Here is a 129,928-nt window from a genome sequence, read left to right as displayed (position 1 = left end):
CTTTATGTTAAATCCACTCCTTGAACTTTTCATCATCTTGGATACTTTCATGAAAACTGACATTTGGGAATATCAAGAGACATGCAATAAAAGTTTCACTTTTTACCTTGGCATTGAAAAGACTTAACCATGGCAAACAGTTTTATAAAGTGTGTGATGTCCATCAACTTGGTCACATCAGCTTGGTCGACCTTCTTTATATTGCATGTCTCCCTATTCCCATTTTGCAATTCCTCCATCTACCTGAAAAAAAGAGAGAAACACTTCTAAAACCTCTCGAATTTCTTTTTGTTCCACCTTCACAAACACAAAGAGCAATATTTTAAATCTCACATCCAAGAAAGATAAACCATCAAAGATGGGGTCAGATTCATCGGTTAATAATGGTTACATCATCGACATTGACTCTGATTTCGACGATTATTCAGACGCCAATAACTACTTCAAAAATCTCAACCTACAATATTTTGCTGCCAAACCACGGGAAATACTACTCGAGTACACTAAGTTGAAGGAAAAGTGTTTGGAGATGACAACCCGGTCGTCCACTATATCGAGGGGATACTTAAGTACTTCATCACGGAGGACCATCGTGAAGGCCTATATCATTTACGACAAGCTTCCACTGGGATAAATGATGACGGTACGTTTTTTTACGGTTTGTTAATGATGGTTCGTGGTCACTATTGGAAGGGGCGAAAGTATATGGATAAACTTCGATGGCTGGAAAAACCATCGAGGTCCAATCAAAGCTGGGAGAGAATCAAGAACTCCCTAAGTTCAATTCCGTGTAATTACAATCAGGATGACTATACGGAGATGGTTAACATTCAGCCACGGAGAATGTGCCATCCCGAGGATGACATAACTTTAGTTTACGATCAGTGTTACTACTACAAAAGGGCTTATCAATGGTTTTCCTTTGCTACCCGTGAAGAATAAGAAATGGATGGGTTGTTGTGTGTAAGTTTATCCATGCAATATGTTTAAATTTGTTTTTTCAGTTCATGCACTATGTAATCCTCTATGCTACTCTGTTGTTGTACGGTTGGTTTGATGTCTGAGTGTTTATGTTGTTGTGTTTGTTTATCTATGCTATTGTTCTAATTTTGTATTTTCAGTTAATGTAAGATATGTATTCTAAGTTGCTGTTTTGTTCATTGAAAATGAGTACTAATTTAAGGGTCGTAGAAGGTAAGTTATTTGTGGGTTTCATGACAAAAAAAAAATCTAAATTTGTAATATTTAGCAACTATTTTATAATCATTATGCAAAATAGTCAGTTATTAAAAATCGGACCGAAAATAATATACCTTATCAAAATTATAATAAAATTTACGTTTATTAAAATTTACACGGTCAATGCAATTGTTAAGAATATTTCACCAATTAAATACTATATAATATTTTAGATGTTATATTAATCAAGTGAATTAATATTGACAAATCTGTTAGTAAAGAGTAATATTCTTAATTTACAGAGTGTTTATATTATATCTTAACAATATTTATGTGATCTAAACAAGGAAATAAACAAAATCTAAGATCATATCTAAATATCTCTACAAGAAAAACAAGAATATGTTGTTCGAACTTATTTCAGATTCATCATGGCAATCATCTCAGTTTTGAATGAACCATCTAAAAGAAAATGAAGAATCCTAAGAAAGACGACTCTCAGCCAAGGAAACAGAAACAAATTATCGATGAGAATAATGCTTCTACTTACAGCGGTGAAAAAACCAAAAGCAAAGTATCCGTTGTACTGCAGGATGTCACGAACATACCTCACAAAAACGGTGCTGTTTCCTCTTTATACCTTTATCTATTTAACTCAAAGTTCAAGTATATTTTTGTTTGTGCAGCATAAAATAGTTTATATATTCCTGTGATTCTAGACTATGCTTTTTTATTCACGGAATTATATCTGAGAACAGAGCCATAATGTATAAGAAGTAACTATAAATAACTTTTTCTTGGATAATGTTGTAGACAATGAGACTGGAGAACAAGTTAATCCTACCAAGAAAAACAGAACAGAATTGAATGTTGTTTTGGAGCTACCAATCAGACGTTGGTTTTATATACTATTATCGTACTTTAACTGTTTTATATTACATACTACATTTTATATGATTTGTTATTGTTGCTTTACAGCTATGGGCCTCAGGTCACTTAAGAATACAATACGGCAAAGAGCGATGAACTCTACAAGCAGCAATGCTCTAAGCGGTACACAATTCAGACTATCCTCTCAGAATAACACAGGAACATTTGGTTCTATTATTACTGACAATTTGGAAGCATCTCAAGGTTAATCTTAAACCCATATAGACTGTTGTTTGTCATCACCCGCGACCTATTTTTATCAATTAAACTTGGATGCAGCTCATATTTAATTACCGAGAGTTGGAATTTCAGTAAACGAGTCTCAAGATATGCATTCTACTCCTAACTCAATGATTCGAACACCCCCGAGCAATCAGTCTATACCTCTGAAATCTATTTTTGGCAGGGTCTTTAAGGATGTAACCAACGTACCTCATGGTAGTTTGAAAAACTCGCAGTCGCCATCGCCATGTATATCTCCTCCGAGAGTTGACTCAGGAACGCAATCTCCATTTGTGCCTTCTAGCAGTAGATCAATCTGTAAAAGTAAGAGTAGACATTATTACTTATTTTATATTATATTTACTGTTTATTTATTCGAAGTTGTAATTGACACATCTAAATAATTTTTACAGATAAGCATACAAAGGAGAATCAGCATACAACACCCAGAATAAATAAATTTGGTGGTCGTAAGTGTTGTTAATAAATATCATGTTACCGTTGTTACAGTAATAACATTCTGAAGATGCTTAATGTAATCTTCTTTTATTTTTTGGCGGCAGTTTTGGTAAAGAGACTTTACATTCTAATGAGCTGAATATTGCTGACATTTTAAACTCAGGTAAACCATTTTAAATTATGATGCAAAACGAATATGATGTTATATATTAAATTTATTGGGATTTAACAACCAAGAAATGTTACAGACGTAGGTCAATATGCTCAGACATATGATTTGAGCAGTGAAGAAAGCGATACTTATTCTTCTCTTTCATCTCATTCACCGTATATATTTAAAGATGTGGATTTACCCAAATTTGATTTTCAAAGAGTGATTAACAAGATTAAAGCGCGGGAACTATTTTCTGCCGAAAGCAAAAAGAAAAAACAATCAAAGACATCTCTGAAAAAAATTGGTAATTATTGATTTACCAGTTATGTAAGTGTATTTTTTTATAAATATAAATTTTTAACTTAACCAACCAAACTCTATGTGTTTTACAGCCTATGTTGACGAGGGTAATCCTACATTCCAATGCAAGTTCTGTAAGGCCAAACTGTGGTATGGTGAACGTTTAGACATAAATACTAATTCAAAGAAGGATCCAATTTTTTCGATCTGTTGTGGACAAGGACAAGTCACACTACCTATGTTAAGAGAGAACCCATTGGTCATAAAAAAACTGCTTTATGGAAAAGATGCGAAACGTCGGTACTACCAGAACAACTTGAGATCATTGAACATGCTGTTTTCTTTCACTTCTCTTGGTGGTAAAGTTGATCGCTCTATTCCTAATGGTGTTGGTCCGAAAACTTTTACACTGCAAGGGGAAAACTACCATTTAATGGGCAGTATGAAACCAGATTCCGGGGACTCCGCAAAGTTTTCTTAGCTTTATATTGTGGACATTGAATCCGAAGTTGATGATATAGACGCTGTTCTGAGGATCATTATTGGTTTCATTTTCTTTCAGAAAATACAAGACAGAGGCAGATAAAGCTAAGAAGCTTGAGTTGAGAAAGCAGATTATTGAGGATATAATAAAAGTGCTTGACGATGTTAATCTGTATGTTAAGCAGTTTTGGCAGGCACGGGAAAGATTGAGCATGGAGGTTAACGAGAAGTTCCATATGAGGATTGTGAGTACTCGCGAGAAATATGGAAGGACTTATGATACTCCAACTGCGTCTGAGGTGGCAGCATTAATTCCTGGAGACTTTAATTTGGAGATGGACAGGCGTGGCATTGTTTTACAGGAAAAACAAACCGGCAGTTTAAAAAGAATTAGTGAGATACATCATTCTTATCTTGCACTTCAATATCCCCTTATTTTCTCATATGGTGAAGATGGATTCAGACTCGGTATTAAAAAAGGGATTCTCCTGCTGCTGACAAATTGAAGAGAAAAGATATAAGTATGAGGCAATGGTTTGCTTTCCGTCTTTTTGAAAGAGATGGCGAGTGCTCAAGAAGATTATTCCAGCAGTTTCTGGTTGATGCATTCACAACTATCGAAACTAATTGTATCTGTTTTTTGAAGCAGAATCAGAAAAGTTTGAGGTCAGACAGTTACGACTCGTTCAAACAGTCTGAGAACGATGGGAAAATTGATATGAATGATCAGGGTTCCAGATTTATTTTGCCAGCATCTTTCACCGGTTCACTGAGATACATGAAGAATAACTATCTAGACACAATGGCTATTTGTAAACACTATGGTTTCCCTTCGTTGTTTATCACGTTTACATGCAATCCAAAATGGACGGAGATTACAAGATATCTATCCCAGCGGAATTTGAATGCAGAGGATAGGCCTGAAATCGTCTCAAGAGTTTTCAAGATGAAGTTGGAATCACTTATGACAGTTTTAACAGATGGCGAGCTCTTAGGCAAAACTCTGGCATGTAAGTATTGCTATTACTGTCAATTGATCTATTCACATAAGTGTATTTTCGACTGTCATTATTATAATTACCTAATTTTAAAATTTTGTGCAGCGATGTATAAAGTTGAGTTTCAGAAACGTGGGTTGCCGCACGCTCACATATTGTTATTCATGCATCCAAGTTCTAAGATTCTCACAACCGACCACATTGACCAGATCATTTCAGCTGAGATTCCAGATAAAGATGAAGACCCTGAACTCTATGAAGTGGTTAAAGACATGATGGGTTAAAGACATGATGATTCATGGTCCTTGTGGTGTTTTCAACTCTAAATCACCGTGTATGGAGAACGGAAGATGTTCCAAAAAATTTCCGAAGGCTTTTTCGTCCAACACTACTGTTAATAAAGAGGACTTTCCAATCTACCGGAGACGTGATGATGGTCATTTTGTTGAGAAAAATGTTTCAAGTGCGACAATAGATATGTTATACTATATAACAGAACTATTTCGCTTATGTTCAGAGCTCATATTAATGTTGAGTGGTGCAATCAGTCGGGATCTATCAAATACTTATTCAAGTATATCAACAAGGGACAAGATCGGATTACTGTTACTGTTGCACCGCCGAAAGAAGTAGGATCATCTGATCACAGTGGGTTGAACCAAAATGGAGATCAAGAACAAAAAAATGAAAGTAAAGTTTTTTTCGATGGCATGTAGATATTTAAAGTTTCATTTGCTTTTAATATTAACGTTTTGACACTTACACGTATTTTATTTTTCAGATATGTATCTGCCTGTGAATCTGCATGGAGAACTCTAAAGTTTCCTATTCACTACAGATCAGTGCATGTTGAGAAAATACAGTTTCATTTGCCAGGAAAGCAGAATATAGTGTTTAAGGACGACGACACATTTGAGGAAGTAACAAGTTGGGTGCTTATTCAGAATACCTATATCATGGCATGGTTTGAGTTGAACAAGGTTAGTGAGGTTGCTAGAAAGCTGACTCTAGTTGAAATTCCTACAAGGTTTATTTGGAACAAAAAGGAAAGAAAATTACAAGAAAGAAAAAGGGGTTTTGATATACCTTGAAATTCACATGTTTTTGGCCATGGTATATGAGAGTTTTCAATCATATTTACTACATTTTCAAAGTATTTTAGAGTATTTTCAGGCACAGGTACTTAATTGAAGAAATCAATACTTTTAAGGCATTTTAGGAGTATTCTCACGAATGAATAATTGACCGATAGGAATCATGCGAGATCGGACGATTAGAGTCAATTACAATCGATCGACAAATATGGAAGAGTGTCGATCGACATTTAGCCATTCGATGGATTACAATTTAGAAGATTTTTAAGTATCACAAAGTGTGCTATTTACACAATTAGTCCCTGACCGCCTGTTAGGCTTTATATACTAGGGTTTTGTATCATTTTAGAGGCAGCCTTGCCTAGAGACCTATTGGAGAAGAGAAGCAATTTGGCTACCATAGGAGAAGAGTTAGAGTTGGAGAGATAGATCTGAGACTGCAAAACAGAGAAGATCTTGAACTCCCTTTTTATCTTACTCATTACTCTTTATGTTCCTTATTTCATCTTAAGTTTTATTCAAACATTCATGACTTTGTCTCTCATGAATATGTCTGAGTAAACCTAATTGTTAGATTTAGGTTTCTCATAAAGGTGGATCATGTGATGAGATTGTGACAATTGTTAGGGTGATTAAATTAGTTCTTTCACTTTAGTTATTCTTTATACTAGATTTAGGATTGATCACCCTTAAATCTAGATCCTAGGATTGAAGAGATAACCAACTGTATACTCTCAATACCCTGAAACAAACTAAAGTGATCTAACTGACTAGACACATGCGAAAGGTGGTCTAGATCATTAGAGAACGTGCTCAACCAAATCGATAATGCTTGCTAGAATTACCATCGATCGATACAACCATCGTTGTAGCGATCGATTGTTTGAAAGGTGTATCGATCGATTAGACGAAAGTCGTATCGATCGACTCTTTTCCGAGATCAACAACCGACAGTTGAGATCCGGGATCTAGTCAAAAGAGACCCTACTGGTCGTACCAATTGATTGAGTTCAAAGGACTAAAGCCCTAATGTCACTTTCAAACTGCATAAGTTCATACCTGAGAAATACCCGAATCTAGCTATTTTCCTCATTTAGAAACAACCCTCATTTCAGTTACTCAACAACTTACTTGTTCACTTTAATATTTACTGCTTTAAAACACATAAAACCTTAAGTCTATCTTTATTTCTAATTAATTGAACCTTCAAGTAATCATAGAGTCCTTGTGGATTCGATCCCTAAGTACTACATCTGAACCTCTTATTTGAGAGAGTAATTCACTTTTAGGGCAATTTGAGTGATATGAAATTTGGCGCCGTTGCCGGGAACCCTTTCTTATTACTTTTAGATTTAATTTAGGATTTAGCATAGACTTTGTTACTTTTGCTAATTTTTCTATTCTTTTGTTTTTCAACATCCGGAATCTTATCGATCGATACCACCCAGCCGGAAGCAGGTAAGTACCCTCTTACCGATGCTGATAATGAGAAAGTAGTCCAAACTGAACTAATAGGTCAATCAAGCAACACTTCTAGGCAAACTAATGAAAAACAGGGGACTGAAATCCCTGTTAAGTCAAACTCTACCTTAAACATAGGTAAAGAAATTAAATTGCCCTTGCAAGACTACTTAAACCCCGATAGGACCTATTCCAATAGGTCCACTATCAGAATACCTGACGACGTCACCTCGAAAACTAAGTTTAATGTTGATTATTATAATATGGTGCGTCGAAACCCTTTTAAAGGATCTTCTTTAGAACATCCACAAGACCACATCGAAGGTCTAGAGGAATTAATTCCAGACAAGTACATTCGTTGCAGACTTTTTCCATTTTCACTAGAAGGGGGAGCCTTAAGATGGCTAAACTGTCTACCAAAAGGATCCCTGACTAGCTGGAAAGAGATTAGAAATGTCTTCCTTAAGCAATTCTTCGACGATACTCGTTACTGGGAAGTGAGGAGGCGAATCTCTACCTTCCGTCAAAATCCTCAGGAATCATTCAAAAACGCATGGGGAAGATTCAAGAGTTACGAACTCGAATGCCCCCACCATGGTTATCCAGAGCCACAATTTCTTAAGATCTTTTACAAAGGTGTTATTCTGAGCTATAAGACAACGCTTGATACATCAAGCGAAGGGAATTTCGTTACTAGAAATCCTATGGAAGCAAGACGCCTAATCGAAAACATGGCAACAGGAAGATCCCATGAAGAGATGAATGAAGAAAAAGAAAAAGCTATAATCTCAATAGAAAATACTGAGTTAGCTGAGATAAAAAAATTCTATAAATTCGCTTCACTCCCTTCTGACAGATCGAAACCCACCTAACCTGTGCCAGTACTACAATAAAACTCCTCCTATATCAGATGATGAGCTCGACTTTATAGAAGAATTATATACTACTGATCCTCATTCTGTGTTTAACGTCGATAGCTTTACACGAGACTATGAAATCTGTATGCAGTCTCGTACTGGGAGAGAAAAGTACAATCTCAAACAAGCTCTTACAGGAAACCGTAAAATGAAGTCTGAATTCAACGGGAAAATAAACAGCGTTTACGGTAAACTAAATCAGGAGATGGATTCATTAATTGAACACTTACGGGGAATGGAAGACCAAATTGCTAACCTTGCAACTACTCTAAAAAGAGAGACATGCCGTCTTCCTGGAAGGACCGATGCTAACCCTGGGAAAAACGCCAGGCATATGCCGTGATGTTACGAAGCGGAAAACGCCTTGAAACGAATGCCGGAGAAGATGCCAACAATAAAAAATTCATCGATAACGCAGGAAAGAGCAATTCCAACCCCATGGAGCTTCTTGACAATGACTCGACTCAGGAACATCAGAACAAAGGAAAAACTCTTCAAATAAAAAGAATCAGGGAAAAACTATAGACTTAGAAAAAGAGAAGATGCCGAAATCGAAGTCGATCATCTGGACGAACCAAATGTCGATCGATCCTCTAGGGAGGAAAACGATCGACTGTCTGGCGGCACCAACGATTGCAATACACAATCTACCGGAACTGAAAGAGTCTATAGAACTCCTCCCCCATTTCCTCCAAACAAACCGCAAACTAAGAAGGCATTGGAACATGCAATCTGCAAAAAGGCCTTCGACAAAATCACTCTCGAGATGTCTCTCAGTGACGCCCTTAAGATAGCCCCCTCTGTGAAAAAATACGTAAAAGATATGATATCCTCGAGTGGAGAACAAAGCGTTATGATGGTGTCCGAGGAAGTAAGTGCGATGATACAAGGAGAAACTTCAATCAAAAGGACTGACCCTGGTAGTTTTGTCCTAGATTGCAAGATACAAAACGCACGTTTTCCTCGATCTCTTTGTGATCTTGGCTCTAGTGTAAACCTCATGCCATACTCTGTGGCAGTTTCACTAGGTTATAATGTATTCGTTCCAACGCCTATCACGTTAGTTCTAGCTGATCGTTCTATTAGGGTACCTGAAGGAATCCTCGTAGATGTACCAGTCAAAATTGATGATTGCTTCATACCAACAGATTTCGTTGTACTAAAATATAAACAAGTGCTGAAAGACCCCCTTATTTTGGGTCGACCCTTTTTGGCCACAGCAGGAGCAATCATAGATGTTAAAGGAGGAAAGATTAATTTAAATGTCGGAGATATATCAATGAACTTTGACATGGAAAAGCTAGTCAAACGTCCTCTGATTGACGATCACGCCTTTTACACAGAAGAAGTTTCTGAACCAGAAAAAGAATACCTTATGGATATATGTGCTGATAGTTCATCAGAAGACACATTCACTCCTGATGAACAAGGAATTCTGAACATAGATAGCAGAACAAAAGATTATGCGAATCTTATGGACGCAAGCATCGGAATTGCAAATGAAGAAAATGATGATTCTAAAATCATTACGGATCAATACCTTAGGGAAACTATTGATCGATCATCTTCTTCATCGACCAACTAGACTAAAGAAAAAGCACCCAAGGTTGAACTGAAACCACTTCCAACTGGCCTGAAATATGCATTCCTTTGCGATAAATCATATCCCGTCATTGTTAACGCTAATCTCACGAATGGAGAGCTTGCACTTCTTTTAAACAAACTGCGTAAGTATCGGAGAGCGATCGGGTATTCTCTCGATGATATTCCCGGGATAGCTCCTGACCTTTGCATGCACCGCATCCACCTTGAAGAAGATGCAAAAACATCTATAGAGCAGCAATAGAGACTAAATCCAAACCTAAAAGAGTTAGTGAAAAATGAAATAATTAAACTTTTGGATGCTGGAGTTATATATCCTATTTCAGACAGTAAATGGGTAAGCCCTGTGCATGTTGTACCAAAGAAAGGTGGGATCACAGTGGTTAAAAATGATAAAGATGAACTTATCCCTACACGCACTGTCACTGGACATCGAATATGTATTGATTACAGGAAACTGAATGCTGCTACTAGAAAAGACCATTTTCACTTACCTTTCATCGATCAAATGCTCGAAAGACTGGCCAACGATAAATATTATTGTTTTCTTGACGAATATTCGGGATTTTTCCAGATACCGATACATCCTGAAGATCAAGAAAAGACAACGTTTACTTGTCCTTACGGAACATTTGCATATCACAGAATGCCATTTGGACTATGTAACGCACCAGCCACTTTCCAACGTTGCATGATGTCAATATTCACAGATATGATCGAAGATTTCATGGAAGTCTTTATGGACGATTTTTCGGTTTACGGATCAAGTTTTAAGGATTGCCTAGACAACTTGTGCAAGGTATTGGAAAGATGCGAAGAAAATAATCTTGTCCTAAACTGGGGAAAATGTCATTTCATGGTAAACGATGGTATAGTCCTTGGACATAAAGTTTCCGCAGCTGGAATAGAAGTAGACAAAGCTAAAATTGAAGTAATGACTGGTCTACCGGCTCCCACAAACGTTAGAGACATAAGAAGTTTCCTTGGACATGCCGGATTTTACAGACGATTCATACAAGATTTCAGTAAAATTGCTAGACCTCTGAATAATCTTTTGTGCAAAGAAGTTAAATTCGATTTTACACCAGAATGCAATGAAGGTTTCGAAGCACTCAAGAAGTCTCTTATAACTGCCCCAGTCGTACAACCCCCGGATTGGAATCTCCCTTTCGAGATTATGTGCGATGCGAGTGATTTCGCAGTTGGAGCAGTTCCAGGACAACGAAAAGATAAGAAGCTGCACGCTATCTACTATGCGAGTCGCACACTCGACGAAGCGCAACGGAATTACTCTACCACAGAAAAAGAGTTACTAGCAGTGGTTTATGCTTTCGAAAAATTCCGCCAATACTTAGTTGGAGCACATGTTATAGTCCACACTGATCATGCTGCCATCAAATATTCAATGCAGAAGAAAGATGCTAAACCAAGACTCATAAGATGGATCTTACTACTCCAAGAATTCGATATCGAGATCAAAGATAAAAGAGGAGTAGACAACGGTGTCGCTGATCATCTTTCCAGGATTCGAATTGAGGATAAAGTTCATATACACGATTTCTTTCCTACAGAGAATATCGCTCTTTTGGACACGTCATTCATAGGTCACATATCGCTCATATCTGACGGATTACTGGATGAATCAAATGACAAATTGACAACCGACACTACTGATGCAAGATCAATCCTATCCATCAGCGACGGAACATCAACAGAAGTTATTGACATACCAGTTAAGGTTGCTTGTAATGCTTTGAATCATAATATATCTGATGTCTCTCTACAAGAAGCAAATGCGATTGGACGGAACATCAAAGATCGACCCTGGTATGCCGATATAGTCAACTATTTAGCCGCTGATTTTGAACCAGAAAATTTAAAAGGTTATGAAAGAAAAAAATTCTTTCTTGAAGTTCAGAGATACCATTGGGATGAGCCCTATCTCTACAAGCACTGTTCTGACGGCATATATAGAAGATGCGTCTCTGAAGTTGAAATTCCGAACATTATTTACCAATGTCATAGCTCTGATTACGCAGGACATTTCGCCACTTTTAGAACAGTTTCCAAAATTCTCCAAGCAGGATTTTGGTGGCTAACAACATTTCGCGATGTTCATGCTCATATAGCACAATGCGACAGATGTCAGAGGAGAGGAAAAATAAGCAAGAGACATGAGATGGAACAAAACTTTATCTTGGAAGTAGAAGTGTTCGACTGTTGGGAAATAGATTTTATGGGTCCTTTCCCATCTTCTTATGGCAACAAATATATCCTGGTCGCTGTAGACTACGTTTCAAAATGGGTTGAGGCAGTTGCTTCTCCAACAAATGATGCATCTGTAGTTATCAAAATTTTCAAGAGCATTATCTTCCCAAGATTTGGAGTTCCCAGAATAGTCATTAGTGACGGTGGATCACACTTCATCAACAAAGTTTTCGACCGACTACTTGAGAAGAATGGTGTCCACCATCGAGTGGCTACACCTTATCACCCACAAACCAGTGGACAAGTGGAAGTTGCAAACCGACAAATCAAGGAAATCTTGGAGAAGACTGTCCGAATAGACAGGAAAGATTGGTCTCGCAAACTAGACAATGCCTTATGGGCATATCGGACCGCTTACAAAACACCACTGGGAACGACACCCTTTCACTTACTTTATGGAAAATCATGCCATTTACCAGTTGAATTGGAGCACAAGGCAGCCTGGGCAACCAAATTACTAAATTTTGAAATTAAGCCAGCTGCCCAGAGACGTCTAATTCAGCTCAACGAGCTCGATGAAATACGACACTTGGCATATGAAAATTCGAAGTTATACAAGGAACGAACAAAAGCTTATCACGATAAGAAGATCATATCTAGACACTTTGAATCGAATGATTAAGTTCTCCTATATAACTCCAGATTAAACCTTTTCCCTGGAAAACTAAGATCTCGTTGGTCAGGACCTTTTACCATCAAGGAAGTAAAACCTTTCGGAGCACTAACGATCATTAGTGAAGAAGGCGACGAGTTCACAGTAAACGGGCAGCGAGTAAAACATTATTGGGCCAAACCACCAGATATAAAGCCCCTTCCGCTGCTACCGCCCGGTGATAACTAAATACAGTTATCCTAAGTCGAGCTAAAGACTTTAAACTAAGCGCTGAATGGGAGGCAACCCATTTTTCTTTTTATTTTTAATTCATTTTTCATTTAATATTTTCATCCTTATTTTAACTTTTATTTTCAATTTTATTTTCATTTTTATTTATATTTATTTTTACTTAATTCATTTAGTTAGAAATTTTAATCATTAGTTAGTGACATTTACATTATTTTCAAAGCATTCACTTTCGCATATGCATAAAAATCGATCGATATCAACCAAGTTGTATCGATCGACACGGGGATGTCGAGGCAACTTCTCATTTAACTCGACATCCGCCTCTTCTTCCCTTATTTCGCAAACCCTAGTCGAATCTTAAAACTCCTTTTTCTCTCTCGTTTCTTGACGATTTCCATTGATTCTTTGCCCAAAACCACTTAACTTCAAGTCCTCCATCTGTTTCCATTAGAATTTCTCTCATTCTCCAAGGTATTGGTCCAAAAATCTCTTTGGATTGAAACCCTAGGGTTTGGGTTTTGAATTGGGTGAAATCGGGTTGATTTGGTGCAATTCTAGGTTGTTTTAGATGTTTTAACTGTTTATCTAAGTGCTAGGATAGTTTGTTTTGCTCAAATCCTCTCTTTCGATTCGTTTTTCGTGTGAACTGTTGATTTGCAGGTTTCGCGAGTCGCTATCGATCGACACAGACTTTGTCCTGTCGATCGATTTTCGATTTTCTGATGAACACTGATTTGATCTATCGATCGACACACACGATTGTGCATCGGTCGATATGACTCTTTTTTCGCGAACCAACACTAACTTACTCGTTCTACTTTTCTTTTCAGATGAGCACAGATTCGGACACTGAGAGAGAGAGGAGGACGAAGAGGAGGAGCGATCCCGCTGGCCCTTCAAACCGCCGGCAACCACGAGTCCCGCGGGACGACGAGAGGCCTCCATGGCCACGTGATGATAAGACTCCCATCCCGTACACAGAGGGTCAAAACTTCGCGGACCCAAGGGCGGTCATCTCCAGCAACGAGTGTCTCGAGAGAGAGCTCACCGAGCAGTGGGATGACTACGACAGCTTGCACTACAACACATGGCTCGACGTCGACATCAAGCCTACACGCTTCATTGACCCGGAGGTCACACACAAGATTCGGATCCAGGATGATCTGTACGCGATGATTGCTCAGCTCGGCTTGGGCACCATAGCCATGCACGCCTACGACCTCCACGTCCCGTTAGTGCGCCAATTCATGGCCTCTGTCCGTCTCACTTACCGCCACGACGGTCCTAAGATAGCGGGCGACGACGTTCTCTCTTTCTTTGCTAGAGGGAAGAGATACTCTATCACCATCCCCCAGCTCTGCGGCATTTTCGGTTTTGAGGAGGATGCTACATCTTGCAGATTCTCGCCTCTCCCAGGTGCGAGTGACTTCTGGAAGATCATAGGCACGGGCAGCTGGAGCGGCTCAGCGACTCAGTCCGACGTTCGTCACCCGACGCTCCGCTACTTCCTACGGGCTATTGCCAACACTCTGTTGTGCAAGATGGAGCCCAACAAGGTGCGCCTACATGATCTCTCACTTCTCTTCCCAGCGGTGAACGGACTGGTCGATCTCTCTCACCTCGATACTGCGGGACTGGTAGTCCCCAACCTTGGAGCTCTCTTCGCCGAGCATCTGATCTCACTGAAGAAGAAACCCTTCTCGGGTTCGGGTAGGAAGAAGGAGAGTGTGGGTAGTCTTCTAACACCGATCTTTGAGTTATGTGGTGTCCGTCGGGACAGGAGTACCGCAGACCGCCGCCATCTCTTCATGGACGAGCAGCACCTGATGAACTGCGTCTGGCTCAAGGAGAGCCTTCTCTGGTTTTTGAGGATTGACCACCGCTACCGTATGCTTCAGCTCCCGCACGCATCACTCACTGACTTCGACCAGCAGGTCGAGAGGATCCGGTTCAGGCCCGACGACGAGTTCCTACTGGATCTCACCACCGAGTCTCGCCAGGTACCGATGGAGCGTGGTGTTGGAGGATCGCAGGCAAGACCCGCAGTTCCCCTTCTTGACTTCCCGGACATACCTGACGTCCCGATGCCTGAGGCAGACTTTCAGAGGACGGTCGTGAGTGTTCTTCGAGCCATCTGGGCTAGAGTCACGCGACCACCATGTGCGAGCAGGAGGAGTGTCAGAGCAGCAGACCCAAGACCATCTCACCAGTACCAGCAGGAGGAGGACGAGGAGGCCACCGACTAGCCTTCTTATCTCTTCTCTTTATCTTTCAGACTTTTTTATTTTTATGTTTATGTTTCGGATTTGCAGGATTTATGTTTTAAACTTATCTATGCTTTATGCTTTTGCACTATTTCGTATGTTTAATTTTCTTTGTGTTTGGACTGACAACAGAGCTAACTTGAGAGACAAGCTAGACGAGTGAGTGAGTTCTGTGCTAACACATAATCACACATTCTGTCTTCACCTGTCGATCGATACCATCTCCGGTAAATCGATCGACGGGAAAGACAGAAAGGTACGACACTTTGCTTCATTATCTACACTTCTAACTTTTTCTATTTATATCTCTCCTACTTATTATTACAACGAGACGGTGTAATTTAAGTCTGGGGGAGAATGTTACTAACATTTATCTTATCATCTATTTTTCAAAAATAAAATTGTTTTTCGAGTCAGAAAGGAAATATAAATTTTTATTAATGATTTTCTAAACCACTCTTTGGCACTACTCTAGACCTATTAACCACAGATTGCACTAGAGATACCAAAGTGGATCAACCTGTCAGTTAGCCACACTTGCCCAGATTGTTTAAAGGAACCGAAGCTAACCTCCAACCTAATACTGACTAGCTTAGCTTGTCTTGGGGCTTGGTATACATCGGATCGGAATCCTCCTACAAGACTGAAAAGGTACAAGTCTGTGCAATTCTGGTTTCCTTCCTTCTCTCTTCGGCATCTCAAGATCTAAGTTTATAAAGAAAAGATTGATATGATTTCTTGAGAGGCAGAGGGGTAGGAGTGTCTCCTGCGACCCCAGTTTTCTAAATCTCAAGAATGATCACACATTGTGGAAACGAGGGATAGGTTGAGTACCGAACTCCATTATTCGCTACACTTTGCCAAAAATGTATGAGCTACAATGCAAATGTCAATGAGATGGACTAGATGACCTATGTGGCATCGAAACCTGTTGAAATTGAAACTAATAAGAGATTCAGAGAAGAGAGATGAGAGGAGAAAAGTATCAGAAAAGACTACCTGCTCAGGAAACTTGTTTGAGTTGAATCCATGTGTCTTTTGATCGATACTCCCAAGGTAAAGCACACACTTTTATTTTATGTTAAGAAATGAGGTTAGTAAAGGAGAATTTTAGACAAGATCTGCTAAGTTGTTGGATAGATGAATTTGGTTGCTAGACTAGGATAAGGTATAATCGTGCATTTGTGGTTGAGACCGTTTAGATTCTTATGACAAGGAAGTGAGGATTTTTAAGTTTTCAAAAATAAGATTCATGTTGTTTTCAAACCTCCTTCGGAGAGACTACCGATTGTTTTGCTTGAGGACAAGCAAAAGAGTAAGTCTGGGGGAGTTAATATACTATGAAATTCACCTGTTTTTAGCCATGGTATATGAGAGTTTTCAATCATATTTACTACGTTTTCAAAGTATTTTAGAGTATTTTCAGGCACAGGTACTTAATTGAAGAAAGCAATACTTTTAAGGCATTTTTGGAGTATTCTCACGAATGAAGAATCGACCGATAGGAATAATGCGAGATCGAACGATTAGAGTCAATTACAATCGATCGACATATATGGAAGAGTGTCGATCGACATTTCGCCATTCAATGGATTACGATTTAGAATATTTTCAAGTATCACAAAGTGTGCTATTTACACAATTAGTCCATGGCCGCCTGTTAAGCTTTATATACTAGGGTTTTGTATCATTTTAGAGGCAGACTTGCCTAGAGACCTATTGGAGAAGAGAAGCAATTTGGCTACCTTAGGAGAAGAGTTAGAGTTGGAGAGATAGATCTGAGACTGCAAAACAGAGAAGATCTTGAACTCCCTATTTATCTTACTCATTACTCTTTGTGTTCCTTATTTCATATTAAGTTTTATTCAAACCATCATGACTTTGTCACTCATGAATATGTCTGAGTAAACCTAATTGTTAGATTTAGGTTTCTCATAAGGGTGGATCATGTGATGAGATTTTGACAATTGTTAGGGTGATTAAATTAGTTCTTTCACTTTAGTTATTCTTTATACTAGATTTAGGATTGATCACCCTTAAATCTAGATCCTAGGATTGAAGAGATAACCAACTGTATACTCTCAATACCCTGAAACAAACTAAAGTGATCTAACTGACTAGACACATGCGAAAGGTGGTCTAGATCATTAGAGAACGTGTTCAACCAAATCGATAATGCTTGCTAGAATTACCATCGATCGATACAACCATCGTTGTAGCGATCGATTGTTTGAAAGGTGTATCGATCGATTAGACAAAAGTCGTATCGATCGACTCTTTTCCGAGATCAACAAATGACAGTTGAGATCCGGGATCTAGTCAAAAGAGACCCTACTGGTCGTACCAATTGATTGAGTTCAAAGGACTAAAGCCCTAATGTCACTTTCAAACTGCATAAGTTCATACCTGAGAAATACCTGAATCTAGCTATTTTCCTCATTTAGAAACAACCCTCATTTCAGTTACTGAACAACTTCCTTGTTCACATTAATATTTACTGCTTTAAAACATATAAAACCTTAAGTCTATCTTTATTTCTAATTAATTGAACCTTCAAGTAATCCTAGAGTCCTTGTGGATTCGATCCCTAAGTACTACATCTGAACCTCTTATTTGAGAGAGTAATTCACTTTTAGGGCAATTTGAGTGATATCAGGTTTCTGCCTTGGGAGGATTAACTATGCACCCAAGAAGTTTGAGGAAGCATATTATCTGCGTGTATTGCTGAATATTGTCCGTGGACCAACCAGTTTTGAAGATATAAGGACTTTCAATAATGTGCTATATCCTTTTGAATGCTGTTTTGCTCGGGGTTTATTAGAAGATGACCAATAATACATTGATGATATAGTCAGGTCAAGCTTCACGAGTTCTGCAGCCTGTCAGCGATATTTATTTGCTGTTATGCTCATGTCGATGACCTTATCAATGCCAGAAAAAGTTTGGGAAAATACATGGGAGTTTCTTTCAGAAGACATTGAGTATAGGCTGAGAAAACGGTTGAACAGATAAGGTTATTTATCTTATCTTTTGCTTTATTTATCAATCGAGATTACGCTTTGATTATTTACATATGCTTCCTTTTTAACATGTAATTTTTCTATAGAACTATGTTTAAGTGATGCTGACAAAAAAAAGGAGCCCTATTGGAGATTGAAATTTTTTTGAAGATTAATGGAACTTCTCTATCAAATTGGGATAAGATGCCAAAGCCCTTCTGCGATGCTCCTGATTTACAAAACGTTTTGATCACGGATGAGCTGAGTTACAACCGTGATAAGTTAAGAGAAGAGCATCATAGGGACGTTTTGAAAATGACTGATGAGCAAAAGAAGATCTACAAGGAGATTATTGATGCTGTTACAGAAAAAAGGCGGACTTTTCTTTGTTTATGGATTTGGTGGTACTGGGAAGACGTTTTTGTGAAGATTATTATCTGCTGCTATTAGATCCAGAGGTGAGATTGCGTTGAATGTTGCATCAAGTGGTATTGCTTCCCTTCTGTTACAAGGAGGAAGGACTGCACATTCTAGATTCGGTATACCAATCAATCCAGATGAGTACTCTTTTTGTAATTTGCCACCAGGGACAGATGCTGCTAATTTGGTTAAAGAAGCCTCTATGATTATTTTGGATGAAGCACCGATGATGAGCAAGCACTGTTTTGAGTCACTCGATAGGAGCTTAGCCGACATTATGAGGATTAAAGAAAAGAAGCCATTTGCTGGGAAAGTTGTTGTATTATGTGGAGATTTTAGGCAAGTTCTGGCTGTTATAAATGGTGGCTCGAGGCCTGAGATTGTGTTGAATTCGCTAAATTACTCTTACTTGTGGAAACATTGCAAAGTGCTCAGATTAACAAAGAACATGAGGTTGCTGTCGACTAATATGACCCCGGAAGAGTTGAAGGAACTTGAATCATTTTTGAAGTGGATATTGGATGTTGGAGATAGAGTTGCTGGTGAGTCAAATGAAGGTGATGCACTAATCACTATCCCGGATGAATTTCTTATAATGGATGCCAACGATCCCGTAGAATCAATCAGCCATGAAATATATGGAGATACAACAGCTCTACAGCAGCAGAAGGATCCTATTTTTTTTCAAGAGAGAGCTATTCTTTGCCCGACAAATGAGGATGTGAACAATATAAACCAGCATATGTTGGATAAGCTCGAGGGTTAGTAAGAATTTATAGCATTTCTTATTATTCATATTTATAAACTATTAATAGATTACATTTTTTAAAATACGCAGGTGAAGAGAGAACATATTTGAGCTCTGACAGCATCGACCCATCTGATACACGTTCCGTTAATGATCTGACTCTCACACCAGATTTTTTAAACAGTATCAAGGTATCAGGCTTACCAAATCATCATCTTAGGTTGAAAATTGGATGCCCTGTCATGTTGCTGAGGAACATTGATAATGTTGGAGGTCTGATGAATGGAACTAGATTGCAGATTATAGATATGTGTGAATTCTGTGTGAAAGCAAGAATTATTACAGGAAAGAGAGTTTGGAAAGTTGTTATAGTTCCTAGACTGTCTATTACTCCATCAGACAATAAGTTACCATTCAAGATGAGGAGAAGGCAGCTTCCTATTTCTGTGGCCTTTGCTATCACGATTAATAAAAGTCAGGGACAGTCTCTGTCACATGTTGGTATTTATTTACCACGCCCTGTGTTCTCTCACGGACAGCTCTATGTTGCTATCTCTAGGGTCACATCCAAAAAAGGTTTGAAGATTTTGATTCTAGACGATAATGGTAAGCCTCAGAAACAGACAAGAAATGTGGTATTCAAAGAGATTTTTCAAAATCTCTGATTCCGTTATAAGTCCATTACTATGCTTTGTTTATTTTCAGACCTTTTATTTTAATTCACACCATAAGCGCGTGTGATTACGCTCAAGCAATAAGAACTTTAGGAAAAGTTCATTTTGAATAAACCAAAACAGAATCATTTACATTCATAACGCAGGACTAACACTTTCCATTCAGATGATTTCTTACTGTCTAACAATGTGTCTAGGATAATCAATTATATCTATCATGTATCAGTATTAGAGTATTGTTTGTTAGTTCACTCATCTATATGCTATTCTTTACACACTTCAGATGTTTGAGCTCTTTTTAACCTTTTTAGTTCAGTATAATCGTCATGTTATATTTCAATTTGATGGAATGTTTTTATTATTTTGTTAATGACCCTAAAAATTATTGCATACAACAACCATTTTCACACTTCCAAACAATCTATTAACCAATCACAACCAATTATGAAATTTAAACTTCTTAGAAAAAAATCTATTAAACAAAAACAATCAATTTGTTCGGGTACTAAACTATCAATTCATAAAATAATTATATTCTTGTACTATTTCTTTAAGTTCGAGTAGCTAACCTTGGTATTCTTTATTTCAATGTAGTGGCCAAGGTATGATTATTTTCCGAGTTAACATGCATTCTGAGTTTCTGGTCAATGAACTCAAGTACCTGAAACAATTTTTATGTATAAATCATATTAAAAACAACCATTAATAATAACAGAAGCTATAATTCCTATTTTTCCATATCCAAATAAATATTATTTATACGGATTGACTATCAAGCTAAAAAAGAGTATATTTTTTCTAAACTTAATCCATTAATATATAAGAGAATCGAAACTATATTGTGATATAATATTCTAATTGTTGCAACTTAACAGATCTCAAATCTTCAAAATATATTATTCCTAGAATATTCCTAATACTAAAGTATTTTTATATTTTTGAAATAATAATAATTTGGCTTTGACCATAACTATATAAATATCAGATCAAACACACTCTTTTTCTGCCAAACGAAATCTCAATATATCTACCGTGATAAACACTCATGGGTTCCATAATCAATATCAGAAATGTGAGTGATATTAAGCCTTACAAACCTGAATGGAGGGTCGAGGTCAAAGTTCTTCATAAGTGGGTTTTTTTCAGTCTCTAGTATGGTGCTTCTTTTGAGATGGTTTTATCTGACAAAAATGTAACCTTTCTGTTAAACTTAGGGCTTGATTGGTAGAGCATTAGCATTAGCATTATGCTCCTTATTATCCAATCAACATTGATAACAAAAGCATTTAGAAAAGCATTTACATGATGCTAATGCTCTCCAAATGCTCTTTGCCCAATGCTCTCATACGAAGCTTTTGGAAGAGCATTTGCATTTAGAATATATATAAATTCAAAAAATAATTTTATATAATTAATTTATATATGTTTAATAATATAAAAGTTATGTTTATAATAAAAAATTATATTTTCAAAAAAACTAAAAGTTGTGATTAATTATTATTATTTTTTAAATAACAACATTTCACATTTAAAATATAATAAAATTTATATAATTAATACATATCATTCATTATTTTTAATAACATAACATAATATATATTTATATATTATAAAATAAAAACATTTATATAATTTTTAAATAAATAAATTATATGTCATAGATTATTTTTATGATAATATTATATATGGATCATTTATTTCTCAACCAATAAATAAATAATGATGATTTTATATAAATTATTTTTAATTTATTTATTTTATTTTATTATATCAAATTATTTTTATATCCAAAAATAAATTTTATTTTTAAATAATTTTTTTAATAATATTATTTCACATTTAAAATTAATTTAATTTATAAATTAAATAAGATTCATTATTTTTAATAACAAATATATTATTAATATATATTAGTTTCAAATAAATATATTATATAATAATTTTTATGATAATTTTAAAATTGTATAATGCTACTGCTCTACCAATCATTTTATTAAAAAATTTAATGAGAGCATACAGCTTCTGCAGCATACTGCTTCTACAGCATTCTGCTACTTCTTCTTCATCTGCTGTACCAATCAAGGCCTTATACGTTTATTTTTGATAATACATCTATTAACTTCAACTTTGGAAATGTTTCAGGGTGTCAAAATCCATGCCAGCTGCAGACAATCTCTGATGCCAAAACTTGAGACTCTATTCCGTGTTGGTGAATGGATAGTTGTTACTAACTTTGCATTAGTTATAGCTTTTGGTTTATACAGGACGACCAGCCACGTCTACAAGATGGTTTTCAGAAATGAAACTACAATAACTGATTCAAGTCTACACTGTGACAACATGTTCCTAGATCTCTATGATTTTGAGAACATGTTAAACGGTTCCCATGACACAAGATTTCTTATTGGTAACTTATTACTTTTTCTCATCGTGTTAGTTTATTATTATATATGCTTCAGTTTTTTTTTTAATAATTACATTTGTTTTTGCATATCAGATGTTATGGGTGAAGTCTTAGATCTTGGTGTGCTTAAAAATGTTCAAAATGCAAGAAACGAAGTAAACAAAGTGGAGTTTACTCTTAGAGATATCAAGTAATTTTTGTTGTCAAGAAGATTTATAACGAAGTAAATATGTTTTTATTTATTTCAATAGTTAATCTGTTTTATTTTCTGATATTATTACAGGGATAATCGTATCCATTGTTGCATTATGGGAAGATCAGCTCATATTTTGGCCGATGATGCCCATAAACTAAACAATGGAGATATCTGTTTAATCAGATTTGCTAAACTTCAAAACCTATATGGTATTTTCTTGACATTTGTTGTATTTAAATTTTTATCTTATTTTGTATTTAAACATATTTTTTATTTGTTTTACAGGAAAAATTCAAGTATCAAATGCTTTTGATTGCTCATTGGTTTTGCTAAACCCATCTATAGAGGAAGCACGAGCACTGAATAGAAGGTACTTATATGTAAATTATACAATAGCTATGTTTTTACATAGATTTTAATATCATTCTACTAATACAAATCTATAAGGTTTAATGGTGATGAAAGCTCTAGTGTTAACAAAATTATTCACCAAGCTGCAAGTGACAAGATTCAAATACAGAATAAGCGCCACAAATGATCTCAATCTCCATTCAATACCATTCATGAGATGATAAGAACAGCTAAGGTTTATTTTTAGTTATTATAACAACGTTGTTACTTTATTGGATCATTCTCATAATATGTTTTACATTTTCAGGGTGAACACTGCAGTCATTTGTACTATTTATGCTATTGATACAATGAGTGGATGGTACTATTTTGATTGTGTGGTGTGCAACAATAAGGTTTCCAAATCGTAAATTGCATTTGATGAACTAGATGTGCAAAAATGGTGGTGTGAATTTTGCGAGTGTAGTGTTCTGAAGGTTTCATCAAGGTTATATTTTTTCCCATATATTTATTAACATATCTATAATTATAATTTTTGATGAAACAAATAATTTATTGCGTCTTTATATTTTCAGATTCAAGTTGAATTTGCTTGTGCAAGATCTCACTGGTGAATCGAAATTCAGTCTGTTAGATTCTGAAGCTACTTACATTGTAAAATCTTCTGCAGCTAAAGTCCTAAATGGTTGTTTGGATGAGGTTAGATATACTTTATTAATATCATAACAATATTATATTTTGTTGATTATATGCTTTCTCATTATTCTAATGACTTAAACAGAATGAAATGAAAGATATCTTGCCATCTGCAATCGTGGACATTGTTGGCAAAACTTATGGTTTTGGGATTTCGGTTGATGATAATAACGGTTCTCTTGGAACTCAGTTCAATACCATAAAAGTTTGGAATCTTAATGATATAATGTGGAAGAGAATCAAGTCACTTCATCAGATGTCGACCAGTTCAAGGAAGAAGTGATGCATAATTTTAAATGAGGTTGAAAACAAAGATTTTCAGGGAGATGAGGACCATAAAAGTGGCTGATGTTAAGATTATATTCTCTGGTGCTTTTAGTTCGGTGTTTTTTATTTCGGTGTTTTTTATATTAGTTTTGTCTTCTCTTTTGGCTTTTATTGTTTGAATTCAGGTTTTGCGCCCTTTGTTTTAATCAGCCTTTTTTAAAATATAATAAATTATCGTTTTTTATATGATTGAGTTTGTTTCAGATAATAAATTATTAATTCCAAACTTTTTAATATTAGATTATAAAGAAAAATAAATACGATTATTGGAAAACGATCAGCATCCATACTCCATTTTTCCTAACTATCCAGTATCAATTCCATTCCTATTTACTTAGTAATATTCTACATGGAATATAAAAATCATATCTTATTTTGGCGACTTTGAATTCTCATTTTCAGTCTGTACTTTCTTTTCCATGCACGATTGTTCAAATAAAGGCTATGATTATCTGTTGGACAACAGAAACATATAAAGAAAAAAAAATATTTATAACATCAATATTTTATTAAAATTATGCTTAAATAATATTTGGGGTCATAAAAGTATAATTTTAACATAATGATATCTTTTAAAATAGATATAATAAATAAGACAAACATATTGAGTAAAATCACTTATCTTTTCTCAGTTTATATGTAGAACAAAGCTTGGATCTTATTCCGTTATTAGTTCCTGTATAGTACAATATAAAAAGCAAGTTAAATATTTGATTTTGATATAAGAGGTTTGTAACTAACTGACACAACAATATGATACATATCTATACGATGAAGTTGATATAAACACTTATCTGTAAGTCGGTGTGGATGTATTTCCTTCCGTTTATCACAAAACTTGACAATCTGGATGCAAGCTTACAATATAAATATTTAGTGGCATGAGTAAGTAAATTAAATTGAACTTTTGTTTACATATGATAAAAAGTAACAGAGCAAATTTTATTTGATGAACATAATATTTGAAAGTAATATTATAAACATGTAAACACTTATCTGTAACTCAGTGTGGATGTATTTCCTTCCGTAGATCACAAAACTTGACAATCTGGATACAAGTAGAGATATAAATATTTAATGGCAGGAGTAAGTAGATTAAATAGAAAAATTGTTTATTTATGATACAAAGTAACCAATCAAATTTTATGTAATGAACATATTATTTGAAATTAATATTATAAACATAAAAAATCCTTTTATTTGGTAAAAAATAAAATTAATAAAACACTTATCTTCGGTCAGTGTGGATGTATTTCCTTTGTTTGATGACAAAGCTTAACAACCTGGATAAAAAATTTCAAAATAAAATAATTAATGGCAGAAGTATATAAAATAATAATATTGATTTACATTGTATAGATTTTGTTTGACGAAACCTATAATTCGGAAGTAACCTTATATACATATAAAATCCTTTTAATTGTAAAAATCTAAATTTATAAAAATAAATTAAATAATTGAGACACAGAATTTAGTTTCGTATATCCTAAGAAGGTTAAATAAACGGTAATGAAACGTTTTATTAGAATAAAAGACAAACATTTCGAGTTTTGATATGTTTTAAACCAATAGAGAACGATTTATGAAGTATCATATCGGCTTCGATTTCATCGGATCTATGAAGTTCAATCCTTTGAAGATGACATGCGAAAGAAATAGAAACCAAAAAAGAGAGGAGAACATACCTTCAGACGAATCGTGGAGACCGATTGGAACAAATCTGAAAACCCTAATTTCTTTCTTCAGTCGCCGTCGGAGATTGAAATTTTTTTAGAAATCGTGTCGAATGAAAAAAAAATTATATGTCGTTATTGTCTAATAAAATGAATCAGATACGGGCTTGGGCCTAATTATTTTCGGGCTTTATTAACATATTATAAAAAAAAATTAATACAGCCCATATTTAAATCTATAGTATTCGAAATTATTGACAATTTTTACTCTGGCCCATTATTAACTTCATTCAATAGTTTTTTTTAATATTATTACACATTTTATATAACTGAATATAATATACATATTTTAAATAAACCCATCAGGCCACTATTTATTTATTTTAAAATACTAACTTATCATAAATAACCAAAGAGAATAAGTTTTTTGAAATTCAAATATAAGACTTTAAAATAATTTATTCTCTAATCAAATTATTTTTTTTTCAACCATTCACAATACTAACATTTTGTATATATGAAAACGAACATTAACATAAAAACAACTTCTAACAAAAATGATTAAGACACTTGATATACATTTTATGTTGAAACACATAATATATACAAACATAAATTTGCCAAAGAAACATATCCGCCATTGTCACTTTCTCAAAACATAAATTAAAATCTCGAATATTTAACTCGGTATATTATCAAAACATGAGTTACAATCTAAAACGGGTAACTCGAATTAGTAAACGGACCAAACCAAATTTATTAACGACAATCGATCTCAACCCAGATACTCATGCCTAAACACACTTATGAAAAATCGAACAAGAACATAAATTTAAAACAAAACCACTGTCCCGCCCTCTAAAGGGCGGGTCAAAATCTAGTATTACTTAAGATTTGCTATGGTTAGAGATTAAATATTGAGTCTAAATAAATTCTAGTGAATATGTCAAACAACTTTTTATAAGTTGATTTTTTCATAATGTTTCTCTTTTAATAGTATAGATGTCCACCAAATATGAGCAACTTTAGAGTCCAAAACGTTCAACACCTAATTGATCCCTATAAATCCATCCTAGTCCGCTAAAAAAACCATGATTGACTTAAGAAACATCCATTTAATAGATCAGGGTTTGTTATTCTCTATGTTACATGGAAACGGAAGCGGATACGCGGAAGCGGAATCGTATGGAAGCGTAGAAACGAGATTTTAAAAAAAATTAGGAAGCGGAAACATGTTGGAAGCGTATATTTATATACTAGATGGCCGGCCCGCACCCTGTGCGGGCATTGTACATATTCAAATTATGGATTAAATAGTACAAAGTTTTAGAAGTAATGGATTTTATATCATAAGACAACCGTTTTGGGATAAAGCATGAGGCACAGGAAAAATAATAGATAACAATTAAGTATCATGCCTACGGAGTATTCTGAAAAACTTGTTTGTAGACAACATTCAATGTTTTGTCTCCAGCTTTCTTTCTTTACCAGTTATTACGACTTTTAATCCAGATCTCGACTTAACTCTTGAAAGTGCAACGTAAAGCTGACCATGAGAGAACACTGGTCTAGGCAGAAACATTATTAATATCTAATCAAATGTTTTATGTATTATTAAAACTAAATTTGTTCTTCATATGTTTTATGTATTATTCATATAAATATGTATTATTCAAATATATTCATATGTTTAATGTATTATTAAAACTAAATTTTTTTCTTCATTCAGTCTTTGTGGTTCAAAACTATAAGCCTTTTAGACATTACTTAATTCAATCTACTTTGATGTTTAAATTATTATCATATACTTTGAAATATGAAATAAATAAATCACGCATGTGCGGGCATCGATATGATTTATATAATGCATGTATAGCTATTATTATTAGTGCATAAGTGGATCGTAATTATATTTCACTCTCGTTGTATCTTTGTATCTTACTCATTTAGGTTTCTCCACATATAAGTCTCTCTCCCTCTCTCTCATCATAAACCTTTTAATTTTTTGAAAAAGATAAAAAAAGTAATTACGATCATATCGTGCGTGCGGGCATTCATATGATTCATATATTACCCGTCTAACTATTAGTATAAATATATAAGTAGATTATAATTCTTTCTCAATCTCTATGTATCATTATGTCTAATTCATATACTACATGTTACGTTATTATTATAAGTGCATAGGTGGATCGTAGTTATCTTTCTCTCTCTCTCTCTCTCTCTCTCTCTCTCTCTCTCTCTCTCTCTCTCTCTCTCTCTCTCTCTCTCTCTCTCTCTCTCTCTCTCTCTCTCTCTCTCTCTCTCTCTCTCTCCTCTCTCTCCTCTCTCTCTCTCTCTCTCTCTCTCTCTCTCTCTCTCTCTCTCTCTCTCTCTCTCTCTCTCTCTCCTCTCTCTCTCCCCCTCATCGTAAACCTTTTTTTTTTGAAAAATATAAAAATGCAAACATTTTTTTAATTCACCATTATCTTTTAACTACCACAATTTTGATTTATATGGGAATGTTTCCTAGTTTAATATTTTATCATGAATTTTTCTTGGGTGAATTACCAACTAATCATAGTTTGCCAATTAATGTACAGCTTTTTTTAACGATAATAAATAAAATAACAATAATTTGTGTTAAGTTTTAAAAATAAATGAAAAATATTAGTACCTGCCAAAAGATGAATTTTTTTAACAATTCTAAAACCGTCACAAAAGAGTAAATCATAAACACTAAACACTATACTCTAAACCCTTGGACAAAGCTTAAACCGTTGGCTAAAAATCCAAACACTAAACTCTAAATTCTTGGATATACCCTAAACCCTTGGATAAATCCAAAACACTAAACTGTAAACCCTTGGTTATACCCAAAACACTAATCTCTCTCTCTCTCTCTCTCTCTCTCTCTCTCTCTCTCTCTCTCTCTCTCTCTCTCTCTCTCTCTCTCTCTTTTTGAAAAATATAAAAATTTAATTCTTTTAATTCATCGATTATCTTTTAAGTACAACAATTTTTGATTTATATGGGAATGTTTCCTAGTTTATAATATTTTATCATGATTTTTTCTTGAGTGAATTACCAACTAATCATAATTTGCCAATTAATATACAACTTTTTTTAAAGATAATAGATAAAATAATAATAATTTGTGTTAAGTTTTTAAAATAAATGAAAAATATTAGTAGCTGCCAAAAGATAAATTCTTTTTAACAATTTTAAAACCGTCACAAAAGAGTAAATGTATAAACACTAAACACTATACCCTAAACCCTTGGACAAAGCTTAAACCCTTGGGTAAAAATCCAAACACTAAACCCTAAATTCTTGGATATACCCTAAACCCTTGGATAAATAATAAACACTAAACTGTAAATCATTGGGTATACCAAAAACACTAAATCTCTCTCTCTCTCTCTCTCTCTCTTCTCTCTCTCTCTCTCTCTCTCTCTCTCTCTCTCTCTCTCTCTCTCTCTCTCTCTCTTCCCCTCATCGTAAACCTTTTTTTTTTGAAAAAAATAAAAATGTAAACATTCTTTTAATTCACCGATTATCTTTTAACTACCACAATTTGGATTTATATGAGAATGTTTCCTAGTTTAATATTTTATCATGAATTTTCTTGGGTGAATTACCAACTAATCATAGTTTGCCAATTAATGTACAGCTTTTTTAAAGATAATAAATAAATAATAATAATTTGTGTTAAGTTTTTAAAATAAATGAAAAATATTAGTAGCTGCTAAAAGATGAATTTTTTTAATAATTTTAAAACCGTCACAAAAGAGTAAATCATAAACATTAAACACCATACCCTAAACCCGGACAAAGCTTAAACCCTTGGGTAAAAATCCAAACACTAAACTCTAAATCCTTGGGTATACCCAAAACACTAAATCTCTCTCTCTCTCTTTCTCTCTCTCTCCCCCTCATCGTAAACCTTTTTTTTAAAGATAAACATTCTTTTAATTCACCGATTATCTTTTAACTACCACAATTTTGATTTATATAGGAATGTTTCCTAGTTTTATATTTTATCATGAATTTTTCTTGGGTGAGTTACCAACTAATCATAGTTTGCCAAATAATGTACAAATTTTTTAAAGATAATAAATAAAATAATAATAATTTGTGTTAAGTTTTTAAATAAATGAAAAAATATTAGTAGCTGCAAAAAGATGAATTTTTTTAACAATTTTAAAACCTTCACAAAAGAGTAAATCATAAACACTAAACACTATACCCTAAACCCTTGGACAAGCTTAAACCCTTGGGTAAAAATCCAAACACTAAACTCTAAATTCTTGGATATACACTAAATCCCTCTCTCTGTCTCTCTCTCTCTCTCTCTCTCTCTCTCTCTCTCTCTCTCTCTCTCTCTCTCTCTCTCTCTCTCTCTCTCTCTCTCTCTCTCTCAATTAGTGTTACTTTCCTATTTGTAATTTGATAATTTTTTTTATTAATAACTTACCTTTTTTCATTGTGTATTACTTACGCAACTTGGTATCCTATTTATTGCTTTGTTTAAATAATTTACTTTTAGTTAATTTGGTTTTAATAACTTACCTTATATTAAATATGGATTACTTTGGGAAGTTGATAGCATATTTACTGCAGACCAATTTATGATAATATAATAGGTATCTTAATGTTTTAAGATCACATTTCCTAGAAAACAAACAGATGAATGTTTTAACATACATTGAATTCACTGTTTGAATTTCGCATCAGAGACTCAAGTCACTCAACGCGAGTATACTATTGATAACACGTTTCAAAACTTAAACAACGTCAATGAACTTCCGTTCAAATGCATGATTGTTTCAATCTCCTCCAAAGATAAACTCTCAATTTGATCTTCTGATAAACTCAAGTCTGAAAGAACATGTAAAAATTTATATTTACCCAATCACAATTTCTAATGAGGTTTTTTGTTGATAAAAACATGAGCTAACTTGGTTTATCCGTACTTTTTCTTTGGTTGCATATATATCTTGTGATAGTTTTTCCCAAGTAGCATTCCAAACGTTTTCTGGATTTGTGATACTATGTGTTAGCAATAGGACACAAAACAACTTGCGTAGATCCTTTGCTGATGCCCAATAACATGCTTCTTTAATAGTTTCAATATTTTCTTCATCATCGTCCTTCCGGATAACAGAAGAAGTTATCTTTTTCTAAAAAACGTCATTAGATTAAGCTTTGATGAATAAGCAACCTAAAATGTAGACCATAAGAAAATGTAAGATATATATATATATATATCTATATATATATATATATATATATATATATATATAACAGTGTTGATATGATTGCACGACATTCTCCCTTGGGTAGTCTGGTCGATTTGGCTATCACGAAACGCCCTAATCTTCGAAGCTCTAACCTCTTCCCCTGAAGAGATTGCGACAAGAGCAATCAGAATTAGGTCGAGAGTGGAATTATGCACAAGGGATCAAACAACACCTAGGAACCAGTACAAAGGGGGACGAGCATCAAATCTTACCCGATGGAGACAGATGGAGAAACTCTCTGTCAATCGGATTGCAGCGTGGAACAAACAAACGAATCAAGCGGGATTTGGATGGATCTTCACAGGACACGGCTTCACAACGGCAGTAGAAGGATCGAGCTCGCAGGATTATGTGGATTCACCTCTGGTAGCGGAAGCGATGGCGATGCGACTCGCCCTCATCAAGGCAGCGACCCTAGAGATCAAAACTCTTTGGATGTCCTCCGACAATAGAACGCTCATTCGAGCAATCAACGGAGACATGCAGGCTAAGGAAATTAGAGGAATCGTTCACGACATCCTTGATATCTCCTCTGTTTTCGTCTCAATTTCTTTTTCTTTTGTTTCTCGCGATTTCAACAAAGAAGCCGACGCTTCAGCTAAACTCTCTCTACGTCGTCGTTCTGTATTAAACCCCTAGTGGGCAAACTTGGGCCTGAGGCCTTTCCACTTGATTAATATGATCAGTTGTGCACACAAAAAAAATATGATTGCACGACAAGTTAGTATCAAAAAATATATATTCATACAATTTATTACATTCTTTTTATTGCTATATAGATGTTCTGAATTTAATGCGTTAACATAAATCATTCTTACTTATTACCAATCAATCTTGTGAATTAAAATATGACGAATATATGTTACGTGATGTTGTAATCATCATTAATTGGTAATCATTAATGTGATAAATATGGACATATTTTTCATTCAAGAAAAATTGTGACAACTAAATAATAAACAAGTAATAATATAATTGTTAAATGATGATAATAATAATTATAAAATGACCTTATTATATTGAGATCTGAAAACAAAAAATAATCTAATAAAAAAATATAACTAAAAAAACAATAAATAATACATTGACTAAATAATAACATGTCATTAGAACGAAAATTAGATATTTTCATCTCTCCCAACAGATTATTACTAAAACATGGGAGTTATTACAATGCAATTGTTTTAAAAATTGTCATGAACACAAGAAAAGAAAAGACTAAATGTGTTTTTCTTTAAAATAAACAATAATGAATAACGCGGATAGCGACAAAAACCATTGCAACATAAGTAAGTTTTCAATAATCAAAAAATCCCAAGCTAGATATGATAAGACAAATCCCTTTTATCATAGTAAGAATGCGGAAGTAAGACAAGCCATAACAATAGGAAATAAATCTTTTTAAAAATCTTCGAGATCACTCCCCCTTGATTTTCTTGTGAGAATGTCTCTTGTTGAGAGAGTGTTGATCCTCAAGGCTACTGTCATGATCTTCTTGGCTTTTTCTTTTAGACAAGAGAGTTCCTGAAAAATCCAGAACCAGAGAAAATATCACCTGAGGACTGTAACATCAAGACCTGCAAAAGAAAGAGTTCATCTCATTAATATGCTATTGTAACTATAAAATATAAGCAATTATAAAGTGTAATACATGTTTAAGAGGCAAAGCAGGAAATATTAATTTTCATAATAAACATTTAAATTGAATAAAGAAAGTAAATAAATCTACAATATCATAAGCTGATTTGAATTAAATATTAGTCTTCTTGCGCAAGTTAGATTTATTTAAAATAAGGCAACAAGATTAAAAACGACTTTGAAAATTTAGAAAGATTTAAAAGTCCAATTAATGTGATACCACATTGCGCAAAAATAAATAGAGTTATTAAATCTACAATATCATAAACTGATTTGAATTAAATATTAGTCTTTTTGCGCAAGTTAGATTTATTTAAAATAAGGCAACAAGATTAAAAACGACTTTGAAAATTTAGAAAGATTTAAAAGTCAAATTACTGTGATACCCCATTATTCAAAAATAACAGATTCTCAATAAATACAAATAAATGTGATTAAAACTTTCGCAAGAATTATTCAAATAAATAAGGTAACTTACATTTATAATAGATTCATAAGAGATCATATTAATTGCGCAAGAAAAAAATTAATAATCAATGCATGTTCTATCAAAAATGTGCAGATATGTGAATATATATGAATTTATAAGATATACATTTTTAATATGATAAATTGTATTTAATCATATTTGAGTACAAAGTTGATAATATGTATAAAAAGTTATACTAACTTTTATAATAAAATATCGATTAAAGATTTTGTTCTTTAATGTATAAGCAAATAATTATTAAAAAACATAGAGAAAGTAACAAAGCATGAAACTTACATTGTAGTTTACGTGTTTTGGATGATATGATCATTTAAGTACATATGGATCCTCATGAGGAAACGTCATAATCGTTGGTCTGCGCATATATAAACTAAAATTGTAAACTAAAAAACCAATAGAAAAATACATATGAAAGCATTTTTCTCCTTATAAGCTCTAACAAACAATTATTAAATAGAAAGACAATAACTATGAACATATTAAAAAGTAATAATTAAAATTCAAATAAATCTACGATTAATCAAATCATATAGAGAGATAAAAAAATTTACATGCATCGTGGTGAAATCGTTATAATAGGACATCTGCATATAAACCAAAAGAAAAGCCTGCTCTAATGAAATATGTATATATAAAAGCTTAATGATGTAAAATAACAAAAATAATATCAACATAAAAAGTTCAGAATAAAAAGTCAGTGGCTTCGTTTCTTCTACGTGAATATCTTATATATAGTAAATTAGTGACGTTTCTCAATGATTTAACTTGCATGATAAGCTAAAATATCATAATATTTTGATTCTGAATTTGTAAAAAGGAAACTTATTAATACACATATTTATTATAATTCTTGCGCAAGTTATGATTAATGAGAGCAATTAATGTAACTTTCAAATTAAGTATTTATATATCATTAAGAATATAAATTTCTAATATTCTTGCGCACGTTTTGATTTATGAGATTATGAATTAATGTAAATGGTCGACATTTATTAAAATTCTTGCGCAAGTTATGATTAATGAGATTAGCAATTAACGCAAAGAAAATTACTTGCACAAGTAATTGGTTAGACTAAGGTATGTAAATTAAATTACGTTTGATAAAAGGAAACATATTAAATTGGTAATGTTAAAAACGATTATGCATATAAAATATTATATGATGCGAGACTTGCGCAAGTAATTAATGTAAATAAGGTATGTTGATAATAATAAGTTTTCTAATTAGATATAAAACGTATTATGCCATTAAGACATTTAATGATTAGTCGACATTTATTAAAATTGTTCTGCAAGTTGTGATTAATGTTAGACATTTATAAAGATTCTAGCGCAAAAAATGATTAGTGCGATTAACAATTAAAGTGACTTTCCAATTAGAAGCTCGAGTAGAAAAATAAATCAAAAAGAAAAATACAAAAATTCGACCAATAGAATCGCTAGATTTTTCGTGAGAAGCTCTGTGTGAGCGCCACGTGTCCAATATACTTCTCTTTTAATATATAGGAGGATGTATATATATACACATATTAAAATATAAAAATTACAAATATGACTAGAGACTATTAGATTCAAATTAAAAATAAAACATTTATTCATTTATAATAATTTTAAATGATTTTATGTTAAAACCGTGAAAATATACATAAAGTAAGTTTATAAGATATTATTATAGTAATTACTTTTAATATTTCGTAAATAATTAACACAATCTATTTGAATATATACGATATATCTCTAATAAATCCTCAATGTATAAAGATAATTTATAATATTAAATTTAATATTTGTATATTTTTATTCTCTATTTCACTATTATATAAAAACAAAAATAATGTTTCTTATATTTTTATTTATTTATGATATTGTATCTTTTAAAACGAAAGCGTGATTCGAAAACGGAATTATAAGCTTCCAACGTGTTTTTGAAGAGGTTTTTTTGGAAGCGCATTGGAATCGTGATTCCGAGAGATTCCATAAGCTTCCGTTTCCGATTCCGATTTCGAAGCGAGAAGCGGATGTATGAAGAAGCTTCCATGCGAGCTAGATTCGGCATGTTCAAATGAGTTCTCTTAATCTTTTAAGTTCATTTGTTTTCCAGCATTCTGCTTCAACTAAGTGAAGGATATCAATTAGTGATATATTATTTCCATTTACCACCTTTTCATTCGTAACCTTCTAAATGTATCAACTGATTTAGAAGCTGTTAATAAATGGTTATACAAAAACCACGTCTTTTCTTTTTCAAAATAGAAAAATTATATTTTGGTAGATAGAAGAGGTCTATGGGAAGACATCCATATGAAACAAATATACCTCCTAAGTTTGTTAGGTGGATTGAAGCTTCTGTTTGTCCTCCTTCCTTCATGATTGGTTACAATGGAATGGTGCACAGATTTTTTAAAGAGAAAAGGGGTTTACGACAAGGGGATTCCCTTTCACCCTACCTTTTTGTGCTGGTCATGAACTGCCTTCTGCCCTTCTGAACAAAGCTGCAGAGTCTGGTCAATTCGGCTATCATCCTAAGTCTTCTAAAACATAGCTCACCCATTTGAGTTTTGGAGATGATTTGTTTGATCTTTAATGATGGTGAATTGTCCTCAGTTCAAGGAGTTCTAATGGTGTTGCATGATTTGAGATCCTGTCGGGACTCTCTATTAGCATTAAGCCATTAACAAGACTGCTATATTTTCTTCGGTCTCCAAACTCAAGAAAAATATACTATCTCTTCCTCTACTGGTCTGACGTTTGGCTCTCTCCCTATTAGGTATTTGGGTGTTCCACTTAGTACCAGAAGCTCTTCATATCCAACTGTGAACCTTTATTTCAACATGTGAAGAGTAATATATCAACTCTTCATATCCTCTCTTGCTTCCTTTTACCTAAAACAATATGCAGGAAGATAATTTCGATTCTGTCTGATTTATGGTTGAGAAATAAGAAGAAAAAGAAGGGCATTCATTGGAAAAGCTGGGATCAACTGGGCAAACCAAAGGCATGTTGAGGTCTGGGCTTCAGAGATTTAGAAGCTTTTATGTGCTGCTGGGAAAGCAACTATGGAGAATGCTAACAAAAAAGGAGTCGCTGTTAGCAAGAATTTATAAGAGCAGATACTTCGTCAACTCTGACCCTCTAAATGCTGACTTAGGCTCACGTCCCTCATATGTGTGGCGAAGCATTCACGAAGCACATGAACTAGTAAAAAAGGGAGGAAGAATGCTGATTGGTAATGGGCAGCACGTACTGGTATGGAAAGATCAATGGATTTCTCAGAAACCAGCTAGAAAAGCCCATGTATTGCGGAGAAGCTGTAGAGAAGCTCAAGTCGGGACCCATCTAAACATGAGAGTAAGCGAGATACTGATGAACCAAGGAGCGGAGTGGAATGTGACAGTGCTAGAACATCTATTTCCCTTTGTGGAGAGAAGTCTTATTGAGCAGGTCCGTACATGTGGCAGAGGAAGCAGAGATGTCTATGTGTGGGAGTACACAAAGACGGGTCACTTTACGGTGAAATCGGGATACTGGGTACAAGTAAATATCATCAACAAGCATAAAAGCAAGAAGGAAATGGATCACCTATTCTAACAAGCATGGAAAAAAGAAGCAAGCCCAAAAGTACACAACTTCATATGGAGATGTATCATTAATTCACTTCTAGTTGCTGAAAATATGAGAAAGAGACATATATCTAAACAAGCAGTTTTCTTAAGATGTGGCCAGGGTCCCGAGTCTGTGAACCATGTGATGTTTCAGTGCCCACTAGCAAGACTTGTGTGGGCATTGTCCACGATTCCTGCACCACCCGAAGGTATTATGACAAACTCTCTATACTCGAAAATGTTCCATGTCCTAAACTTGGAAAAGAAGTATCCTAAAGATGATATACAAGTAGGACTAGTTCCCTGGTTGTTGTGGAGAGTATGGGAAAACATGAATGAATTCATGTTCAAGGGAAAGGAGTATTAAGTAACAAGTATCATTATGAAAATCAAAGAGGATGCAGAAGAATGGAGAAGCAGACAACAAGATGAATTAAGTCTAACATGAATGTTACAACTCAATTTTAAAAATTGTCGAAAATTAAATAATTTTATAAATACCTTTTAAAATTTTGAATAATATATTATACATTCAAAGTTTTAAATTCTAAATTGTAAACTGTAAAATTTGATGTAATCTTTATGTTGTGAAACTAAAAATCAAATATTATAAATGTTAAATTTTTATTTGTGATACATTTGTTTGTTTCTTTTTTTTTTTGATTTTATAAGTATAGAAATTAACTATTCACAACATTTTGACAAAGACGGTTTTTAATATTTAATCTTTAAATTATAAATTCCGAACACAACATTCTAGATCTTGATTGTCATTGTCAATTTTGTAATAGTGCATCAACTGTAAATAATTATTTTTTTTCAGTCTAAAGTGTGCAATATTTGGAAAAATAGTTATTATTCCAGATAAACAAGATGGACAAGAATATCAGAAATGAAATCTTATCCCCACCAAACATCGATTTTCAACGAAGTGTAATACTGAAGAAAAAAAACAGCAAAAGATAGACTAGTTTTCTTCTAAAATTGTTGAGTAACAATGGTTACAAAGGGAAAAGAAAGAGAGTGTAAATAAACAAGATACTGAAACCTAAAAAGGCCCTATATACGTTATAAGCTCGGCCCGTTATAACTATCAACGCTGTCTCTCTCACTTGCGCCGTTTTCTTCTCGAGTCAATCCCATAGAAGCCCTAATTTCACTATCAACGTTCTCTCTCTCTCTCCTGCAAATCGAACCCGAGATGAGTGACTCAGACGAGGAGACGATGGCGACCGCCCACTTGCAATCTATACGCCAGCGGCGAAGGCCGCCTCATTCAAAGCGGAGGGCTTCCAGGGATTCAGCGGCGAAGGGTAAGACGAAATCGACTACTTGGGACGACGACCAGGAGATGATCACCGAGGACGCGGGTAGTGCGAACCCGGTTGAGCTAAAGGAAATGGAGGAGGTGATGATTTTGAAGCACGCAGCGGCGAAGATGGGGGTAAAGCAGATGTCATCGACGGCTTACTTGAGTGAGTCAGAAGAGGAGGCAATGATTATGTCCCAAGAGCAATCTATTCGTTTCCTGAAGGAAATCACAGACACCGACCTCGAGTAACTGACCCTAAATTCATTCGTCCATTTAATTTTTTTTGTTGTTGAGGCTATCAATATATATGTCTCTCAGGATTGAAGGCAGCCGGCGGCGAAAGCCTCCTCATCTGGTGCGGAGGGATTCCAGGGATTCAAGGGTGTTGCCAAAGATGATGTGGTACAAACCGCAGAATAGATTGTTTATGACCAAGGAGGAGGGTGAACGCGCCCAAGAGGAATTTTTACTCTTTGTCGATAGTCTTTTGAAGGCCAAGGAGGAGGCCATTGTTTTGGAGAAGCCATCACAGGGCCTCAAGTTACAAAACTAATTTCTACTCTTTCGTTTTTGGGTGCTGATGCTCCACTGACATATCATCGGAAACGTTTTTGGGGTTTGTGAAGGCCGCATTTCTTTCGTTGGTGTTGTTGTATGTGGCGAATTATTGGACATGTTGTTGTATCATGTATCTTGAAAATTTCAAAATGTTAGCGATCGATTCAGATTGAGTCAGTATGTCAAATGTTAGTAATTGATATGTGTCCATTGACTGATGCATGCCATATGAATATAATATTTAATCACATTTTTTCTTCTTTTAAAAGCACGCACTCAACCATGTAGAAGCAAATTTGATACAGGGGCTGGCTGGTTTTCCCGCTACCACCCGCAAATGCAGCTTTTGCGGTTCATAGCGGTTGTTGGCGTTTTGAAACAATCACAGAAAATGCTACAAATCGCTTTAAACCGCTTCGAACCTCTTAAAATCAAAAGCTGGTTCCAGTTTGCGGTTGCGGGCGGTTGCGGGAGGGTAAAATTTTTTTGTTTAAAAACAGAATAAATAAAAATAATACTAAAAATATCCAATAAAAATTTTCAATTGAAATAATAGAAATTGTAAAATGTATTCATATTATATTTTCAATTTATATTATAAAAATTCAAATCTAAAATATTTTCTATAAATTTTTAAGATTGAATAATATGATTTTATCAATATAAATTTTATATTTATCATATTATTAGGATTTTTAATATTTTTATAATTACATAAAATGTAAATATTGTTAAATTATTATTTAACAGATGTTGCGTTTGGTAGTTTACCAGTCATAAGAGTCCCGCAAACGCAACAATTTCTAACAGCTGTACCAGTCGTACAAATCTCTAGAAAACGCTTAAAACCGCAACCACCCGCACCTGCAAACTCCCGCAACCGCAACCACAACCGCTGCGGTTACACCAGTGAGGCCCATAGTCACGGTGGTTCAAACGTAACGGTTGTCGTTGTGGGTGTGGGATTCTGCGGTTGGGGAATTTGCAGTTTCAAGCATTATGTAGCGTTTTAATGTTTGGAAACTATTGTGTTTACGGGATATTCGTAACTGGTTGATTATGAGATATTGTAGTGGTTTAATAATAAATTACCAATATAAATATATATATTATAACATTATAGAAATAAAAAATATACTGTTGTGATAAAATATAATAATTATTAATATAATATGATTAATAATAATATTATGTTTAGTTAGATTTTTAAAGTTAGTTGAAAGTTATAATTTTAATAAAAAATTGAATATTTTGTTTTGTTTTATATATGTTAATATTTTTATATATGTATGTATATTACTTTTTAAAAAATTCTAATCAATAGCTAGTTTAAAGTTTTTATAAACAAATTATGATATTATTTGTGAATTTAAATTCATATATAAAATGTATATAAATATTTTATTTATAATATTTCTATTTTTAATTTTACATGATAAAGTATTTGGAAAAAATATTTTTTTATCCACCTGTAACCGTCCTCAACCGCAAACGCTTGAAACCAGCTTTTGATTTTAAGAGATTCTGAGCGGTTTGTAACGGTTTGTATGATTGTTTTAAAACGCTGTCAACCGCCACTAATCACAAAAATTGCAGTTGCGGGTGGTATCGGGGAAACCAGTCAAACCCATTTTTAAAAGTAAAGAAAAAACCAAAAACATGTATCAGAGAAGTTTCTGCAGTAAAGTTAAAAAAAACTGGTTTTAAACTTTGGAATATAGATGTCTTTTTTCAATTGAATAAATTTTTATACAAAAAAATAAATATAACTGAATAATTATTAAAATATTTATATTTTATTACTAGAAACTTACAGGGGATATCTCCATCTTTAGAGATGCTTAAAAAGAAATTGCATCGTATAACCAAACAAAAAACTAAATTAAATAGGTAACCAAAATCCTCTTCTCTCTATCTTTTTCTATAATTTTTTTTATTTCATAAATTCTCCTCTAATATAGATTTTTTCTTTTTCCTTTTCTTTTTAATTTACACTTGCAACTATTTTTCTTTTAAGATTTTTTTTTAAAAAGGGCCCAATACTATTTTCTGGTATCTTATTAAATGCAAGTCTCTCAAATGATCATCAAATATGTTTTAGTCAATAAAAAAGAAAATGACCAAATATGTTTCACTGATATAAAAAATCTTTATATCTTTACTTTGTGAATATTTAAATGAGAAATTCCTTATGAAAACATTTTTAATTTATTTTTACAAAAGAGTTCTCAAAAAAAAATGAGAAAAAGAGAAATTAGGTCTCACACCAAAGAATTTATGTCTTATTAGCTATATACCAAAATCTACTATTTTGACACAATTGGCTTTTTCTAGATATTGCCCCTATATAGACGTAAAGAACTCTGCGTTTTTTTTTTTTATCAACAAACTCTACAATTTCAATAGGTGATATCTTACAAAGATCTGATGAGATTTTATCCTCTGCATTTACATTTTCTTTTTGAAGAAATCTTTTGCAACCGGGGCTTCTAGCTCAGTTGGTAAAGGGTTCACAGCTGTGAGTTCCGCCACCTGGGTTCGAATCCCGGCCACTGGAGAATTAATATTTCGGCATCGCCAGGGACAGATGACCGACATGTGGCAACACATGACTAGTCTGGACCACTTCTGTGGGGCCAGGATACCTCTGTATAATTCAAAAAAAAAAAGAAGAAATCTTTTGCATTCATATTGTTTCTGTCACTCCAAATTTTCAAGTTTCAAAATCTTCTTTTCCTGTCTTCTCTCACCTGCTCAAACTTTGGTAAATAAGTCTTTTTTTTTGGAAATTTGTCGGACTAAAGCGACATGACGAGTTCTCAGAAAATTTGTCAAAAATAATTCTTGAATACTCATTGATGGATTATAAACCAAAACCTGACAGTCCCAATCCTGTTGTATAGGTATCGGAAAAATTTCCAAGAAATTTTAACTAATTCCAAAAGAAAATTGTTTGATTGCACAAATCTATGTATTTCATCAACTTCGAACTTGGAAAAAATTGCTAAAACTATTGTCCAACTAATATATATTGTAGCTGGTCTGACAAAATTGTTATCTGGCTACTACAATATTTACACATCCATATAAAATAGTTATCTTCTTGGCTTTGCTCTTAGCTGTCCCCCTCCCATAGTTTCCCCTTCAAGGTTTTGATTGATAGCTCTAACTCAGTGATTTGATATTTGTATGGTTTCAATTACTCAATTATGTTTGTTGGGACAAGATTATGATGGTGAAACATACAGTATAACCTCTATAAATTAATAATCTATAAATTAATATCTCTATAAATTAATATAATTTTATAGTCCCAAATTGAGTTTTTAGTTCAATTAGTATCTCGATAAATTAACAATCTCTATAAATTAATAAAAAAATATAATTTTGGTGTAGTCCTAACATTATTAATTTGTAAAGGTTTCACTGTATCTTCTTCGGTTTTTATATTCATTAGGAGGATGAAAAAAAATTTAACGATGAATACTGTGATAAAAAAAGACGATGATAAAGACAGGTCGGAGGAAGATACAGTATAACCTCTTTAAATTAATACTCGATAAATTTGTATACACTAAATTTTTTTATAAATTAATATAATTTTATTAAACCAAAAACTCAATTTGGGACTATAAAATTATATTAATTTATAGAGATTTTTAGTGTATATTAATTTATCGATAAATTAAGTTTTTGGTTTAATTAGTATATCGATAAATTAATAATCTCTAATAAATTAATTAAAAATTATAGTTTTGGTGTAGTTCCGACATTATTGATTTATAGAGGTTTCACTGTAACTATTTTTGAAAAAAAAATATTTTCTTTTGTTGTATGTTTAAAATATAAAAAATCTAGACGAAACTTTCACATTAGAAGTTAAAGTTGTTAATATCAATGGTACTTTTAATGAATTTGTATATATAATTAAAAACAAATTTATATTAATCAGATTAATTTTTAATAAAATAAGATAAAAAAATATAAAAAATCTAATAAAATGATATATTGTGTCAGATGTGTCAGCTATTGAAACTAGGGATAATTTGCTCAAAACCAATGAAATATGTTGAAATTAGTTCAATACCAAAAACTGCAAAACATCATGGCGCATGTAAAGTATTGCCTGAAAAAAATACGAAATTACCCTCTAAAATCCTCAAGTTTATTCTAGTATAGCGTTGTAGGTTCGTAGTTGACATAGAGTTTATTAAAAAGATTCTGTGGAGATTTGGTACTGACTTACATTAGATTTGTTCAGAACAATTCTATGTTATCTCTTTCATCCTATTTTCTGTTTTTTACATATTCCTAATGAATCTAAACAAAATCAAAGAAACCATGAATTCAAAACAATTGATGAGTTCATAAGTTTCTCTGATTCTTTCTTCACGACCCATGAGTTACAAACAACTAAATAAATCATGAAATTTTTCTGCTTTTTCTTTTCATTTTTTTCTCTACATGGTCACTTGAGCGCATCCAACCATCCATCACCACAGTTTCCAAAAAGCTTATGAATTTTCTCTACCAGAGTTCATCTTCTATCGTTCGAAGATTTCTCGGGTCACTATTTCAACGATCAATACGGTACAGTCTCAGAATTAGCTGGCTGTCTCATCGTGTATATGGTTGTTATTCATTTAGCCAGCTAATCAAAAATATGAATGTGGTCTACTTCACCAGCCTCCACATGATTCATTCTAAGTTCAAAGAGTTATGCTATGATAATATGATAATTAGACGGCTACAAGATAGCATGGATGTATATATTAATTCTTAACTTGTGTATAGGGGAATTTAGCCGGTTATAAGTGATTCAAATATATTATTCTTGAAAATGATGGTCATACATATTTAACTGAATGAAAAGTTTCAGCATATCATTTTTCTTAGTTGAAGCTGTAGACGGCTACAATATATCATGGACACATCTAAACCATAAATCTAAACCCTAACACACAAAATGCTAAACCATAAACCCAATAGGGACCCCGGAACCCAAAGGGTAAAGAATAAACAATAAAATCTTATAACTTTTACTCCCGTAAACATATTAATTGATAAAAATATAAATTATTATACCCTAAGCCATATACTCTTATTCAGAAATGTACCGAAAAAGATGAACGTCAGTGTAAACAAGTTATACATAAAATTTATTTATTAAACAATCATCTATTTTCATAACCGGCTAACCTCGCTTTTTCACTTAGCGGTAAAGTTATTACGTATACTTTAGCCGGACAATTTTCGCATTGACGGTCACCTGTAAATATTAACTGGACAATTTGTTTGACCCTATATTGTGTGTACGTCTAATGCTTCAACAATTTCAAGCAGAAAGAGTGGACACATCTAAACCCTAAACCTTAAGCCCTATGCTAAACCCTAAACCCAATATGGACTCGGGAACCCAAAGGTTAAAGAATAAACACTAAAATATTAACCAGTACCCCTGTAAACAAATTACTTGATTAAAAATATAAATTATTATATCCTAAACCATATACTATTGTTCACAACCGTACCTAACAGCTGAACGTCAGTGTAAACAAGTTATACATAAAATTTATTTATTAAACAGTCACATATTTTCATAACCGGCTAACCTCGTCTTTTCACTTATCGGTAAAGTTATTATGTATGCTTTAGCCGGATAGTTTTCGCCGGATAGTTTTCGCATTGGCTGTCACTGTAAATATTAATTGGGCAATTGGTTTGATCCTATATTGAGGGTATGTCTAATTCTTCAAAAATATTATTGTAGCGTTTAACATAATTTACATTATAATTTTGCCATTTATAATTCGTGTAAGTGAAAAAATATCATTATTTTTATTATCATCTGGGTTTCAGCTGGTAATCTGAGATCTGCTTATTTCCATAAAATTGAACATCATCTATCTTTACGACGAAACTTATGAAATAAAATTAAGAAGCATCATCATTGCTTTTAGCATGTTCTCTATTTTTTTTTCCAAACTAATTAACTTCTCTTTTTTTCAAGCACTTACAGCTCTGATGATACACTTACAAGAGATTTATATAAAAAGCTGCTCACTTCGTCATGGATCATTTGTCATCGTCATACTATATAAAAATAGCAAATTTGAGATATATGTCAAAGCGAGTAATAGACATAAGGATACACATACAACAGAAAATATGGTGCAAATACATGGTTGCGTAAATTGACCAGAAAATGTGATGCAGATACATGGTTGCGTAAATTAACCAGAAAATAAATAAAGTTGGTTAATTATGAAAATAAGAAAGAAGATAGAGAACCGATGGAAGATAGAGAAAGAAAGTTGAATAATTTAAATATTGAAATCAATCTGAGAGAGAGAGATTTCGAGCATATATGTCTTACACACCTATTAACGTATCTTTTGGTTAGCTTTTACTTACACCTTTGGATATGTTGCTGTAGGGGTATCAGTGTCCAACTTAATTGTTAACAGTGTCTATAAAATCACTCTTTGGCATTAGATTAAATACCACATAGATTGTTGGTAAGAGTCCTAATTTCCCTTGAAACTACCTCTTTATATCCGGAAGCTGCCAAACTTCAAAGTTATTTTCGTCTTTCTCAAATTGTTTATTGTGACACGTATGCATAACTTTTCCTACTTTGGTACATAGCTAATTTAATCATTTTCTATTGGTTTTTACTTGATTGGCTCTATAAAAAATTCAATGAAGAGTAAATACACTTCTATCCTTATGATTAACTAATCTGGACTTATGATTTATTGTTGTTCATATATTAGCTAATCGTATGTAATATTTCTCGGTTTATAATACCATAATTATCCTGCGTTAAAAAAAAATATATATATATATATATATATATATATATATATATAAACTTATGATTTAGAGTTAACGAATGTGATTAAAAATGTAGGATTAGAAATGTGAGATTATTTTTTTAAAAAATAAGTATTAAAAATAAAGATTTCTTTTGGAAGGGGAAGGAAAAGTGGTACTAAATTTTTTTAAAATAAAAGTTTAATATTATTTAAAAAAATATTAAAATTTTAAAATAAAATTGTTAAAAATAGTTTCGAAAATCACTCGAATTTCAAAAAGAAAATTTGAAAATTATAAAATACTTTAGAGTTAAATCATATAATTTAAAACTATTAAATATACGTTTTATTTATATTTCAATAGAGCAAGGGATAGAAAGATCTTTTACCTCTTAAATGAAATTTATTTTGGTCATTTTCTTCTTTTATTGTTTAAAAATTGTCCAATTAAATATACATAATTAATTAAATAAAATAATAAATAACTAAAAATAATTTAACGAGAGTTCAACGCTTACGTTTCTCTCTGGGAGAAACTTCAGTGGCGATCAGACTATTGGGGTTTTATTTTTCTGCTCTAATAATCAATCTCTGAAGCTATTCTTCTCTTCTCAACCGAACGAACTAAGATTAAGGCGAGAAGTGATATAGGTATGGCACCTCAAATATATAAATTCCAAGTGAACTTATAAGATCATTGTTTCAGAAGTAGTCATATACCAAGGAAGGTGAAGCCATTTACTAGCACGTAAAGTTATAAGACCATCTTTACTGATGAGAATTTTTGTAATAATAAACCCATTTCGTCCCTTTGAATCAAGAATCTGTCTTTTCTTCTACGACAACTTGCTTTAAGGTCTTCGGATGCGCTTCGTTTGTGACGGGCAAGTCCACCAGCGTTTGTGGAGGAGCAAAGTACATGTGAAGTGACATGATGCATATGATTATACCCAAGAAAAGCTGCATTATTTGATTCAAGTCAAAGAAAGACACAACCATTAGGCAAAACACATTATACGTGAAGGAAGATATGAGATATAAATCATATACAGACGAACCTGGACCGTTGGTTTGAAGCTGAAGAGGTATATGGATGCTACCATAGTAAGTAGCATGGCCATTGAAGTAGAATATACCTAGAAGAAGAAAATTTGGATGTTTGTTGTTTGTTTAAGAACTGGTTTCATTTATACTTTAACTCTTATGCTCGATACAAGTTTTGATATATTACCTTGACGATATTGTCTGCGTACTTCATTAACCAAGAGACGAGTAAGCCGGTGGAACCGAGATTCAGAACAACCAGCCAAGTGGTGATGCTATAGCCATCAAAGATACGTTGCCACCAAGGACCCTTTTCAAACCCGAGTCTGAAATCATCTGCTATAAGCCGAGCAACGTTGAAAAGTGAACCAAACCTGGTAACAAGTAGAGAAAACAAGAATGATATCTCCACCCCCCAATAAACAAGTGAAGCTGGGGCATGAGAAAGTGTTGGTGATGTGAAGAAGAAGAAGAAGAAAGAGATACCTACGTATACAACTGCAAGTTCTGCCAGTATAAGCTGTCATTGTTTCTCTTCATCAGAAACTCAGTGTAGATTCCGGCTAGTGCGGACAAAGCGGCTGAGAGAATACCCAACAAATAGCCTTGTATTGGTGCAGTGAATAGGGAATCACAGGAAGCTTCTCCACAACCCTTAATCTGAAACAAACAAGACAAAAATTGAATAGTCGAAATAGTTTCGAATAATTAATTACCAACAGTTAAGATGACTGAGAAGCATAAAAGCCTATAAAGATTACATTCAAATAATTGGAGGAGTATGCAGAGCATCATCACCTGGCTGGTAGTAGTTCCAACAGCTAAAAGACCAATAGCCATCCACTGAAGGTTTGACAATTTCCTCTTCAAAAATAACCTAAAATTACAAGTTTTCGTTGTTCCTAATTTCTTTTAGGGGAAAAAGGGAAAATAGATGAAGCGGGGAGAAACCTAAAGAGAATGGCAGTGGTGACGATCTTGAGATTACCCATGATCTGATAAGTAGATGTGTCCACATAGGTCAATGTAGCAAACTGGACATTGTTATGGATGAGATATATAATAGAAGGGATAACAAATAAGCGCACGCTCTTCCAATCCTTAGTAATCTTTGGAGAAGATGTCCTCGTCTCTCTCCAGAGAAACAAACCAGAAATGATCAGCTGCAGAACACAAGTTGCGCAAAAGAAAACTGAGAAGCTAAGTAGGCTGGAGCATAACGAGAAGAAGAAGAAAAAAGGGAACCTTGAAGACTTCGGCAAGAAAGGGAACAGTAGCGTAATCGTAGTTATAACCTCCTCCATCACTTTGAGAGAGACTTGTTAGAATTCCCTGAGGTATCAAATCACACAGTGAGATAGGGGAAAAAACAAATCAACTCTTTTTATCGGATCTCTCCAGCTTCGGATTCTATCTCCAACTTGTTGTTGTATACACTAATATAGCTTGAACTAACAATCAACCAATTACTTTTGAATTTCACATCTCACGATCCCATGATGACATTAAAGTGGAAATAGGCATATAAACAACTCTAAGGCCTCAAGTTATAGATGTGGCGACCAGCGATTAGATCCAATTATAAATCGGAAAAAAAAATGAGGGAAAGAGGAAACGAATACAAAGGCGGACGAGATTCAATCCTAATTAGGCGAGGATTTGAATTGGAACCTGAGAGCTGGTGAGAATAGTGAGAAGTAGTGCCACAAAGTACCAAGGACTACCCATTCCTCTCTCTCTCTCTCTCTCTCTTCTTCTTCACTTGTTCACGCTAGAGCTCTCTCGCTTTTGCAGCTCTTCATTCTCTTCGCATCGATCGCCTCCTTTTCCCGGTTAAGATTTCTTTCTCCCCCGTTAAAGTTAAGCTTATTTATTTGTACTTTTAGGCCCGACTCTTATCAAATGTTTGGGCCTTTTTAAAATCCAAAAAACGATATTTTAAAAATCTTTTATATCCAAACTTCCATAGTAAATTATAAAATAATGCATTGATTTAGTAAAAAATATATTAAAAACTCATATAATCTTCTATATAAACTCAAATATAGTTTTGTAATTTTATAAATTTATCTTAACTAAATATACAATTTTAAAAATAAATATTCCAAAACTCATAATGATAATATTCCAAATGTTACAAAAAAATAAAATAATAGGTTCCAGTTCCTAAAGTATAAATTTTTGAAGTGCAACACGAAAAAAACAAAACATTTTTTAAAAATTAAAATAGTATAATATTTTGATCTTAATTTAATAACAAAAATCAGAAAACTTAGTAGTATAACATAAAAAGCATCTTACATCGATAAAATTTACTAAAGTAATATTATAGATGCTACTAATTTGCTAGACTGCTATACATCAAAGTTACTAAAATATTAAGGCTGCACTATTTAAACAAAATAATATATTTACTTATAAAATCATGCAATATACTAAAATGATAGATGCTAAAAATATATTTTTAAAATACAATATGAAAACATAAATTATCATAAACAAATATCATTTCTATATCATAACTAAATAAAGTTTTGAAATTTATTGTGTGCAAACTGTCCAAATTAAAAAAAACATATTTTGTATGTGACTATTTGATTATTCCATATTATATATGAATTTATTATACCGAACTCAAAAATATACTAATATGTTGTAATAATTAATAACAAAGTTTAATGTATAAAAATCCCTTATATATTAATAAATATCGAATAACAAAACTAAAATAATAAGATTATAGAGTTATACAATATATAACATTCAAAAGTAAATCATATATTTAAAATATTTAACTATACATTTATAAAATAAAGTGTGGATCAAACTCTAGTTTAGTATATTAAAAGATGGTTACACAAAGCTATGAGTTATGAGTCTTATGACCATAGTCATACAATCTCAACAAGCAAAGCTATGATACAATCTCAAGAAGCGATTACAAAAGTGAAGGGAACATTAATGAACCAGAAACAATCAGATCATTCACTTTGAGTAGAGAAAATATATAGCACATCTATCCGTCTGCCGTTGGTTCCCACGTCCTCAGAATTCTATATACTCATCAAAAGGTTTGTGTAATGTGTAATGAAAACCAAATCGCTTTAGCCTAGTAATAAAAGAGCTCTAGGTAAAGCTTCCGTCTCTTGGGGCCTTCGTAAAATTAGACTTTGGACGTAGAAAATTTTACAGATGATAACTTTTCACTTACTACTTCTTCATATTCTTGTTCTTCCATAGACCAAGCTCCCTAAGTAAACCCCAACGACCTGTGTGTTTACTGCTTTCCAAATTCTCCTCAACTTGAGAGACCTCCACAGCTTCAGCCTTATCTGTTTGGTTAATAATGTCGCATACAACTTCAGGTTCACATTCTCCATCATTAACTTGGTCGTTTGTGTTGTCACCAGTTTCAAAGCAGGGCCGCTTACGTTTCTTGACTTCCACCTCCAAGATCCGTACACCACACTCGGTAATTATGTGGTTACCTGAGCAGGTGAATTCAAACATCATCTCGCTTGTATCCACATCTACTTCAAGGCAGCTTCTGTTCAGTAGCGGATGTAGGATTGAATTTAATTGGGGGCACAATAAATTTTTTCACTATGTTTTACTCTAGAATAAAGAACAGTTATATAGATCTTACACTACTCATCAAAGAAAAACAAAAAGTAGATGGGGGCACGTGACCCCGTCTCTTCCTATCTGCGTCCGCCACTGCTTCTGTTTCTTTGGTGTGACAAGTTATCGCCAATTATAAAGAGATGCGGTGTTCGAATTTGAGGAGACTGGCCTGGATTCAGTTCCGTCAGATAGTTGACTTGGTTAATGATGACCCCTTCTTTGCTTCTTATATAACAATCTACTAGATTTTGACCCGCGCTTCGAAAGCGCGGGTATTATTTTTCACTTTTATGAAATATATTATTTGTTTATAGTTATTGAATGTATTTAATTTTGTGAAATTTTCTTTATAATAAATTTGACACATAAGGTGTCTCTGGTAAACTATGTGCTTCTCTGGCTTTATTTTATTCCTCTCCAATCAACATATTTATTTGACTTGCTGTTAAAATAAATGATTTTAGAATGCAACTTTACAATATTTTTACATTAATATTTTGTTTAAACAATGTGACATATTTCAATATTAATTAAATATTTACATTTTTATTTAAACTAAATTTTGACCCGCACACTGGTGCGGGTGTATATTTCAAAAATATACTGCTATTTATTTTTCATGTCAATATCAAAGCTGAATAAAAAATTCAAATCTGAAGAACCGAACCGATCACGATCCGAAAGAGTAATACCAAACCCCAACCAAAATTGATTAAATATCCAAATTATTCAAGATTGTGATATTTAGACAACCGAAACCATAACCAATTCGAACCAAAGTATTTTGGATATCAAAATGTATCCGAAAAAGATTTATATACTTATATATATTAATTATTTTAGTTTTAATTTTTATAAAAAACACCTAGAATATATATGATACTTTTAGGTTGGTTTAAATATTTGAAAATATATAAAATAGTCAAATATAAATATCTAACATAGTGGAAGTACACTCAAAATACCAAAAATATTTAAAATAATTATTGATTTTTGATCCAAAATTTAAACCAAACCAATTTATATGTTAAGTTTAGGTATTTAGACATATGTTATTTAGATTTATATACAATATATTATTTTATTTATAGATTTTAAGAAATTCAAAATATATAATGAATTTAAAAAAATATAATTTAAATGGGTTATCCGACCCTGAAGTGAACCCGCAAAGATCCGAATATAATTCGAACTAAAATTTAGAAATATTTGAATCGGGCTAAAATCTTTGACCTCGGAAACCCAAGACCCAAGCAGATCTGAAACGAACCCGAATGGATACCTAAACGCCCAGCCCTAGTTATAACTGAAATGTAGAAATATATGAATGGGCTGAAATCTTTGCTACTGGAAACCCAAAACTCAAACAGATCTGAAACGAACCAGAATGGATACCTGAACGCCCAGCCCTAGTCACTATTATGTATCATATATATGTCATCATATAATTAATTGTATTGGGTCATTATATAAATAATAGAATAGCCTTTCGACAACAAAAACCATATAATTAATTATGGTTTTTATAGATATATAAAAACCATAATTTAAGTTAGTATATAAAATTAATCTTTTTGTATTTTTCTTATATATATTGAAAACATTTTTAATAATGGTTATTGGAAAATATTTTAGTAAAAATATTTTTTTAATATATGCATATTTTAAATCAATTTTTGATAAAATTTAAATTTTATTTTATGATTATTTTAGACAAAACAATGTTTTTAGGTAATTAGATTAGTCCATTTTGTATATTTTAAAACTGATATAATGGATTTCCAATTTTTATTAATAACATAAGCCATTATTTTCTTCTTCTTGACATACTTTTATCCATGTTTCAAATTTTTAATTTTTTTGCATTAGTTTTCTATGAATTATTATTAATTTTATGATTTTTGTTTTGAAAATTGAACTCTTGAAATTTTTATATTTGAATAAACTAAATAAGATAATAATACTGTTTTTAAATTTTTTTAAAATAATATACTATTTATATTTCAGTTTGTGTTTTCATTTTCACCATAAAGAATTGTAAATGAAAAGATGTGTAAATATAGTGATAGAATTGTAAATAAAAAGAAATATAGAAAGAAAGTTGTTTAATTTATTATAAAAACAATGGCTAAATGTTTAAATAAAAAGAAGTATTAAATTTGACATTCATGTTTCTAAGCAATTCTCATTTGTTATTAATTTATTGAAAATACAATGGCCAAATGTGTAAATAAAAGAAAGTACACATTTCTACTATCCATGTTGCCAAACATATCTCATTTATTCTAATATCCTTGTTTCCAAACATCTTCAATTTGTACTTCAACTTTAATAATATAGATATATAAAAACCATAATTTAAGTTAGTATATAAAATTAATCTTTTTGTATTTTTCTTATATATATTGAAAACATTTTTAATAATGGTTATTGGAAAATATTTTAGTAAAAATATTTTTTTTAATATATGCATATTTTAAATCAATTTTTGATATAAATCTACTAAATTATTATTTTGATTGAAATACGTATATAAGATTCAAATTTTATTTTATGATTATTTTAGACAAAACAATGTTTTTAGGTAATTAGATTAGTCCATTTTGTATATTTTAAAACTGATATAATGGATTTCCAATTTTTATTAATAACATAAGCCATTATTTTCTTCTTCTTGACATACTTTTATCCATGTTTCAAAGTTTTAATTTTTTTGCATTAGTTTTCTATGAATTATTATTAATTTTATGATTTTTTTTTTGAAAATTGAACTCTTGAAATTTTTGTATTTGAATAAACTAAATAAGATAATAATACTGTTTTTTTTAAAAAAATTAATATAATATACTATTTATATTTCAGTTTGTGTTTTCATTTTCACCATAAAGAATTGTAAATGAAAAGATGTGTAAATATAGTGATAGGATTGTAAATAAAAAGAAATATAGAAAAAGTTGTTTAATTTATTATAAAAACAATGGCTAAATGTTTAAATAAAAAGAAGTATTAAATTTGACATTCATGTTTCTAAGCAATTCTCATTTGTTATTAATTTATTGAAAATACAATGGTCAAATGTGTAAATAAAAGAAAGTACACATCTCTACTATTCATGTTGCCAAACATATCTCATTTATTCTAATATCCTTGTTTCCAAACATCTCCAATTTGTACTTCAACTTTAATAATATAGATACTAAAAAGAGTGTGATCTTTGATTGAATCATACCGGACGCAAGCCTTAAATCTTGAGGAAGCAGTGCAGAAATTCCCTTGAGAGATGGTTATGTAGGTTGATGTAGCTTTGTGAGTGAACTCCAGTGGGACTTGTTTACCGGGTAAGCATACATATTTTGCAAACCTATGATTTATGATTTCTCTTCTTGCTTCTTCATCAAGTCTCAAACAGTTACGGAAAAAGAGTTCTCTGACTGAATCTGAATCCTGTAAAAGCATTGAGAATTTCACTCTCTCAAGTGAAACACAACCGTTTGCATGCAAGTACTTGAGAGAACTGGGGAGGCCCTCCACTGATATTAGTTTTGTACAGTTTTCCAAGATTAGAGTTTCTAACCGATGGAGACCGCTGAGGTAATCTGGAATCCTCTCTATACCACTGCCGCTTAGGTCTAGCTTGCTTAAACGTTGTGGAACATGCGTTGTTAATCTCTGGAGTTCTCTGCTAACAACATTAGGCCTTTGTTTTGTACAGTTTTTGTTGATAAAAGTATGTGGCCTCACGTAAGCCGGTATCCTCTCCATATCACTTCTGCTTAGGTCTTCATAATTCCATACACTTTCTGGAACATGGGGTAGTCTCTTGAAGTCTCTGTTGCGGTTTCTACCAACAAATGGTGAACCCCTGATCCATAGATTATTGATGTTCCTAGTAATATCTGGAAAACTTCTCAATATTGTTGAGGTACATCTCCGGTTAATATTATGTTTTAAGTTGGTGTCGGTTGGAACAACCTGTAGATTGTTGCAACCCCACATCCTCACTATTGTTAGTTTGTATAGGTTCACAATAGAGGAAGGAAACTTCACCAGGTTCGTGCATTGGATAAATGTCAACGTCTCAAGATTAGTAGCTCTAGAAAGATTTGGGATCTCTTTCAACTTGAAACAGAAGTTCAAATTCACCTTCCTCAGATTTACAAGGGGCTGCAAGTCAAACACCACAACAAACGAGAAATCTCTATAATATTATAATATTATTTAAAAATCAAAATTTTACATGTTGTCTTCACCTTAATATGGTTAATTAATAATTTATGCCAATTTAAATTTTAATTGTAGTTTCAATTCTTATATTTTTCAGATAACATACATAATGAAAAGGAAATATTCGTATAATAAAAACAAAAAAATATATTTACAAAAACAGAAAGAAAAAATATTTTACGTATAGTATGATTTTATAAATTGGAAAGTTCACAAAGACACAGTTTTGATGTTAAAAATAATTATCACTTTAAAAATAATATCAAACAACATAATATATATTTTTAAAATAATAAAATATTTTATTTACAGCAGTCTATTTTATCAGATTATTTTTTGTCATCATTTTATCAGATTATTACAAAATTAATTTAAATAACATATACTAAAATATTATGGATGAACTAAAAATATTTTATAATTGTTACTATTGAGATTTTTATTCCTTTTTGCACATTTTCTTTTTGTTAAATATTACTTTTAATCAAGCTTCTAATCTATTTCAGCAAAAAAAGTTATTTAAGTTAAACTTGGTGAAGTAAATACAATTCGATATATCCATGTAATAACCAAATCAATTAGAGATTATATCTAAATTACATGTCTAACTAAAATAATATAATATTATTTAAAATAAACCATACATATAAATTATAAAATAATTAAAACTAAAATTATAATATTAAGAATTTTATAATATATTTTATGAGAATTTTCTTAGACAATTTTTTTAGTTTATTTTGACAAAATAGTATTTATAGAGAAAAATGGCAAAAAGAGTTTTTATTAAAAGTTAAGATATACATTTATATCTCTAAGGTTCAATAATATAGATTTAAGTTTAGAGTTAAGGTGTGAGTTTTAAAAATGAGATTTCAAATTTCAAAAAATTTAAAATTAAAAATCAAAAAATTAAAACTAAAATTTTCAAAACAAAAAAAGCTATTTTAGTAATTTTATTATTTAAAAGCAATTTTATGACAAAAACTTAAAAATGTTTAACTGGAAAAATTACCTTAATTATATTTATTTGTAAATACTAATATCTGTATATAAACACGGAAAATTCACTTAGTATCACATATTGAATAATGACAAATTTCATAAATATCACTTTTTATTTTTTTGTCAAAAATAATATTTACAAAGAAAATTTCTAAAATAGCATTACTAATTAAGAAAACACTAAATTACTCTATATCCTAAATCATAACTCTTATCTCATCTTCTAAATACTAAACACCAAATTTTAAACACTAAATCATAAACTCAAATAAATATTTTAACATCTTTCACCAAAAAAAACTCAAATATATATATATATATATATATATAGTGAAATATATTATAAAGTTTTTTTCTGTGTGCTAGTTATCAAACAAAAACTGGATGTGGTGCTATTTGAAGGTAAATTTCTATGAATAATCAGAAGCATACTTAAGTATATATCAAATACCAACCTGGATTCCTCCCCATAGCTTCTCGAATTTTCCGGATGGCATATTGAGCTTGATGAGAAATTCAGGACGAAGTGATTGAGGAAGACTTTTTCCTGGGTACGAATTCCAATCTAATAACCTTAGACGAGGCAGAAACTCCATGTCTTCTAGACGAGGTAGATAATCCATGCCCTCTATTGTGCACACGCTTAGATTTTCATTGGAATGACTCCTGTAAACTCTTAAAAATTGGAGATTATGCATTCTTTCAAAGGCTCTACGATGTATAAACAATTCACCGATCTTGGACGTATCAAAGGATATGCCGACAACAGATTCAGTACCCTGGCATATATCAAAAACAGACTAATTAATTTGTTATCAAAACAGGCAACATGTATCGAGTATTATGTATCTAAGAACTTACTGTTCCGTTTGACAGTACATTGAGAATATCTTGAGCTTCTACTAGAAAATGACGTTTCCCCGGCTCGTTAGAATGTTTTACAACTTCCTCTCTACCCATTTGTTGGAGTAGATAATGCATCACTATCTTCCCATCAGTTGATATATGCACCAGAGATTTATCGGCTAGGATCTTCAGCCCATTTGTGAAATCCAAGTTACCGTCAGCGAGCATGGCTGTCACATGATCAACATTCTCATTGTTGAAGAAGCATGCTATGTGGAGAAAGATAACTTGATGTTTCTTTGACAATTTGTCATATCCCACTCTTAGTACGTCCTCAATTTTCCTATCAAGACTATTTTCAATCCCAGATAACTGAAGCTCCCACTCGGATTTGGTCACACCACGCAAAGATGAACCCACAACACAAAGGCCTAACGGGAGATTACCGCAAATCTTTGCTGCTTTCTTTGCAAGCTTTTCAAAACCATCTTGTGGAGATTTTTGTTTGAAGGCAGACAGGCAGAAGATTTCAAGAGCTTCTTCTTCGTATGGAAAATCAACATTGTAGATAATATTAATACCATGTGCCGTCAAAATCTTTTTATCTTCTGTAGTGACAATGATCCGACTTCCCGAACCAAACCAGGAAGGCTCGTTAGCCAAAACCACTAATTGCTCTAGATCATCTACACCATCAAGAACTATAAGCACTTTTTTGTCTTGTAGCCATTCTTTTACTGCACCTAAATGTCGTATCTTCATATCTTTTTGGTTCAACATTTCGGACAGAAATTGGCTTTGTAAACACAACTTGGAAGCATAGTCATCAACACCCCTTATGCTTTTCATAAGACCTCCCTCGAGGTTACCCATAAAGCAACTAAGTCCGAAATTGTTAGAGAGTTTGTTGAATAAAGCTCTAGCAATGGTAGTCTTACCAATACCCGCAGGACCCCAAACTCCAATCATCTTCACTTCATCGCACTCGAGGCACAACAAAGAGTCTAATTTCCTCAAGTGTGCTTCCATTCCAACCATGCCCTCAAAATCTCTTGAGACTATTGTGAGATTCAGTTTCTTGGAAACATCTGAGGCAATCTTTTCCACCATCTTCCCTTCATCGTCCCTAACAAATCAAAGAAACAAAATTCGATTTCTCATATTTTCATGCCAATTTGATGAATCATTATGGCTCAGAAGGTCCCCTGCCATAGAAGCGGGCGATTCCAAAGAAAGATCAAAGCATATTATAATTCGTTGAACCAAAAGAAAAAGACAACAACAAACCAATTTAGATAGTGTTCTCCGGCTATGTCAGCCACATCAGTCAAAGCCTTTGTCCATCTCTGTTTCACTTTCTCTGCTTTTTTCTGACAAGTTGTTTCGAAAGCTCTTCCGAAATTGCCGCTCTGTTTCCGAACATCAGATGGGTTAACGTCATAAAAAACAGTCATCACAACCTGGCCTTGATCTTCTTTACACTTGAAGATTTCCACAAGCTCATCTAAGCACCAACCAGAAGAAGCATAATTCTTGGAGAGCACAACGATCGAGATCCTCGATTCTCTAATAGCTTGTATGAGATCATGTCCAATTGTATGACTTCTTTCGATCTCCTTATCTTTGAATACCACGATCCCTTTGCTGACAAATTCTCTGTGTAAATGACTGAGAAATGTTCGACGAACATCTTGGCCATGGAAGTTAGGGAAGACATGGTATCTCCTTGAGTAAGTCAGAGCAGAAGAAGCCATGAGTACCTGGTCCTTGCAAAGAATTTTGGAGAAGACTAAATGATTAGTAGACTTTTCTTGTATAATCGTGGACACGAAACTTCCTCATAGACGTTGAGAACCCATATATTAATTTTTTTAAAAATAATAGTAATCCAGTTAGGTCAATATTCACGTAACGTAAGAGAACCTCCGAGGAAGTGTTGGAACTATTTTTTGAACATTGTAAATAGTATATTCATATGTCAAAAATGAAATTTTATTTGAATGAGAAATGGAGATATTATGTGTGTGATTTTAGAAATACACACATTAGTTATTTGAATTTGGATTTTGGGTTTTGATTTGTTAGTTGGACTTCATGTTCATTAACTTAATCTTATAACCAAATATATATTGATCTTTTATATTGATAATATATATAAAAAATCTATTTTAATGTATATTATTTTGTTTGAATTGGTCAAACATAATAATTTTATTCTTTTTTTGGGTCAAAATATAGAATGAATTCACAAAATAATTGACAAGATTAAAGACTCAATTAATGCACCATAGAAGTTTCATATTATGTTGAAAATTAAAACTTGTACTTCTCATTATTTTCTATAAAAAGGGTTGTTAGCATTATAGAAAAAACACACATGCAAAAAACACAAAGTCACTTTCTCCCACTTGAATATACTCTTAGGTTTTTATTTTTTGAGTCTGAGAGTACATCACAAAAAAAAGTCGATAGATTCTATTTTTCGGTGATGGTAAACAAAAACAATGCCGCAGTTGTATCATGGGAATTTGAGCGCTATTAAACCGTCACACTACGGGGCGTTTAAAGATTTAAGAAAAAAAATTAACCATCTCGACTCTACAATTCTTCTTTATTTGGAAAATATTACATCCAAAGTCACATTTCAACTTTTTATTACATGCTAAGACACTTATTGCTACAAAGACACTTTTTTTTAAACCAAAGCTAACTCCTAACTAATATAGTTACATCATAAAAAAGGGTTTTCTAACTAAACTAAATAATTGGCGGGCTTTATTACCAGCCTTTGATTTTAGTTTCATTTCAACGGACAAGATTTGTTGGGATAGATCTGGACAAGACACATAACTATCTCAATTTACAACCTTTGGATCAACTGTTGACTCTTTAACATCTAAGACCCATATTTATTCTCCACTTTAAATTTCTCTTTCATTTTCTTTTGACATCTTTATGAAAAATTTACATTCAAGGTCATTTTTTGAGTTTATGTGACACTATAAGCCACTTTCAGCTCCTAGAGCACTTTTTTTTAACTTATCCCATTCAATTTTAACTAAACTATAATTAGATAATAATTTATAGGACCACCAACTTTTTGTCCCCTCTTTCATCCCTCGTCTTCTTCGATAATTAAAATCCCTCTCAAGATTTTATTCGTCTAACTTTTCGGTGATGAGTCTTTAGTTTGTGTCCAAAGCGGACCCACACAGAGGAAAAAAGAGGTCAACTGAAACGGCCAACCGAAAGAAAACAGCTCAGTTAGTAAAAACGTTCTGGTCGGTTGAACACCCCTGTACTCGAGAGTTAGACGTCCTTTCCTCAGTTTCCTGCTTTCGTATTTGTCCTTTTATTGTTTTTTTAACTCTTTCTTGTTTTGGCTGGGCTATAGAGGCAAAAAATTAAATTTAAGGAGATCGCTGTCAAACCAAAATTTTGATACAAATAAAAACAAAATTCTGTGAATTTGTATGTATTTCAGATAATTACTTTTTTTTCTCCCGCAATAGTGGTATTAACCTCTCTCTAGATTTTATCCAACCTCTCTCTAAGGTTTCCGTAATCAGAATTCTAGTTTCGGTGGCCGGTGGCCTTTGTCGCTGGTCACCTCTCTTTTTGTTGTAAACATCTTCCGATCGTTAAATCTACTGTTGTATTCCTCTAAGTCGGATCTTCCTTTCGTACGGCGATGTTTTTGTTTTGTTTGGCGATATACTATTTTGCTTTGTTTATGTTTCGGTTTTAAGCTTCTTCTCTCTGTTTTAATCCTAATTCCAATTGTTTCTTTGGAAGTTCTTTTTTTAGCTGGTTATCCTCGATCTCCATCTCTAAGGATACCAATCTTTGCTTAATAAATCTGGGCAAAGTTTTCTAAAGAAATGAAGAATTGAGTTTTGCATATCTGCTTTATGGTCTAGCGCAGTCTAAGAAGAGTCGGAGCTTGTTTTGAACAAGCGTTTTGACAATGATTGTGTCTGAACCAATTAAAGCTCCATGGTGATTCAAACATCTGGCGAAGAGAAGGAATGTTTAAAAGGAAATAATTGGTGATCTGAGAGATTGAAGCATACAAATGGAGCAAAGCCTTAGTTGCTCTGTAAAATTCAGTCTCCGGAAGTTCTCATCCGAGCGGCTCCGGCGAAGAAGCAACATCAACCCTCTGCACAACACGTGTCCCCTAAATCGACTCAACTACACGAGGCTTATAGCTGGCGTTTTCTGCTTCATCTTTATCTTTTAATGTTAGGTTTTAAAATGGGCTATAATAATGTAATGGGTTTGCTTGTTTCCATTTGTACCAAACTTGGGCCTATGAGCCTCTATAATATAAAGTTGACAAAAAAGATTATTTTTTTCTCCCAAACATTATTTTATTTTGTAATTATTTTTCTTAAGTGACTTATTTTTTATTTGTGTGATAGAAAAAGGGTTTTTTGTACATTTTCAACACTAGTTTTAATTATTTTAATCAAAAAATTATATAGCAACAACTAAGGTACTCTTATTATTATAATTAGATCGTTTCTCGCGCTACGCACGGATTATTACTCTATAAATCTTATAATTAAATATGTTGTATGAAAATCACAGACTGTACAATTGTTTTGAATTTATAAACTTATTTTGAATCATAATGGTAGTCTAAAGTAGTTGATTTGAAATTATTTTGTTTGTACACATGTTTGAATTAAAAAAAAACATTGTTATAACTAAAATGCATACAAATCTTCTTTTTTCCAGTAAAACGTTTATAAATATCATTCTAAGTTCAGGTCATCAATTTCTGAATTTTGATTTTTAAGACTGAAACCATTTTGAATATGTTTGGTAGTGCCGTACTGAATTTAGTAAAAAAAAAGCTTGGTCTAATTTAGTAGAATATGTATGTGTCTTTAATTTTGTTTTATATGTAAAACTAGGTGTTGTGCCCGCTCAAGCGGGCCTAATCATTTTACAATTACTAACTAAATATCATGATAAGTTATTGTTTATGATCTTTATGATTTTTTTTACAGAATATCAAATTATTTATATATGAAATTTATCCATCAAATATATATTCATTATTGCGTTAATTTTTTGAAAGCTTTCATATATATAGCAGAAATATTTTTAACTATATATTTTTGCAACTAATTTTATTTATGATTGAAAGATAATCTTTTTAGATGATAATATATATATAAATAATTGTTTAATCTTTATTAAAAATATTCTTAGATAATATTAAAATATGTATATGAATTATCTTTTATGTTTTATATTTTTAAAAGATTTTTATTATATCAGTTCTTATGAGTTATCTGATTTCATAAAGATTAAATTCATTTTTATGTTTGGGTTTTATTATATTAAATCATAATTACTAAATATTTTATAATTAGTCATTAATATATGTGTTACTAACTAAAACCCCATAATAATAAATTATTATTTTATTTCGTTTGAAATTTTTTACATATTATTCATATTTTTTTGAAAATTTCTTTGTACACATATTTATTATATAAAAATAAATCTTAAAAGTTACTTTATATTCTCTTTTCAATTATATAAAATTAAGAATCTTATTTGATTAATATTGAGTTATATACTTTATGTTTTCATCTTTAATTTTTTTTAAAAAATCAGATAACAACACAATATACATATATGAATTATATTTATATTTCAAAATATTTTTAGATTTTGGATAAATCTTACTATTATTAATTGGGTGAATTAGGGAATTAGGCAACTTTTAAGTTAGAATTAGAAAATTGGGCAAACCCAAGTTTTTATTAGGTTGTTGGGCAACCTAGTAGAAAGAGAATAAATTTATGACATTTTTAACCTTTTTGCCTATTAAATTTGGCAAGCTGGAAAAGTAATTTCGTGGGACCCAAAATCCACTTTGCCTATAAAAATAATTTTTTTTCCCACTAACCTTTAACAACTAACTTTTGTGGACCCCATAAACATTCTTTATTCATTAAAATTGTGGATCATATTTAATATTTAAAAATCATATATGAGCAACTACTTTTAAAATAATACATGTTTTTCATATATATAGTCAACATAAATCTATACGAATTAATATAAAATCGATGTAAACTCTAAAATTTATGAAAGTTACCCAATAAATTATACATTTGGACTCATAAAAGAAACTTTTATATTTATGAAATCTATCCAAATAAATGATAATTCATAAAATTATGTAAATTTGTGGATAATTATCATAAATCTGAGTAAATTTAATAAACTTGGAAACCTTCATAGATCCTTCATTTTTTTCCAAAATGGTAGGAAAACAAATTTGTCTACATTTAATTTTAATATATTTGGGTAAATTTAATAAATTTGAAAACCTACGTGAATCTTACATTTTTTTGGTCAAAATTGATCTCACACTTTTTGTTTTTGCCAAAAATAGAAACACTCACGAAATGCTACATTTTTCCCAAAAATAAAATGACAAATTGGGATCTGACAGCAAAGTGCATTCGTTATAATTTTTATGTTTATAAAATGACAAAAATTGTTAATGAAATGACAAATTTATTAATAAAATGACAAACCCTACACCTTTCACGATGAAGTGATCTAATAGCTATAATTTTCAATGATCATATCTACTTGCTAGAACCAATATAATCCCATATTGAGTACAACCTGCAGATTTCCAATCATCCCAAGTTCTTGATTAGTCATAGATAGAGCTGAGCTTATAGTCTATTGAAAAAGATATCCGCTATAGTACTATTTCATCCCAAAAAATATAGTTATCCTTAGGTTCACCCCTAGAGTGAACATTTAGGTTCACCCAACCAATAGGAATTAACTATTTCATAATTAATATTTTTTTAAAAAGAAAAGAAAATATTATCAAGTTATATTATGTTTTTAAAATAAATAAAATAAAAACAAATAAAATAAAAACAAATAAAAATAATAGCCGTTACAAAAAATGAATTTTTGAAAACAATTTTTAATATCGTCAAAAAACACTAAACCCTAAACCCTAAATCCTAAACCCTAAACCCTTGGGTATACCCTAAACCCTTGGATAATTTTAAACTCTAAACCCTAAACCCTAAATTCTAAACCCTAAACCCTAAATCCTAAACCCTAAACCCTTGGGTATACCCTAAACCCTTGGATAATTTTAAACTCTAAACCCTAAACCCTAAATTCTAAACCTTAAACCCTTGGATAAATCATAAACACTTGGATAATCCTAAATTCTAAATCAAAAACACTAAACACTAAAACATTAAATCTTAAAAATACTATTATGGTTTAATGTTTTTAATTTAGGGTTTAGTATTTATCCAAGGGTTTAGGATTTAGAGTTTAGGGTTTAGTGGTTTGTTGACGAAATTAAAATCTTTTTAAAAATCTTTTTTTGCATATATTATTATTTTTATTTTAAAAATGTAATATAACTCGACAATATTTTGTTTACTTTTTTAAAAGATATCAATTGTGAAATGAGTGATTTCTATTGGGTTGTGAACCTTAAGGTTCACTCTAGGGGTGAACCAAGAATAAGTCCAAAAAATATAGGATAATTTGGTGCCTCCATGTCAAGTATCTAGTGATTTTTATGTCTTAAGAAGTTAAGACTCAACCTGAGTTTGACCAAATTCTCTCGCATAAACTTCTTATCTTAAATATTTAAAATCATCAACAAAACACTAAACCTAAAATCCTAAACTCTAAACCATGAATCCTAAATCCGGAACCCTTGGGTAAATCCGGAACCCTTGGGTAAATCCGGAACCCTTGGATAAATCCGGAATCCGAATAAATTATACATTTTGACCCATAAAAGAAACTTTCATATTTATGAAATTTACCCGAATAAATGATAAATTATTTATAAAATTATATAAATTTATGTGTAATTTTCATAAATCTGGGTAAATTTAATAAACTTGGAAACCTACATGGATCTTTCATTTTTTGTCAAAATGGTAAGAAGAACAAATTTGTCTACATTTATCTTAATATTAAAAATCATCAACAAAATACTAAACCTAAAATCCTAAACTCTAAACCTTGAATCCTAAACCCGGAACCCTTGGGTAAATCCAGAACCATTGGGTAAATCCAGAATCCGAAACAATCTGGAACCCTTAGGTAAATCCGGAACCCTATGCCTAACGTTTAATACAATCTAATTCACTATAACTCAAGAAATAAGTATACGTATACATAAGATGTACGAATATCTAAGGTGTACGAATATATAAGGTGTACGTATATATAATTATACATAAGGTGTACGAATACCTTAGGTGTACAAATACCTAAGGTGTACGAATACCTAAGGTATACAGAAGATGTACGAATACATAAGATGTACGAATACATAAGGTGTACGAATATCAACATAACCCATCTAATACTTAAGATGTACAAATACATAAGGTGTACATATACATAAGTATACATAAGGTGTACAAATACATAAAATGTACGAATACCAACATAACCCATCGAATACTTAAGGTGTACGAATACATAAGTATACATATATTTAAAGTATACGAATACATCGGTGTACGAATACATAACATCTATGAATACCTTTTGTTTATATCCCTTATGGCATTGGAGAGTTTAAATACATATTAAGTATAAAATTTAAATACATCTACGAATACAACGAGAGAACAGTGCTCTCCAGAACAATTATACGTTAATTATTTAGAACTCACATTTTACTCTATATAAAATTTAAATATTTTGCTAATAACCTATTGGTATTATAATCTAAAATTTTGTCAATCTCATTATAAATGATCTAATTAACTAAAAGGTGGTAAAACAATCAAATAATTTATAACAACATTTCATTTGTGAAAGCTGATATACCAAAATATTTTCATTAAATTCAATAAAATAAATTAACATATTAGTTTGATTGTGTTTTCATATATGTGAGCACATTCATTTAGACAACATAATTTTTCATATAAAATTTAAGATTGTTTAGAAATGAAATGTTGAAATAAATAAGTGAAATACATCTTATAATAAAAAACTAAACAATTAAATATTTTTTATAATAAAAAGCTAAACAATTAAAAAAACTAAACAATTAAAGATTAAACAATAAATAATTGACATTAAAGACATCTAAAATGAAATATAATGAAAGATTTCTTTAAAAAAAATACATCATATTTTTATTATGAAATATATAATACAGTTACAAAAAAAAATCAATAAAATCGAAATAAAATCTAGATAATTTTTCAATAGAAAAAGACATTTTATATTAATTGTTTAGTTTTTTTTCAATAAAATCACAGCCATGAAAACTAGAATTTTAGATGGATATAAGATGTTTTAATAGAAAATAGACATTTTATATTATCTTGTATTATTCAAATATTTTTTAAAAACTAAATTATTAAAAGATAATGAAATGTAATTTAAACAATTAAAAGATAATGAAATATAATGAAAGATTTGTTTTTAAAACCAAACAATTAAGAGAATGTAATATGTAATACAGTTACAATAAATTTCAATAAGATCGAAATCTAACCTAGATAATTTTTCCCATTAGATTACTTTTAAGAAATCAATTTTTAAATTTTAATAAACATTTTTAGTATTTATACTTTTAGTAATTAATAAATGATATGTAGTATTTTTGTATGATATTAAGCATTCATTTTAATCATTTTTAGTGTATAAATATTGTATTTAGGTGTCATTAGGAATTGCATATGTATAAATTTCATAAACAGGGTCTTGGAGTGCACAGGGGTGTAATGATTTTTTATTCTTCAGTTAAAGAAAACACTTTCTTCTTTTTCAGTTAATTTAACTTTAAAGGTGGTGGTGTAGAAAAGAATGAGAGATAAAAAGAAGATGAAAGGAAAAGAAAGAGAGGGAGATGATTTCGTAGATGATGGTTAGTTGTGTGAAAAAGAAGGAGAGAGAAAAAGAATGAGAGAAGTGATGTGACAAATTTTATTTTAGATATATTTTAATTAAAATGGCAAAGATGTAATTAATGAATCTGACAAATGTCTCAAAGGATATTTAGACATAAGTTTACATGGGCAAATGCAAAGAGTTGTCCAATTGACTAATTTAAACTTGAGGTCGCCCAACTGTCAAATTACAAACTTGTGATTTGCCCATTTTGCCAATTTTTTCTTATTAATTTTAATCAATTATCTAATCAAATAAATTAATTTTCGTTTTTTATTTTTAGTTTAATTATCGATTTTATTCATTAAGAGTAATATCGATATTAATCACTCTAAATTTTAACGTGGTATCTCCGTTGCGAAAAATCACTTCGCAAATAATAGTATAGATAGATAGATCATTCTCTTTTATGTCTAATTTCTTGCTTTTCCAATTTTTGCATAATAATAAATTTATATGGCAAGAAATTTCATAGTTCAATTTCACCTCCGTGTCCTATATATTTTTGGCGCCTAAATTATAGTTCAATTTCACCTCCGTGTCTAGGCATGGGCATTCGGGGTCCCAATCGATTTAAAATCAATTTAAAAATAAGAAATGAATATCAATCATGATCATTCAAACGAAAGGGAAACATGTTTATCGATAAAAAAAACCAAATAAATGAAATCATAAAATGAAAACCACGACCTTATGAAATAAGAAACATTGTCTAATGAAAACAAAATCTAAATTTAAATATTTCAAAATTCAACAGCCACTTTTAACCATCAACCTTCGTGTAATAGAACCACCAACCTTTATGTAATAAATAAGTATTTTAGATGTCAATGTATCTTAATGTATTTTGAATACATGTTAGGAACTGAGATCATGTTTGGTATAAGATCTTTCAGAGGTTTTGAATGTTTCGGGTTCTATCGGATATCCATTTAGATTCGGGTACGGTTCGGATAATATCCATAACCCGAAATACCAAAAAACAAGATCTATTCGGTATTTATGTCGGGTTCGGATCTGTTCGGATTTATTTTTACCGGATCGGATTCGGTTCGGATTTCCGGATTCGGTTTATTTGCCTAGCTCTATCCGTGTCCTATTCTGACTTTACTGGCTTTAATTTCATAGTACAGATCAATAGAAAAGAATACACGTTAAGAGAGAAGCAACAAAACTAAATATATCAGGCAAGATTCAACATCGTATAATACCTTTGATATAAACCCTCATGCAAAACCATCAGTCTGAAATTCATCAGTCTTGGCAAAGATGACAACTTAACCAAGGAAAAAAAATAAAGGCCAGATTAAATCATTATCAGGAAAAAGTATAATCAAAATTGGGGAAAGATACAAACTGATATGACTTAAAACTTTATAATCTGAAACTGAAAATGACAAAACAAACCCATACAATAAGAATTAAAAAAAGTAAGGAACCTAATACAGAATCTTAAAAGTAACCAATAAAACTTCCCATTCTTCATGTTCCATTTAAGATCAAACTAATAACACACTACAAATTCTTTATGTTTCAAAAGAAACTTAAATCATATGTACCTCATGTTAGTTAGTATGGCAAGCTCCACTGGATAATGGAAGCCACATACATTGTTGATGTCTCCAAGACGTCCATGATTCCTACCGCCGCCGCAACCACCACCAAGTCAGCCATTATGCCACTTCTTGTTAGCCCCAGAGAATTTCATGTAGTTTTTTCCATTCACTAATGTTTTGCTCTCAAGTTAGTTGTAGCTTATGACATCTTTTAAACACAATCTAAGGAAGGGAAGCAGCATCTTGCCGAGACCAAGGTTCTTAAAATACCTGTATCAAATTGATGTTTTACAATGAGAAACCTCTCATCGGCCATAGACCCCCATTTTTTCTGCTCCACTTCAGTATGTTTCAAATTTGTTAGTGTGAAACACAATATTTGTACTATTGATCTGTACTATTGATCTGTAATTTTCGTTTCATTTACCCCACATACACTGGATGTCCAACATTCACAGTTTCACACACTCACATCACCTTATCTTTCCGAGTCAGGGCATCACTGATTGATAAACAATTAGAGATGAACTCGCCTATACCAAATTTTAGAAATATATTTAGTGATTACTCAGTTAGTAAGGATCTATTCATTACCTATTCCCCATTTAAGTTGCACAATCATTCAACAGTGGCATGAATATTTTAGCTTTGATATACTTGTCTCTACATTTCTGTACGTACTGCTAATGAATGTTAGGCACCTTTCTATTATGATAAGCTACTCTCAATAATATGTTTGGAACTTGTGATACATAAATTTGGGGATCCAAAAAAAAGAAGGTAAACAGAATCCAAACTGAAAAAAAAACAGAGAGATGGATTTTTTTGTACCTTATACAACGCATGACAATGCATCTAAAGTCTGTGTTCTTCTTGGTCAACAATCTCCAGCGTACACTTAAACAGATAAATCTCATTCAAAAGAGTCTTGGACATCACACAATTACGAAACCAATTTCCTAATATCACCCGGAACCGAACCGGAACCGAACCGAAATATCCAAACCGGAACCGAACCGAAAACCTTCAAATGCCCGAATAGTTCTTATATTTCTATATCCGAAATAACCGAACCGAACCAGAACCAAACCGAGAACCGAATAGGTACCTGAATATATAAAAATATTAATTATATATACATACAACATAAATAAATTTATATTTATAACTTAAAATTTTATTAAAAAATCTGAAAAATATTTGAAAATAGCTAAACTAGGGCTGGGCAAATAATCCGAACCCGAAAAACCGAACCGAATCCGATCCAAAAAAGTAGCACCGAACCCAAACCGAAATTGATTAAATATCCGAACGGATTCAAAATTTCGGTATTTAAAAAACCGAAACCGAACCCGATCCGAACCGAAGTATTTTGGGTACCCGAATGTATCAGAAATAAATTTATATACTTAAATATATACATTATTTTTAGGGCAAATCTCTAAAATAACACTTTTTAAGTTTTTATCACAAAAATAGCACTCAAAAAATAAAATGACCAAAATAGCACCTTTTTGTTTTGAAAATTTTCATTTTTATTTTTTGTTTTTAAATATTTGAATACATTCCTAAAACCCCACCCCTTAACTCTAAACCCTAAGTATTAGATTAATTAACCCAAATGTTATAAATGCATATTTACCCTTCAATAAAACTTATTTTGGTCATTTTCTTCCTTGTGATGCTATTTTTGTGACAAACACTTGGTTTTGTGCTATATTTGTCTTTTTCTCTTATTTTATATATAATGTATATTAAAATATTAAAAATATATAAGATACCTTTAAGTTTTCCAAAATACTCGAAAAATATATGCAAATAGTCAAAAATAAATGTTTAAAATAGCTAAAATATACTGAAAATACCAAAAATAGTTAAATATCTATTGATTATTTATCCAAATATTCAAAGAAAACCAATTTATATGTTAAATTAAGGTATTTTGACATATATGTTATGAAAATTTATATGTAATATATTATCTTTCTTATAGATTTTGAAAATTTAAAGTATATAATGAATTTTGAAAATTTAAAAACATTTTAAATGGGTTATCCGAACCCGAACCGAACCCGCAAAGATCCGAACCGAACCCAAACCAAAATTTAGAAATATCCGAATGGAGCTGAAATATTTGACCCCGAAAACCCGAAACCCGAATGGGTACCCGAACGTCCAGCCCTAAGCAGCTAAACTATTATAAAATATTCGAACTACCGAAAATATCTGAAATATCCGGATAATTTTATCTGAAATATCCAAAGTAATTCAATATAGCCAACTTCTTTTATCTAAATCATCCTTAATATTTGATATTTTATCTTAAATAACCGGTATTTTATCAGAACCATCTGAAATACTCGAACTATCCGAACCGGAACCGAAACCAGATGAGAACCGAATTTAATTCGGATATTTTTTGGTTCCTGATTATACTATCCGAATCGAACCAAACCCGAAACTATCCGAACTGAGGTCAAGTACTAAATGGATACTCTAACCCTCTATCCGAACTACCCGAAATCCGAACTACCCGAACCGAACCGAATCGATACCCGGAATGCCCAGGCCTAATCCTGGCAATATCTAGTTTAAGAACGATTATGAATCACGATGTTGACTTGGTATCGTAGCTGTAATATCTTTATAATTATATCTCTGGGCTCTCACTTTTACAACAGATGCATGGGGATGGAGGTTTGCTGCACATTGGGCATGATTGCTGCTTAAAAAATTCCGCCACACAAAGTACCAAGTGAATAAATGTCATCAGCTTTCTGAATCTCTTGCTAATATCTTTCTGCCAGATTCAAGAAGAGGCCATACAATTGATTCAAGATTTCATTATGCATGAACATGTTCTCCAGCTGAAAAAAAGAAGAAGAAAATGGTAACCTTAAAAAAAGTTGTCAAACAAGTGGTAAACACATATCAAAGCAAGAATCTTCAAACAGAAATCCCTTCCTCGAACTCGCTATCCAAAGATGTCCTACTTGTCTACGCTTCTTTTTCTTTTTGTTTAATGTTATTATACTTTTGTAAGTGGATTCTTAATAGTTACCATTCGTAGCGGCAAGACTATGATGTAAACTTGGTGTTTCTCTTGTTCTAACAATATGGCTTTGATTCTCTTCCACTTTCTGGCTATCCATATGTGTTTGATGCTAGATTTTAACCCGGTTCAGATACTTAGACTGAGTGTGGAGGCTCTTTTTTTCATATAACTGATGATTAAAACACACAAGATGGGCACACCTCTCTTTTTCTCATTACAAAGGGGGAAGCACCTCAATTCCAATAAATTATCTATATAAAAAAAATGAAGAAGTGGAGAACGTCACTTACAAACGAGGAAGACCAATTCTCATATGTAAAATAACCAGATATACACAAGAGCACAAGAAAAGGAGCTAACAAATTCTCTTATCGAGAAAATATAACAATACCATAACGAAACGAGAACCAGTCCAAGCAGACTACCTCCGGTTACTTTTGATAAGTCTACTTGTTTTTTTTCTATCCACCACTCGTGTGTGACGTGTGTCGTCGTCCTTAATTCCTCAAGAGTTAATGAGCTCATCAAACTGTAAACAACTAGAGCGAATAACACAAGGATCCCAAATTTGACCCTTCTCGGCGTCCAAACCAATCTGCATCTAAATGACCTGATTTTATGACCAGGATAATGTCCTGCTTGGGACCGGAGCGGAGCCAAATTCTCGAGGTAAGGAGATATAACACACATATCCAAGGAGAGAGCAAATCTCACCCGTCTCTGGATAATATTTGAACAAACTTCTCTTCTCATTGTTCGAAAAGACGAGATTCCCTTGCTTAGAAACCGAAACCGGCATGCAACACATTGTCTCCGGTAGAGTTATGGAATAAGTCTTGCTCCACACTTCTTCTTCTGCGTTCATGCTATATATCTCTAGTATCCCATCAGCCCGGGTGTTGGATATAGCTAGACGGTCCTCAAGGTTAACAATCAGAGTGTCTCGCTTGACCAACGTTTCAGGAACAGAGACCTTATGGAACTCTTCCTTGTGAAGATCCAAGGCTAGTAAACGGTAACGAGACCCGATGCCCGCAGCATCCGAAAAGAACCAGTAGATCGATCCATTCGCACACACGGACTGTCTTCCTAAATCGGTCACATAAGGAGGTCGCTTCAGTTTCCTCCATTCACCGCTTTCAACATCAAGAACGTAGCAATCCTCAAACATACGTTCAACCGACATCTTAGCTACTTTATACCTCCCAGTAACTTTGTCTCTACCGAATCCCATGACCCTATTTCCCAGAAAGTGGTTCGACCCTGTTCATTAAAGTTTCCATGTTTAATTTCTTTGACCCATAAAAACATGTACTATAGGAAAATAGAATTTTAAATAAAAATCTTACTAAATTGCGGAGACACTGGGTCTGGTCCGGAAGGAAATCTCAAGAGCTGTTGGGTGGATGGATTCATAAGGATGATACAATCTGGTTCAGGAAAGCAGACCAAACCGTTGTAAGCCAACGAGGGTCTTGTCGCATCGCAGTGAATGTAGACGATCTCTTCGTCCCCTTCGAACCGAGACTCAGGGAGGAGACCCGGGCGGTAGCGGCCGCAGTTGCAGTTGTAAGCAGCCAGGAGGATTTTCCGGCTCTTTTTTAATTTCATACGCCTTCCAGTGAACATCTCCGATTCCAGAGTTGATCTCCATCGTTTTGAGACGGTACTGAATTTGCGGATTGATTTCAACGGCAATCTAAGGAAGATCTCTTCCATAAGATCTGGAACTATGTAGATCGAGTTAGTTTTTTTTTTCTTCTTCTTCGGACATGTTTTTTTGTTTTTCTGTGTGGTTTCTTTTTCAAATATCTCAATTTATCAAGGAACTAGGCTCTAACTGGTTATTCATAAAAGGAATACTTGGAATAAATGGATAATTATATATGGAATGAAAAAAATGGAAAGATAAATAAAATGGAATATACACTGAAATCTATCTTATTAAAACAGAAACATTCTGTTGGACCTAACATTTATTTGTAAGTTTTTAAATTAAATACACTTTATATTTTATAGTTAAACCTACATTAAATCACTAATGTTTCTTTCTTTATACGACTATTCATGTTTCCAAACAATATACTTATACTATTATCAATGTTTTCAAACAATATATTTTTATACTACTATTAGTGTTTCCGAACAATACAATAATTAATCTTATTTATTTTATATCTATCATTTTCTCTTTAAAATTTTGTAGAAATGTCATAATTTTATAAATTGCAAAATAATGAACTTTAAAATTTGGATTATAAGATTACAAATTATGAAACTATTACAATTTAAATCCAATTAGATTACATATCGGTCATCCATCAGTTTAATCGGTTATTTTCGGGTTTTACTGATTTTTTTAATATGAATATTTTAAAAACCTAAATTGAATTGTCAGATCTCCGGATTAACCGATATAATCACAATCGGGTTGAATTTAAAAACACTGATTTAAATGCAAAAATATTTTAAATACACACTCTTTAAAAATTACCAAATATTTGTTAAGTTATTAGTGAAATTTTTCATCGTAAAATATTCCGCGCTTCCAAAGCGCGGATCAAAATCTATTTGTTATTAAAATTGAAATTCCAACCATTCTATACATTCACGAGCACTTTTAATATGGAACCAATGGAATATATTTTCCAAAGGTTTTGTTTTTGGCTGTAACTGGTGAATCAAAGAAGGAATAAATGGGATAGAGAGGAATGGAATAAGAGGAATGGAATGTAGTAGAAAAATGGAATGGAATGAAATGGTTTCCTTTGTATTTTGGCTGCAACTGGTTATTCTTAGATAGAATACATGGAATAAAATGAATAATCATATGTGGAATGAAAAAAAAATGGAATGGTAAATAAATTGGAATAGAAACTGAAAATTTTAGTGGAATTGAAATTCCAATCATTCCGCACATTCACGAGCCTTTTTAATATGGAACAAATGGAAAATATATTAGACCATCTCCAATGGAACACAAAAACTTACTCTATAATTCACTGTAAAATAGAGTAACTCTATTATAGAATTGGATTTGCTCCAATGGTTCACTCTATAATAGAGTTACTCTATAAATAGAGTGAATTATAGATTAATGTTGATTTTCACTCTATATTTAGAGTGGAAAGGTAACATTACTCTATAATTCACTCTATTTATAGAGTAGAGTGGAAAGGTAACATTACTCTATAATTCACTCTATTTATAGAGTAACTCTATTATAGAGTGAACCATTGGAGCAAATCCAACTCTATAATAGAGTTACTCTATTTTAGAGTGAATTATAGAGTAAGTTTTTGTGTTCTATTGGAGATGTCCTTACAAAAAATTGTTTTTAAGTTTTATTCCACTTTTGGAATACGTGGAATTGATTTGGAATGGTTTTTCAAGTAACTGGTAAATATTTTTTGGAATCCTGTGGAATGATGCATTCCAACTAATTCCATTCCATTATTTAGCATTCCAGTTGCAGCCTTTGTTTATTTTTTTTTTGAAATTGATGGAATGAGCATTCCATTCCATTCACGTTGGTTAATTTTTTTTATGGGATTAGTGAAATTGATCATTCCAAAGCATTCCATTCCAAAAATAGGCAATCTAGTTGCACTCTAAAGTTTTATTCTATTTTTGGAATATGTGGAATTGATTTCAAAATGTATTCGATGTAACTGGTAAATTGTTTTAGAACTCTATGGAATGATGCATTCGAGACAGTTTCATTCCATATTTTTTTTAACGCTGATTTAGTATGATATTACAATTATTAGGAACATTATATAGACGATTATTCCATTCCATAATTTAGCATTCCAGTTACAGCCCTAGTATATACCCCGTGCTATGCACGGATGAAGTTACTCTTCTAAAATACTTTGATTTTTTATAATAATTTTCAATTGAAATAAATTATTATTTTGATTCAATAACTTTATTCATTGATTTCGTACAAAATAACTAATATGTAATTTAACATAATGTAAATTCTGATGTAATGAATCTTATAAATTTACTGTTTATTTTACTTATAGTTTTAAATAACAATTTTTGTCATTTCATGTTTAATTACCTAAATTTTTATTTAAAAAACATACGAAAAAATAAACCTACATTACTTCTTTTGATATTTTGTTGAAATTTTAAGATTTAAATTTTGCAAATTTAGTTTTCTTTATTAAAAAAACGTTTTCTTGACTTATTTATGTAATGCTTCCAGACAATTTAAAGGTTTAAACTAAATATATTATTTTTATGTTTTAGATAACTGTTAAAACTATCCAATAAAAAAATGTCAGAATTGCAAAATTCATTTTAGAAAATTATTTTTAAAATACAAATTATTTTTGAGTAAACACATGATTTTGACTACATACACCGCTTAAATGGTCAAAATAATTTTCAGCATAAAAATCGAGGTCCTAATTTTTGGTGTAGATTTTAAATGGCTCTGTTATCAAAAACATGTTAAATGGACCTAATCTTTTAGGGACTATAAAATAAATAATTATTTCAGTTTTGCATCACCTTCATAATCCATCATCTTCAGCAGTCCTGGTCTTCAACCTTCTCCGAGTTTACCGTAGAGCAGATCCGTCCTTTCTGATCTCTCATATGTTCTTCTTGAATCAGCTCTTATTTCTTATACAAATCTGCAATAAGCAAAAATGATTCCGGAACTGAACAATACAAAAAAATTATGATGTATTGTTGCTCGGATTTTGCAGAAAAAAAAAAATTATGAATTATTACACACCACCATGAATACCTGCAAATCCTGAAGATTCTTTCTCAGAATCTCTCCACGTACCACGGTACCAGTATCAATCTGTTCCCGATGTAATTTAAACTTGACCGCCAATCCAACTGTTCGATCTAAGAGACTTTATTGATCATGAACTCTTAAGTAGTGATGAATAAGAAAAACTTTGAATAGTTGATTATTGATATAGTTTATGTATCATGAATATTATATCATACAAATTTAGTTTTATAGTTTTATATGTAATTCGATAGAACCAAAAATAAAATTAGAGTTGAAATTCATTTTGAAGAAAGATCGATACACAATACAATGTTCTGTATATGTTCATATAAATTTTATACATATGGTAATATTGATTTATTATTTTAATGGAACTAATTAAGAATTTTAAAAATGTTATTATCTTATTATTTTCTCAAATAATATCATATTTTACACCGGTCCAAATTAAAATAAAAAAATTTATTAATTTATAGTGTTTATTAATTTATTGAGTATTAATTCTATAGAGTTTCTACTATATATATCAAACTAGTGGTTGGCCCGCCCTACGGGCGGGTGAATTTATATTAAAACTATTTTATAAAATATTTGAAATTACTTTAAATTGAATATAACTAATATTTATTTTCTAATATCATTTATAAATTTATTAGTTTTTGAAAATATATTTATTTCGTTTAACATTATGATACTACATTATTTTATTTTCAGTATTCATTTCAGTTATATTTTTTCAATGGAAACTCATCCTCTTTTTTTGCTTTTGCATGAGATTATATGGGTAGTATTTTAATATATTTTCTTAATTGTGTGTTAGAAGTTTTATGATAATTGGGAGCTCAGAGTTTTTGGAGTTGCGTCATGTTTCGTTCAGATACCTTCCTCACATGTTAGCAAACAAATACAGTCACATGATCAACTTAAAGAGAGATAAACATGCTACTAAACTAACCATAGAGATATAAACTTTAAGGTAATTAAATCACCATGCTTTTATCAAAGCCAATAACAAACGACCCTTAATCTCTTGAAAGCTTCTGAACTTTCTCATTCTGTTAATGTGAGTTATTGTCTCTTCCAAGCTGATGTTCCTTTTCTAATTAACTTTGCGAGGTTATGATTGGTATGCTCTTTAATTTCTGACTAAACCATTTAAGTGCTTCTAAGCCTTCAACTGATTTTGCCTCTAGTGTAGCTTTAGGTGTGAGTAGTGACACCCAAGAAACTGATTATGAAGGAGACTCTTCCTCCTTGGCTATACTTTAGATGGTTCTTTCAGAGTCGTTTGTCCAAAATTTGACACGGTTTCCACTGTATAAACATGAGAACTGTGGTTTTCACCTGCTGTAATAGACACTCACAACTTCACTAAGAGGCACCATTTGAAAAGAAAAAAGAGGCACCATTTGGAAAAAGGCACCATTTGTTCAAACAGCATAATAACTGAGAATAATAAGCTTACAGAAGTACACTAAGACAACACTTCGAAGTTTATCCTGTGAAGAAAATTACTGGCTTATATTGAAAAATATGTACTCTACGCTTAGGTTTAAGTGTTTAGTTGATGACTCCTTGAAGCTACTTTTACATTTCCACTTCGTGTAACCACATGATCATGCATTGATAAGTTCTTTGAACTGATAGATGCTTGTGAAGAATTTTCCCCGCTTTACGGACCTGGTTACTTACTGCGATCTGTTTCTTAGGAAATAAAAGCTGAACCAATAAAACACTTCCCCAGTTTTGCATCTAGATTTAAGCCTAGACATAATGAGCAAGCCAACTCTTTTACTTGTCCTATTAGTTTTGTAAGCTACAAAAAATATAAAGAAGTTAAAAAAATTCATAACCTGGTCTGAAGACTTGAAGCATCTAATCGTGTTTCCACCAATAATGTGATTCCTTAATCACCAAACGGCTGCAAAATCACTGCCTATTAGAGAAAGAAAACTAATATATCTTGTCACAGAGTTCATAAAGTGGCATTAATTCTTCAACAAACCTGTGTATTTGAATGTAGAAATGGTAGCTCTGATCTCCCAGGGCAAAGAGAAAGACTTGCCAAGTAACTTCCTGACAAAACAACCGTTTTTGTTGCTCTTGTTAGGTAAGTGCATATTATAGCAGAAATTTAAAACTGAAATTGGTACTACGACTGATTTAGATTTCATTACGCCTTGGTAAACCGATCCTTTGATCATCTTATCAATTTTTACTACGACTGCTTTGATATCTTCTGGAGACCTAGCAACCATCCCACTTTGCATAAGACACATACCAAGCCCTGCGAACACATATTATATGTCAGATTCTGTGGCTACTCATCTTTTCCTAAGTACAATTCGGAGACTATTGATGCAGGAACATTGGGTTCTAAAACTTTGCAATCCACACTTTAACGTTGTACTGGTGATATGAACTTAGGTCCGATCGATGGCCAGACTAAACCGGTCAATAAATTGAATTTGGCCAAACAAAGCGCCAATAGATCTGCTGTAGACAGTGAGCTAGGAATCATAAAACCCACCAAAATTCTCAATAGCAAAACATGTTTGACTTACCTGCTAGATCAAACCTTCCATAATCCATGTTTCATCATTTGATCTGTCTTCGATTCGAGGACTCACCATAACAGAAAGATCAGAGCATGGCGAAGGGTTCTTGATCTTTGATTCAGTTCCAGAAACATATGAGTTCATGTTTGTTGCTGAGAATTGAGAAACGAAAGAGACCTCAAAAAACTGTTCATATCCCAAGGAGCAAAGAGAAAGAGGAAGACAAAATAAGTGTCGCAAGCCCAAAATCAATGGTGCAGTTAGTGTAAGAGAGACAAAACGAAAGAGTAAAATGAGTATTTGAAGTTAGGCAGATTGATAATATGGTCCTATGAAAACCAAAAGACACGGTGGTTTCTTCCCATCGTCTGAGCAGAGCTGAAGGAAGTGATGGGCCTAATTATTCTACTGGTGGGTTTCTTAACATACACTGCAAAAACGAAGCCCAGCTTCAAAACCAAAACAGACCACGGGATTGTCTTGAAAATGAGTGCTGACGTGTCACGATTTGCCCTCTCCTTCCTGCTGACGTGGACGCATGAGGTGATAGACAAGTCTACTTTATTATAATAGATGCCAACCTGGATTCCTTCCCATAGCTTCTCGAATTTGCTTGATGGCATGTTGAGCTCTATAAGAAATTCAGGCCGACGTGTTGGAGGAAGACTTGTTCCTGGGTATGAATTCCAATGTAATAACTTCAGACGAGGTAGAAACTCCATGTCTTCTAGACGAGGTAGGTAGTCCATGCATGCCCTCTAGTCTGCACAAGCTTACATTGTCACTGGAATGACCCATGTAAACTCTTAAAAACTGGAGATTATGCATTCTTTCAAAGGCTGTACGGCTTATAAACAACTCCTTGGTCTTGGACATATCAAAAGATATGCCTATGACAGATTCAGTACCCTGACATGTAGCAAAAAATAAATTAATGAAATTGTTATCAAAATTGGCATATATATGACTTACTGTTCCATTTGCTAGTACATTCAGTATATCTTGAGCTTCGACTAGGAATTGACGTTTCCCCGGCTCATTGGACTGTTTTACAACTTCCAGATTACCAAATTGTTGGAGTAGATAATGCCTCACTATCTTCCCATCAGTAGAAACATACACGAGAGATTTATCCGCTAGGATCTTCAACCCATTTCTGACATTTCTGACACACAACTTGGAATAATAATCATCATCACCTATTATCCTCTTATTATAACTGCCCTTGAGGTTACCCATAAAACAAGTAAGACGAAAATCGCTAGAGAGATTGTTGAATAAAGCTCTAGCAATGGTGGTCTTACCAATACCCGCAGGACCCCAAACTCCAATCATCTTCACTTCATTGCACTCGAGGCATAACAAAGAGTATAAATTTCTCAAGTGAGCTTCCATTCCAACCATCCCCTCAAAATCTCTTGAGATTATTGTGAGATTCAGTTTCTTGGAAACATCAGCGGCAATCTTTTCGACCATCTCCCCTTCATCGTCCCTGATAAATCAAAGAAAGAAAATTCTTTTTGGTGGTTTTAATCATATATTTTCATTCCATTTTGGTCTGAAAAATCAAAGTATTCTAATTCATTGAACCCAAAAAAAAAAAAAGCCAGTTAAGATAGTGTTCTCCGGCTATTTCTGCAACATCAGTCAAAGCCTTGGTCCATCTCTGCTTCACTTCCTCTGTTTTCTCTTGATAAGTTGTTTCGAAAACTCTTCCGAAACTGCCGCTCTGTTTTCGAACATCAGACGGGTCAACTCGTAAAAAATGGTCATTACAACCTGGTCTTGATCTTCTTTACACTTCAAGATTTCCACAAGCTCATCTAAGCACCAGCCCGATGAAGCATAGTTCTTGGAGAGCACAACGATGGAGACCCTCGATTCTCTAATCGCTTGTACGAGATCAGGTCCGATCGTGTGGCCTCTTTCGATCTCCGTATCTTTGAATGCCACGATCCCTTTGCTTACAAATTCTCTGTGTAAATGACTGAGAAATGTTCGACGTACATCTGGTCCATGGAAGCTAGGGAAGACATGGATTCTCCTTGAGTAAGACAGAGCAGAAGAAGCCATGAGTACCTGAGATTTCCGGAGAAGACTAATTGATGAGTACCTGAGATTTCCGGAGAAGACTAATTGATGGAAAAGGCGTAAGGGAGAAGGTAAACCTGAGAGAGATATCAAATGCTAATTAGTTGTTTTTTTAAAAAAAATGCTAATTAGTTGACTTTTCTTTTAAAGTGTTTTTATAACCGTGGACACGATACTTCCTCACAGACGTTGAGGAGTTCAAGAAGTAAAAACATAATAATCCAATTACGTGACACGCTAATATTCAAATATACAAATCTATACTATTAATTCTTCAACATGTCCAATTGATATGGGGTTATGTCCAACTTAACATTTTTTTTAAATCTGGAACTACTTTAATAAATTAATCGTTGCCATTTGATATATTACCAAGAACGACTATGATATTCTATAACTTCTCATTTCCTTCCTATAATATCGGAACCCATCACTTCCATTTTTTTTTTTTCAGAAAACTACTTTCATATATACAAAGTAAAATAAACAGTTGCATCAATACTATTTAAAAGTGTGAAGTAACATATACGAACCATAACGTTTTTTCAAAACAACTGGAACTATATCTTCAATTTTATCAATACAACCCCTCTATGAGTAGAATATTATGGCTTCTGTTAGGATTTCATAAATAAGTTCTAAAAAGTTCGCAATCATTTAGTTTACAAAAAAAAAAGTTCGCAATCATTTAACGTGTTTTATTATATGTATTTACGCTCAGAAAATATAAAGTAAAAAAATTAAATTATATAAATAGATTTTGAATGAAAATTTCAATAGGTTATCATTTTTAATAGCCTTATGATGTAAATTTAATTTATTAATATGTTTCTATTTTTTTAAAATAAAGCCTTAAATTTTTTGATCAACATACCATCTGAACAAATTAGAAAAAAATTCTGTCAAAAAACTAAAATGGTAATAAAATTTAATATGTTTACCAAAAATAATTCTAGGGTTGTTACAATAGTAATATATTGCAAGCATTATGAATACAATTTGTTTTGTCAACCATTAGGAATACAATTTATAACTAATTTTGAAATGTTTATGATATAATATATAGTTATGCAACTTAACATATTTGATATAGTTTGCAATAATTATATTATTAATCTATACTATTAATTCTTCAACATGTCCAATTGATATGGGGTTATGTCCAACTTAACATTTTTTTTAAATCTGGAACTACTTTAATAAATTAATCGTTGCCATTTGATATATTACCAAGAACGACTATGATATTCTATAACTTCTCATTTCCTTCCTATAATATCGGAACCCATCACTTCCATTTTTTTTTTCAGAAAACTACTTTCATATATACAAAGTAAAATAAACAGTTGCATCAATACTATTTAAAAGTGTGAAGTAACATATACGAACCATAACGTTTTTTTCAAAACAACTGGAACTATATCTTCAATTTTATCAATACAACCCCTCTATGAGTAGAATATTATGGCTTCTGTGAGGATTTCATAAATAAGTTCTAAAAAGTTCGCAATCATTTAGTTTACAAAAAAAAAAGTTCGCAATCATTTAACGTGTTTTATTATATGTATTTACGCTCAGAAAATATAAAGTAAAAAATTAAATTATATAAATAGATTTTGAATGAAAATTTCAATAGGTTATCATTTTTAATAGCCTTATGATGTAAATTTAATTTATTAATATGTTTCTATTTTTTAAAATAAAGCCTTAAATATTTTGATCAACATACCATCTGAACAAATTAGAAAAAAATTCTGTCAAAAAACTAAAATGGTAATAAAATTTAATATGTTTACCAAAAATAATTCTAGGGTTGTTACAATAGTAATATATTGCAAGCATTATGAATACAATTTGTTTTGTCAACCATTAGGAATACAATTTATAACTAATTTTGAAATGTTTATGATATAATATATAGTTATGCAACTTAACATATTTGATATAGTTTGCAATAATTATATTAAATTTAATTAATATTAAACATAAATATAAAAAAATTAAATAACAAACAAATAAAACAAAAAATATATACACCCTTTAAAGAGCGGGTATATTTTTATTTATTTTTAATATTAAATAGTTTGATTTATTTTATTGTAAATTATATTTGATATATAATCTAAAAGATTAAATGGACTAATTTAGATACTTAATCATTTTAAGAATATTTTAATATATTAGAACTATTTTAATAATAATAATTTAAAAATGTTATACACAAACATATAAATTAAAAAATTTAACATATAAAAAAATTACGGAAAATGTTACATATTTACAAACAAAAAATTACAAACCAACATTATACCTGCATGTCAAATCTAAAATAGACAAATCTTTTATATTAAAACAGAAACATGACCTATTGATTTATGTGTGGACCAACTATTTCAATAAAATTATTAACTTTTCTAATTAATCATTTAATATATATATTATACAATGAAATACATAAATAACTAAAAACACAAATATAAAAATTAAATATCTAAAAATATAAAAGAGAAATATGTGGTGACTTCTTATTGTTAAACGTTGTAATATGATTACAAACAAAAATCAATATTAAACATGTTAAAAATGAAAACAATCTATTTAACTTAAAATAATAATAATAAAATTACTGTGAAATAAGTTTAACAACGTTTTAAATAAACAAAATCATAATACGAGTCATAATTATCTCGAGTTTTCAAAAATTTAATCATATTTAAAATAACAAAAATAAGTCATATAAAATTAATATAATTTTCATAAAAATCTCAAAATATATAGTTTATCAAAAATCATAATTTTCATTATGTTAAATAATTTTTCAACAAAAATATACCCGCCCTTCTGAAGGGCGGGTCAGAATCTAGTCAGTTCTTAATAATCTCCCGGACGTGGTGGATGTTTACAAAACGTGAAGGCCACGACATAAATACTATATTGTATTTAACATAACAAAATTCGCGGGAATGCATTATACCTTGGACTCCCGAGAACACGCTAACATCTTTTCAACGATCAAAAATACAAACCTGCCAAATAATAAGAACATTTCAAATATACTCCTGCAAATTTTTTTCTTTAATTTCCCCGGAAACCGCTGCAGAAAGACAACAATCAGGGATTTTCTTAGCAAAGAAGAGAAGAAAAATCCGGGAAAATAATCTCCCTTTGGATATCTTCGGTTGCTTCACTTTCTCTTTCTCCTCTGAATCTTCGTGTGAATAGAGTTTTTTTTTTTAATTTAAAGTGATTATAACAAGTTATCAGAATTGTTTAACGAGCCGTAGTCAAAAAAAAATATATTAAACTGTTGGTTTTGCTTTTTGAGATTGTTTTTGGGTGACCAGGTCGAAGATTGTCCTGATGATTCGTTTCCTGTATGATGTTCCTATGTATGCTTGATTAATCGATCCTTGAACATTAAAGGAACGTCATTTCAGGTTTAGTCCTAAAACCCTTTTTATCTGGATATCTTAATGTTCATTGGTCTCATTTTGTTCTTATCCGCTGTATAAATGTGTAATGTAATTCAAACTCTATCATTTTTCTACAGCGTTCAAAAATTCTCAAGCCTACAAGGATTATTTTCCTGTTGGGTTTTTGAGATAAAAAAGGATTTTATTACAACACCATTTGTCTAAATGGAGCAATTCAGACAAATCGGCGAAGTACTTGGAAGCCTAAATGCTCTCATGGTATTACAAGACGATATCTTGATCAACCAAAGACAATGCTGTTTGCTATTAGAAATCTTCAGCTTAGCTTTCACCACCGTCGCCGAAGAGATCAGACAGAATCTAAAACTCGAAGAGAAGCAAACCAAATGGAAAGCCCTCGAACAGCCCTTGAGAGAGCTTCACAGAGTGTTTAAAGAAGGAGAGTTATACGTCAAGCATTGCATGGACAACAGCGACTGGTGGGGCAAAGTAATCAATCTTCATCAGAACAAAGACTGCGTCGAGTTTCACATACACAACCTCTTTTGTTACTTCCCCGCAGTCGTCGAAGCCATCGAGGCTGCGGGAGAGATCTCGGGTCTGGACCCGAGCGAGATGGAGAGAAGGAGAGTGGTGATCTCGAGAAAGTACGATAGAGAGTGGAACGATCCTAAGCTCTTTCAGTGGAGGTTCGGGAAACAGTATCTGGTCCCGAAGGATGTTTGCAGCCGGTTCGAGAATTCGTGGAGAGAAGACAGATGGAAACTAGTGGAGGCATTGCGAGAGAAGAGGATATCAAACGGAAAGACGGAGAAGCGTTTGGCTGATCTGCTTTTGAAGAAGCTAACCGGTTTGGAGCAGTTTAACGGTAAACTGTTTCCGACTTCGATACTCGTCGGCTCCAAGGATTACCAGGTGAAAAGGAGGTTAGATGGAGACGGACATTACAAGGAGATTCAATGGTTTGGCGATAGTTTTACGGTGAGACACTTCTTCAGCGATCTCGAGCCGCTGAGCTCTGAGATTTCGTCTCTTTTAGCGCTTTGTCATTCGAATGTACATCAGTACCTATGTGGATTCTACGACGAAGAGAGGAGAGAGTGTTTTTTGGTTATGGAGTTGATGCACAAAGATTTGAAGAGCTACATGAAGGAGAATTGCGGACCGAGAAGAAAGTATCTCTTCTCGGTCCCCGTCGTGGTTGATATCATGATGCAGATTGCGAGAGGGATGGAGTATCTCCATGGGAATGATATCTTCCATGGAGATTTAAACCCGACGAACATTCTCTTGAAAGAGAGATGTCACACCGAAGGGTACTTCCACGCAAAAATCTCCGGTTTTGGTTTGTGTTCGGTCAGATCTCAGTCTTCTTCCTCCTCCTCGAGAGCAAGAACTCATGATGATCCTGTGATATGGTACGCACCTGAAGTTCTAGCGGAGATGGAGAAAGACCCTAAAGGCGCGAAAACTCCGAAGCTGACGCACAAAGCTGATGTGTATAGCTTCGGGATGGTGTGTTTTGAGCTGATAACAGGTAAAGTGCCTTTTGAAGATAGTCATCTCCAAGGCGAGCAAGTGGCTATCAACATTAGGATGGGAGAGAGACCTCTTTTCCCTTTCCCTTCGCCCAAGTACCTCGTTAGTCTGATCAAACGGTGTTGGCACTCGGAACCGAGCCAGCGTCCGAACTTCTCCTCCGTTTGCCGGATACTACGTTACATCAAGAAGTTCCTAGTTGTGAATCCGGACCATGGTCACCCTCAAATGCAAACTCCACTGGTTGATTGTTGGAATTTGGAAGCAAGGTACTTGAGAAAGTTTCCAGGTGAGTTGGGTTATCACGTGGCGTCGGTGAATCAGATCCCTTTCCAGCTATACTCGTACCGAGTTTTGGAAAGAGAGAAGATGAATCCAGTAAAATCAAAAGAAAGCAGTAGTACAGAGGCGAGCGAATCAGAAGTTGAAGATCCACCTAATGCAGTGATAATAAGAGATACGAAGTCTTTGTGTTTAGATACAATATCTGAATACTCGGATACAAGATCAGTCTACTCAGAAGCTCCCACCAAAAAGGTCTCGGGTTCAAAGAACAGTGAGGAATTGGTGAAGCTAAGAAGAAGTCCAAGCTTAGGTTTGTGTTTTCTACTTCTCTGTTTTTTCAACTCTGTATTAAGTTGATCGATCACACACTAACTATATTATCATCACCGCAGGTTCAACAAAGTTGAGATCAACAGGAACTTCGCCGGTGAAAGTAAGATCATCGCCGAAAGCATCACCCTTGAGTTCATTTGGAAGAAGCATAAAAGCGAGGAAGGATAATCGATTGCCTTTGAGTCCAATGAGTCAACTAAGTCCAAGGAGACGTAGACTACAAACTGGTCATGCTTCTGACTCAGAGCTTACTTAGCTTTTTCATCTAAACCAGATCATTAAGAAGTTTAATGAAAGACTATTTTTTAGTCAGCAGTTCATAGATTAAGATATGAGAAACACAGAAAGCATCAAAACAATGAGGTAAGGATCTTTGAATACTTTTTGTTAGTTAATTTAGAAGCTCCCCTTAAGATTTTGTCTTCAAGAGTATTGGTTTCATCATCTTTAATCTTTTTGGTAGTTTTTGCAAGTTACTTTTTGGAGTTGGGTATAAAATAAAAAAAATCTAATGTTGTAATGTTTCTTGTTTTATGTGTAATTTTTTTTTCTTTTTGAGAACAACTAATTTGCTCAGCTTTGGAAAGAAATTTGCATCAGTTATTAGATTTTCTTGTTTCCTTAATAGCAACTCCAACCCTTTGCTATTTTCACTTTTTTTTTTTTTTTACATTGAATAATTCATTGTGCCCCAAACAAGGCACGAAGACAAATTGTTACGCTGCATCACAAGCCAGCAGTGTATCACGATGGATAAAACATCAAGCCAAACAAGGATAAAAAGTAAGACCCAGTAGGGAAAAAGCAATAAACGGTAAGAAGAAACAGAGGTGCCACCAGGATAGGAGTCGAGTGCTCAGGTACTCTTAATGAGGGAAAAAGTGATCTAGCATACTCTCATGTAATCTGTCATACTCTTATTTGTTTTCATACTCTTCAACCCGATGGTGAAAGTCGAAAGTGCCCCTCTCTACTTGACCAATGAAAACCCTCTCTACTTGACCAATAAAAACGCTCATTTACTTGACCAATAAAAAAAAGCGCGGTTTATCTCTCTCTCTCCTGTCCAGGTGGATTTTCTCATTTTCTTAATTAGTTTTAATTTTTCTCTCTCCTCCCTAATTCGAGTCTCTCTCTCGACGGACGATTGACGAAGAAAGCGAATGAAAGCTAGAGCGATCATTGAGTGAGTTTCGATTGTAAAGGAGATTGCGGCTCGCTTGGGTGCTGAAATTGACCCCCAACCCAGGTCAGATAAAGTTCAGGTGAAGCATTGTCTTTCTCTGTATCGAATGAATGAAGTCAATGCGGCTCGTTAGGTTGGGATTTTTAGACAGTAGATTTTGAATATATGGGTCTTTGTGTTGTCAATTGAGAGCTGTATGGTGTGTTTGTTATGGAATTGGATTATGAACAAGAAATGTCGGGAATCAAAACTGAAATCCGGAATGAAAAGGGTGAAACTAGTAGACTATAAAAGTGTAAATAGGTGAAACTTTACTGTTGAGAAAAAGTGTAAACAAGTATAAATTAGTAGGACTATAATAGCAAAACTGTATAAGTAAGATTAACTTCAATTGTATACTTTTTATTTGGTACAACAGATAATGGGTTATTCTTCTACAAACATACACTTTGACTATGATGGACAATATGCGAAATCAGGAGATGATTATGAATGGATTCCAAGCGATGGTCGTTTGTATGGTATATCCTTTAAGACATCATCATTGGATGAGATCACTTATTCCTGTTTGAAGGAGAGGATATGCAAGAAGAAGAGGATAGATCCGTGTTTAAAGAGGATGAATCTGAGTTACATTCCACTGGTAGTAGAACCTAAGAGGCAATCATATATTTTGGATGATGAAGATGTGTATGTGTATCTGACATCAGTGGATAAAGAGGGAAGAAGAAGTATTTTGCATGTAGAGGTCATCGAAGAAATGGAGCAACAATCAGTAGTTGAGAAAGAAAGCTCATATGGTGGGAACTATAGTGAGCTTGCGAGTGGATTACCCGAAGTTGAAGGTAATCCGGGTGCACTCACTCTAGTTCCTCGCATTGAAGAAGCAGAACTATATCTGCCGGGGGCTGAACGGGTGGAGAATGTTGTTATAAATGGAAAAGCCGAGGAAAGGGGCATTAATGTTGTTAATGGAGAAGCCGAGGAAAGGGGCATTAATGTTGTTAATGGAGAAGCCGAGGAAAGGGGCATTAATGTTGTTAATGGAGAAGCCGAGGAAAGGGGCATTAATGTTGTTAATAGAGAAGCCGGGGAAGGGGGCGTGGACAGTGAGGGCGACGTGGATAACTCTATGGGTGTTCGTCCTAGTTCGTACTATGTTGAGCTCCCACGTGTTGCAAAAGAAAAACCAGTGGTTAAAGAGTGGGAAGATGGTTTGGGTCTTCAGTTGTTTCAAGAATTTGAGAGTAAAGAAGCTGTGAAAGATATTATTGATAGAGCATCACAAGAGAACTGTTTCGGAATCAGTATTTGCAACTCGGACAGGGGTCGATATGTGGTAAAATGTCGGGGAGCAGATGAAGGTTGTAAATGGAGTGTGAGAGCAACAAAGATAGATAAATCTGAAGCGTTCTCGATTAGAACATACAGGAATATGCATTCATGCTCTCGCGTAACTTCAAGTACTGGAAAGAAAAGGAAAGTTACACCAAGATGTGTTGCAGCTATAGTGCACAAGGATTATCCGGGACTATATGAGACACCAACAGCGAAAATCCTGGTCGGTCTGGTGCAAAGGAAACTGGGTGTGGAAGTGTCGTATACGACATGTTTGAGAGGAAAAAAACAAGCTGTTGCGGATATTCGTGGTGATCCGGAGAAGGGATATATAATATTGCCTGTTTATTTGTATATGTTAGAGAAGGCGAACCCGGATACAAAAACAAGTTTGGTAGTGGATAAAAACAACCGGTTCAGATACCTATTTGTTGCGTTGGGAGCCTCCATTGAAGGGTTTGAATACATGAGGAAAGTCATCACTGTGGATGCAACTTTCCTGAAGACTGTTGAAGGTGGTTGTTTAATTATTGCCACGGCTCAGGATCCAAACCTTCACCATTATCCAATAGCTTTTGCTGTGGTTGATGGGGAGAAAAACGAAAGCTGGAAGTGGTTTTTCACGACGCTGAAAACTGTTATACCGGATTCGACGGAATTGGTGTTTGTTTCAGACAGAAATCCAAGTCTGATAAAAGCTGTTGGTGAAGTGTATCCGATGTCTAAACATGGGTATTGTATCTGGCATCTATCGCACAATGTGAAAGCTCATGTCAATCAAGGCAGGGACGAGGTTGCACTACAATTCCGAAAAGTTGCATGTCTTTATTCAGAGCATGAGTTTAAAAAGCAGTATGACGATTTTAGGGAGATGTATCCATCGTGTGCTAGGTATCTTGATAAAAGTGTCGAAGTCAAACGGTGGGCGAAGTGTCATTTCCCCGGTGTTAGGTACAACATAGACACCTCTAATTGTGCGGAGTCTTTGAATGCGCTATTTGAAAAGGCGCGAAGGATGTCTTTATTGCCTATGCTTGATACAGTTATTGATAAAATGTCTGAGTGGTTCAACAGACATAGGAAGGATGCAGCAGAATGACCGTCATCTCGAAAATTGGTTCCTTTGGTGGAGAACAAATTGCATAAGAGAACACCGAAAAGTTCAAAACTTTCAGTGACTGTATTGAACAGTTTTCAGCTTGAATACAGTGTTATTGGAGAAGACGGGAAGACTTATTCTGTGGATTTGCAACAGAAGACGTGCAGTTGCAGGAAGTTTGATATAGATAAATACCCATGTAGACATGCAATAAGAGCTATCATTAAGTGTTTGCAGCATGATAAACCATTACAGTTGAGTGACATGTACGATTTCATCTCGAATTATTACTTCATTACAACATGGGCGAAAGCGTATCGAAGGACTATATATCCAGTCCCTGATATAACTCATTGGTTGGTTCCAAAAGAAGTCGCGGCGGCGAAGTGTCCTCTACCTCCAGACTACAAGAAAAAAAAGGAAGACATCAGGAAAAAAAGGCATCCTTCGGCGGGAGAAAGTCGGTCCCGTCCCCGTCCTAATAAGTATATCCCGAATAGGGGTCTGGCTAGCTATTTCAACTGCTCGCAGGGTCCTGAAGGAACTGAAGGAGCTGAAGGAAATGAAGGAACTGAAGGAGCTGAAGGAGCTGAAGGAGCTGAAGGAGCTGAAGGAACTGAGGGACCTCAGGGAACTGAAGGAACAGAAGGAACAGAAGGAACTGAAGTGTTATATGAATGTGAACCTTAGTGAAACCTGATTAAAGTGATTTCGTTTTATGATTGTAAAACTTGGTGAAACTTTCGTTATGTAACCTTTCGTTAGTTGATGACTATGTTTTTAGCTATGTTTTTAGCTATGTTGAGAAATCCGAATACATCAATGTTAGCTATGTTTTTGGCTATGTTAGCTAACAATGTCACGATTTTGATACTTTACGAAATGTTAACAATGTTCTGTCGAATGGGAAGAGAATACATCATTGTTAGCTATGTTTTTTGTAAACACTACCTCGTGGGATTAGAAAAGATACATATGTCACAAAATCAAAATTTATCATGCATGAGCACATCTAAAACGTTGATAGAAAATAGAATATATCAGGTGTAACCATAAAATCAATCATCTAAGTACAGTAAAACCAACAAAATCGGAAAAATCAGAAAAGTAAAACTTTAAAGGTTTTTGTATAACTACAAACTAAGTGAAACTATAAGCACGAAAATCCTACACGGAAAAATTCCCGCCCATTTTTTCGAATTTTGACTTTCCACAAAATCGATGCGGAGGCGACTTAGAGGTGTATTAAACCCATTATTTTAAATGTTTTCGCCATTTACCTCAGCCAATCTCTCTCTCTACTATTCAATCTCTCTCTAGATCTCTCTCTACAATCGGTCGCTCTTATTTCTAGATCTAGGTTATTCTACTCAAAATCATAACTCATCCAGACGAGGAGTATAGCCAGATGAAGGCTTTGAAGAGAGACATCAACATGCTTGGCTGCGTGGCGGATGCCGAGTGTGGGATTCCGACCAGATGCCCTTGTGGGGGGACAATCATCAACGAGGTGGCTCGGAACCTGAAGTATCAAACCGATTTTGATACTTTACCGGGGAGAAAATACTTCACTTGCAAAAATTATGAGGTAATTTATAGAAAACGCCCAGATTTATAGATAACGCCCAGATTTTTTATTGATACTTTCGGATTCTGATACATTCCCGTTTTACGTCTAGAATGATGGCTTCCATTTCCGTCAACCATGGGTCTTCGGAGTCCAGGAAGAGGTTGAAATGTTAAGGAAGCGCGTGGATGCGATGGCTGCAGAGATTGCTGAACTGAAGTATAATCTAACCCGTCAGAATCCCACCACTCCATGAGATGCGTCCGGTCCATGACATTAGTCTACTATCTGTTGTTGTTGTTTGCTTGAGATTATGTTCCCTTGTTGTTGTTTGCTTGAGATTATGTTCCCTTGTTGTTTGCTTGAGATTCTGATTTACCAAGACTCTTCGGATTTACTTAAGTTACACTAAGTTGGAAGTGAAACTTACTAAAGTTTCCCTATTCTCCCTCCTTCACGATCTACGAAATATCATAAATTCACGAAGTTACACTAAGTTGGAAGTGAAACTTACTAAAGTTTCCCTATTCTCCCTCCTTCACGATCTACGAAATATCATAAATTCACGAAGTTACACTAAGTTGCAAGTGAAACTTACTAAAGTTTCCCTATTCTCCCTCCTTCACGATCTACGAAATATCATAAATTCACGAAGTTACACTAAGTTGCAAGTGAAACTTACTAAAGTTTCCCTATTTCCCTCCTTCACGATCTACGAAATATCATAAATTCACGAAGTTACACTAAGTTGCAAGTGAAACTTACTAAAGTTTCCCTATTCTCCCTCCTTCACGATCTACGAAATATCATAAATTCACGAAGTTACCGAGAGAAGTTACCCAATATATAACAGACCGAAATATCATAATACCAGTCTTCAACATCAAACAAGAAAGTCACGGGAATTTAAAGTCATACAGACCGAATAATTCGAGTTCATCCACATTAAAACAACCACATACTGGGAATTCACTCCGTCTTCTTACCTACTTTTTTTTTGTCTTCGGCTTCTTCTTAGCCGCCGCCTTCTTCTTACCTGCTGCCTTCTTCTTACCTGCTGCTTTCTTCTTAGCTGCTGCCTTCTTCTTAGCTGCTGCCTCCTTCTCAGCTTCTGCCTCCTTCGCTGCTGCCTTGCTTCTTAGCTGAATGGGACTCCTCACAGTTTCACCAACCAACTTAACCTTTTTCACAGAAACTGTTTCTTTCCCATCATCTTTTCTCGACCTCTTTTTTTCGTGTTTACAGACATTAATTTTTTTTCGACCTCCGCAGCATGGGCATACATCTCCGCATCATCATCATCCACGTCAACATCACCATATTCCCTCTGTACATCCTTTAAAATTTCGAGAATGGCATCTTCAACATTATTGTCCTCTTCCTCCGGCTCGTTATTGTCACCACCATCCTCTTCCTCCGGCTCGTTATTGTCACTACCATCCTCTTCTTCCGACTCGTTATTGTCACTACCATCACCATCATCTTGGACCGCCGGATTGTCACTTCCGGAAACACTCAACCTAAGACTTTTCACTTCCTCTTCTAGCAGACCTAGCTGCGTAGACAATAAAGTGACTTTTTCATTCACTCCCTTCATAGCATCTCGAACTGCATCTCTGACTGCATTCATAAGCCGACCTTCCATAGCTTTTAAAGCCTCAGCTCCAGGAGTAGCTCCACTAACCTCCACCGAATCAGCATTAGCCTGACCAGATTGTGCATTATTCGATGGTCCTCCGATAGGATTGGTGGGACCTTCAATCTGACCTGTGCGAGACTCTAAATCCATGCGGAACTGTTCTTCAAAGAAAACTTGTTTCTTCCATTTCCGTATTATCTTCGTCCAACCATCAACTGCTGCATCATCGGCGTCATCGGCCCAACAACTCTCCTTGTCCATTCCTATGGTTTCCAGAAGTTCCTCCTCAGCTGCTGTTGCTACCAAGATACTCTCAATATCCTGTGGTAAAAACACAAAAATACTAATTACCTTAGTTTCACCAAGTTTTCATAAGTCTCATAAGTCCCTTCTCCTCAATTCGACTCCACATAAAACATCAATTACCTTTGTATTATTACCAAGTTTATCGTTCACAGCTTTCAGACTGAATTCCTTGGTTCCACTTTTCCGTTTGTACTGCATCTTGCACATCCACGGGCAACTACTATTTGCACCATTCACATCTTCTCGGAAATGGTTCCTCAAGCTTGGAATTGCCTCAAAGGCCAACAACTACCAACACACAACAAAAAGACATTAACATCAATTAAACAACTATGTTGAAGAGAGCTTGAGAATACCTCCAGAGGGATAGGAAAGCTTGTAAAAACCCAACTCGTCGGCGCAAGCCCGTCGCATTTTTCCAAAAAGGTAGAGACATCCTTCAAGTTATGTTCGAATGCATACCGCCCCCAAGGGAACGTTACACACGCATCTAGGTCATCAACAACACTCAGGAAGAAACTGTCCACAGGTGATGCTCCCTCACCACTCTTTCGGCCTCCGACAAGGATGCTGGCTAAGAAGAACAGAACGGCCATCTTCTTACGATCCTCAGATGGCTTTGATTTCATCGCCAACATCTGCTTCTCCAGGTCAGCGTATGTTACCCTTTTCCCTCCAAAATACTTGTTCATGAATGTTGTACCACCCAACCTCTCATGGTTGGGGGGATACTCATGGCAGTATAGTCCAGAAATGAGTCCTAATTCTCTAAGAGAATATCGGATTGCGACGCCATTAACGACAAACCATAACTCATGCTTCTTCGCAACACAAGCTGATCGCAAAACGAGAACCCACATTCCCATCCACTTCTGCTTTCGGTTTTTAATATGGAAGAAATGCTGGAATTGTGGGTGCTCTATGAACCATTCCACCTCCTTCGCTTTCAGGATCGTTTGAATAGTTCTTATCGCTGAGTCAATGTAACATTTTTCTGAAAGCTTTAAAGACTTTTGATATTGGCTTGAAGGAAAGTGTAGTTTCGGTAGCATGCCCTTTTCTTCGTCATCTACAACCTGCACTCAAGTGAGAACCGGATCACGTACGACATCTTACAACCATCAACATATAGTTTCACAAACTTCGACTTAGTTCAGCAATCACTAACTCTAAATTCCACTTAGTTTTCCACACTTATCTAATCTTTCAAATCATCTATGTAAAAGTTTTCAATTTCAATACTTACCGAATCTGCATGCGACTCAGTTTCATGATGTCGTCCAAATAGAATTATCTCCCTTTCATCAGCTTCTTCGTCGTTTCTTCGGGGCTCTATTTCGTCTCCGGGTTCCTTCTTTTTTTCTCCTTCGTCTCCGACTTCCTTCTCTTCATCTCCTTCGTCCCCGGCTTCCTTCTCTTTTTCTCTTTCGTCTCCGACTTCCTTCTCTTTTTCTCCTTCGTCTACTTCTCTTGATTCCTCCCCTTCATTTTTCTTACTTGATTCTTCCTCTTCCCCTTTTCCATTTCCACTGGCATTGTTTTCGCTTTCATTTGCATCTCTGGGACTTTGGTCGGTTCCTGGGCCGACAGGTTTCTCGATAATCCTTGGGTTTGCTTCATCTCCTACTACACTACTCGAGCCGTCTTCTTTTGCCTTCGTAACGTCTGGATTCATCATGATTTGTGTTTTTGATTGTCGATTGAGGATTCGAATTGAGTAGGGTTTTCAGATAACTCGAATAAATTCTACTTAGTGAGAGACGGTGAACTTTATGTCTTTTCAATCAACCAATATGGGGAGAGAGGGGAAACGTATTAGGGAATTCAATTTCTGGAAGTGGATATCCGATTTGTTTGGGTCGGTTCTGGGCCCGGGTTTGGATAGTCCTAGGTAGAGTTGTAATTATAGAAGTTTCTCTTGGTTTCGTTGTCTTTTTATAAATTTTCGTGTAAAAATAAAGATAAATGAATTTCTAAATCCGGGCAGTTTCGGGCAGGAGTATCTCAGCTCTTTTTTTTCGGGCAGGAGTACCTGAGCGTTTGATTCCCAGGATAGTTGAGACTCCGGTGAGGTTAATCAAATGCTATTATAAAGGTGCTATTTTCACCTTTATAATAACATTTAGAGATGAAATTGTTCTAACTCATCTATATTTCTTTTTTATGATAGAGATCTATAATTTTTATAGAGGAAGAAATAACATTCATCTATTTTTACTCTATAAATAGAGATTGCTATTTTAAAGAAATATAGTGGAGCATATTCTAACTTTATTATAGAGTTCCTCTTAATGGGAAAATCGTTTCTCCGATAGACACTCTCCAACATGCAACTCTAGAAACAGAATTGTGGAGAAAGGCGAACGAGAAAGAAGAATCAGAGGAAAATCATGCTGAACCTACCTTAGCGGGGGTGGAGACAATATCCTGGTCCCCTTGGATACCCTAAATCCCTACCTGCCAAATCGATGCGTCATAGATTGATAATGGCATAGTAAATGGATTAGGGTTGAGTCTTAAGGACCAAACGGGTTTGGAAATATTTGGACTGCGGACATGCTACAGAAGCCTATCAGTGCTACATGCGAAAATGGAAGGTCTGTTCTGGGCAACTTCATGCTTGAGAGATAGGAGGATTCCCTCGATACAAATCGAAACGGACTACTCGGATCTTGTGGACATGACCACAAATCCGACGGAGTGGCCTACTTTCTTGTCAGAGATAGAGATCTACCGGAAACTCCAAGAGAACTTCATGGATGTGAGACTTACTCATATTCCTCGAACTCGGAACACTCGAGCCGACGCGCTAGCAAAGGAAGCAAGGAGTAGAGGCCATATTTTTCCCATATAGATCAGACCCGATCAGACGGAGACACTCTACGGAGGGTCGCCCGACTGACCACCACTTGTTCTAAATAGATGGGCGGATGACAAAAAAAAATATAGAATTTCTCTATTTTATAAGTGAAAATAGCAAAATACATTGGAGATGATCTAAACATTCAAGGCAAGTAGTATTCGAGTATTTAGAATATTTTTAGTTTTAGTGTTTGGTAAGAAAACACTTTATTTAAGAAAATGGTTTCTATAAAGATTATATTATCTGACTTTTTGCCAATTGCAATCTTGTTTTGAACTTTGTTATTCTATGAGACAATTTTCCCATTTATTAATGGAAAATATAAAATTTCACTAATATATTTATTACATAAAATATTACATAAGTTTATATGTAATTAAAATATAATAATTAAATTATTTTTGATTTTACTATTAGATAACAATGTTTCATTTCAGTATCTATGATTTAACATGTGCATTTGGGCGTCTAATCGGATCTAATCTAGTTTTGATTTTTTTTGAGGATGAAATTTAATTTCATAAGGATATTCTTTAAATTTAATTTGGATTAGGTTCTGATTTTTTCGTACTCAGTTTGGATACAGTAACACATTGCAAAATTTAATTAGACTCATTTTATTCAAATTCGATTCTAATTTAAATTTTGTTTGTTCAAATATTTTTTTTGGGTCGAAGGTATATGTTCTAGTTCACAAACTTAAACAAAGATTTGATGGCAAGACTTATAATAAGTGGTTGTTAGGAAGAGAAAAATATAGGCATGTTAAAATTAATAACATTAACATAGAATATATTATTTAAAATAAATAATAAAATTAAAACAAGATTTCAAATACAATTACTAAATATATAAAAATATTCAATATTTGATCAAATACCAAAACATAGATTAAGCTGAGTTATTTAAGTTAAAAATATGTATTTCAGGTATTTATTTTGATCTTTCTGTATTGAGACTGAATTTGAATTTGGTATGATATTTTATAAGTTTCTGATTTTTGTTGAATTTTTAAAGATATTTGTTCATATTTAGATTTTTAAAAATTTTGCATTAGAAAAAGGTAAAACCAAAAAAGTAAAGTACTATAGAACAAAACCTAGAGCTGGGAATTTGATTCATTATCCGCGGGCCCCGCCCCGTTTGACCCGCCGCGGGGCGGGTGCGGGTGCGGGTCGAGTGATTTTAACGCGGGGCGGGTGCGGGTCGACCGAATTTAAACTGCGGGTACCCGCCAACCCGCAAAATTAAAAAAAAGAATTTTTTTTTTTAAATATGATTTTTTAGTAAAAATTATGTTTTTTATAATAAAAATAATAAAAAATACGAATATTTTAAAAATTTAATTAAAATATATTATTTATATTATTTTTTAAAAAAATATTAATTAAAATAATTATTTTTATTATTTTTTATATTACCCGCGGGTCCCGCGGGTTACCCGCTAATTTATGCGGGGCGGGGCGGGTCTTACATTTTTTAGATGCGGGTCAAGCGGGTCGAATTTTTGAATCGAAAAAATGAGTCGACCCGCAGCGGGGCGGGGCGGGTCGGGGCGGGTCGACCCGCAAACCCAGCACTAACAAAACCCATTCAGATATTTATGTCTAATTTTGAAGTTCGTTTATTTGTCGACCTCAATCTATGATCACATGTCCCCAAAATTTATAAGACTGACAGACTTGTATTATCAAAAACATAAAAGAAATAAAACTAAAGTTCAAATTAAAACACCAATAAATGGAAATGATATTCGTTCTTCCCTTATTTTGGGAAATCGCAATCAGGAAAAGAAAACCTTTTACCCCAAGTCTTTTTGTCCCTTACACTTTATGATCTTTTGGTAGGCAACAAACAAGCGTTTTTTTTGTAAAATTGACTCAAAAACTCAAAGTCAAACACAAAATTAATTTATGCTTTTTTGGATTTTTTTTTGTTTTCTTCACCTCACAAATTCACATTATTCATGAAAATATCATTAATTTTTTTTTCTTTTTTTTCCAAAAATGACATTTTTACTCTCAACCTCATCATCTTCAAGTATTTACAAGATTACCATTGCCATCAATACCCCAACCACCATGAACAACTAATTTGAAGCTCTTAATGCATCTCAAATCGATTTACACTCTCTTTTTTCCAATTGTTATGAACCAAAAAAACAACATCTTTTTCACTTTGTTTCCATATTCATCCAAAAAAAACTCAAGTTTTTTATTACAGAATTTTTATGGTTGATAAAACCATTCAAGCTTATGATTTTTGGTGGATTACTTTCGTTTGAGGTTCTATATGGTTGGAGAAGACTTATGTGTGCTAAAGAAGTCATCTCGTTAATTTAAGGTATGAATTTTTTTTTTTTCAGATCTGTTCGCCTAGAAGACTTAAGTCTTCTGGCTGTAGAAGACTTACCCATAAGTCTTCTGGTCAAACTGGATGACTTACTTAAGTCGTCTGGAGTTTTTTTAACAAACAAAACTGTAAGTCGTCCCATTTAAAAATCAATTGCAAAAATGACCTCTCTAGACGACTTACTAGTAAGTCTTCTGGACGACTTACTAGTAAGTCTTCCGGACGACTTACTAGTAAGTCTTCCGGACGACTTACTAGTAAGTCTTCCGGACGACTTACTAGTAAGTCTTCCGGACGACTTACTAGTAAGTCTTCCGGACGACTTACTAGTAAGTCTTCCGGACGACTTACTAGTAATATGTTTAGTAAACTTTCATTTTCTCTAATAATATAAACATTTTAATATTTTCTTATTAATTCATGTATATTAATCAATATTGGGGATATTGAATAAAATTTATAACATAATTGGTAATATTTATGAGGTTACTAATATTCATGTTACTCAAAGTTTCTAGCTAATATGTTTTTAACTCATACATGTTTTATCTTTGTTAAGTGTTTTATTTTGAATTTTTGCAGATGACGCGTTAGATTCATGCATTATATAGAGAATAAAAGCATTCATATGCTGCGCATAAAACAATACAAGTCTGAAGATTTAACAATTACAGAAGATTTACCAGTAAGTCGTCTGATAAGTCTTCTACACAAAAGATTTATCAGACGACTTACTGGTAAGTCTTCTACAAAAAAAAAACATTTTCAACACAAACTTGTAAAAAATGTGATATGCTTTGACTAGTTACTATTGTTTGTTTCCATCTCTTAAGTATTATTATTATAGAAACCAATGATGATTATTGTTATGAGTTAGAACAATGGTTAAAATGCTTCTTAAAATGTTGTATCAGTATGAGGTTACCAACATTCTTATTTATTAAGATGAGAAGAAGGTCATTTGAGTTTATTATTGCATATGGAAATCCAAAGATAAGAGAAAATCTATCGAAGTCTATTATTTCATTGATTTGTAAATGTGTAAACAAATTGTTAGCACATATATTACATCTTGGGAAACATAATTAATGATTTTACAAAAAAATCATAACTAAGGGAGTACACATGCAAATCACAAAACATACCACAAGCAAAACTATTATATATCATTCCTCTATAAAGACAAGATTAGACTCCACTTGATATGGAAGAAGACTTCGTTAGAAGACTTCCAGGAGGTCCAGACGACTTCCAGGAAGTCCAGACGACTTCCAGGAGGTCTAGAAGACTTCCAGGAGGTCCAGACGACTTCCAGGAGGTCCAGAAGACTTCCAGGAGATCCCGACGACTTCTAGGAGGTACATACGACTTCCAGGAGGTCCAGAAAACTTCTTGGAAGTCGTCCCAGAAGTCTTCCAAATCTGAAAAACCTGCATATCCAGATCTGAAAAATCTGCACATCCAAAAATGTTCAGATGACTTAAAAACATAGAAAATGAGTGGAAGATTATATAGATATACTTTTATAGAACACACAACGTAAATATCCAAGTGGAAGTTGAGAACCATCTGATTAAAAACCTGCAAAAAAATAGATTATTGAGAAAGACATGAGACAAAACTGAAAAATTCATATAAAGTTTGGTATTTTAAAGTCTAAGAGATTAGAGTGGTTTTGAGAGTTTTAGTTTGAGAAAAAAGGTAAGAACTTTATGCAACAAGAAGTTACAAACTGAAGAAAAATGAGACATAAAAATACATATCTAAAATTAATAGATTTACCTTTAAATGAGTGGAAGATGAGAATCATGTAATGAAAAACCTGCAAAAACAAGATAAATTAGTGAGAAAGACATGAGACAAAAATAATCAATTGATATAAAGCTTGATGTTTATAAGTTCAAAGAGATTAGAGAGAGGTTTGAGAGTTTTAGAATGATGAACATTACATTTTTGTTGCAGCCATTTGAGAGGAAGAGAGAGAATGTGTAAATTTTTCTTTATATAGGAAGACAAAAAGTCTAATTAGGTTAAATATTTTAGATTCAGAAGACTTTCAAGTAAGTCTTCTGAATAGAAGACTTTCCAGAAGACTTCAATATTTTTAGCGGGAAACTAAAGTATTTTTAGGGGGAAACTAAATATTTTTAGCGGGAAACTTAATACTTTCACTCATCTATGTTGAAAACAATTCATTTAATGTATTTTAATTTATATCACTTATATGTTAATTATATGATTTCAATTTTTCACTTATCAAAATATTTTTTTGAAAAATTTATAAATTATTTTAAAATCAACTATACCAGAAGACTTTCAAGTAAGTCGTCTCGTCCAGAAGACTTACTTGTAAGTCGTCTCGTCCAGAAGACTTACTTGTAAGTCGTCCAGTCGTCTAGAAGACTTACTTGTAAGTCGTCCAGACCCTAACTTTAACCCCTAAACTAAATTGACTAAATTAACTAACTAAACACGTTATAAAATCAAATTAAACTTAAAGATGTTTACTATACACAGAAATAAACATACTTAGGTAAATTTTAAATTTAAAAAAAAAAATATAAGCTTTCGAAAAATCTAACCCTAAGAACACATACAATACTACAACATATGTTGGCAAAACCTAAACCAAAGAATATCATGACTCACTATTTTCCCTCATCTATGTTGAAAAAATTCACTTTTTTATATTTTAATTTATATCACTTAAAATATATATTAATTACCTGATTTCAATTTTTCACTAACAATTTTTTTTTACAAAAATTTTAAATTATTTTTAAGAAGAACTATACCAGAAGACTTTCAAGTAAGTCGTCTGTCGTCTGGACGACTTACTGGAAAGTCGTCTGGACAGAAGACTTGCGGGGGTTAGAAACGTAAAAAAATCAGTTTTTTTTTGTTTGTTCACAAGTTTGATTACTTTTGCGTTTGATTCAAGTTTGGGTTTACTTTTGTATTTGAAATCAAGTTGTGAATCATATTTGGTAATTATTCCAAACAAACAAATCAAAATAATAATTTAAAATCTATTTATATCAAAAATTTATTCAAAAATATATATAAATTCAAAAATTGAATTTTACTGAAGTATTTTTAAATAACCATTATAAAAATATTTTCAACAAATGTCAATTATTTATAGAACTGGGCTATAATTGGATAAGTTTTTGCAATTATAATTAACTATTTTTAATAGATTTTAAATGTTGATGTGATTGTGGGATCATATTTGAAGTTATGGGCATGGAAGACATTAAGAAATTGGTCCATGATGTTAGCTAACATGTCCAGCTCATTTTTATCAAGTTTCAAGCCCCAAAAAATCCAAAATCAAGTGGTTTCTTTGCTGTCCAAGAAAAGTGACGAAAATGAAAAATTAAATTGCATGAAAAGCTTTTCTCTCATGCATGCAAGGAATGCTTGTTCCAAGAGCCTTCTCTCTCTTCCATGCAATGGTTTATCATTTTCTTTTTTGAATAATCCGGTGTATCCTGGCATCCACCGAAGTGGATCCAGACTAGCGGCGAGTGTCCGTATCAGCCTACATAATCCGGTTTATTATTTTCTATGTAATAAATATTTAGCTTTCTCAGCAAGTTTAGTTCTACTATAAATAAGTTGTAATATCTATTAAAATAAATAATAGTTGAGTTTATATTTTTGGAACCTTGAGAGTGATTTTCAAATTGTTTTCGATCATGGTATGTCATATCATTGGTCAAAACTTTTATGATTGTTGGTGTGTAATATCCTTCAATCTAACTCAATCAAACTTGGTGCGTCATATTCAAGGGAGATTGTTATAGGGCAGGAGCTCTTCCGCAACTTCTGTGTGACCTTTCGATCCACGTTTCTTGATCGTTTCTTGTTTTCGGGCTCATTTTGATGCAAAGTTTATCATGTACCCATTTCAGAGTGTATTCTTTGAGAGGTTTTCATCAAATGCAATGACGGAATCTGTAAATAAAAAAAAATATTTAATTTATTTTAAATACAGTGGTTAAATCTGTAAATAAAAAAGTACCAAAAGATACTTTAGATTAATAATATAGATATATATATATATATATTTCAGTTTGTAGTTTACATATATAAAAAAATAATATGTCAATTATTTATAGATTTTTAATCTTAAATAAAAAAATATTTAATTTATTTGAAATGCAGTTACTAAATCTGTAAATAAAAAAGAAAATAAAAATAAAAATTCTTTTTTTTGAGCAACATCAAAAAATATTTCAATTTTAGTAATATAGATAAATGCTATTCATTCTTGGGAAATAGCAATCAGGAAAAAGGAAAAAGGAAACCTTTTACCCCAAGTCTCTTTGTCCCTTACAATTTATGATCTCTTGGTTGGCAACAAACCAGTTTAACCTCTCTATATATACACACATTAAGAGCTATGGGACCCTAATAAATCACAATTTCATCAGCCTCTTAAACACTGAATCTTTTTCTCTGCTCCGGTCGTTCCAAAAATAATATTTTTCTAAGATTTCTTGTTCAAAGGTGCCGATGATGAACGAAGACTTGATTCTAGATATCATGTCCTGTTGTCCTGCAACGGAGATTTCTAAGTTCCGTCTACTAAACAAAGCATGCAACAAACGATCTTATGAGCAGTGCCGGCTTAAAACTATATTGGACCTATGGACAAATTTCTTTTTCTGTATTATAGTTAGTTAAATATAATATTATAGACCCAAACAAACATAATTATAGACCCAATTTGTGTTAAATTTAGTTACTTTTAAGATGGACCTATGGCATATGCCATGTTTGCCATCCCCTAGAACCGGCACTGCTTATGAGTTCCACTTCATCAATCATCATCTCCATAAAACCAACTCTGTTTTAGGCTATTTCATTCAAGATCATAAAAAGTATAGCCGTCCAGGAGTTGTTGTCTTCGGTGGCGAAGAAGAAGAAGAAGCTCCAGAAAAACCCAGAATCTCACTCGATTTTCTTCCTTCTTCGAGAGGTGTAAAGATCGAAGCGTGTGATGCGCATCATGGAGTTTTGTTATGTGTTGATGATAAATTCAAAGGAGGGAGAAGAATACCAGATTACATTGTCTGTAAACCGACTACAAAACAATACCGGATCATACCGAACCCGAAAACCCTGTATTTTACTATTGCGATTAGTTTGATGGTGGTTCAGTCAAACCCGTTTCGATATAAGATCGTTAGGGTTTCTGAACCACTACCGTGGGAAAGAAGGAAGACGAGTGAGGGCTTCTATAATCTCAACTGTGAGGTTTTTGATTCTGATACTTACACGTGGAAGCGATTGGATGATTTAGAACTACCAAGTGGCGAGTTCTTCGGGAGGTCAGAAAAACCAGAATCATCGTACGGTTTCTTGCATTGGTTAACTGGGAAAAACAATGTGATTCAGTTCTGTATGCAAACCGAAACTTGGTCTTTCTTTCCTTTGCCGGAAGATGTAATAGGCGATGGTTCTTCTTTAGACTTGGTCAGCTACGAAGGAAAGTTAGCTGTACTTTGTTCGAATTCGAATTCGAGAGGAGGATATGATTTATGGGTTTTAGACAACAGTTCATCAGGAAAATCGTGGGATAATGTAAAAGATGTGCAAGTTACAGATTTAGAAGATAAATATGCAAAACCTCTATGGTTTCTGAGTAACGACGTCGTATTAGTGGCCGGTTTTGTTCGCCTTGGTCTCTACAACACGAACAGCAACAAGTTTCAATATTTGCATAAGACGACTCAAGAATGCCTGCCTTACTATTTGCCTAGAGATGTTTGTTTCCCTTTTTATTCCGATTTTGAAAGAATTTGTCTAACTGAAGATCACAGTGGACGATAAAAGACAAAACCAAAGATAATAAAAAATTATTATTTATGTAAAATTTTATCTTATTGCAAAACATATTAAATTGTTCTCTTTTCCTCTTTGTCTTGGTTAAGTTCATTAAAATTAAAAAAGTTATTTTGTTTTAAATATGTGAAGTGTATTGACCAAATAGTTCTTTTACAAACATGTGTTATGGAATGATCCTAATTAAGCAGAACATTTTTCTATTCAGATCCTAAAGTAAAATGCAAGTAAATTTTTAAGCTGATGACAAAAAATGCAAGTAAATAAATTTTAATATACAAAAAGTTGATTTTGATTTTTCTCCTCTCCCTTTGAGCACATGCAGTAGTGGTTTCTCCACCAGTTTCTCATTTTTTTTAAACACTAATTTTCATTGAAGAGTGAAATGTACAAAAGGGAAGAAGAAGCTACATCAATCATAAGGAACTTAACCTAAACAAAAAGATGGCTAAGCCAAGAAGGATAACCAACAGCTATATATGATTGAAATAGATCCTCCTTGATCACACTTTTGGCTATAAGCCTGGCACCAAGTATATCTTGATAACAGTGGAAAGACACTTTCCAATCGAGAAAATGGTGAAGCCAACATAATAAGTGAGTAGAGTAGAACTTAAGAGAAGGCCAAGCCGAAGGTTTAAGATAGCACCAATAAGATCAGTATCATCCGCGGCAAAGATGATAGCATTGAATTTAAGATGCTTCATACTCTCAATGGCCCATCTCCAACTTTCAAAAGAAGCTTCAAGCTTACTAGGTACTCCAACAAAAGACCTTCTTCCATGCATTAGAACTTTACCTTCGTTGTTTCGAAGAATCCATGAAGCTCCACTTTGATGATTTTCTTTATTCCAAGCTGAAGCTGATTTGAGCCAAGATTTTGGAGGAGGCTTCCAACCGAAGATGATCTTTTTCTTCCTTTCCAAGTCAATGATTTTTTCGTGTTGATCAGTAGACTTGATTAAGAACCAATGATCTACTTCTTCTAAAATGGCTGAAATAAAGGAAGCGCCTAGTTTCATTTTACCTTCAAAGAGGAAGGAATTACGATTTTTCCAAATAGACCAAATAAGCCAACGACCAATTCGTTCGTTTTATGTGCTCAGCTCCACCAGTTTCTCATTATAAAAAAGGTAATTGAAAAAATTGAAAGATAAAGAAAGAGAATATACAATTTTGAGAAACGTATAGCGGTATGTATTTTTTAAAATGATTGGTAATATAGTAAATGATTCATATATAAAATTATCATACATATTAGTATATGATAATAATTTATTTATTTCTAAATAATATATATTAATATTTAAAGTATATATATATTAATTTTTAAATTTGTTTTTGAAATAATGAATCTTATTTAGTTATATAAATTATATTATACTATATTTTAAACGAGTATTATTATTATTTTAGTAGGTTAAAATATCGAATTTTAAATTTTATTTATAAAATTTAATTTCAGAAGATAAGCATGATTTTGATATTTATTAAAAAAATAAAGCAATAGCATTATGTTACATAATCAATAGCAATAGCATTATGCTGATATAATAAAGCTGCAGTAACATTATGCTATATAAGCAATATATTTTCATTAGTGTATTTTAAAAAAAAATTGATTGATAGAGTAGTAAATGATTATATAAAAAAATATCATAAATATTAGTATATGATATAAAATTTATTCATTTCTAAATAATATATTTATATATATTGTATTATATACTAATTTTATATTTGTTAATAAAATAATGAATCCTAATTATATAATTTAAATTATATTTTAAACTTGTATTATTATCATTTAAAAAAAAAATTTGAATGTAAATGTTCTACCAAAATCAACAATAACATTAAGTAAAGAACTTATGATGCTGAATATATATGGTTTAGGTTGTTTACAAGTTTAAACAATAGTATCAGTGCATGCAAGAACTTTACAAGTAACTAACGGCGAAGATAATTTTTTTTACCATGTATACATGATTTGCTTATGGAAATAATAATGTCAACTTGGCAAATAATTTTTTTCTTTACGTATACATGATCAGTTCCACTTCCACCAAGCCTTTCAAACTAGTACTTTCTCTAATTGACTCTATAGCTTCTTCAATAAACGATGGTTTTCTTAACCAAAAAAAAAAAGAAACGATGGTTCTTCAATCTTCGATCAAGTATATATGTGTGTGTTTTTACTAAACAATAATTGGAGTTACATTACATCCTTGGTGGCCCTGTGGATTCGAGTGTAATATATAAATTCATATTCAAAGTTGCTAACTTCTGTAGTGAGGCATGAATTAAGGTAGACGAGGAGGTGTTGGAGGAAGTCTACAATGCTCTCCTGTTCGTGTCTGGCAAGGAGTCTAATCATTTCCTCCAGCACTACGCAGTGGGGGAGCTCCTACCATTATCATTCGTCTTCCTATCATTGGTGTTGGTTTCACAGCACCCACACCTTTTAGACACATTAACCCATCGAAAAGACAGATTAAAAAGTTGTAATAGAGGATTTCTGTGAAATTATAACTTAACTAAACTATAACTGTGATAAATATTTTCGGAATAAAGAGAGACTGACCTAGGTGACGGAATCTAGCCTCTGTCACACCAGCCTGAAAGGATACACATAGAAGTATAAAAACCAAGCTTAGAAGAAGAAACGATTGTATTATTTTCTTCATTTTTGTTGTTCTTCTGGCTCGACCAGTAGGCGGGTATATATAAGCCGGTCCAACATTTTCTGATGTGCTAAGCAAAAAAAGTTTTTAAAAGTTTTTATATTATATTTTGATTTTATTGTTTTGTTTTAAAGTATAGAGATACGCGAAAAATTGCAAAGAAATAAGAAACAAAAGAAAATAAACCAAAGACACAACCCGACTCCAAACTGGATAAGTTTAAAACTAAAAACCGATGTATCAAATATCAAATATGTATTTTTATATTTTATCTACTATCATATATACGATATAAACTATATTAAAAATTTATAAACTAATATAATTCTATCAGTGATGGGTAAATACAATTCTGTCATGTGATTTTGCATATCACATTTTTACTGTTATCATAAACATATTATCACTATTAGTCAATGCTATCAATGATAACTTATCATAAACATTTTACTGTTGTCAATTAAAATTTAATAAAAATGATACAAAGTTTCAATTTAAAAAAATAAATATTATTAAAAAATCTATTCCATTTATTAATTAGTTAAATTTCTGTAAACAAGGATAAATTTCTTACAAATGTTATTATTAGCAACAAAAATTATATTATAATATATATATATATATATATATATATAAATACTAATAAATTCTTATTATAAAAAACTAAATAAATATGCCTTTAAATTTATATGGTCTAAGAGAATCTCCATGAAGACTTTTGAAATTTACAAATTCTATATTAGAAGTTTTAAATTGTTCTCCTCCGAAAAAAAACTTTAAACTTAATTTCAAAACTATTGTATTTTACAATATGGTCATTATATTTGTCATAGTTAATGTAAATTCACCTTTCATAAACAGCAAACACTAATACATAAATACTACAGCAATATTAATTAATAAAATCTTAAACTAAAATATAAAATTATAAATAAAAATAAATAAATATTAAGATAAAAGCAAAATACCACATTTTGTGTAATTCTAGTTCTAAAATACTTAAATTTTACTTTAATTTTTTTAAGATATTAAACCACAAGCACATATTAAGTTTTTTTGTAATATTTCTGTTGTCTAATTTTAGTTTTAAAATATTATAAATTTATTTAATTTTTATTAAATTTAAATATAAATTTATAAAAACTAATTTGAAATATTTATGAGATATAAAAAAATTGAAAGATTAAAACGATAAGCAAAAACTATTACTGTAAGGACAAAATATAAATAAATCTAAGTTTCATTATTCCAAATTTCAAATTTGTTTTTAGCTAGTAAAAAAATTATATATTTGGAGTTATAAAATTTCTTTTACATATATATATATATATATATATATATATGCACAGCCCTTAGTCAAAGCAAGTCAACCGTATTTAACACGTAAAGTTGAGTAATTAAATTTCTCATCCAAGAACGCGGTTTTCTACATCAAAACTTAACATCTTTTGAATATTCAAATAACGACTTGACTAAAATTCAGTTTCATGAATCTGGCTGGATAACTACGGATGCAAGACTTTTGGAGTTTTCGATATATTTTAGCTTAAACTGTTCATCGTTTGTCAATTGTAATTTGTATCTTTTAGAGCACCCTTTTCCGTAGCATAGAAAGGAAGTTTTCAAAATAAAAGAAACTAAGCTTTCAAAAAAGAAAAAGAAAAACTAAAGAAACTAGTTTTGGAGTTTGTAAAACTAGCCATGTATTGCAAAGAACATTTGGCCAATCATAGTACTCCCTACGTTTCGAATTACTTGTCGTTTTAGAGTAGAATTTTCGTTTCAAAATAAATGTCGTTTTCGGTTTTCAATACAAAATGACAATATTTTCTACTCTATTTTTCTATTAGTTGATATATAGTTAAGTGTATTGAAAATAGTATTTTTATTTTGAAATAAAATTAAATGTTTTCTTAATCTGTGTGCATAAACCTAGAATGATAAATAATATGAAACGGAGAGAGTATCTGTTAAGCACATCATCTATATGAAATTCGTAGAATCTCATTACAAACGTCTCAACTTCTCTTTCGTCAATCGTCTCCACCTTTTTTTTTTAAGTTGTAACCTTCGACAATTTGTTTCTTTCTCTTCATCTACTCAAACGCCATTAAATCTCATTACCATCTTCCTCTAGAATTCAGTATCACAAATCTAATAATCAATTTCTTTAATCCAACATCTTCTTTGCTTTCGTTATATAAGACTATAAAAGTTTCACTAGACATGTAAATTAGGATTAAAGCACACCGTTCGAATCCGTCCAGCCCTATAAATTATCAGACTTGGGTTTTATTATATAAATTTTAAAAAATTATTTTTTCGAATGTACGTAGCCCATTTATATTTTAAATATTTTGGGTTTAATCAATATCATTAAAACAGAATCATTCCTGAATTATACCCTTAATGAATATTTTAAATTTTCCAAAAATGTCCTTAATGATATGAACAAACTAAAAAATTCATTAATGGCATTATGGTCTTTCGATTTTGTGGGCCTATTTCAACATTTAGATGGGCTTACTAACTAATTAAATGGGTTATGTTTTTATATAATCAAATTCAAATTCCATAAACTTTTTAATATCAATACCACAAATTAAAGTCTGCAATAATTTTAATAAGTTGACATTAGAGATTGAAATTCTACATGAGGATGAGACTTAATCAAAAATATTATTGGCCAGTTTATATGTTTAGCAATATTTTATATAAATTATAAATCTTTAAAATTATATAATAGTCCAAGTAACTATTTCGGATAAAACCAATGTTTTGAAAACCGACCCGGACACAGAACCGGACGATTTACCGGGTTACTGGGTCATTGAGTCAACCGCAGGTAAACCGCGGGTGAACCGCAGATTAATAAATAAATTAGTTTTATTATATAATAATATATTAGCTAATAAAATAAAAAAAAATAAAAATATATAAAACTAAAGTTACTACTTTCTAAATATCTTTAAAACATAAAATAATAATTTGGATATGTATATATTTTATGTTTAATAAACATTTAGAATACTTAACTTAAATTTTTATATTTTTATTTTCATTTGATATACAACTAAAAAAAATTATCTACTGGTTCAACTAGTGGTTCAACCGGTACCGGATTTTGGGTTTTAGTTGGTTTGAGCGGGTTTTTGAGGGTTTTTAAATTTTGGGTTTTTTACAAAACCCAACCCGAATTTTTTTTCGGTCACCGGGTTTTCCGGTTCAACCGCGGGTCCGGGTCGGATTTCAAAACACTGGATAAAACCATTATTTAATTTATTTACAAACATAAAATGGTTGTGACGCATTTTAAATTTCGTCATACTGTACACACTGTAACAAACCCGCATAATTGAGAGTTGATCATGTCATAGTTTATATAATTAAAACGAAGAATTATCAATCTTTATATTGAAAAAACAACAAAAAAATACCCGCCCTTTTAAGGGCGGGTCAGAATCTAGTTCCGTTTAAATTAGAGCCTGACCAACAATGCAAACTTATATTTTAATTTATTAGCTATATAAATAGCTAACTTTCTAAAATGTTAATTTTTCTAACGCTGATTTATTATGATATTATAATTATACGAAAGATTACATAGACGATTCGACAACCAACAACACTACCTGCCTTATGAAGATCTATGCCTAACTGTATCACCTGAACCGTCTTATAAAAATTCATTCCTCACCAGATTTACTTGCACCACTAGATTAAAATCCGCGCTTTGCGCGGAGTGAAAATGTATCGTAAATAATTTAATTTGTTTAGTATGTAGGTATAAGCTGCATTAAAAATTTAGAATGGTCAAAATTTTAATTTACTAAACATTTGTGTGCATAGATTGAAGAATACATTACTAACATATATAATATGTGCATTGATTGATATTTATTGATTGGTCTGAACTATGTTCCTCTGTTGTTTAGATCTAAGTTAGTTACTTTGTACTTAAATTAACGAAACCCTTGTGTTAAAAAAACATGTATAATAAAGATGTTCAAGCAGAAGTTTTTTTTTTGAATATTTATAAGATGAAATTATTATATCTTCATGCACACTCTCGGATAGACCAAGGCTGGTGACACATGTAATAAGCAAAAGAGTTGATGGATTCTTGATATGAGAACAGAGTTTTAGCCATACCCAATAAAGAAACAAACTTGTGGCCCAATTTTATGTTGCAACTCTTTTGTCGGAAAGAAAAAAACGATTTCTCATTTCCAATATATCGAATATCGAAGACATTGAGAAAAGGAGGTTAAGGTTCCTCCGCTAAAATTCAATCAGAAACTTTTATCAAAAAAAATATTTAACAATTTAATAATAGAAAAATCTAGGTTTAAGGATTCGATTTGATCATTCAGATCAAAGAGGTTTTGAGATTCAGAAACCATTATGGTTTTGATTTTTTTTTTTTTATTGATAAACAATCTCATATCGAACTTTTGGTTTAAGAGCTTCGATTTACTCATAGAAGGGTAGGGACCTATTAAACTTTTGCTAGGTTTTTATTTGGGGTTTTGCAAAATTTTAACGGTGATTCCTTTATCAATCAACCACGTTCGATTATGTGTTCTTTTAGGGTTTCAACGTTTACCTTAAGAACTTCGAAGTGTAGATTTCGACCACCGAGAACTGGAACAAGTCGGATCGCGAACTGCATGACCGGAACGGATCAGAAGCTGGTAGCGTGTCTTAGGTTGAGCAAAAACCTCTTGTATCTTTAGAAACCTTAATCAAAAATGAATCAAAATAAGTTAGTATAGATAGATGAAGTAAATCGCAGAAAATAACAAAGTATAAAGAGAGGCTGCGGTTTAGGCTTTTGATTAGGGTTTTAGGGTAGTTGACGGCGCGGATTGGAACGGAGCTTGAGGGCGCGTTTGAGATCGGATTGATACGAGGTTTGCGGCGATGGATTCTTCACGTCAAGAGCTTCAATTTGATATATTACACGTCGTCTGGATCCTTACGGTTTGAGAGAACGAACGGTTTGAAGTCGTCGAATGAGTTTTAGAATTTCAGGGTTTTAGGTCACTTGACGGCGTGTCTTAGAATAGAGCGTGAGGGCGCGTCCGGAGTCAGATAGAGGCGAGGCCGACGACGTTAGATTCGTCTCATCAAGAGCTTTAATTTGATATATTACTCGTCGTCTGGTTCCTCATGGATGAAGAGATCGATCGATTTGAAGTTGTGCCGAAATTAGGGTTTTTAGGGTTACTGGCGGCGCGTATTGAAACAGAGCGTGAGGGAGCGTCTGAGATCAGATTGACACAAGGTTTACGGCGTTGGTTTTTTTTTCGTCGAGAGCTTCGATTTGATATGTGGCTCGTCGTCTGTATCCTTACGGTTGGAGAGATAGAGCGATTTTAAGATGCGCCGTTTTTAGGGTTTTTGGTGGTTTTGGGTAGCTCGGGTTTTAGAGAACGTATCGTGCTGATAACGTGTTGTAAAAATAAGTGGGGAAACATGTTTCTATTATTAATCTCGACCAGAGGTCTTACATATATATATACATCAGGTCGTGTTTATCCTAAGTGGATAAGTACAACAGTCGATAAGCATTATCTCCTGCGGTCGGTACAGTCCTGGTCGGTCCGGTTATGTCGATCACAATCTGGTACATAACAGTATTGGAATAGAAACTGCTTGCGAAAAAAAAAAAAGATATTAAAAATCTTACGATATGCACAATCACATATTAAATATACAATAAATATGATAGGAAAATTTCTAAATTGCAATACACAAATTAAATGTATTTTTCATACATATAATTTATAAATATTATGATCAATATGTATATACTCCAATAAAAATTTACAAACTTTAATAACATTAATTAATTTCCATTTTTACGGTCAAAAGAGATTTAGATATTTTAATTAGCGATTTACGTATTTTAAACATATGCGATATTTTTTCATATGAGTACTAACAATACCGACAATTAGGGGTGGGCACGGAGCGGATATCCGGAGTTTTAAAGATATCCGTGATCCGATCCGTGCCTTGCGAATATTCGATTTTTCGATCCGATTCGATTCGTAACTCTTCGGATATCCGGAACACCGGATATCCGCGAATATCCGAATTTTTGCCGGATATCAGATTCGATCCGTAAAGTAATAAAAAATAAATAAAAATAAAAGAAAAAGAAGAAAATCTAAAATAAAATAATATTATTTCATTAATTTTTTTAAAAAAATTACATACTTTCAAAATTTTTAATAACTAAATAATTAATTTAGTGAATAAAAATATCATAGAACTTATATAAAGATATAAAAGTATATATATTATATATTTTATAAACATGTATACATATATATGTGTATAACGGATCGGATCGGATATCCGTTTCTAAAAATATTAGTATTTGTGATTTGCTTCGTCTTTGAAGGATATTGGATTTTAGTATTTGCTTCGATTCGTTAAGTTACGGATATTCGGATTTTTCGGATCGAATCGAAACGAATAACGGATCGAATCAAAATTTACGGATATTTTGCCCAGCCCTACCGACAATCATATGGAGGATATGATGCGGTTCAGTAGATAAAACGACGAAACTATTAGATAAAGATAAAAACCATTGAATCATTACGTTAATGATATTCTCCATCATATATCACTTTAGTAAGACATGCAGCTAAAGAAAAGAAATTGTATGGTCCATCCTACATTCATAGATACCTGTTGTAAACTTGTAATGCACTGAAACAACATAAAATAAATGGTACGATCCATAATAGATCACTTAATTTGTATCTGTTAAGCATTCTAAAAACACCAAGATGACATGACTGCTAAAAAGAATGCTACTCGTGTAATTATATATTCATTCACTATTGAGTTTTATTGTATTTGTTATAATCAAACTTTATTTTGAGTTTTCATACGGTTTAGTATAATAGGGTCTAGTATTTTATAATTTTTTCTCGGTGCGTGGTTATAAAATTTTGGTAATCATATCGCCTGTCTTTTTAATTTTTAGGTTAGAGTGGTTTAAATACTAACCACATTAAAACGGCAATGGACCATAATAATTACAGGGGATCTCAAGTTAGATATATGCAATAATCTATCTAATCTATTAAAAGTGGAGTACAAAATTAGATTAACCCTTAGTTTTCCACTAGAATTACATTGTCATGCCATTGAGATATTAAATGAAGCTATATTTAAGTATGATTGTTTTTTCTAGTTTAAATAATAGATTTAAACATTTAATGTCTTTTCCTAATTTAAATAATAGATTTCCTTAATAAAATCTTAACCAAAATAGATTTCCTAATATATTTTGTATTAACATATTAAATATTTTAATATTTATTAGTAACAAATAATAAATAAAAATCACACATCATAATCAATTTATATAATATATAAATAAAATATAAAATAATTTATTTATATATTATTAGCATAATGCTTTCATAATATAAATTCAATTAGTTATAAATATAAGATTGGTTTAAATGATACACTGTGATATAATAGACGATTAAATCACAAAATATAATTGTTTAAAAAGTAATAAAATAAAATTGTTATGTTTTAAAATGTTTATATTAACAATTATGTAATACATTTTAATTTACAAATATATATAAGTATACCATTAGTACATAAAAAAAACTAAAGAGAAAGAAAATATTTATACAGTCACAGGTCAAGCTCTAAAAATAAACAAAAACAACGCAAGATTATTTTTCTTTAAAAAAATTATTTTAATAGAAATTATAGTTCCAAATATGTTTATATATTTTATGTATTTATAATTTTTTTTTATGGGATGCTAAGATTTTTGAATTAAAAAATTTATGATTCCTCTATATTATTTTAATTAGGAAATTTAAAATTTATATCATAACATTTTTATTAAAATTTTAGTTTTAATTTTTATTATAACTGCAAAGATTATTTTCAATCTAAATTTATATTTAAGTATTACAAATACATCATTTATTATTAAAAAAAAATAAAACATAAAATAAATACCCACCCGGTCGGGCGGGTCAAAATCTAGTATACATTAATACACTAATACACTAATGTTTTTAATGTCATCTGTCTTATTTCTCTAGTAATGTTGGTCCACTTAAAAAGAGATTCTAAGAATAGCTGTGGTGACGACACGTCAGCATCAATCCTTTAAATCGATACTATTAAAACATGATCATTCCTAAATTATACCCTTAATGAATGTTTTAAGTTTTCCAAAAATACCCTTATTTTTACAAAGGATTAATAAAATTCATTAATGGCATTTGAGTCTTTTAGTTTTGAGCCTGCAGAAATATATTTTAATGAATCAACAAATAATGGGCTTACACATATTTATAAATATGTTACTTTTATTTAATATAAATATTTTATGTTCAAATATTAGACATATATATTCTGAAACTAAATGAATAAAAAAACATAATGACACTATAATGTTATTTTCTTAAATCTATGTATCATAAATTTAATTTTAAATCTAAAATAAAAAATAGAAAAATACAAACTTATAATAGGTCATTAATAACAAAAATAAAATAATATTGTCATATTAATAAGTTTTTATATTATCTTTTTTATTTGAATGACATAATAAAAATATCATCAAAGTTTAAAGACCACAAATTTATGTATTATTAAAAAGTATATGATTAATTTAATAAAATAAAACAAAATACTATAAGATATTTTATGTTTTATTTGATCATTGGTATTAGATCACAGGTTAATAATGAATTTTTGGGTTTTACCGGGTTTTATCGGATTTTTAATTAACGATTTTTTCATTAAATCCGAACTAGATTATATAGATGGTACGGGTCTTTCAGTTCAACAGATCTAGGTCGAATATGAAAACACTTCTTAAAACTCAACATTATTTTCAAAAAAAAACTTTTAAATTATATGTTCTTTAATAAAAAATTATAAATTCATTCGAATCACTCTTGACCAAATATTTGTTTTATTTATTTTTATTTTGAAGAGAAAAAACAAATAATAAAAATATAAAAATTCAATTGTTATGATTTGAAAAAAAAATAATAGTAATTTGTAAATTAATTTTCGGTTAATAAGTGAAAACAACCCGTGCTTTTTAGCAATATTTTATATAATTATAAATCTTTAAAATTATATAATAGCCCAAGTAAGAATTTCGGATAAAACATTGTTTAACTTATTACAAACACAAAACGGTTGTATGACGCATTTTAAATTTCGTCATACTGTACACACTATTACAAACCCGCATAATTGAAATTTGATCATGTTATGGTTTATATAATTAAAACGAATAATAGTTAATCTTTATACTGAAAAACAACAAAAAAACCCCCGCCCTTTCAAGGGCGGGTCAAAATCTAGTTGTAACTTAAAAATGTTTCACAAATAATATATAGAGAATATTAAAGATTCCTTGTAAACATTTTTTCCGTTGCCTGCATAATAGTTTAATAAATCGTTCTCTCCAGAAATTTAAGTCTAGATTTCTTACAATCTACAATAATTTGCGTAGGCTGGATTTCGAACTCCAAACCTAAGTGTAGAAACTTTTAAAATTTAAACATTTAAAATTTAAACTTTAATTATTAGGCTACGGTGTTTTCACAACTAAAATATTAATTTTGATTATTATCTTAAATCATAGTTAAAAACTCTAATATTTAAGTTTAACTATGTTTTTTTTTTGACACCGACTACGTATCTTTTTTTGTATCCCGAAACAAAATAATGTATGTATACAACCACAAAACACCTATCTATATACTGTATATCTCTTTTTCCTGTTTTATCTTGATTAAGCTTATTAAAACTGTGGAATAAATTAAAGAAATCGGCTTTTTTATGTCTATTACCTAATTGCTCTCCAAAATATTCAGTCTCAATATAAAGTTGCATGTAGTGTAAATAGAGACTAGGATATGAACTGCGCCTTGCGCAGGGTGAAAATGTTCAAAAAAAAATTTAGGGAATATTTTTTATAAAAAAAAAAAATTAGAGAACATTACATATTCTATATGTGGAAATTGTCAAAATAGTATGAGTAATAATATATAGGGGTTAACATTATTAGTAAAATAATATACCTTAGACTTTAAAGTATATGTTCCGATCTTGTGCTAAAATAGTTGGTTGTCAGTGCATCTTTTTGAAAAAATAGTGGTCCACTTATATACCGAAACCATACCAAATAGCAATGAGTGTATGCGATTATAAACATAAATACACGTGTCATACACAGTCATAATTTTGGTGAGCAACACAGCTATCCAACAAATTCTAATTAATATATTTGTCTAATTTCCATTATTAACGACCAAAATTTTAGCAAGTTTATATTTATTGTAGATCATCTTTTCATAATTTAGGAAATGCATAAATATCATGATCAAGATTGATAAAATTATCCTCGAAATTATAGATATTTGGCTCAAATAATATCAATCACCCCCAAATCACTATAAATTTGGCTCCTAAATTTATATGCTTCCCATATTCCAAAACATGCAATAATGTTGTATGTGGTTCCTATTTTCGAAATTCGAAATGTTGAAAAAAGAGCACACATATATAAAAAAAATATGGGCTCATATCCGTGTTAGTGTTCAAGAATATATAAAAGAATGTATAAGTTATATACACATATATGATAGCAAAATCAGCAAAGCATGTGATAATTAGCATACAAAAAAAATATGATCTGTACAGATGTAAAGGAAAAATGTAATAAAAAACTCGAAATGCATATGTGTCCTTGGACTCGACAACTCATTTTATATAACATGTTTGCAATGCATATGTGTCAAATAATATAAAGAAGGAGTCAAATAATATGTTGGGAATGAGAATATAACAAACATAATAGGACCAATGGCATTATATGTAATTACTCTAGTAAAGTAAGGATAATTTTAAATGATGGCTGAGGAGGATTGTGAGAGTGACACATAGACATAATGGCAACATCGAAATTAGTTTACTTTTTAAAGGTTAAATTTTTAAAATGCTTCTGAATTAATAATAAGGGGATTTCCTTATGGCAAAAAAGGAAAGTGGAAAAAAAAAAGAAAAAGGAAAGTGAACATAGATATAAAAATTTATGGCACTAAAAAAACTGCAATATACACTTAAAAAAATATGAAGTGTCGACCAATATAATATGATTTTTAACAACATATTTGTTTATAAAAATTAAAATATATACACTTCAAAAAATATGTGAAGTGTCGACCAATATAACAGTGAATTTTAAAAACATGTGATATAGAATAATCCTAAGAAGATCTTTTTTCTATTTGAATCATAAACATGCAAGAAATAATTTGATTGAACGATGCTTTTTACTAATTATTTATTTTAATCAGAAATAAAAATAAAAAGTATCTCTTGAATCCATAATACAAGTTATCAAATAATACAAACAACATTGCAAATAATGATTTATTGTAACTAATCTATACTATTATTTGCGAAGTGATTTTTCGCAACGGAGCTCTCGCGTTAAAAGTTAGAGTGGTTAATATCGATATTACCTTTAATAAATAAATATATAATTCAGTTAAAATAAAAACGAAAATTAATTTATTTAATTAGATAATTGATTAAAATTAATAGTAGTAAGATTTATCCAAAATATAAAAATATTTTAAAATATAAATATACTTTCTATATATATGTTGTGTTGTTATCTGATTTTTTAAAAAATATAAAGTTAAAAACATAAAGTATATAACTAAATATTAATCAAATAAAATTCTTAATTTTATATAACTGAAAAAGAATATTACGTGACTTTTAAGATTTATTTCTATATAATAAATATGTGTACAAAAAAAAATTTCAAAAAATTATAATTAATATGTACAAATTTTCAAAAGAAATAAAATAATAGTTTATTATCATAGTCTTTTAGTTAGTAGCACATATATTAATGAGTAATTATAAAATATTTAGTAATTATGATTTAATATAATAAAACTCAAACATAAAAGAATTTACTCATTCACATAAAAATATTTTATTTTAAAAAATCATGTTATTATATTTAAATATATAATATATATTGGAAACTATGATAAATATAAATTACTAAAATAAATTATACTTAATTAGAAAGCAAAACTAAGAAATGATAAAAATACATTATTTAAGTTATTATCACAGTAAAAAATAGGTTAAAATCTCAATCATTTAAAATTGGACTTTTAACTTCTTTGTTCGTTCGATTTTTCTGATTCGTATTATATAATAGTAACTAAGAGTTTAAGTTCTTACCAAGAAAACTAATCTGTACGGAAATATACATCTAAAATAAAAGCGGGTTGTTGAAATTTTTAAATTTATATAGACTACAAAATAACAAAAGTGATTCAGAAAAATATAATGTTATATATTTCTTTCTTTTTATTTTTACTTTTACTTTGACATAATAAAAGAAAATCTGAAGTTTTAATTAATAAAATTTTATTTATTTCAAGATATTTCAAGTTTAATTAGTTTTACACTAATTCGTTTTTTCATGATAATAAATAATCCACCTAACAACTAAATTAAAAAAATATAATAGATTTTAATAAAATTATTAAACCTAATGTTTAAATATTATATAAATAGTTCCAAAAAACCTGGATAGAAAAGAGATATAAATTTAAGATAGTAATCTCTGGTGGTGGAGTCTATGAACCTAATTTTAAGGTAGTAAACCGAATTAAGTAATTCTAGAAGGAAAGGAATAGACGAATAGTGGTCAAAGAGAATTAGACTATTGCAACGAAGCTCTCACAGTTAAAATTAGACTGGTTAATATCGATTGTACTCTTAATGAAAAAAAAATATAAATTAACTACATAATAAAAACGAATTTAAATGATTTTAATTAAATAAGTGATTAAAACTATAGTAATAATAAGAAGATTTATTTGAAACCTAATATATATATTGTGTTGTTATCTGAAATTATCTTTTAATAATAAATTTAAAATAAAATACAAAAACAGAAAACAAATACCTAAAGCTTAATCAAGGAAAAATATTATTTTTATATAACTGAAAAAGAACAATTAGTTGATACTACTATTTTCAAAAGGATTTTTCATCTCTCATTTAAAAGTTAGAGCGTTTAAAATATTCATTACCCTAATAAATAATTAGATTAGATTTGTTAATATAGAATTACTCAAAAATTAAAAGTGAATTTCATTAATTTGATTTTCATCATTATCTAAAAATTATATATTATGTGATCCAAAAATAAATATTAATACATGTATAGAGTTTTATGTATATATGAATATTTTTAATTTTTTACATAATAAAAATATCTTATTAAAAAGAAACTTTCCTGTATATAAAATTAATAAAAAAATATTTAATTAATTATTAAATATATTAAAAGCATGAAAATAATTTATTTTAATGGTTCTCGAATTGATGGTTTTCGAATTGATAGTAAAATTATAAAGCCCGCAACCGCGGGCAAAACACCTAGTTGTAGAATTATAGAACGAATATATAATGTTTCATCAATTTTTTTATTTTTATTAATTATTAATTTATAATTATACAAAATACTTTAATATATTTTTATAGAAATAAATATAATAATTGTATATTCTTATAAAATAATTATATTTCTATGTAAGGTATTATTATAACTTTTTATGTTTTTAAACCCACACATGATTTAAAAATCATTTATAAAGATTTTGAAAGTATTTAAGAACATATTTTTATTCTACAATACAAAATCATTGTATCAGAATTCATATATCATTTATAATAATTTTATTAAATCATTTATAAATATATAAAAATTAATTTATAAAATTTATAAAATGTTATAAAGTCATTTGTAAATGCCTCTAAATCGATTTATAACTGTAAAATGTATATTTATAATTATTTATATAAATCATAAAAAATTAACTGATAAAATGTTATGAAATCATTTGTAAATGCTTCTAAGTTTATTTATTATTGTAAAATGTATATTTATAAAGATTTATATAAATCATAAAAATTTATTTCACACTTCTTATTTATTTATTTATGTTTTTATGAAACACACTTCTTGTTATATATTAATAGAAGTCATTTAAGTGACCTTTGGTTACTACAATAATAGGTGAAATCTTAAATATTATTATAATTTTGATGGGATTTTAGATTTGATTTTTATCGATTCTAAAATAAAAATTAATTATAAAACAATCTGCTTCAACTTTTAGATTGAAATACAAAAGTCTTTTTTCTTAAATGATGGATTGTATTATTAAATCATATAAGTAAAGAGTTGTAAACAAAGTGAACCACAAAAACATATAAAAGTTATAACTAATTGTATGTAAATGGTTATATATATATATTTATAATTTCATAAATTGATATTTATAAAGGTTTAAAAATCATATAAAATTATATTACACTTTTTATTATATATAAAATGTCATTTGAGGAATTTTTGGTTACGCGTTCATAACTGAAATCTTAAAAATTGTTACAATTTCAATTTGTAAAACTAGCCATGTTATCAGACAAAGACTTTCTCTCTGCGTTACTTTCTTTCTGATGCATTCAAAGAACCAACGCCAAGATTCTTCTGTTGAAAAACTTTAACAATCGCAAAGGCAAGTGGGAAAAGCATGTTTCCGGCATCGAATCCTGCAGCTACCAACAGTTTTCCAGGGTGTTTACCGCCCAGCTCTACCGTATCAACCATGATCAGTGGTTTAAGTGAGGAAACCCTTTGATTGACTGCTGAAACGCCCAAAACACAGAACGAAACGATGCTTCTTTAGGATGATAAGGAAAAAGAAAGTATGCCAATCTATTACCATCTTGTTAGATGAGGAAAGAGCATCCATGAACTTTGGGCAATACGCTAAAACTCTTGTCCAAATCAGATTGAAGTAATGGCTTTCATTTTAACTTCCCACATACTACCATGCGAGACTGTGTACCCGAATTCTTCTTTCACCCACTTGTTTCGCTCTGCAACTGAGAGCGAAGGCTGCGCTTTTATTGAACACTCGATCTCCCCTGCCAAAATGTCAGAGCCCACTTTTGCTGGCTTACAAGTATGTGGACCTATGTTGTAACGCTCCGATCGTCTACGGCTAATGGGCCATCCACGTCCGGTCACTCGGCACATGGACCCTATCCTATTCGATCACCATCCGACATTTCTCCGTGTTTTAGCCTCACTCGCACGGTATCGCGAATCACTTTTCGATAGGTCACCCATCTTTTCACTACTCCAGCTCAAGCACATTTAACTCTGGAGTTCTAAATGGATGTGTGATGGAAAAGATAAGTCAATTTTGGTGACATAGATAGTCAAATCAATTCTCTTAAGTCTTTCCATATATCACAACTCGGGATGTTACAATTCACTCTTTATCAAAAAACAAAACATCCTCATTGCGTCCCACGACAGGTCTCAAAACGCCTCTTGAGTCAGAACCGAGACGGTTTACAAGCTCTGATACCATTTGTAACGCCCCGATCCGCCCACGGCTAATGGGCCACCCACCCCCACTCTCTTGGCCCGTGGGTCCCATCCCATCCGACGGTCGTGCGTTAATTTTTTGAAGACTCGAAATCATTGTTTACTGACTCTGCAATCACCACCCGGCCTTTCCTCGTGTCTTAGCCTCACTCGCACGGTATCGCGAATCACTTCCTGATAGGTTATCTATCATTTCACTACTCCAACTCAAGCACGCTTAACTCTGGAGTTCTAAACGGATGTGTGAAAGAAAAGGTAAGTCAACTTTGGTGATATAAGTAACCAAATCAATTATCTTAAAACTTTCCATATATCACAACCCGGATGTTACATCTGTATTATGTTATTTCGAAGCCATCTCCTCTCAGTTTAGCTGCCTTGAGAATCCATCCGCATCCATTCTTGCACTTAAAATAGCGGAATATTCGTATACATAATACTCTCGTTGCCTTCTCCCAGAATAGAGCTTCACTACTTTCTCCAGCTCCTCTTTATCTCTAAAAAGCATACCAATCTGTAACTCGCTTTCATGCTTTCATTGAGCCATGCACTAGACAAAATCAACTGTTTTGAGACGCTCGCTGGGACCAGGCTTTTTCTTTCCACAGTTTCTGTCATTTGTGCTCTCCTCATTAGCATCCTCTTGATGAATGATGACAACGCTTTCCAGAGGCAGTGCCGTGCAAAGGCATATAGGGGCCTAAGGCAAACTTTAAAATAAAAGTTTTTCATTTTGAATTTGGAAAAATGTAATACAACTTTTTTTTGACTAAATGTAATACAACTTTTGAATATAAAGTTATTGAAAACAAAACAATTCAAAAAGAACTATAAAACATTTAAAAAAAAAAATTTACCAAACAGTTGTGTAAAAAGACGACTGAAATAGAATATGTTTTCTCATCTTCAAGAAATTATTTTGCCAAATTTACTCATAATCAACATTTATAAGAAAATAATTTTCATATGAATATATGATAATTAGGCCATTCAATATTATCAAAATATTTCAAATGTATTTTCTAAAATTAGTGATTAAATAATTAATATACAAAAGTAGCAGTTTTTTTTTTTAACTCGAAGAAAATTGAGATACATAGTGTCGATAAGAAACCAAAGACAAAGAACATAAATCAAACAAAATAAAACAAAGACATAAAGAGAGCTTAAAACCCATATATGTCCACAAGTCTATTCCTTCTACCTTTCTAGAAGAATTTGATATAAATGGAGCTGACCTAAAGAACAAATATCTTGAGCAATCCCAACCCTGAAGGGAATATCACCAAGCCATACTAGAACCAGCAAAATCAGAAGCAATCGAGAGGTCAAATCTACACCAACTCCAGCAGCTACTATCCATGTAGAACTTGCATGACCAGAAGCCACCACTAAAACTAAGATACAAGGACAAAAGACCTTGAAACGCTACTTGGGAAAACGTAAAAGAAGACCACCAGCTCTTACACGCGGACACTCGCAAGGCAGCCAAGTGACCTACAGAACAAAGATTGCCCACCTCCTCGCAAGAGAAAAATTAAAGGACAAGTTAACTGCTTCGTCTAGAAACCATCTCCCAAAACCACAAAGGTCCAAGATAAGGTCTAGTAGATACCTCCACCGCGAACATAATCACAAAAAACGAACCCAAAAAGCTAACTTAGGATGCGACGAAGTGACTGAAACAGCAGGAACCAAACAAAAGCAGTATTCCCACGACTTCAAACTAATACTAATTCACCACACAAGAACATAATTCCGGTGATCGAGATGCTAGAAAAACCATCATTCCCAGAGACACAAAGCCGGCGATAGAGATGCTAGAGGAACCATCTCTTCTCGGAGACAGAAAGCCGGTGGTAAATAGCTTTGAGAGCCTCTTTCCCCGGAGTTTTAGCCGCTCCCGGTGGTGGTGAGAACCACCAACCACCGGAGCAAGAGAGAGAAGACCGACGGCTGCTCTTCTAACTAGGGTTTCCACCACAGACTTATAAGTCTGATGTGTAATTGGTAAAATAAATTTTCTCTTCACCTGCTTTCCATATACCAGCACACAAGATTTACATGTATTCATTGTTAAAGATCCTAAATTTGAGATCTTAGATTTTTTTATGTTTTAAGTTCCTAACATGAATTCAAGCGAAAATAACTTCAGGCTAAACTTATACACTACTACCAATATGATAAGCAAGAAATTATTTTGGGGCTGCTAAAGTATTCTATATTTTGGTGAGGCCTAAGGCAAATGCCATTCTAGTAACATAAGGCACGGCTCTGTCTAGAGGCCTGATTAGCCGAGGAACCAGCATTGGTTGCTAATGGAGGAGAAACCACATGTTTGACCTCTAAATACAACTCCACATTGTTGATAGAAGGATGGTGGGTTGAAACCTCAAGCATGGTCTCCAGACCAGAATCATCCACGATGGGAAAACACGTATACTTGACAAGAGACTGTTGAATAATGGAAGGGTATCTACCAATCAAATCAATCTGGTGTTAAGCTAGATGAGCTTCACACTTAAAACCAATTGGTGATTAGTGGAGAGGCTCATCCACCTTATATACTACTAAGGATCCCTTCCAACTACCGATGTGAGACACTTTGTGTCTAATACGCCCCCTCGAGATGATGGTTCTCTGAGCATCAATCTCGGAATGCTCGGACAAGGATCGATGAGCCAATATTAGGCCAGATCAATGTGGATCGGGTTGGATTGCGTGGATCGGGCTCTGATACCATGTTAAGCTAGATGAGCTTCACACTTAAAACCAATTGGTGATTAGTGGAGAGGCTCATCCACCTTATATACTACTAAGGATCCCTTCCAACTACCGATGTGGGACACTTTGTGTCTAATATCTGGAACTTTCCCTTTTCAAATCCAGTGACTTCATGCAGATCATCCAACAACTTGTGTAATTCAGTTTTTCTCTCAACTCTGATCACTCTCGGAGTTGATCCTTCGTAGAATGGACCATCTTTTATAGAACCGTTTCCGATAAAATAAGTAAATAACACAGGAATAGTTCTTGTTTAACTGAAATCCCTCATGCTTATCTAAATTTTTTTTAAGTTGAGCACATTATTGTCCAGCATTTTATTTGAAGATATAAAATTATCACTTGGATTTATTAGGACCTCTCGGAAGTTCAATAAGTAGGTCATCAATTCCACTTCCGGACTCGTTCTTTGACACGTGTCACTAACTCATCTTGCACTCAGAGAGAAAAACAATTAAAAAACTATGATACTAGTCATATAATTATGAAACAATTACAGTAGAGGTCACTTTATGTGTTTTTATTACATTGCAAGACACTTATGACTCCTAGGCAGTTTCTCACACTGATCGATACGTATTAAGCATACAAATTCCCAACATATCCTTTCTCTTTTTTTATTTATTTATTTTTATCGAATTTAGTTCTATCCTAACAAAAAAAATCAAAACACGTTGGTGGATTGAAAGACACACTTTTATCTTTCCTCTTCATCTTCTTTCTCTAGAACTCCATTTTTTGTAAATCAAAAACTTGTCCTCCAAAATAGTTTGTCGAGAGAGCTTATCTTAAATCATTTATCTATGTTTTTCAATCTATAATTTAAGATACATCAAGCTACTGATCGATGATAACAAAAACATAGATGACGGTGAAGACGTAGATGAGGGCAAAGACAGTGAAGATGTAGATAAAGGTGCGGTGACATAGACGACAGCTTTATCGATGACGGTAGAGATTTAGATGATGGTGAAGACATACGACGGTGGAGACATATCCTATTCGATGGCCGTGCGTTAATTTTCTAAGGCTCGAAATCATTGTTTACTGACCTTGCAATCACCATCCGACATTTCTCCGTGTTTTAGCCTCACTCGCACGGTATCGCGAATCACTTTCCGATAGGTCACCCATCTTTTCACTACTCCAGCTCAAGCACATTTAACTCTGGAGTTCTAAATGGATGTGTGATGGAAAAGATAAGTCAATTTTGGTGACATAGATAGTCAAATCAATTCTCTTAAGTCTTTCCATATATCACAACTCGAGATGTTACAATTCACTCTTTATCAAAAAACAAAACATCCTCATTGCGTCCCACGACAGGTCTCAAAACGCCTCTTGAGTCAGAACCGAGACGGTTTACAAGCTCTGATACCATTTGTAACGCCCCGATCCGCCCACGGCTAATGGGCCACCCACCCCCACTCTCTTGGCCCGTGGGTCCCATCCCATCCGACGGTCGTGCGTTAATTTTTTGAAGACTCGAAATCATTGTTTACTGACTCTGCAATCACCACCCGGCCTTTCCTCGTGTCTTAGCCTCACTCGCACGGTATCGCGAATCACTTCCTGATAGGTTATCTATCATTTCACTACTCCAACCCAAGCACGCTTAACTCTGGAGTTCTAAACGGATGTGTGAAAGAAAAGGTAAGTCAACTTTGGTGATATAAGTAACCAAATCAATTATCTTAAAACTTTCCATATATCACAACCCGGATGTTACATCTGTATTATGTTATTTCGAAGCCATCTCCTCTCTATTTAGCTGCCTTGAGAATCCATCCGCATCCATTCTTGCACTTAAAATAGCGGAATATTCGTATACATAATACTCTCGTTGCCTTCTCCCAGAATAGAGCTTCACTACTTTCTCCAGCTCCTCTTTATCTCTAAAAAGCATACCAATCTGTAACTCGCTTTCATGCTTTCATTGAGCCATGCACTAGACAAAATCAACTGTTTTGACACGCTCGCTGGGACCAGGCTTTTTCTTTCCACAGTTTCTGTCATTTGTGCTCTCCTCATTAGCATCCTCTTGATGAATGATGACAACGCTTTCCAGAGGCAGTGCCGTGCAAAGGCATATAGGGGCCTAAGGCAAACTTTAAAATAAAAGTTTTTCATTTTGAATTTGGAAAAATGTAATACAACTTTTTTGACTAAATGTAATACAACTTTTGAATATAAAGTTATTGAAAACAAAACAATTCAAAAAGAACTATAAAACATTTAAAAAAAAAAATTTACCAAACAGTTGTGTAAAAAGACGACTGAAATAGAATATGTTTTCTCATCTTCAAGAAATTATTTTGCCAAATTTACTCATAATCAACATTTATAAGAAAATAATTTTCATATGAATATATGATAATTAGGCATTTCAATATTATCAAAATATTTCAAATGTATTTTCTAAAATTAGTGATTAAATAATTAATATACAAAAGTAGCAGTTCTTTTTTTTTTAACTCGAAGAAAATTGAGATACATAGTGTCGATAAGAAACCAAAGACAAAGAACATAAACCAAACAAAATAAAACAAAGACATAAAGAGAGCTTAAAACCCATATATGTCCACAAGTCTATTCCTTCTACCTTTCTAGAAGAATTCGATATAAATGGAGCTGACCTAAATAACAAATGTCTTGAGCAATCCCAACCCTGAAGGGAATATCACCAAGCCATACTAGAACCAGCAACATCAGAAGCAATCGAGAGGTCAAATCTACACCAACTCCAGCAGCTACTATCCATGTAGAACTTGCATGACCAGAAACCACCACTAAAACTAAGATACAAGGACAAAAGACCTTGAAACGTTACTTGGAAAAACGTAAAAGAAGACCACCAGCTCTTACACGCGGACACTCGCAAGGCAGCCAAGTGACCTACAGAACAAAGATTGCCCACCTCCTCGCAAGAGAAAAATTGAAGGACAAGTTAACTGCTTCGTCTAGAAACCATCTCCCAAAACCACAAAGGTCCAAGATAAGGTCTAGTAGATACCTCCACCGCGAACATAATCACAAAAAACGAACCCAAAAAGCTAACTTAGGATGCGACGAAGTGACTGAAACAGCAGGAACCAAACAAAAGCAGTATTCCCACGACTTCAAACTAATACTAATTCACCACACAAGAACATAATTCCGGTGATCGAGATGCTAGAAAAACCATCATTCCCAGAGACACAAAGCCGGCGATAGAGATGCTAGAGGAACCATCTCTTCTCGGAGACAGAAAGCCGGCGGTAAATAGCTTTCAGAGCCTCTTTCCCCGGAGTTTTAGCCGCTCCCGGTGGTGGTGAGAACCACCAACCACCGGAGCAAGAGAGAGAAGACCGACGGCTGCTCTTCTAACTAGGGTTTCCACCACAGACTTATAAGTCTGATGTGTAATTGGTAAAATAAATTTTCTCTTCACCTGCTTTCCATATACCAGCACACAAGATTTACATGTATTCATTGTTAAAGATCCTAAATTTGAGATCTTAGATTTTTTTATGTTTTAAGTTCCTAACATGAATTCAAGCGAAAATAACTTCAGGCTAAACTTATACACTACTACCAATATGATAAGCAAGAAATTATTTTGGGGCTGCTAAAGTATTCTATATTTTGGTGAGGCCTAAGGCAAATGCCATTCTAGTAACATAAGGCACGGCTCTGTCTAGAGGCCTGATTAGCCGAGGAACCAGCATTGGTTGCTAATGGAGGAGAAACCACATGTTTGACCTCTAAATACAACTCCACATTGTTGATAGAAGGATGGTGGGTTGAAACCTCAAGCATGGTCTCAAGACCAGAATCATCCACGATGGGAAAACACGTATACTTGACAAGAGACTGTTGAACAATGGAAGGGTATCTACCAATCAAATCAATCTGGTGTTAAGCTAGATGAGCTTCATACTTAAAACCAATTGGTGATTAGTGGAGAGGCTCATCCACCTTATATACTACTAAGGATCCCTTCCAACTACCGATGTGAGACACTTTGTGTCTAATACGCCCCCTCGAGATGATGGTTCTCTGAGCATCAATCTCGGAATGCTCGGACAAGGATCGATGGGCCAATATTGGGCCAGATCAATGTGGATCGGGTTGGATTGCGTGGATCGGGCTCTGATACCATGTTAAGCTAGATGAGCTTCACACTTAAAACCAATTGGTGATTAGTGGAGAGGCTCATCCACCTTATATACTACTAAGGATCCCTTCCAACTACCGATGTGGGACACTTTGTGTCTAATATCTGGAACTTTCCCTTTTCAAATCCAGTGACTTCATGCAGATCATCCAACAACTTGTGTAATACAGTTTTTCTCTCAACTCTGATCACTCTCGGAGTTGATCCTTCGTAGAATGGACCATCTTTTATAGAACCGTTTCCGATAAAATAAGTAAATAACACAGGAATAATTCTTGTTTAACTGAAATCCCTCATGCTTATCTAAATTTTTTTTAAGTTGAGCACATTATTGTCCAGCATTTTATTTGAAGATATAAAATTATCACTTGGATTTATTAGGACCTCTCGGAAGTTCAATAAGTAGGTCATCAATTCCACTTCTGGACTCGTTCTTTGACACGTGTCACTAACTCATCTTGCACTCAGAGAGAAAAACAATTAAAAAACTATGATACTAGTCATATAATTATGAAACAATTACAGTAGAGGTCACTTTATGTGTTTTTATTACATTGCAAGACACTTATGACTCCTAAGGCAGTTTCTCACACTGATCGATACGTATTAAGCATACAAATTCCCAACATATCGTTTCTCTTTTTTTATTTATTTATTTTTATTGAATTTAGTTCTATCCTAACAAAAAAAATCAAGGGTGAATTGGGTCAAAATACTCTAAGAAGTAACAAATTAGGCAAATACCTATGGCATAAAAATTGTGGGGCTTTGAAATGATACAAGATAGAGGAAATGTCTTAACTGTCCTTATACTGTGAAAAAAGAGAAACCTGAAAAAACAGGTGATAACAGGTTAGAAGGTAAATGGAATAAAATATTAAGTTTCTTTCAAAAAAAAAAAATTAGGTAAACTAGGA

At 32.5% G+C, this 129,928-nt stretch overlaps 12 protein-coding genes, 1 long non-coding RNA gene and 1 other non-coding gene across 22 annotated transcripts; 7 read left to right on the top strand and 7 right to left on the bottom strand.

Moving 5' to 3' along the window:
* Positions 1-7,774: 7,774 nt before the first annotated feature.
* On the bottom strand, positions 7,775-7,881 carry LOC130512143 (small nucleolar RNA R71). The gene has a single exon (XR_008945704.1). It is a non-coding gene; the product is annotated as a small nucleolar RNA R71 (small nucleolar RNA).
* Positions 7,882-9,053: 1,172 nt separating this feature from the next.
* On the top strand, positions 9,054-9,782 carry LOC108850719 (uncharacterized). The gene has a single exon (XM_018624201.2). It carries the CDS (start codon positions 9,054-9,056, stop codon positions 9,780-9,782), a length of 729 nt encoding a protein of 242 aa, XP_018479703.2.
* An 8,596-nt stretch (positions 9,783-18,378) lies between these two features.
* On the top strand, positions 18,379-20,007 carry LOC130511292 (uncharacterized). The gene is made up of 3 exons (XM_057008209.1): positions 18,379-18,548; positions 18,604-19,355; positions 19,433-20,007. The coding sequence occupies exons 1-3, from the start codon at positions 18,379-18,381 to the stop codon at positions 20,005-20,007; spliced, it is 1,497 nt and encodes a 498-aa protein (XP_056864189.1).
* A 2,142-nt stretch (positions 20,008-22,149) lies between these two features.
* LOC108850720 (uncharacterized) lies at positions 22,150-23,946 on the top strand. The gene is made up of 8 exons (XM_018624202.1): positions 22,150-22,423; positions 22,514-22,610; positions 22,704-22,825; positions 22,902-22,986; positions 23,275-23,328; positions 23,434-23,454; positions 23,543-23,666; positions 23,749-23,946. The coding sequence occupies exons 1-8, from the start codon at positions 22,150-22,152 to the stop codon at positions 23,944-23,946; spliced, it is 975 nt and encodes a 324-aa protein (XP_018479704.1).
* Positions 23,947-31,170: 7,224 nt separating this feature from the next.
* On the top strand, positions 31,171-31,584 carry LOC130511291 (uncharacterized). Its single transcript, XM_057008208.1, has one exon. It carries the CDS (start codon positions 31,171-31,173, stop codon positions 31,582-31,584), a length of 414 nt encoding a protein of 137 aa, XP_056864188.1.
* A 6,204-nt stretch (positions 31,585-37,788) lies between these two features.
* On the top strand, positions 37,789-38,708 carry LOC108852299 (uncharacterized). 2 transcript variants are annotated; one of them, XM_057009968.1, is made up of 2 exons: positions 37,789-38,232; positions 38,314-38,708. In XM_057009968.1, the coding sequence occupies exons 1-2, from the start codon at positions 37,877-37,879 to the stop codon at positions 38,405-38,407; spliced, it is 450 nt and encodes a 149-aa protein (XP_056865948.1). In that variant the 5' UTR covers positions 37,789-37,876; the 3' UTR covers positions 38,408-38,708. The 2 variants fall into 2 exon arrangements, with proteins under 2 accessions (XP_056865948.1, XP_018481303.1); XM_018625801.2 differs by having other exon boundaries at positions 37,795-38,232; positions 38,306-38,708.
* A 7,298-nt stretch (positions 38,709-46,006) lies between these two features.
* Positions 46,007-48,219, bottom strand: LOC108849221 (CMP-sialic acid transporter 1). The gene is made up of 8 exons (XM_057007030.1): positions 48,084-48,219; positions 47,653-47,744; positions 47,359-47,570; positions 47,206-47,284; positions 46,898-47,067; positions 46,595-46,781; positions 46,422-46,499; positions 46,007-46,323 (listed from the first exon to the last, which is right to left on the bottom strand). Exons 1-8 carry the CDS (start codon positions 48,133-48,135, stop codon positions 46,180-46,182), a joined length of 1,014 nt encoding a protein of 337 aa, XP_056863010.1. The 5' UTR covers positions 48,136-48,219; the 3' UTR covers positions 46,007-46,179.
* Positions 48,220-53,075: 4,856 nt separating this feature from the next.
* Positions 53,076-57,906, bottom strand: LOC108837532 (disease resistance protein RML1A-like). Its single transcript, XM_057008666.1, has 4 exons — positions 57,394-57,906; positions 56,122-57,232; positions 55,716-56,039; positions 53,076-54,195 (listed from the first exon to the last, which is right to left on the bottom strand). The coding sequence occupies exons 1-4, from the start codon at positions 57,858-57,860 to the stop codon at positions 53,170-53,172; spliced, it is 2,928 nt and encodes a 975-aa protein (XP_056864646.1). The 5' UTR covers positions 57,861-57,906; the 3' UTR covers positions 53,076-53,169.
* Positions 57,907-70,896: 12,990 nt separating this feature from the next.
* Positions 70,897-72,520, bottom strand: LOC108853154 (F-box/LRR-repeat protein At2g43260). Its single transcript, XM_057008667.1, is given in 3 exon segments — positions 70,897-71,365; positions 71,367-71,922; positions 72,009-72,520. Coding segments are annotated over 3 exon segments (1,323 nt in total). The 5' UTR covers positions 72,379-72,520; the 3' UTR covers positions 70,897-70,968.
* Positions 72,521-74,955: 2,435 nt separating this feature from the next.
* Positions 74,956-79,549, bottom strand: LOC108849082 (disease resistance protein RML1B). Of its 8 annotated transcripts, none has more exons than XR_008945035.1 (6): positions 78,952-79,549; positions 77,986-78,888; positions 77,599-77,708; positions 77,427-77,497; positions 77,275-77,342; positions 76,789-77,185 (listed from the first exon to the last, which is right to left on the bottom strand). XR_008945035.1 is itself a non-coding variant. In XM_057008668.1 (4 exons), the coding sequence occupies exons 1-2, from the start codon at positions 79,453-79,455 to the stop codon at positions 78,622-78,624; spliced, it is 771 nt and encodes a 256-aa protein (XP_056864648.1). In that variant the 5' UTR covers positions 79,456-79,549; the 3' UTR covers positions 74,956-75,308; positions 75,425-75,531; positions 78,561-78,621. The 8 variants fall into 8 exon arrangements, 2 of the variants coding, with proteins under 2 accessions (XP_056864648.1, XP_056864649.1); XR_001949129.2 differs by having other exon boundaries at positions 76,789-77,342; positions 78,952-79,198; positions 79,284-79,549; XR_008945037.1 differs by having other exon boundaries at positions 76,789-77,342; positions 77,578-77,708.
* A 34-nt stretch (positions 79,550-79,583) lies between these two features.
* LOC108850723 (disease resistance protein RML1A-like) lies at positions 79,584-83,071 on the bottom strand. The gene is made up of 3 exons (XM_057008207.1): positions 83,045-83,071; positions 80,059-80,111; positions 79,584-80,023 (listed from the first exon to the last, which is right to left on the bottom strand). Exons 1-3 carry the CDS (start codon positions 83,069-83,071, stop codon positions 79,651-79,653), a joined length of 453 nt encoding a protein of 150 aa, XP_056864187.1. The 3' UTR covers positions 79,584-79,650.
* A 102-nt stretch (positions 83,072-83,173) lies between these two features.
* LOC108852830 (uncharacterized) lies at positions 83,174-86,260 on the top strand. The gene is made up of 3 exons (XM_018626310.2): positions 83,174-83,507; positions 83,621-85,638; positions 85,721-86,260. The coding sequence occupies exons 2-3, from the start codon at positions 83,709-83,711 to the stop codon at positions 85,915-85,917; spliced, it is 2,127 nt and encodes a 708-aa protein (XP_018481812.1). The 5' UTR covers positions 83,174-83,507; positions 83,621-83,708; the 3' UTR covers positions 85,918-86,260.
* Positions 86,261-102,385: 16,125 nt separating this feature from the next.
* On the top strand, positions 102,386-103,906 carry LOC108833911 (uncharacterized). Its single transcript, XM_018607304.2, has 2 exons — positions 102,386-102,627; positions 102,820-103,906. Exons 1-2 carry the CDS (start codon positions 102,533-102,535, stop codon positions 103,850-103,852), a joined length of 1,128 nt encoding a protein of 375 aa, XP_018462806.1. The 5' UTR covers positions 102,386-102,532; the 3' UTR covers positions 103,853-103,906.
* Positions 103,907-105,818: 1,912 nt separating this feature from the next.
* LOC108852870 (uncharacterized) lies at positions 105,819-106,577 on the bottom strand. The gene is made up of 2 exons (XR_001949619.2): positions 106,449-106,577; positions 105,819-106,325 (listed from the first exon to the last, which is right to left on the bottom strand). It is a non-coding gene; the product is annotated as an uncharacterized LOC108852870 (long non-coding RNA).
* Positions 106,578-129,928: the final 23,351 nt, after the last annotated feature.

This window comes from Raphanus sativus, chromosome 4 (assembly GCF_000801105.2).
Source record: "Raphanus sativus cultivar WK10039 chromosome 4, ASM80110v3, whole genome shotgun sequence".
Classification (NCBI taxonomy): Eukaryota; Viridiplantae; Streptophyta; class Magnoliopsida; order Brassicales; family Brassicaceae; genus Raphanus; species Raphanus sativus.
Note: the sequence above shows the minus strand (reverse complement) of the source record. Positions and strands in the feature narration are given on the sequence as shown.

Bases quoted from the DNA above. Each gene is read 5' to 3' on its own strand.
- LOC108850719 (XM_018624201.2), top strand. From the start codon at position 9,054: ATGGTGTCCGAGGAAGTAAGTGCGATGATACAAGGAGAAACTTCAATC.
- LOC130511292 (XM_057008209.1), top strand. From the start codon at position 18,379: ATGCCAAAGCCCTTCTGCGATGCTCCTGATTTACAAAACGTTTTGATC. The intron at 18,549-18,603 runs GCGGACTTTTCT...GTTTTTGTGAAG, and splicing joins GATGCTGTTACAGAAAAAAG to ATTATTATCTGCTGCTATTA. The intron at 19,356-19,432 runs GTTAGTAAGAAT...TAAAATACGCAG, and splicing joins TATGTTGGATAAGCTCGAGG to GTGAAGAGAGAACATATTTG.
- LOC108850720 (XM_018624202.1), top strand. From the start codon at position 22,150: ATGTTTCAGGGTGTCAAAATCCATGCCAGCTGCAGACAATCTCTGATG. The intron at 22,611-22,703 runs GTAATTTTTGTT...ATATTATTACAG, and splicing joins TTTACTCTTAGAGATATCAA to GGATAATCGTATCCATTGTT. The intron at 22,987-23,274 runs GTACTTATATGT...TTACATTTTCAG, and splicing joins GCACGAGCACTGAATAGAAG to GGTGAACACTGCAGTCATTT.
- LOC130511291 (XM_057008208.1), top strand. From the start codon at position 31,171: ATGGAGAAACTCTCTGTCAATCGGATTGCAGCGTGGAACAAACAAACG.
- LOC108852299 (XM_018625801.2), top strand. From the start codon at position 37,877: ATGAGTGACTCAGACGAGGAGACGATGGCGACCGCCCACTTGCAATCT. The intron at 38,233-38,305 runs GTAACTGACCCT...TATGTCTCTCAG, and splicing joins ATCACAGACACCGACCTCGA to GATTGAAGGCAGCCGGCGGC.
- LOC108849221 (XM_057007030.1), bottom strand. From the start codon at position 48,135: ATGGGTAGTCCTTGGTACTTTGTGGCACTACTTCTCACTATTCTCACC. The intron at 47,745-48,083 runs CTCAGGTTCCAA...GTGATTTGATAC, and splicing joins TCTCACTATTCTCACCAGCT to CTCAGGGAATTCTAACAAGT. The intron at 46,782-46,897 runs GTAGGTATCTCT...ACTTGTTACCAG, and splicing joins CAGAACTTGCAGTTGTATAC to GTTTGGTTCACTTTTCAACG.
- LOC108837532 (XM_057008666.1), bottom strand. From the start codon at position 57,860: ATGGCTTCTTCTGCTCTGACTTACTCAAGGAGATACCATGTCTTCCCT. The intron at 56,040-56,121 runs GTAAGTTCTTAG...GATATATGCCAG, and splicing joins ATGTACTGTCAAACGGAACA to GGTACTGAATCTGTTGTCGG. The intron at 54,196-55,715 runs GTTGGTATTTGA...TTTGACTTGCAG, and splicing joins AGCTATGGGGAGGAATCCAG to CCCCTTGTAAATCTGAGGAA.
- LOC108849082 (XM_057008668.1), bottom strand. From the start codon at position 79,455: ATGGTCGAAAAGATTGCCGCTGATGTTTCCAAGAAACTGAATCTCACA. The intron at 78,889-78,951 runs GTAAGTCATATA...GCTACATGTCAG, and splicing joins ATGTACTAGCAAATGGAACA to GGTACTGAATCTGTCATAGG.
- LOC108850723 (XM_057008207.1), bottom strand. From the start codon at position 83,071: ATGTTAGCGTGTTCTCGGGAGTCCAAG. The intron at 80,112-83,044 runs GTATAATGCATT...TCCATCAATTAG, and splicing joins CGTGTTCTCGGGAGTCCAAG to TCTTCTCCGGAAATCTCAGG. The intron at 80,024-80,058 runs GTACTCATGGCT...GTCTTACTCAAG, and splicing joins GTCTTCTCCGGAAATCTCAG to GAGAATCCATGTCTTCCCTA.
- LOC108852830 (XM_018626310.2), top strand. From the start codon at position 83,709: ATGGAGCAATTCAGACAAATCGGCGAAGTACTTGGAAGCCTAAATGCT. The intron at 85,639-85,720 runs GTTTGTGTTTTC...TCATCACCGCAG, and splicing joins AAGAAGAAGTCCAAGCTTAG to GTTCAACAAAGTTGAGATCA.
- LOC108833911 (XM_018607304.2), top strand. From the start codon at position 102,533: ATGATGAACGAAGACTTGATTCTAGATATCATGTCCTGTTGTCCTGCA. The intron at 102,628-102,819 runs ATCTTATGAGCA...TAGAACCGGCAC, and splicing joins AACAAAGCATGCAACAAACG to TGCTTATGAGTTCCACTTCA.